This window comes from Cyanistes caeruleus, chromosome 1 (genome assembly GCF_971803275.1).
Source record: "Cyanistes caeruleus chromosome 1, bCyaCae1.hap1.1, whole genome shotgun sequence".
NCBI classification, from domain to species: domain Eukaryota; kingdom Metazoa; phylum Chordata; class Aves; order Passeriformes; family Paridae; genus Cyanistes; species Cyanistes caeruleus.
The window spans coordinates 85,805,375-85,949,553 of record NC_141701.1 but is presented as its reverse complement, the minus strand read 5'-3'; the positions used below and the strand labels follow the sequence as shown (position 1 = coordinate 85,949,553).

The following is a 144,179-nucleotide window of genomic DNA, read 5'->3' as shown; positions in this document are numbered from 1 at the left end:
CTTGACTGTAATTGACTATTAAAATGATTGAAAGTCAGTTGGCTTCTAGCCTGTAGGCGGGCACAGTTTTATTTCATTCTTCCCCTTTCCTAAAGACAGCAAGAAACAGAAAATGTGATAATAGTGAAGAGACTACAGCTCTCTGGAAAGCTTAGGAATGCATTATGCGTGGAATGATTTCAGTGAGCTCAGGATGTCAGCTCACATGCAATAGCAGATTAAATGGGAGTGCCTGAAGTACTAAAAGCTCCTGGCTGCCTGCTTGCTCTTTGCTGGAGGCTGCTGCTTCACATGCAAGGAGAGCTGCAAAGGCTGTGTAGCATCTCCTCCACCCTCATATTTGCAATGGTTTATAGGTGAAGGTTAGGGTAAACCAGAAACCAGAGCTGCTTGCTCTGTTGTGCTTGTCAGACTCAGAGGTTCTTTTGCTACCTGCTCTCTGCTCCTGTTTCTGCTGGATCTCCCTCAACAGGACCTGCTGAAGAAGGGCTGGTACAGATTGATGTGACCTAATTGCTGCCTCCCAGTACCTGAACAGACCCTACGAGAAAGATGGGGAGAGAACATTTGCAACTGCCTGTAGTAGTGACTGGACAAGGGGAATGGCTTCAGTCTGAGAGAGGAGGTTTAGATGTCAGGAAGAAATTCTTCACTGTGAGGGTGCTGAGGCACCGGAACAGGTTGCCCAGAGAAGCCTCTGGGATTTTTTAAGGCCAGGTTGGATGAAGCTCTGACAAATTTGGCCTAGTGAAAGTTTTGTCCCTGCCTGTTGCAAGGCAGGGGGTGGGGTTGGAACTAGATGACTTTTAATTTCCCAAATCATTCTAAGATTCTGTGATTTATAGGGAGGTGGCAACAGCTTCTGGTTTTTTAGTTTGATGCCACTGGTGAATCAACAGGAGTAAGGGACAAGCATACCTATTAACAATTCTCCACTGCTGGCATTAGTGAATTAGTGACTGAACAGCCTGCTCAGTCTAGATTTAGCTAACTGCTGAAGGACCTGTGAGCTTTGTGAAATTTCCATGGCCCAAGGAAGCAAATGAAAATAACAACTTTGGGACAGTGAAGGAACTCCCATCCAATGTTCCTTGTCAAATACTCTGGAGAAAGGTGGCTTACAATGCTACCTGCACAGCAGAAGGGCCCAGAACCATTTTTACATCTATGTTTGCACACACACATACACACACACATTTGCATTATTTCTGAGTAACACTAAAGTCAGTGTTAGTATTTGAATGTGTTTTGAAGGATCTATTAAACTCTCAGCAAATAAGAATTTCCTTTCCCCTGTCATAGAAGATTGCTTCCCTCACCACCCCCCTCTCTCATTTAAATATTTATGTTGCACTTTGAAGTGGACAAAAACAGCTGGAAGAAAGAAAATACTGCCCCAGAAATTAAGAGGATAAGAAACTGATAATGGGAACAAGGTTAAGGAGAGTAAGGCAGCACAGCAAAATCTTAAGAACTTTTAAGTGAAAGGATTTGTACCTCAAGATCATACTGAATCAAAACTAATGACCATACATTTGTACAAAGGACAAAAGCCACACATTTCAAAATTATCTGAGTTAGATGAATATGACTGCAGAGTCAAAAGGCCACTTAGTTCAATAGCTGTGCCACCAGCCAGTGGCAGATACTTCAGAAAAAATAAATGAAACAGAGCAAAAAAGAATTATATTTTTCTATATATTTCCCCCCAGCTCCTATAAACTGGAAATGTGGTATTGCAAAGTTCTTCCAGAAGCATCTTGATATGACACCCTTCTATAAAAGCTCTATTATTTACCTCTGTATCCTATAGCATAAATTTCATGATTTTGCATGGTATGGATGATGCCTTGAGAAGGCTGGCCTAGAACAGAGGCTAGACAGAGTTAAGAATAAAGTAGGTATTTATTGAGAGGCCTTAAAGGACACACCTTGGACAGTACAAGAGGCTGGCTAGGGCTACACTCAGGATGAACCTAAAAATGGTCACAAAATGGATGACTGGTCAAAAGGTCCCACATTTTTATGTTTTGGTCCTTCTGCATGTCAGAGTCAATTGTCCAATCACAGCTTCAGGTTATGAAGTCACATCCTTCTTCTTTTCGCTCCTCAGTCCACCACTGTTTATGCTTTTGGGCCTGAAACTTGTATCAATTGTCCTTGGTAGAAAGGGAACTGTTTTGTCTACCTGCTCTGTGAAGAAAGCTCACTAGCACTTACTATGAAGCTCAAAACTACACACCTAGACAGTACAGAATATGAAAAATATGAAAGCTAAAACTTAAGGCACCATGGAGGTCAGAAATACACATCTTTGAATCACAATGGAAGCTTTCCTTCCCAATGAAGGTAGGTTTAAACAAAAGAAGTACATTGAAGCCAGAAACTATAGTGTGTAAATAGCTTTAAGTCATCTTAAGTACTTTAGGACAGTCAGGCAACAGTATCAACTGTGGGGAATAAAGCAGAGAGCACAATGGAACTGACAAAGAAGCCTAGTATCTTAAGCCTAATCATACAGAACCCATAGGAGAGACAGACACAGATAACTTCTCCCTGGGGTAGAAGTGACCAAGAGATATGTTGTGAAACTTTGTAATGATTACCAAGAAACTGATGTCATTAAGAATGTGTTACCAAAAATAGAACCCTATACAAGTGCCATACAAGTAAAACCCTGTATAAACACCCTGTATATTGGCTTTTGATCTTGACTCGAATGTCCCCATCCCTCAATCACTGATATCAACCATTAGAAAATTTTGTCACTGACAGGCAGATTGAGAATGGGTCATATCAGAAATTATCGGCAGTTTATTGAAGTCACAGTTTTCAGTGGAAAGCATTTGTGTGAGGGAAATTTTTTCAGTAATACAAACTACAACCCTGCCAGGAATCCTGCCATGGCTCAGGGATGGTATCTCCTTTCCCCACCCCATCCTTACCCGGCCATTGCCCTCTTCTGGTCCTTGCAGGCCTTTTCCCTTGCCCAGAGGGAAGGGCTTTTTCAAAGAGCAAAAAGCAGAGAGACCAAGTGAAGAGTTCACCTTTCTTTCAGGAAATTAGACATCCAAGGCCAGCATTTATTCTCAACAGGGACTATTTTAAAGATCCAAAAACAACACTGACAAAAAGCTTTCCTAACATGCAGCCTAAATTTTCCTTTTTTAGCATGAGTCAGTCAGTTCTGGTTATACAATCATCCGCTCTGCAGTTCTGTGAAATTTCTTTCTTTTTGTATCCCCAAAATACATTGATGCTGTCCTTTAATTTCCTTTTATGATGTATTTGAAAAAGCATTATCTACAAAGAGGTGACATTTCAAGTCATGCTATCATTTGATTTTGTTCTGTAAGCACTTAAGGAGTCTAAGAAATCAGAGATAAAGTCAGATGACAGGTCTTCACACTGGTAAGATTCAGGGGAATTCCAAGGGGAGTGTGTTAGATACTAGTGCAGGTGCCCTTTCCTATTTTCATTTTTATCTCTCCAGTAGCCCACAGATGCCTAAAGGCCTGAGAAACTATTCCACAAGGTCCATCCTAAGCCTTTCAGAGGCAGTCATTTTCTAAGGGTCTCAGTCAATAGCTTAGACAATACTAAATACATTATTATTTAGTATACATACAATACATGATTGTAGGTGAACAGCGCCATGACAGGGCAAAGTCTAGAAAAAAAAGTGATTGCTTAATTTAATAGTCACTATGACAGCAGTGTCACACATTCTAATCTCAGGTCAGAAGCATTGGTGGATGTTTTGAAACAACCCTAAAAGTGCATATGCACCTGTGCACAAAGATATTTCCAACTTCCTTCTCAATATGATCTTTCTAACTCCCCCATGGCAACAGCTGCCTTTTAACCTTTCCTCCTTCCTTTCAATCATGTGTTATGATGTTGTTCATAGTCTAACGTTTGTTAGCTTGATGCAGTGAGGTGTGAAAATCCATATTCAAAAACTCTAACATTTTCCCTATTACCATGCAAAGCAAGACTAGTATTTCTTTTCCGTAATTTGAGAAGTTTATATATAGATCCTGTATAGCTTTGACTCTTTTTCTTGGTGTACTCTGCTAAGAAATAGTACATAGGGGTTTTGTCCATTATCACTCCCTTTTCTTTTGGTGCCAGTGCTTTCCCCCTCTCCTTTTCTTTCTCTGAAATACACTGCAGTCCCTTTCATTCACATTTGGTGGCTTATTTTTCTCTGTGTCTATTCAGCTCTTCAAGCAGCTCCTTTCTTTTGCTAGCTCTATCTAATATTCTCTTCCTTCTTTTCTCTTTTTACCCCCTAGGCTGGTTAAAGGCTTCTCCTATTTTTTTAAAGCACAAGTCTTCTGGAGAGCAGACAGGCATTCTTAGTTACACTGTCATAGGATGCATTCAATCCAACAGCGTGTTATTTCATTAAAATGACTGGTACTGATGATGGGATGTTTGGATGGTACTTCCTACTTGTCCTTGCTTGCTGGAGTTCATGGCTTAATTATGTGCGTGGAGGGAGAAAAAACGGGGCTGGGAAGACAAAATAACTGACCCCTACAAATATTAGGGAGGTTGAAAATGGCAAAGAGAGATAGAAACAACCTACCCTGAAACAGAAGTATTAAGATTTACAGATTAATCTGATTTTATTTTTTTTTGTGCCTGCCAGAATGTGACCATAACCATAAACAAAGAAAATGGAAATTAGGCTTTAAATGGAAAGCTATGTGGAAGGTTCTTGTTATGTCACTTCCTCTGGCACAAAAAGCAGGAAGGCTGTGCTCAGATTTCCCAATATATTAGACATGTGGTCGTTGTCCCAAATGCTGCTAATACAGCTATGAAAATGATTTCTGAAGAGTGAATACTCTGTCTTTTTTTTTTCCTGTGAATTTAAACATTTTTCTTTTGCATTTTCACACCCAAATATATATATAGTTTGAAGACGTTTTCCAGGCTTACCTTTTGAAATAATTTATTCAGAGTAGTCTGAGTTTCAGCACAGCTAAATGTATAGGAGAACTGGATATAGTTACTTATGTAAACCTGCTTGTAAAACTAAATATTTTGTGGATCAGGTCCTGTATTTGTTACATTTCATTTGAGAAAATAAATAATCACCAGAATTTACCATAAAATCTGAGAAATGTTCACTTTACCAAAAAAGGACATTATTACTTCCAATCATACTGTGGAAAGCAGGTGCCATTTAAAGTCCAGAAAATTGTCTGTGGTTTAAAAGAAGATCATTAAAAGGTCACACTGACCCCAGTGATAAAACATGGTACTGCCATCACCACTCTTAATTTCCCTTCAATAACTATTCTTGTTTGCTTTCCAAGTTTGCACCTTCCAAACAAAAAATTTCTAAAACTAATCTTCCAGATATAATCACTCTAACTACAACTCTGTCTTCAAAAAATTGATGCCAGACCTTCTATCTATGTTTAATCAAGCAGGGCATAAGGGCTGTTTGAAAATTGAGTTGATTTTGAAAAAGTAGCAAAGAAAATTCAGAAAAAAAAAAGCAAGAAAGTGTTTAAATACATGTACTTCTTTGGCTTACAGATAGCTATGAGCACTCCCATAGCGTGCCATACATCTGTTCCAGCTCTATTTTCTCATATCACAGGATTATCTGTTCTATCTCAGAGTTGTGACTCTTGGATCTATAATGCAACACTTGACATCAGTTTGGCTCATGGGATGTTATCTTCTTCATTATAAACTAATTAATATTTTGAAAAAGTAATATCCTACTTTCAAATGAAATTGTTCTAGAAAAAAATTACATTTCCAAACATGAAACACATACCCTTTTGTCTGCTTTTGCAAAAAATTAAATCTCTCTTATCCTGGAATAATTTTAGACAGTCATCATATCACACTGAATTGTCTGCTTCAAGAGCTCTATTAAGGACAGAAAAACTTATTTGAATAATGCAAGAACTGGTCTAACCCTTAACCTCAAAACACCACGAGACTGAAGTTCAAAGAAATTCAGCCAGCCCTTGCATGTTTCCCTTACCCACAAATATTTTCACCTACCTCAATACATCTTCATTTTAAAGAAAACTGGGAAGGAATGTAAGAAATCATTCCTTTCTTTCGACTGAACTCAACAGCAGAATAATTCCCATATTTTTCATCCCAATCACTGGAAGAGGTGAAGAGACAATGCCTATGAAATGTCAAAATCTACAGATAAATTTCAAAAAACAAACAGCAAAATTCAAACTTCCCTATGCTCACCATCAGTGTATGATAGATGAGATGACATTACCTTTTAAAAAATTTCAGAGCAACAAGAACAAAAGAGAAAGCAATTCAGCCAGCAGACAGAAAATGAAAGATTTATGACTACATTAGAGAGTATTATGTGAAAGACCTTATGCAAATACTTACTGGAAATTTATGTATAATATTATCCTCTGGCAGAATTTTTTTTTTGTCTTTCTATGTGTAGCAGTCAAACAGAGCTTACATGCCCATCTAGCAGAAATGGAAAATTAAAGGAGTTTCCCTGCACGTTTCTTTTTATAACTGGAAATATATTTGATTTTTTTCAAGTTTTATAAGCACTAGGTCATATTTTAGCATTGAAGACAGTGGGAGTCTTGTCTGCATTCTCTGTGAGGACTGGGCCTATTGAGAATTCTGATTGGAAAAGAAAGAGTCCTACACAAAAGGCTGCAAAACAGAGAACTTACATTCAGCCATAAAACCACAAGACTGACTTTGCATTTTGTCTATGAATATGAGAAAAGCATCAGATGAAAACTTAGCAGGTTGCTCCATGAGAGGGTTCCTGATAACTGCAAGCATCTGCCATTAAACTAGGTGTGCAATTCCCATCTGATGATCTCTTGATGGCTACTGATACTCACAGGGCATTCGTTATGAGAAAAGACAGCATTATGCTTATTAACCCTAATTTGACTGTGTACATTTGTTTTTCACCCAACACCTCAAGTTTCAGTCCAATGGAGTTAGTAGGAGTACTTCTGTACACTTTAAGAAGGCTGAATATGTTTCATATCTGTTGGATGGGCAGTAAAGAAAGCATATATGAAGAATCCACACAAGCAGTGTAGTTAAACTGCATACTAGAGGGTGTTTTTAATTAAATTTAGTTGCACTAGTTGTTCCCTTGGCTTTCTTTTCCTCTTCTAGATGACTGTTTCTAGTGAGAAAACACATAATTGTAGGCATGTCTCCTGCTCTTAACTCTTTGGATCAGTTTTCCTTGAATCCTTTACGTTATTTATAATTTTTGATGTTTGAGGTGAGTCAGTGCTGCTCAGCCACATGGGTGTCTCTCAGAACTCACACTCCATGAACCAAGTTCAAGATTTAAACAAGAAGCAAATTATTATCCAAATGTGACCAATGAATGTTGTTTACATGGAAGGTTGTTTTCGATGCTTTTGTTTCAAAGCTGCTTGATTGCAAGGCGAGTGATGCTTCTTTTGCTGAGCTCCTGTATCTAAGGGAACGACCTTGAAGAAAGGCATTAACCCTTGGCAGTGTGACTGAATCCTGAACTCTGGCCCTTTGCAGCATTTTGTACGCACTGATAAGTGCACAAGTGTTACTGCTATCTTCAGCCCTCCAGAGGCACATACCTGACTGTGGTGAGCTTGGCGGGTGGGCACAGCTAATGAATGTGTCTGGAGATGGAACATGGTGAGCTCCAGGGTGGTGGGGGTGAGAATAGAAGAATTCCTTATTTGCTCAAATTCTGATTTTGCTCCTACTGCTCACCTGCCAGTGCAACTATTTTGGAGACTCTGGGTTTGATTTTCCTCTGTACTTCAGTGTTAGTACACAAGCCAGAACACTGCAGCTCTTAAGAGTGCTTTACAGCACAATGGCATATTTTAAAGATGACAGCATTGTGAACTGTTCCAGAGGAGCTATTTGGCTTTTAGGATGACTGCTCTAGAAAGAATCCTCGAGTTTAACAGAGCCAGGAAAAGGGGAAAGAGAAATACAGATGCTGCAATCTGGTTAGGGAAATGACAAGCTCCTGTGCTGTAGTACTTGAGCACAGTTTCCAGCCGACACCATTTATGAGCTGTTACATACGGCTGCAATCACACACAGGCTCAGCGAGGCTTTCCATAGGGGTCACATTTGTTTTCACATTCACTTTGTAAATGAGTTTGTAATGTGGTGCAAATGGTAGCAAATGGACGTTAAATGAGGCTTGTATGTAGACTGAGTCTTTGTAAATACTTCGGCTATTTTAAAAGCAAATAATAGGAGGGCAAGCTAAACAACAGCAGCCTCTGCGACAGAAACCAGTGAAAAAGGAGTTGTTTTACATATACAGCATTTTGAAATGTGAATTTCCTGTTTAAACTGTCCTCAATCCAGCCTCAACTTCTCTCTCCATACTAAAGCTGCAACATATTTTATATTGCCATGGATACTTTGGAAGGAAGACAGTGTGCACTAGCAATGAAATTTTCCACAGGAAACTATTCCAAGAACCTGTCCCACACTGCACTGCTCATACAGAGTTTTTCCTCAACCGTATACAATCTTTTTCTAAAGGCTATGACTAGCTGGGACTTCGGCTGCCTGTCTGCAAGTTTGGAACAGGCCCAAGGTATTACCAATCTCTGGGATAATGACTGCTAACTGCATTTTGTTATCACTTGCCCTTGCTAGCTGTTTATACCCCCCTAAGAAGGGTCTGATAGACTGCAGGAGTACACCCTCTTTCCAGTGCAAAGTAGAAATACAAGTTGACATTTTAAAAAGTCTTTGGAAGACTAAAATACAAGCAAATCATAATGGTGGCCAAACAGAAGTGAGTGTACAGGAATTACAAAGAGTTGAAAGTATTAGAAATTTAAAAGGGGAATAGTAAGAAGAAAGTCATATGATGCAAGCACCTTATGTGGGAAAAAAAGTCCAAAAGTATATGGTTGGGGGGGGGGGGGGTGTTTGTTGATTTTTATTTTTTTTTTAATAGTCAAAAAAAACCCGCTAGGGTAAGCAAATTGCACAAAAATGCTTTTACTTGCCTCAGAGGTCAGTATCTGTTACTTCTCTTTATCTGTCCCTCTTCCTTTCTTCTCCCATTGCCAGGCTATTCAGCCTGGCATCTTATATCCCATCCAGGAGTAGATTCCCCTCAGGGCAGCATTAATTTGTGGACTGCAAGGTTGATTCCTTCATAATACTTCTCCCTGTCTACAGTATCATAGTAATGTCAAGATTTTTTAATGAAAGGTCAGTGGGGTTCTAGAGGTGGTTGGAAGGAGTCTTCTCTCAGTTGCAGCCTCCATGCCTAAGTAGTCCAAGCGCAGTTGGGGACTGAATGTGCAATAAATACCTCCTCTCCACCAGCTGGGGCACAGAACAATCCTTTCCCCAGAACAGCCTTTTCACTCTGCTTTCTGGCATCCAGTGGCTATGTGCACACAAGCTCTGCTCTGTGATGATGCTTTCTCAAGAGAATCAGTAGAACCACAAGGAGACTGACCCAGCCAGTGTCCTTCCCCACTGCTGGAGCAGACAGGTCACACACAGGAGTATCATAGCCCTCAGGAGGACAACAGGTGGATGGCCACAGTAAATCCAGGGCTGTGCAAGGCTGTCAACAACAGGTCACAAAATTATTCAAAGATCCCATGAAACTGAAGTGGTATTATGTATTTAATAACTGTTTATCATTGTCATCAATTTGAATACCTCCAACTTAAAAAACTTAACACTCCAGATTCTTCTTCAAATGCAGAACAGTCTGCATTTGTGCCTCACCTCAATTACATCTATTGCCTTTGAGGGCAAAACTTCTCTTCTGAAGTTATAGAGTTCTTGCCTAAAGCAGAAAATTTTCACCTATTTCCCATGAAAAATTTTAAAATATATTTTCCCTTTGATATTGATACCCAATTGATTTCCAACTGATAGTCTAATTTTCATTGATCTTCCCTTCTAATTGAGCACATTTTTAAGGTGTGCAGAGAAATGTTGGGTGTGCAGGGAAATGTTGCAACACTCTACAGCTGTTTGAGATATTCATTTTGCTGTACACAGTTCATCCATCTAAAACAATCTTAACAAGTAAGATTGCAAACACGTTGTATTGTATAGTCACTTGAAGAATACTCATTTCTCAATGTGAAATTATTTTTGGCAAAAAAACTTTAAAACAAATAGTTTCCATACACTCTCTTCTCTTTGCATGCTGCATTATTCCCTGTTTCCTTTCTAAGAAAAGCAACATCTCCTGGCCTAATCATATGAAATGGCCATTAACATAGGAATGAGTAATCTATTTAACTTTAGTAAATTTCAGCCTCAGTCAGTAGCCTGGACTACCTCCTCATTTATCTTAGATTTTTAAAGTCATCCATTCCTTTCTCTCTATAACAGGTATTTATTAAATATTGTTCATCTTAGATTCTGGGTGAAAGCTTTATGGACAGAAAAGCCTCTTAATTCTTTTTCTTGCCAGCACACATTCAATTTTTTTAATGTGACTTTTACCATTGGTCTCTAAATATTTCTGAGAATCACTCTTTAGTTCTTGTACTTTTAATTGGTCACATAAAGGCACCATTTTTTCTCTCTAAGAATACCATCTTTGTTGAATCCAAAAAGCTTCCCAGATCAGATCTATCAGGAAGTACCATCTGAGATCACTGCAATAAATTTAGTGATAAGTTGATATACTATCTTGAAGTATTCATGTATTATCCTTCAAGGTATTATAAGATATATGTAGTATATGGTGTGAAAGAGTAAACAGAGTTTCTAAAATTATGATTCGTCACCCTCTAAGTATTATTCTGATCTAGTGCTCATAACAAATTTGTAGGCTTTCTAAATAGCCTGCCTTGGACAATACTCATCTATCCTGAGCTCTTGTCAGGTGAACCTAGGACTTCATTAAAATTCCCCCAGGAAGTTGATTTCCTCTTTCCTTCAAGCTATAAGAAAACTAAAGAGATTTACAAAGAAATAAAAAAGGAAATATTTAAGACAGGATTTTTAAAATGTTTTTCCTTTAGATAACATTTGATCAGAAATATCTATATCCTTCATCTAGTAAATTGATTTTCAAGACATGCAATATATTGAGACAATAAAATTGCTACACCCCTCTCCCACTTAAGAAAGAGCAAAGGTTCTGTTTCCATGTTTTTAAATGTTGTTTTTTTCCTTGTAATGGCAAAATGGCAGGAAACTACTACGCTACTTTTTGGCAAGTCTTCTTTTGTCCAGATCTTTGAAACTTTATAAAAGTAATTTTCCTTGGTTCTACCATTCTACCACTATTATTTTATTCCTTTTTAAATTATATTTTCAAGATATGGCTCTTCTTCTCTCAGCTTAAGGGTTACAAATACTTATAGAACATTGAATATTCAACAGTAAGGATTTTATTTTAATAGACATTTCAGTCTTTTAAAGAACCACTGAAGATCTGTCTTTCCTCTAGGTCTTGACAATGTATTGTGATTTCACTGTTTTTTGTTTCAAAGCATTTTCTAGTACATATTAGAGCCATAAAATATTTGATGGAAGCCACAGTTAGCCTTAATTTAATTCCCTGTCAACATATCCTGACTGTTTAATCCATTTGCCTTGTCACCATCCAGGAATGCAAATATTCCTTACTGCAGAAAAGAGAATAAAAGCTCAGTTTCTCTAGGCCTTCTCTAGAGAAGGGTTGCTATCCTTTCCTCAAGGGACCAGTGGAAGGTTCTTGACTGAGAATATGGGTAAAGCTGTGGTCCTGTGATATATTTGTTGAAGACTGGTATTTTGCCTCACTTCTCTGATATGATTGCACCAGTGCTTTCCTTTCAGCCTCAGAAAATCCTTTTTCTTACATTCATTTCCAGGAGTTTTGGTTTGTCTCTAGTATTTCCTGGGATGTTTCACCCTTCACTTCAAATTCTCTCCTTTATATTGTTCTTCAGTCTCAATCAGATGCATTTGTGACTTTTTTTCTTAGAAATTGTGGTCTTCTTATCTCTGTACTGATATTTCATTTTTATTTCACCTATATGTTTGCTATGCAGTATCATGGTGCTGTCACTTGATGTCTACATCAGATTCAGATTGTATTTCTAGACTGTTTTCCAAGCCTATTCAGTTCTTCAGGGACTTAATCTCTTCCTTTCTCTTTTTTTATGATGTGCCCTTGACATAAAATAAGGTATTTGAAAGGAAAATGCTATGTTTTATATTTGCTGATGTAACTCAGTCTATAATATTTCTCACTTCCTCCTGCTCCCTTAAAGCAGCCAGAGATGGACCTTGAAACATTTCTGGCTTATGTCCTCTCTGCAAAAAAGCTACAGACTTCATCAGAGCATTATCCTTCTGTTTAGAAGAGTGGGATCTTCATATTATTAATTTCTTGGCAGGGGTACAGAGAGATTTTTGGGCTCAGCCTACAATGATTGCTGGGTTTGTTTCCATTTGCACAAAAAAGTGAAGATTTTGCCTGAAGTATTTAATAGGAACTCCCTTCTTTACACCTCCTGTGAACTTCCTCTTCTCACTCTTAAAGTTTTTTTCTTCTATGATTTTTCTCTACAAACTCCTTCTGGTTTTACTCTTGATCTAATCTTGATTTATTTTGCAGCTTTGCTCCCCGCTGAAAGATTTTCCACTCCTCTTACCTTTTTGACCAGTGACCCTTTCCACTAAATCCTTCCATCAGATTTAACCACATAAATCCTTACCTCTTTGGAGGATTTTCAGAGATCTGATTTTCTGATATCTGCCTGGTGTTAACTCCTCAAAGTCTCTATGGTAGCTGGGCTTCGTTTTGTCGTTTTCCTTTTTCTGGTCTCTATAGTCTTTTCCCTTGCAGTAACCATCTCTTGTAATTTGGGCATTGTGTGCTCTTCTGTGCTAAGGACTCCCAGGATTTTTTAATTTTTTTTTTTTTGGTCATGGGGTGAGAGAGTAGGAGGAGAGATAGAATAATTTTTCCTAGTGGTCCCCTAAATAGAAGAAGACAGGGAGCAATGATATTTCCAAATCACATCATCATCTCCTTGAAGCTCCAGTTTGAGCAGCCATCTGCTCCTGCATCCCCTGGTGGTCCCCTAACAAACCATTTGTAATGAATTCATGAGGTCAAAATTACTTCAGCTGAAGTCAGTGACATGGTTTAGCTATCCAGGGAATGTAAAAATGCATAATTCAGGCATTTTGTTGTGGGACTACACAAAAGGCAGTTGCAGAAGTGGCACAGAGGCAGTGACAAGCTAAGTTTGAGTTCTGCATAGAACAATTTATATCACATTCCTTTCTTGTTCACAGCTATTTCACACCCCTATACCGCCATAATTCCTCTGAAGCAAAGGAGCACTTAAGTGACAAGTCCAGGTGTGAAGGACACACAACAGGGACAAAACGTAATTTTTTTCTTTCTGCATATCTCAATCAGGATACGGAGCTCAAAAGTTCTGAAGAATTAGGCAATAATCTGTCTCTCTCCTCATGCTGTACACCCAGTTTTTGTAACACCTTTTATTAAAAGTAAAGAACTGTTCATTAACAAAGCTTGATGAAGATCTTCTGACTTCAGTTTTTAAGTTTTAAAAGAGTATCTGAAATCACTTACACTGTTCCCAATGTGACAACTGAGACAACTGCTCCTACTTTTGCCAGGACCGCATCTCTGATAGAAACGAGAAGCCCTGATTCATTTGCTCTAGGATAGCATATGGTCCAGTGATTGGACTGCCGGCATGGGATGTGAGAGATAAAAAGTTGGGATTTGCTGCCACAGCTCATTTACATCAGGACAATACCTATCAAGAGTATACTGCTTAACTGTCTGTGCCATATGATGCTGCTAAATGCTGCCTGCAACCTGGTGAGTATCGTAGGGACACACCATAAAAGGCCCTGAGGATTGCAGAAAGGCAACAGAACGAGGAAATCAGTGGTCAGCCTTCCTTGATGAAACTCCTTTCAATTTGTACATGTCATTAAAAATCCAATGTGGCAGTAGGATTTCTGTAGAATTTTTAGGCATTTACTTAAAAAATTTCAAAAGCTTTTGGCTTTTACACAATGGGGAATATTCTGAAACCTCAGAAAATTAACGCTGGATTTTTTTTTTCTGTTCATTTTTTTTTTCTTGAATACAAAGGAAAGATGAACCTCTTGGCTGGCATTCAGAATGCCTGGATTCAATTCCTGCTTCTCCTGGGGCTTCCTATGTAAATTCTGTTGTCTCGATTTCTTCTAGTTGAAAAAAATGGTAATATTTCCTTTATACTTCTAGATATCCAATTTGCATCTTTGCCTGCTCACTTCTTTCTGGGTACTATGGAGTCTTTCTTAAAGAGTTCTGAATTCAAACAAGTCTTTTATCCTTTCTTAGAAGAATGCTGAGACCTTAAGGAATCTTAGATAGTAGTAAGAAGAAATATATTCAGGCCACATTTCAGACTTCATATTAGAACAGAAGTAACACACTGTATAATAAATTCATAAACACAGGAAATCTCCTGAGCTAGCCTTCCCTATTTTGAGGGATCCAGATTTTTTCAATTATCTCAATCATTTTGCATTTTAGAAACTAGGAAATTTTGAGTTTTAAAAATTTATCTACTTCTGAAAGACATTCTGACTCATTGTGTGTGGATGTATCAGAGAAGCCAGCTAAACCATATTTCTGGAACAGTAACTAATCCTGCTACTGTAGAATTTGATTCTAAACTTCCGTTTAAGATAACATTTAGACCTGTGTTTCAGTCCACCTTTTGGGATACAGAATATGATAACAAGCCCTCTCATGTGAGAATGTTCCCTGAAGTTGAAGCAGTGTGTAGTAGACTGATACCGAAATGTGTTGAAAAGAGTATAAAATTGACCTTAAGCTTGAGTATAATATGCCTTTGTCTGATGTCATGTAATGATAGGTACTGACTGTGGTATAGCTGCAAGCTAGGTCTGAACTTGATTCCTCCCTAACTGGCAGGTCTGGTATTTTATCTGGGACCACTTCAAACAGCCCTCCTGGCCCGGCTGTGGGTTGCCAACCCTACATTTACCCTGATTTCTGTAGTCACACAGCTGCAAGTGGAGTTGGCTTGGTTTGATGCTCTGAGTAATATTCATCCTTTACAAAACAGAGGGAAAAAAAAAAAAAAAAAAAAAAAAAGAGAAAGAAACATAAAGATTTGTCTTCCCTCAGATCAGAAAGCTGAAGCATTTTGCCCTATGGCCACACAATTTCTACACTGAGAAGAAGGAAAAGTGTGGGAAGCTACAGCTGTGGGTAATGGATGGGGACTGCTCATATTCTCAGCAGCCTGCAGTCACAGTGTATTAGGTGTAACATGAAACTGCACCCTTGGTTGCTAAGAGAGAGCTCTGCTCACTTTCTTTGAAATAGCATGGTAGCTAAACTGCTCAACAATACCACTGTACATCACACATGGGTGCTATTACAGGCGATCTCTGCCATTCAGACTTCACTAAGCTGAGCAACTCAGCAAAATGTTAGTTGCTGCTTCCTCTGCTGCTTCTCTCTGCTTTGCCATCATGATCTTTTGTGTGTTTAGTTCACACCACTTTAAGTAATCTTTTCTCTATGTTATGGAAAAACACGGAGGCTTCAGCTAATTCCCTGGAGAATACATCTGAAAAAAACCCACTTAAACTAGCAATGACCACATTACAGCCTTGGGAATTTTCACTATATCTGAGAGATGAATGGTCTCAGAAATCTTTCAGTTGGTATGGTTTCCCTATTGCTATTACAAAAGTCATAGACATATGTTGAAAGACTCATATTGGAATTGAGATGTGAGAGCACATGGTAACAACAAGTGGTACCTTGATGATTTCTTAAGATTTTTCTTCCAAGAATTTTGAAAATCATGTCAATTCTGACATGAATAATATCAGACCATGAATACTATTCATAGACAAATAATGCCTCAATCATTTTGGGTTTATTTGGTTAATCTATTACAAAGTCAACATTTACGCATTTTCTTTACAGATGCTCATTTTCTCTTGTATGTTCTTAAAATCAAATTGGCAAGAGATTAGTCTTTATTAAAGGATAAGGCTTTGTAAATGCACAAGGGAATTTAAAGCTTGCTGCAGTGCATCCGTTTTGTGATACTGAAAGCAAAATGCAAAATTATTTTGCCATCTTTATCTGACACTTAAACCAGTTTTTGTGAAGTGTCCAAATGAATAAGCATTTTAACCCACTTTGAGAGTTAATTATAGCTGGTAACATCATTGACCACAGTGGTTCAGATTGCAAGATAGTTTCCATGTTATAGCACTACCTTAATATGTTCACCTCTTTCTGGAAACGTTCACTTCTTGAAACGAAACTTATTCTTAGTTTCTGTCTGATGCTGGTCTGTCTTTATAGAGAAGAATTGTAAGGCAGTGTTCAAATGTGAAGAAAAAGGAAGGTATAAGAAAATATATTTGTGTTTATCCACTCACTTCTGACACCTTTCAGAACGTACAGCCTAATCCAAAGCCCATAGGAGTTAATGAAATAGCCAAAATAACTACAGTGAGATTTAGATCAGGTTCACTGTATTTAACAGAGTTGTCCTTGTTTGTTTTAAAAATGATGCTGGAGTTTGCATCAGACACATCATGCTGGACTAACAGAGAAAACTATGGGGGGCCTTTTGTTTGCTAAACCTGGATATGTCATTTGCAAAAAAACTTGTCTAGACACAGAATACTATTATTTACAGCAGTAAATGTCAAGTCAGTTTATTTCTATCAGAAAAAGAAAGTGCACAAAAATGTCTTTCCCAAACCCATAGTATTTTAATCTAATAGTCATGTTGGTACACAAATTATATGCTCAACTCAGAAATATGGAACAGCTGAAAAACAGCTGAAAATCCTTATTTATTATCCTTACTTATAATGAATTAATATTTCTCTCATTGAAATTACTGGTGCTCTTTATCAGTAGGAGAAGGGCAAGGCTAATAACTAATGCATTTGCAAAAAGCCTTTTTCTTAGTCCAGATTTGTACCAGAAGTATAGCACTTACTAGCTGAATTGCTATTAAACTTTCAAATTCTCTGTAAAAGAGAAAGAACCAGACCAGCAAGTTCTTCAAGCTGAAGAACTTCCTGATAAATCATTACCCAAATCCAGCATTAAGGAATAAAACCCCAAATCTACGTGCACTTCTCTCTCTCTCTCTCTCTCTCTCTCCCCCCCTCTCATACACACACACACATCTAGTCTATTATTAAATCCTCAATGAAATTTGCATAGTTACAACCACAGGCAGTCTCAGGAAATGCTAAACGTCAGTGACAGGAGCATCACTTAAGGTGGCCATCCTTAAAACAGATTAGAACACACAAAGGGAAGAATGGGAATTTCTAACAGAAAAGATCAAGCATCACAGAATTTTCTCTGGAGTCTTAAATTAGTGATTTCTCAATGGCTCTCCTTAACACCTTGAAAATTCTGGTATCTAGTCACCCAGATGTTTCTTTAAAGTCAAGAGATACCAGCACCTCTGTAGCATTTATTCCTGCTTGTCACAGGATGAATGCCTAAGCTACTGAAGCATGGTACAAGTCCAGATGACAAGTCCACAGAGAGAGATAATTTTCAGGTGCAAGAGGGTTTCTCCTTCTTCCCCTCCTAAAGATTCCCTGTTTCTTGGTTTTTCAACAGTGAGGTTACCCTTGAATACAGAATAATAGCATGACCCTACTACATAGGATTGATTTCATAGAATCATACATGTAAAGATGGGAATTTATGAAACAGGTAATTACCTAGAGAAGGCAGACAAACTCCTCAGCTGTATCCTGATAGAGAAAGGCCTCTCTCTGTATATCATTATATATGTCCATTTAAGAGAGAAGGAAGAACTGGTTATATAGTCAAGCATAAGTATCTGGCAGCAGGATTAGATCATGTCACCAGCTCTTTTCACTCTCTGTCTTTCAGGTAAAGGTTTTGTCCACTACTGTTGTTAATCTATTCCCTAAAACATATAGCTACTGTTTAATGAATTTTATTACTGTTTAATGAATGATAGTATGGGAAACACTAATTTTCAGACATGCTAACTAAATTATTTCAGCCTGAATGTTGTATTAACATGGTTCTTTCCAATTAATAACACTGTGTTGTTTCTGCAACACACAGTTTGAACCAAAGAAGTTTTAAAGTGCATGTTCAGTAGCTAGCAAATACACTATCTGAAACACACAGGAACAAGTATTTTAATGGAAATGATTAGATTATTTGTATAAGCAGATATTCAAGACAAGATACTTTGTTCAACGTTTTTGTTCCTGAAAAACATTTGCCTTGCCTCTTCAATATCTAGGAAGCAGGTCTGTACACAGATATTTTTAAAAGTCTGTGTGTAAATTAGGGTGAAGATCAATACCTTGGGACATTAATTAAATATTAACATGCCTCCAGAGCAGCATTATATAAATCTGTTTTTTTAAAAATGCATTATCAAATCTCTCGGTCCTTGCAAATTTTCGTGCAATGTTTTGTGGCTTTGAAAGTATGCCTGATTTTTTTTAGCTATGTTTCACATAAGTCAATACATGCACCTGTTTAAAACACAAAAGGAATGTGACTGAAAGTAATCAAAAAGAAATATTTGAGACATCCAGCAAAATGACTGAGAATATCCCATTTTCTCCAATCTTCACATTTAGAAAAAGCATTTGTATTCAAGACCCCAAACTAGAGATCTTGAAGTTAGTGGCTTAGCTTCAATTAGCAGCTAAATAAAAAAGGCCAGATTTTCAGACATGAAATCGATAGAAACTCCAGATACTTAATTTCATAGGTCTGTAGATCAGTCCTGGGTGTTTAGATAGTTGAAGATAATGACCCATTTTCAGAAGAGCTAAATGGCGTCAATTAGACATAAACACAGTTACTATCTCTGAGAAGCACACCCTGCCATTATAAGGTATTAACTGACTCCTTTATGTTTGCCATCTTTTTTTCTTTAGGATAAAAAGAAACATTATTACTGCAACAGAACAGATCCATCCAGCACACACATGGTATTTCTAATCAGAACTGAATTGTGCCCTTTTCCACATTGATACAAAGCAGGAATACATTGGCTGAAGTTAATGGAATGACTTTCATACCTTTTCAGAGGAAAAAAATCTCCAGTTTCATAGGTTATAAATTTTATTCAATTTTCAATTCAAATGTAAACATGCATTTCTGGAATAGGATTGTTGTAACATTTCTGAACAAAGGGAAAGAAGATATTGCAGCAGGGAAGACTTCAGCTGCAACAAGAAGCAGCTTCAGCTGCAACATCTTTATAAATAATTTTCATAACAAAGGGGCCAACTGGATTTTACAGGCACAGAGTTCTTTCATGCTGTTATCAAGGTGTTTATACATGAAGCCAGGCTAAATAAATTTTGCTAACTATTAAAGAGTATATCAACTGGAAAAGAAATTCCGCCTAACTGATAATTAAATTTAGAAGAACAAACCATTCCATTGATTTTGACAATCAGAGAAAGATTTAGCATCATTTTTTTAAAAAGACCACTCATCATGCAACATACTTGACCTTCCTCAATTTTACTGTGAAGAAGAATTGTGACGCTTTTTGTCAGTAAGTGGAGTGGTGCTAATGTGCTCAGGACACCACAAATTTTGCTTCTAACAGAAAAAGGTTCCATGGAAACAACTGAACACTGATGAATATTTGACAGTCATCTATTTTTACTGCTAACAAGTCTAAACACCACAAAGATAATTTTACCTTGTTTTTTCAGAATTTTTTGCTTTATAATTTGAAATAAAATGTGGTATTTCTAATTTATCAAATGGATTTTCTCTGCCAGTGCTAAAAATGTAAAAACCAAAGTTCTCAAAAATATTTGTAATAATAATTTTACATGGAGACCTGGAATTTCTTTCAGTTCTGCATAACATTGGGCTACTGTCAGAATTACATAAATTAGTAATTGCAAACCATGCAATTAAAATTTGAAAATACATGTTCAGAAACACGAAGATATCTTATTCTCCAAACATTTCCAAAGGATTTTAATTCAGCATGCAAGCTGTATCAGTGAAATTAATCATTCACCCCCAACATTAAAGGTTAATCTCCTCCAATGTGAAGAATGTAGCATGTCCCTATTTCTCACTCCCTCGTATGGGACCACATAAAGGTTGTCTCCCTTATTTTTTATTGAGTTGAGCATTAAATCTCTGTACAGAGTAGAATAACAGCATGTTAGCTATGTTGCTATGCCATGGCCGTCATCAAAGTCCTTCTGAGTTTTATAGTGGATGTATGTAAAATAAACTGTTCTGGAATGTTAATAGATCAAACAGATAGGAGCAGAGAACAGAAAGAGACATCTTAGGTTCTCATAGTCATTTTTAAAGAGTGTATCTGATGCACAGAGATTTAAAATATTTCCGTACCTGATAATGGAAATCTAATTAATATAATGAAAAGTTTATCTTTCTCCCAGTCCTTACACTTTTTTAAAATCCTAACCCTGTCAACAGTGAAGACAATGAGAATCTTTCCATTCACTTGAAAGTGCTCTGGATTCAACCCCAACATCAAGAATGCCTACTTACTTCAAGCTAGAATTTTCCTGGGAATTTTGAACTTTGTATAATGCTCAGACTAGTTTCCCTTTTTATTTCCAGGCTAAAACATTGTGTCTCCGGAAGTCTTCAGTCTCAGTTTTCTCAGTTACCTATGTTTCACATAGGGCACTATGACTACTGGATGTAGGAGAGGTCCATCTCCTGTCACACTGCCTATACTAATGTTTTCCATAGGGTTCCATATTCACAAACTAAAGTAGTAGTGACTTAATCCCAGCCAGCAGCCAAGCCCCAGGCAGCCACTCACTCAGTCCCACACTAGTGGGATCAGGTAGAGCATCAGACGATTAAAAGCCAGAAAACTTATGGGTTTGAGATAAAGACTATTTCACAGGGACACCAAAAACCATACACACAAGCAAAGCATAACAAGAAATCAATTCACCTCTTCCCATGTTCAGCCCTTTCCAGAAGAGAAGGGCCCCATCACATATAATGGTTACTTGGGAAGACGAACACCATTACTCCAAATATCCCCCCTTCTTCCTTCTTCCTCCCACTTCATATACTGAGCAGGATGTCATATGGTCTGGAATATCCCTTTGGTCAGCTGGGGTTACCTGTCCTGGCTGTGTCTCCTCCCAACCTCCTGTGCATCCCCAGCCCCCGCTGCCAGTGTGGCAGTATAAAAAGCAGAAAAAGCCTTGTCTCTGTAGAAGCTTGGCTCAGCAATAATGAAAATATCTCTATATTAGCAACCCTGTGTTCAGCAGAAATCCAAAACACAGCCCCACACTGGTCACTGTGAAGAAAGTTACCTCTACCCCAGCTAAAACCAGTGCACCAGTTCCTTAATAGGAGAACTATAAATAGAGCCATTACTGCTGTATTTATTTTGTGCACATTTCATCCACATTCATAAAATTAACCCTGTGGTGCTTCTGCCAGGTTTTTACTTCATGCAACCTGACCTTCTTCTTGGGGTTCTGCACTGGTTCTGACATGTTTGTGCTGTTCCAAGGAGCAATGGTTTTGGAGTCCTTGTGGATGAGGAACCGGAGATTTTGGTTTTGGTTTGCTGGTTGGTTGGTTGCTATTTTTGTTTAATTAAAGCATCTTTAAAACACTGCATAGGGTTGATCCATTTGTGTGGCTTTCCCTCTTTCATCACAGTCTAACACTATCTTCATGCTCTTTTTTTTCTTTTTGTTTTTTATACTTTTAAGTTTGGCTTCCCAGTTCATAAATTTTTCAGGTCACACATGTTTTTTTTTCCCAGAGAAGTGCACTCCTGTATATATTCACACTCCCTAGCCTAGCATGTGGTAATATTGCTTCTCTAACGCCGAAGGGTTAGCAAGACCTGATCAGTCCAATCAGTAAAAAAAGCATAATCACACAGCTTGTGCTACAGACTACTTTGAAGACATACAAGATAGTCATGTTGTTTGAGAGACTTTTACAATAGATTTGTTCATCACCACTTGCATAGATTTTTAAGTAACCATGACATTCTTCATGCAAATTTAGAAGCCTCTGCAAAGAAATCCAATCTAAGATAATATCTAGCCTTATCTGTCCCTTCTCTTTCTATTCAGTTAATTGAGCAATACCTTGATAAACAAGAGATCACCCTAACACAAGGTGATATTTTTCCAATAAAATGAAAAAGATGACAGTAGAGATGCTTCACTGTTTTGCATCCAGTAGCATGTATTATTAAAGCATCAACTCATATCTGTCACATGAACTCGTACTTCTTTTTAATAAATTAAATAACTTCAAGTAGTGTTATTGTGCCATGACGTTCAGAAGATTTGTCAAGAAAGAGGCATCTTTGACTATTCACTTAGCAAAGGAGTCACACTGTGATATTCCTGACAGTTTTGGGACAGGGGAATAAGACAATAATTCCCCCTTTTGAATCATACTTGCATCCCCAGTAAAGCCCAAACCTTCTTTGGGCAGCTCCAGGGCTCAAAAAACACAGCTTTGAAAGAGCAATCTGTGCATTGAAATGTAAATATTCGCTACAGTGTACTGTACACAGGAATTCTGAAGGAAAGCAGGATGCTGAGCATCTTTATTCATCCATCATTACCCAGAGTTCTCAGTTGGCTGTTTCAGAGAAATGCTTTTCAGTTTGTTTGAATTCTGGAAGAAACAAGGTTTGGGCATTACTTTGGAACAGGCAAAGTTCTTTTCTTGGCTCTTGTAGAGCACTAAAACTCATTTGAAGGCTTGATTTGAGAACAGATGAGTCAGTACCTTCATTAACAGATTTTAAACCTTCATACAAAAGTTGCAGGTTTGGTTTTATTGGGAGAAGTAACTGAGCTGTAGGCCCATTCCCTCCTCCTTTCCATTAGCACAGTCTCACAAGCTACAGCTGTGGTTGTGCAAAGGATTTAAATCTGTTCCATTTGTATGATCAGACAATGCATATGAAGATGAAAGATGGGTAAGTAAGTGCCAAGCATGGAACAGTGCTGATATCTGGGAGGAAAAAAAAAACCCCACTGATTTATACAAGCCAGTCACTTTCATTTTTAAAGTGTCCATTTTAGATGATATTGGCAAAACAGAGTATAATTTTGCTATAGCTTATTTCCTCATATGTTACTTGTGCTTTTGGAAAAGAAAAATAGACAAATCTATAGAAATTTAGTTTTATGTTAGCATAAAAGGACTTTAATAACAGTACTTCATTCTGTCAAAAAGGAGCATTCCTTTTAGGCAAATAAAATTTTGTATCAGTATTAAGCATTTTTTTTAAAAAAAGAATGAAACTTCAAAAAATTTAGTACATTCAAAGAGCAAAATTATGACATCATGTTTTAAGGGTGTTGGACTAAAACTTTGCCTTATTTTCAATAAACAGTTTGACAAATTTGTGAAACATATTGGTGTTACTCCTACTGCCTTCTCTGAAGGAAATCTTAGCTACAGTAATGCACCCAGTTCTCCTGAAGAGTCTTTAAAGTAATGCAGTTTACAATCTCATAATTTTTCTGCCAAAGGGAGACAAATGTAAATATAATAATATTGTGCAATTGTAAAAATGAGCCATTCCTCTTTCTTTACAAAATATGTAAGAAACATAAATAGCCATGAAATTTTAAAAAAAAGATATCTTAATAAATCCTGAAAATCTTAACAGAACTCTTGAACTAAGAAAACTATGGTCACATTATCTACTACTACAAAATCATGACAAAGCCAAACCAAACTCTTTCAATATAACTGAAGTAGGTCATAGTGTTTCTGAATTTAACTTGTTGATTCCTTTCTTTCAAAATTATGGCAATCGCCCTTTCTTCTTAAACTCTATGTAACTACTTTTTCTTAACAGATTTTCTGCCTCCTCATTTTCAGAATCCATTTAAAGACTTTAATGACAAGAAAGTTTTCACTGCTACTAATAGTTAAGATTCCACAGTTGAATTTTCCTTCTTGTGAGCAATCAACATGATTTTTAAAGTAGTCAAGAGATGGAATAGGTCAGCAGAAGTAAGAAGAAACAGTATTTGACCTTCACAAGGAGCACTACTAAAAGGCAATTTTATATATTTTAAAGAAAAGGCAGTATACCTCCTGGTGTTGTTCTTTGAAGTAGAATCTGTAACTCTGCAAGTCAAGAGCAAAGAGGCAATGGGAAAATAAGTAAACCCAATGGAAAAACAAATTATCTGTGCTTCAGCTATGTATCTTTACATTTCTTGGTCCAGTGACCAGAATTCAGTTGAATGAACTGTGAAAGTGAAGAGTATGTTCTTGCAGAGCACACAAGAAAATAAAATTTAGAAGAGTGGTGACAGAGTGGGTTTAAAAAAAATTATATGGTAAAAATCTTTTAAAGAAGAGAACCTTTTTCAAAAGTAATTTTTAAAACTGTTTGTAACTATGATAATCCAGTAATTAATTTAATTACTCTGGAGCAAAATTTATGATTGTTAATTTTACTACAGGGCTGAATTGTCAAGAATTTCAATTTGGAATGCACTGAAACATGTGCAGTGTAGCAAGTTTTAAGAGAGTCAGAATGTAAAATACCTGTTCCTGCTCTAATGAGATGATTATACGCTGAGTTTCAACATGGGATGAAAAGCTAGTACTCCATCTAAGAGCAAATCCAGAAATTACCCTGACATCTGGAGATTTCAGAGAAGCCAATGGTAGAACAGGAAAATTTTATGGTGATGGAGCATATGCACATAACATGGGTGTTGAAAAGAAAAATCTAAGAAACACCAGCTAAGAGAGAAAAAGCACTATTAAGCTTGTAAACAGAAAAAAAAAAATAAATAAATCCCTTACTTCTCTGAATATAATATACAGTGACTTATGAGGAGGAGTTTAACCCAGCTGTAAGCTTTAATGTTCAGAAGAATTAAACCCTCATCTTTGAATAACATTCACAGTAAATTAAAGCGGCAGTTATGCAATGTCTGGAGTACATTGGAACCACCCCATGATTACCATAGCCAGCCAAACCCTGTCCCCAAGCAGGCAAAACTTCTAACTGGGATCAAGGTCTTTATCCAGTGTTTAGTCTCCTTTGACCTAATTCATTTCACCACCCTTACACTACAAGCAAGGGGAAAGTTTTGTTGCTGTGAAAGCCAGTACAGATATCTGGGACAAAATTAACCCTGATGTAACTCAAAAGATGTCACTCCAGGGACGGATTTGGGCAAGAATATCTGGGGAAGTTAATGGTCTTCCTGAACTGGAGACCAGTGTTAATTCATTTCAATTCTTTAGCTTTGCTGCAGCTGCAACTGCAGGTTAGGCCAAGGAGCTACATGATCTGTTATGGTAAAGAGGAGACAACAAGTTTGCTGCTACTGGGCCAGTACCCCTTTTGTACATTTACAATAGTGACAACCTGTTAATTTCTGTCCAAAAATACATTTTTTCACAAATCTGACAAAACCTCTCCTACCAGCCAGGTTCTTTGTGGGTTCTTTCTGCTCCAGGCACTATTGATAAACCTTTTGGTAGGTAGCACTTCAAGTCCGCAGAAGCTGCTGCAGATCACAAACTGTAGCTCAACATTTCCTTAGCAATGGTTGCTGCCATCTCTCCTGTGCTAATCACCTTCATACAAACAGGGTGAAAATGTGCTATTTTAAGGGCTGGATTCTGCCCTCTTACCCCAATTGATGAGATGGAAATGGTGTGGCAGCATTATAGCTAGTATGAAAAATGCTGTCTGTCTGGGAGTGCTGGCCTCCTGCATTTCAAATGTTCCTTGTCTGAGCACATATCCCCACTGAAAACTCCATGCCTATACAAATGAGTAATAATGACTTCTTATTTGATGGCCTTTCCACCCAAGACAGTTATTAATGGTGAAAAGAATTTACTACAAGTTTTGACACATAAATTACCAGAGAGATACAGAAAGCATCTGTACGTCCTCATGACAATGCCACCACACTTTAGAAGGAAGCTCAGGCAGCAGTGTTACATGTCTCAATTGTAGGGCAGACAGGAGAAGCTGCTGAATGCAGGGAATGCTCATCTCTGCAGTCCTTGTTAAAGAAAATAAGAGGGCATTGACAAATGTGCTGGAAGAAACCTCTAGTCTTTCTCTGACACAGCCCTATCCTCTGCCAAACCAGAAATCAGGAGGGCAGAAGACAAAGGCAAAGTTGGCTTTACATTGCCTTTCTGCTTGCATTGCTGTGGGCTGGCAGAGGGGCTGCTTTATTCTGCTGTGGGCTGGCTGAGGCAAACATAAAGCATAGTCTGCTCTACACCTGCCTTTTCTGGAGCACAGCATGGTGCTCTGTGCACTGGGCAGCACAATTTGTCATGTGTCTTCAAAAGTGTGGTCTCCTAATGCTGGGGTTCTTCCAAGGAGGCTAGAAGAGAGGGAATGATGTAACCTACACACCAACTGAGGACATCCTGCTTCCTGATCCATTTCTGACAGCAAGGTAAATCATCTGTATAGCCATGAATGAGTCTCATGTTGGTTTTAGCCCAAGAAATAGATGGGAAAAAGCCCCACCATTAAATTGCTCTTGGATAGGAACACCAGATTAACTCACAAATCCCAACAATATTGATAAATTTAAATAATCAGAATACTATCCAGCATTTAAATCTTATCTTCACAGTATGGTTAATAAGTTAAGCTTCCAGTCAGCTGTGAAGTATGCAAGCTTCCAGTTTGCCATTGGAAAATGTCCCAAGTCTTGTTCACAGTGTCAGATAAACCATCAATATACCTACCCTTGCTTTTGCATGGCCTTGTAATCTATTCAATCCCTGCCCAATCTCATCGCACAAAATGCTGTGACCTAGGCTAGTTGCTTTTCCTTCCAAGTGAAACAAAGAAACCACAGCTCTTCCTCCTCTTTTCCCTACTCCACACAAGTCTACATTTTCTTCCGATTCCCAGCTTTCAAGTGAAATGCATGGGCTGCAGTGACATTAATTCCAACTGCTTTTCCCATGTGAGTCTCTCTTGATCTGCAGTATTCCTCACTACATGATGCCCTTCCAAATCCTGATATAAGGTGGGGGGAAGGGGGGTGGGATTGGGGAGGGGGGCGGGTATTTCCTTTCTTCAGCCAGCAGTGAAAGGGCTAAAGCCATGAACAACAAAGTGATGTTTTCTTCCCATGTTGATTTGTCTTTGGGAAGTAGAGACAGTGTGAAGCCTTTTTCCTCTTTCCTTTGAGAGTATTTCTTAGAAAATGTCATACGAATCCCAGCACTGGTCAGAAAGATAAACAGAAGATTGAGAATTACCAGAAAGGGTGTAAAGAATATAATAGAAAGCAGTTTTATACTGCTATACATATCCATGGTGCATTCACATCCTAAATAGTGAATATATTTCTGATCATTCTAACCCATAAATATTATAGTAGAATTAGACAAGGAATAGTAGATGACAGAAAAGGATAAAAACATTGAAAGGCTTTGCTCATGCAATGACTGAGGCACTTCAATTCAGAAAAAAGTACAGTCCAAGAAGATTAGTAGATAACTAAAATATCTTGAGTGGCAAGCAGAAGAACTATTCACCATTTCTCAGAAAAAGAAGAAAGAGGCTCCCAGTGAAAATTACCAAGCCTCAGGATTCAAAACTCACAAAGGGAAGTGTTTTCCATGGGCTGCAGAATGAAGCAGTGGGACTCACTGACACAGCATGTAATGAAGGTCAAAAGAAAAATGGTTGAAAAGGACTAGTTCACTTCATAGAGAGATCTGCTCAGTCCTGTCAAATGCATCAGGATGAATGTAAGACACAAATCTAAAAATCCCTCATAAGCTACTATTAGAAGATGGAAAGGAAGATCATAGGAAGAGCATACTTACCTTGTTTACTATGTTTCTCTAAACAGCCGTTACCAGAACTTCTAATAGGCTAAAAGGTCATCTTTCAGCCTTATCTGATAGGCCCATCTTTGTGGGTCCTTCCTTCCTTTCCTTCCTTTCCTTCCTTTCCTTCCTTCCTTCCTTCCTTCCTTCCTTCCTTCCTTCCTTCCTTCCTTCCTTCCTTCCTTCCTTCCTTCCTTCCTTCCTTCCTTCCTTCCTTCCTTCCTTCCTTCCTTCCTTCCTTCCTTCCTTCCTTCCTTCCTTCCTTCCTTCCTTCCTTCCTTCCTGCCTTCCTTCCTGCCTTCCTTCCTGCCTTCCTTCCTGCCTTCCTTCCTGCCTTCCTTCCTGCCTTCCTCCCTTCCTCCCTTCCTCCCTTCCTCCCTTCCTCCCTTCCTCCCTTCCTCCCTTCCTCCCTCCCTCCCTCCCTCCCTTCCTCCCTCCCTCCCTCCCTCCCTCCCTCCCTCCCTCCCTCCTAGAAGAAGGCATACCAGTGGGACACTGGAGCAAAGCCCTTGCTCTGAGATGCTAGCAAACACTCTGGCTCATGACATGCAAAGGATGAATCCCAGAATATATAGGTTGCTCTCTCAGCTTTGCCCTTGGCCTGCTGCCTCACTCAGTGATTATCCAAAAGCTTAGTATATTCTGTGTAACAGAGATTTCCAAACTAAAAACACACCTATGTAACCAAGAAAATGCAGATTTCCTGTCATGGATTTCAGTACCTTGGGAGATTCTCAAGTAGAAGACTAATTCAGAGATTTAGGTTGATAACCTAGACACAGATGTTTTTGTTACTTTGGATTCACCCACTTCTGTGCCTAGGTTTCAGCCCAGAAGATAACAACAGTTTTGGGGTGGGTGTTTTTTGTTATTCTTTTCTTTTCCTTCCTTTTGCCTTTTATTCCTGCAAAGGTTTTATGTGGCCAAATATGTCAGATATTTTGATAACAAGTGATACAGAAACCATAAAAATATCTGAACTTATACTACATGTCTACAAATGGAGATGAAGTCCAGCTCTGACATTTCCAAATGGCTTTTGCTCTCCCCAGTTTAATGCACATAGCCTTTTTAAAAATAAAAGTGAAATCTAGCATGGTTCACTAAGAGTACTTCTTTAGAAGCTAGAGGGTGGATTTGCCCCACTTCATATCAAACCGTTCGTACCAGATGGTTGCAATGTCAATGTAAGGACAAAGTCAATGCAGATTTTAGAAAATAGCAATGTTGTGGAAAAAGTGCTCCCTCTGGTTATTTTACTGGAGAATTATTTGCTTACAGCAGAAGAGAAGTAGGGCAGAGGGCAGTTGGGTTTACCTGCATTGTTTTCACCATTACAGTCAGGACGAGAGTTGTTTGCCAACCGGGGTTTTGTTCCCCCCACGCCCCAAGGGCACACGTTTCTGACACGCTGTGTTAGTTTTCTGAGGAGGTGAGGGCTGTTTCTCACAGGCCGTGCATTTTCTGGATGCAGTAGGGAGGGAAGGACACAGATTCGTTCCCAGTGTGGGTTTCAGTCATTCTTTTTACCTGCTACGCCATCCATGTTGTTTAGGATCAGAGACCCAAAATGACAGACGTGACTGAGGCAGCTGCTGGAGCCGGCACAGTCTCCTTCAAACCCCCCTGATCCGACACAACAACAGTGCAGCGTGCTGGCAGCCCTGGAGGATTACAGCATCACCGCTGGCTTGCTGTTAACCCTTTGGAGCCCGCAGCCAGCCAGACTATGGCATGAGCTAGCAGGTGACAGACATCGATAGCACCCAGTGCCCGAAGGCAAAGCATCTCTCTAGAGACGGGACCTTGAACAGCAGCACACCTCTACAGTACCTATTGCTAGTGTGGCACAGTCGGTTCTACCTGCCTTAAAACAGTAACAAAACAGAAAACTGTCTTCCAAAATTTTGCAAATGGAAAGAAAAAACCCAAACAGGTATGCCAAGACATTCTGAGGAGATAGCAGCAGTAGCTTCAAGGGTTATCTCTTCAGGAGGAGACTTAGCATAAATTATTTGTGCATCCACCCAGGGAGGTAGCGCGGGCATGTTCTAGGAAATGTCATTTAGACCGAGTCAGCAAATGCAAAATATTTGAGTGTGCTGTGCTTGATTGCTGAGGAGACTTCACAAACTAGTGGTTGCCATGTTGAAAAGGAAAAGTAGTGTCCAAGTGCTGAATTGAAACCCCCAAAGATTAAGAATAATCTCAAAACACATCTTTGGGAATGTGAGAAGTCTAGAGACTTCTGCACCACAACCATGTCATGATTCCTGGTTGCCCTCCCAGGCTAGTGGATACTAAATGGTATCATTATGATCCCTCCTAGTTAATGGCAGTCACAGCTCGGACTGCAGTACTTTCACAGTCCAGCGCAAACACAGATTGGCAGTGCTATGTCTACATTTTGCAGTGGTAAACACACCTCCCTGTAATGATACTATCTTACAGGAATACTCTACTGGCAACCCTGACCAAGGACCAGCAAGATGGACCTTTGGTGATATCAAAACTGAGCTGCTTTTTGACCTTGACAGGATAGGCTGTTCTTCTCTTAATGTGTGTTAATTGCTGTATCCCCTAAGCTATTTGGTGCAATAGAAAAATCATGGACTTTTGTCAACAATCTGCACTTCATGATCAGGAAAAAAGGTTTTCTTTTTTCCCAAACTTGGTTTACAGATAACTAACATAAAAAGTCAAGACTATCCTACTGTCAGTCCTAAAACCTATTTGGTTTGAGACCATGAAATGTGATTTAACGGATACCTTTACTATTGTTTATTTTCTTGTCATCCTCTTTCTTCCTCCTTCAACACCTAAATGTCTACATATCAGCTGGTTCTTTTAAGTCTGTCATTCAACTTTTTATCACTTCTTTCTCTTCTTTGAGAAATTGTCTTCTCTTCCCTCTTTGTAAGGATGAGGACAGATGAGAACACTCATTCCCCATGCCAGATTTTTTTTTTTTTTTTTTTTTCCTCTCATCTGAAACTATTAGTAAAGATGACACAAAGATATTGGGTAATGCTGGTTGAATGACATCACAGAGTACTAATTAGTCATAGGCCCCCTGACATCTGAAACTCTTTTATTCTTCTGCTTTTCTTACATTTTTATTTGAAAAAGAAGACCTTTTCCCCAAATTCCCAAATGCACTAATCCATTAAGCATTCCAACAACAAGGAAATGAATATTTAATTTCTTTAATTCTACTGTCTTATTGAAAACACAGTTTCAAGGAAGTTCATTTTATGTGTGGTGATATTGAGGCAGTCAGTCTCAGTTCCCAGGTCTTGTCACAAGTGCTGAAGCCAAGAATAGATCTGGGTGTAAGTTGCATTGTTCTGGTACATTGAAATTCTGACTGTGTCTAGTTAGCATTGTTCCTAACAAGTGAAAACCAAAGCTCATCCTGTCCCTCCTTTAAAAAAAAAAAAAAAAGAAAGAAAGAAAGAAAAGGCTTTGCAGATTTTTGTTACAAACAAACTATATTGCAGTACATGCAGAGCACAGCTACTGATTCTATATTTTGTCCAACCAAAATAGGTCAGTTAGGAAGCACTCCAAAGTTGCACAGAAGTTGGCATTTCTGATTATTCGGGCTGAACGATTCCAACGGGCCAGTTGTCAAGCACAATTTGCAAAGGCTCCTGGCACTCTGGCCAGGGGGGAGTTCCCCAATTTGTGTTATAACACAGACAACAGCAGTAACATTTTAATCAGACAGTTGAGCCTGCTGAGAAGCTCTGTTATAATCCCTTGTTAAGCCCAAAAGGACTGCAGTTAGATATGGATGGGGAGTCTACAGTGGGCTGTGGTTCCTTAGTGCAGCCACCATGGATGTCAATGCAAAATTGAAGAAAAGGTATTTCCCCTCTCCCTTGACACACGCTGCTGTGAGTGACTTTAGTAAATTATGCCTTCTGCACACAACTCTAAGCTATTTTAAGAGCTATCTGCTCTGCAATTAGATCAGGGAATACCTTGTATGTTAACAGGGGAAGTCGCAATTAGGAAATAGAGACAGAGTTCTTTATCTGGAGGACTCACAAGACATAGGTGAAAGATGGATCCCAAGAGCTCACTCTGGGCAGTTAAATGCATGTTAAGCATGAGTTCTTCATCTATACCAAACTTCTAAGATATGTTCTTGCAATCAAGAATTTAAAATCAAAAGTAGGGGTTTTAATTTGCTGTAATGTCAAAACCATTCTTTTAAAGATACTAAAGAATAAGAGGGCAACAATATCAGCCTTCATCTCATGGTCTACTTGGGGAGGCCTCAGTATAAAACCAAAAATCCTTCAAGGAAAAGAGAGGAGGAGCGAGAAGAAAGAACCATAGGACCATGGATTTTGCAGAAAAAGAAGTAGTGTATTTAAGAAAAAAACAAACAACAAAACACTGTTCAAATGGAATTAAAATATATAGCCTTGAAATTTAAATACCATAAGTACAATAGTTCCTAAGTTTATGTTTTAATTACATGAACTAGTATCTTTCTTGAAGCAATTATAGTATCCCTAATTAAACTGTGGATATTTTACAGCAGTATCAATTAGCTCTTTAAAAACCACATTATTAATTTATCAGGAAGACAACTTGATAACATAGTGAAGGCAATGAAATAGATCAGTCTGTAACACCCACTGCTAGAAGGAACAGACTTCATTCAAAAGTAAATGGACAGTGAATCTCCACTAACTTCTGAGAAGCTGCACAGATTCACCCCTTTCAGAATGGGATTTGCATTCCTAACATCAAAACTTTTTTCTTTATCTTTTTTTTGCCTGTTTTCTATACACACAACCATGAAGAAAATCATATTGTCCCAGAGTATGACGTGACTGTTTTTTTCTTTGCTGTAAAATGTATCTTAGTGTGTCTGGGAAGAAGAAAAGGGTATAAAATAAGTTGGAGGGAGAATGAGAACTGCAATTAAAACAAACAACCAAAACAAAATAAGAACTTCTTCACTGAAAGGTACTTTAGACACTGACAACAAAGTTTCCAGATGATCCAGAAAAGAAAGGAATATGGGAAATACTTCTGGAAAGTATTTCTGAACAGCAAAGAGATGGTTGGGATGGGTTGTGTGTGTTTGACAGCAGCTACTCTTTGGAGTAATGAAGGAATACTAGACAACTCTTTGATCTGCTGGTGGTTTTGGACGGCAGAGATCCATCTGCACTCAATGTGGCATTACTTTATAGGAAGGAAAATATACAAATCCTCTGATGAAGAGGAATACAAACAAACAGTGCAGAGGGAGAAGCACGAAAATCTTCCCCTAGTGCCACAGAATTATGCAGCTCCTTGCTTACCAAGCCATTACACTGGCAACTGTGTGATATAACATAGATACAGATATAGATGATAGATATAGATGATAGATAGATATAGATATATAGATCTAGATCTAGATCTAGATCTAGATCTAGATCTAGATCTAGATATAGATTAGATATATAGATATAGATATAGATATAGATATAGATATAGATATAGATATAGATATAGATATAGATATAGATATAGATATAGATAGATATAGAGTTGGTATTTCTCTCAGTTCTGTTTGTTACATCTTACCAATTTCATTACTCCTTTCTGTTTCTTCTTTCAACCAAATTTCTAACATCATTTCCGCTAAGCATTCTTCTAGAGACAATTTCTTCATCAGGGCCCCACAAATATCTTCCTGATTTGCAAAAGTGTCATTTGTATTTACATACATGTTTGTGGGTCAAAAACCAAGCCTCCCAATCACTTCAGCATGTGCCTGCAATGACTTGCTGATGTCGACATGCACCCTCTTTGGGCCCTGCACAGAAAGTGTAATGTAGAGCTCCATCTGCTGCTGGAGGGGCCTCTTGCTTGGATCATCACCACACAGATTCCTGCAAATGCACGTAGGGAGGACACAAAATTTGTGCTACTGAACGGTCTGTGGGAGTTCTACACGGTCTGCCACCCCTATAGACTTCCATATGAGCCTTTCTGCTTTGTTCTGATGCTCAGGACACTTGGGCAGCATTAAAAACACTGTAGATGAACCCAGTCTTTACCAAATGAAATGTTTGGAGTCACAAAACTGGTATTTTCTGCAGGGAGACAACTGCACCACTGGAAAAATTTCTCATTAATTTAAAAAAAAATTCAGGGTTTTTTTGGTGACAAAATCCCCTGAATCTTCTGTAATATAATGTAGGAAAATGGTTCCCACTCTTCCAAATATCTTTGAAAGAAAGAAAGAAAGGCTAAAGTCAAAGTGGCAACTAGATATTAGAGACACACTAAATATTACCACAGAAGCATGAATAATACAGTAAGACAAAAATAGACAGAAATTTAAAATACAATTTTCCTTTGTTAAAATTTTCTCACAGAAAATTATCTTTCTTTATAAGGAATCATTTACCTCGAAATACTATTTCTATTCTATTACAGATATCTGAAGAGAAATGAAAATAAAACTATAAAAGCTGAAAGTACATATTTGGGAACATGGTTTTGGTACTCTAATTGGTCAAAGCAATAATGACAAAACTAGATAAAAGTTTTCAAGGAGAACTGACTTTTTGCAAGACTTATCAAGAACCGTGCTTTCTAAATGATAGTAATAATAAAGAAATACAGCATGCTTAGGTAGGAAATTGTTTTCCTCCTTTAAATTTGAAAATAATCACAATCTGGAACAATGCCTTTAATATAGCTGATACAATTTGTTGTCGTCCATGACAACATTCCAGATAATCAGATAAAATAATTCTGGATTTGGATGAAAACTACCATTTCTGGCAGGTTTGAACCTATATAGAGTGTATAAACCACTGCACCTTCAGCCCATATAGTGAAAATTATGCATTTAAGCTGTCTTGTTTTGCAGTTAAGTCTCCAAACATGACTTCTCACACAACAGGAGCAGGAGGCTGTAAGACTGTGAAAGACCTCTGGGGCAGCACACAGCCAGCTTCTATCACAGTGCAGGGGATTGCAACAAAAACTTATGCAATACACCAAGAAGGGTGATAAAAGAGGAGAAAGACCTACTAAGCTGAAATAAATGGGATAAGTACATAAATCAAATGCTCGTTTCTCATTGCCAAACTGTTTTTGACCAAATCCAGGAAAGATGGAAAAAATTTTGCAAATGGCAAACCTCCAAAACAGTGATACCTTACATATGGTTCAGGGAATGTTGCCTTTGAAGTTAAAAGGCAGCCAAGTGTGAAATCTGTGATCAATATAGGAAGCAGAAGGAAAAAGCTAACCAGACACAAACAAAAATTCCTGATGGCATTTTAATTCCACATGCATTAGACAGCTCCCAGGGAAAAGACCAATAACTGTATATACTTTAAATAAACTGCTTGCAAAATATGCAGTGTTCATCCTTAATAGTGTACCTGCTTCCCTTATCAGTTAGGCGTTCTTTCATTTCCATTCTCTTTTGATTCTCTGAAGTTTTGAAAGGATGAGATTTTATAAAATTAAATAAATTTATTCTTCTTTGCTAAGGAGTATTGCTTATATTTTTTAAGAACATCCAGGAAATTTATGTAGCTACAAATGTTTGCTCTTTAGGCATTTAGCAGCTTCAGGAAGTATCATCAGCAATTAGAAGAAGAATGCATTAAATCTGGAATTAGATAAAACCTTATACTATTCCCACTGAAATTTCTCTTGGTGAAATATTGGCTGCATGATTTCAAGAAGGCCTGGCTCTCACTGATACAAATAATCCAGTTAGGGAAAGCTTAACTTTAAAGTTAGGGAAAACTGCCTAAAACAAATTTTCCCTCTGCTATGTATTTCAGAAATGAACTATTTCAGCTTTGACTAGAGACAGATCTTATGAACAAAGCCAGTCTCCAAAGATCAGTTTTCCTCAAAATATGGCAAGCATTTCAGTTCGTTTTTCTGATTTGTTTTCTGAAAATGAGATACAAAATTTTTGAATATGATATTTTCTAGCAAATACTTGTTCTGCTGCCATTTAAAATGCTTCAGCACCTCAACTGAACACGTATTTAATATCCTGTCTGTTTTTAAACAGGTGAACAGTGTGAACTGATTTCAATGGTATCTTGTATGTCTTTTAACAAGACAGAGAACAGAAGAATAGCTGACCTCCCAGGGCAAACTCAAACTATACACAGCAGTCCTCTCCAAAGTGCATTAAACTGGGTAGGCATGCCAGGAGGCTGTTTTGGCAAGTGTCACTCCCCTCTGATGAAGAAAGATTTGGGAAGCTACAGGCTGGTCAGTCTTGTCTCAGTTCCTGAGAAGAAAATGCATTAAATCTTTCTGAACATAATTTTTGGACAAATGAAGGAGACAAAGATGATGAGACTACTCATTCAGTAAATAAGGGTATGAAAGTGGATGTCATTTACCTTGCCTTTAGTAAGGCTCTTGACACAGTCTCCCAAAGAATCTTTTCATCCTATCTGGAAGGGTATGGCTTATGTGCATGGAAAACTAGTTGGCCTTCCAGCCTCAAAGAGCTCAAAATCAAATGGTAGTCAGTTACTAGCAATGCTTCTAAGTGTTGATCTTGGTACTGGTATTGCTTAATATCTTAAGAAACAGAGTACAACCAGTCACTGTCTGCTACCAACACACTGCTGGCAGTAGGAATAGTCTTGGTCACAGAACCTCAAGGCTCCATGGAGATGGACACAGTCAGAGTATAATGCTGTTGACTGGTGCCACTAGAACGCATATAAAATAGTGGTATAAATAAACATAACAGCACACATCCAATATGTAAAACTTACTTCATATTGACCTCAATCTATTTTCTTTTCATCTGCCTAGATATGTCATGGCAGGGAACAAATCTACTTCTTAGTTTTTTGAAAGCCAGCAGCAAGTCTGTTGTGACTCAGATCTCGGGGGAGTATCAGGAGCATGTCGAAGTATTTAGAACCACAAATTAGGAATCCTTTCTCATTTTCATGAAATGGCCTCCTTGATTTAAGATTAGAAAACCAGGATGGGATTTTTTATGGCTAGGCAGGATCATCAAAAATGTTTCAGATCTCTAAATTTATAATATGCCATTTAATTTTCAGGGATTAATGCACTGTTTTGACATGTTTCTGTTGCAGAAATAAATCCTGAATAAGCTAGATGAAAATCATCTCTTTTCCTTTGTCTTCCTTTCTCTGTTTCAGTCTTTTGGGTAACTATAAGTGTCCTGAACATTTTCTAAATATGAGTTGGGACTGTGCTGTGCAAGTTAGGGCATCATATTTAGTTTTTGTAACTTCTCTTTTCTCAAGCGACCAAACACTTTTGACTAAGAATGTATACTGTACATATGAAAATATGAAGGATTTATTGCCATTTTTCCATTTCTTTAAATACGTGAATAGTATCCTAAGATATCCTATCAAATGTTAATGGAAGGGTTGAGAAGGAAATGTGTTTAGCAAAGTTTTTTTTTTCAAGAATAGAAAACAATTGGTCTGGGAATACTGTTCATTACTCCTAGGGAAAAATAAAGCATTTATAAAAAAACAAAAGAGACTTCATGCCTCCTACTATTGTTTGCCATGACTGAATAGAAGTTGGATAAGACATTCCTGCAGGACAGATGGTGTTGGGCATCCCTCTTGACACATACCTCTTCAGCCTCTGACTACTGTCAGAGACCTACAAGGGCTTATAGCCTATTAATTTGTTTAGGTCTGTTTGGTGGTAGAGGAACACTGCAGGTTTTGTTTGTTCTCTTTGTATCTGTCCTAAGCCTTCACAAAAAGCACATTGTAAGCACTGGATTAATAGCTCCTCTATGCTACAAGTATCCAGACAGCCTTGAGGTGTGTGCAACTCATGCTAAAGACATCCTTCATGCCAAATATAATCACCTATAATAACACAACAAATAGCTTTTGAAACTGATGGGAGGCTGCTGTGGAGGGCACTGTGGATGAGAAGAATGGCATTCATATCCAGTTTTAGGTCTGCTTGCTGACTTTGTATCACAAGTATGCCCTTATTGATGAGAAAAACCATGGACACAAACCATAAAGCATCTACTGCTGAATTCTACTGCAATGGAGCTCTCTTAAACTATAAAATAACAACCCTCCTAATTTTCCTATCTTGTTTTAATTTGAATTCATTCTTTCATTCATTGTTTTAATTTGAATTCATTCTTTCAGGAAGGAATTGAGTCTGATAATTGTTAATGCAAATAAAAGACTCCTGTAACTTACCACTAACAGCAAAAAGCCAAAGCAAAAGTAAACTACCCAGAAGATGCAATTTTACCACCCTTGTGTTATACTGAGTAATGCATATACTATAAACTACAGATTACCAAACTTGTGCAGTGAATTTCCAGATGCCTCCTAAGGACTGTCAAAAGCAGTTGCTAATACCTCTAACATCCATTGACTTCAGAAGAAGTGTAATCAGGACAAGCAGAAGCACATCTAAGCAAGTGTACATTGTCTTTTAAGAGCATGATTACATTTAGACCAAAAACAACGTACTGTACTTCTAATCCAAAGAAAAGAAAGTATAATTTGTTCCTGTTTTGTTCTTTCTAAGCAAATATTAAATAGAAATACAAATGGTTAAACAGCAATATATATAACAACATATACTAACATAACTTTTTGAGAGATCTCCTCAAAATATAACTCTACATTTTTATCCATGTAAACAATATATTATGACAAAACCTAGTATGTGAGGTTCCTTCAAAAAGAACACCTAGACTTCAGCTGGCAGAGAAAAATTTCCAATAAAACTGAGTAGTATCAAATTTTGGATCCTATACTAGGCTGTGAATTTATCTTTACAAAATACCCAATGGTCTGACTAAAGTCCCTTCCTTATTAATTAACACCAGGCTTTGCATTTATAGGTGGGAGATTTCTTTCAGCCTCTGAAGTTTGTTTTCAGAACAATGTCCTCTCAAATTAGTCCTGCAGTTTACAAAGCATTAATACACTTGATTTTTAGTGGCTGAAGCTCATGATGCTTTTCTTAAGGCATTCACTGCCAACTAGTGACTGGGGAGACAAAAGAACATGCATTTGAAGTTTACCATACTTTAAACATGTTGCAGTTGACTTAAGGGAAGGCACAAATACTTAACACCTAATACTCCATTTCTTGTTTCTCAAAAAGGATGCAAGGGCACAAATTGGTTTATGATTTGTTCATAAAACTATTAATATAAAATACAGTTATTAGAGGTTTCAATAGCTGAACTGAGTACAAACTGTTCTATTTAGTTGCATTTATATAATCTTTCTGGATGGCAAGTCAAAGAACTGGGGAAGCCAAAGAATTCAGCCTTAAATTGTTCAAAAATATTAATGCTCCTGGAAAGCTAAACAATAATTTGATTGCAACCATGGGACATAGCTCTCAGTCTTGGCTCTAATTACACTTCTTCCAAAAATAGTGATGTGTAATTCAACTGGAGGCACTGTAAAAAGAGCAGGTGAGACCACAATCATGCCTTTTGAGTCCAGTATCAACCTCTTCACACTTTTATTTAAAAAAAAAAAAAATTCCTCTTGATTCATATTACACATTTTTTCCTAGATATCCTGGCAGAAAAGCAGTCTCTATTTCTCTCTCTTTTCCTTTTTTTTATTCAGAGGTACATGGAAATTACACAGCACATGAAGAGCTGCCAAGGACAGTTCAGTTCTAAGTGTCATAACAAGCATCATATTTCATGCATTTCTTAACCAGCCTTGATGTACTGCAGGAATGATCAAATTATCTTTGGCATGTGCAAGTGAAGGACACACCAATATACCATGTCAAAGCTACAGCAGAAGGAAGCTGGTATGAATGCACGGAGTTTATTATCTGGGAAATATTTCAGCCTTGAAACCCACCAAAAGCCCTCAGATAGAGTTTCAGATCTTAGAAAACAAAGCAAGGAACTGAACACTTAAATCTTTTGCTCCTCCTAAATCTCTCTGTGGGTGGTGTCTCTTCCAACCTTAAGCATTCAGTGATTCTATGAGATTTACTTCCAAACTTGCACTGACTGGGTTACTACACATCAGACTGACTCCTTGCTTCTGCCTCCTACCTTCTCATGTACAGGCTGTAGGGTAGAACAAGGGCCCCCAGGAATCAGTAGGTCTGCAAAGAGAACAACAGTGTATTATTAGAGGGCAGGCTGCTGGGATTCCAGGCAGGTGCAACAAAGTACATGGTCAATAACAAGAAGGAAACAGAGATATGCCTGTGACCTCTATTAAAACACAGAGCACCTTCAGTAATGCTGCATTACTGACTGGTAGAATGAGAATGAGTGTCTGGAGAAATACTGATTAAAACAAAAAACAAACCATTTGAGCCTGGTCTTTTCCCTCATCACCACTCAGAAAGCTGGACTGGATTCCTTACCCCATTGCTTCCTTTGTGTCTCTCAGACACACCTCCATCATCAAACTGTACTTCATGTAAAAGTTGATGAATCCCACATATGAGAACAGCACCAGTTTGCATTGGTGTGTTAAGGAGACCTCCTTGTCATTCAGGGAAGTAGCAACTACTACTCTCATGAGAACAACCTCAACAATTTTACAGAAAATGTCAGAGAGTGAATAAATTAAGAAAGGACATTTTTAACTTCGGTCTGTAAAAACCTGAGCCAAAACCCACCCAAGACAGCAGGAAAACCTAGTGCAGAACCTCTGCTGGTGCAGCTACACAGCCAATGTCTGTACTCTAGATACAGCCTGCAGACAAGAGCGGCTCAAGGGACTATTTGGAGATTGCTGCGCTGTTATCTGTGGTATCAACAAGCTACAGATACAGATGGATTTTGAAACAGCACTTTTTTTTTTTTTTACCACAGTGGTAGTCAGTTGACAACAGCAGTTTTTTCCAGGAAACTTTAAGAGAATTCAGGAGAAAATAGGACTGTCCTTATATTGATCTATTTGCAACACATGTCCCACAGTTTTTTTAGTATCTCCTCCCACTATAGATCTTACTTATTCATATATCCAGCCTTACTTTACTGCATCTCAGATTCCTATAAAGCCTTTTGCATCTTATTAACTTTCATAATTCTAAAAACAGCTTTTAGGAAAAATAAGGTTTTGGTCTGCTTACGAGGACCTTCCTACATGAATAAGATTTTTAAAGTACTTAAAGTCCTGCAAGTTTTATTTAAATAAAACATTGAGCCACCCACAATGAGTTCAGAGGTAGTCAGTTTCTTCTGGGGTTTACTCATCTGCACAATGGCTGAGCTAGATAGAGATAGGAAGGGCAAGTTCTTACTGTACCAGCTAGAGCAGCAGAGAGGCTTCAGAGCACATATGAAGGGAGGGAGGGAGGGAAGGAAGGAAATTAAGAGGGAGGAGCACTGTTTTTTGAGATGGGAGAAGGATAATAAATTCTCATCTCCTTTAGCAGTGAAACACAGGACAAGATAGAACATCATAATTTAATGGGTTCAAGTGCCCTGCTAAGGCATTCCTGTTAACCTCAAGGTTATTTTATTGATGGCCAATATTTGCTCATTTGTTCATTGGGAAAGACTGGGAAGATGCATTGCCTCTCCTTTATTTAAAACTCAGTGATTGCTTGTTGGTAATAATGGCAGACAAAGATGTCTGTTTCATTCTTACTTAAGCAACCCTTTTATCTAATTAAGTCCGGTTCATGTGCTTTCCTTTCTCCCTACCTCAAAATCTTTAGACAAAACCAACATAGTCAAGACCTTCTTTTCACTTTCATTTTGTTAAAAATGCTGATTTGAAAAAAGTAAAAATAGAATTTCCTTCAAATGTCACTGAAAGTTAAAAATAGGAAGGTATCAGAAAAGCCTTTTATAGTGCAATCATAATACTACCACATCACTGTTGAGCACCACAATTAAAATGATCCACTGTGACAGTGATGTGATACATCTCTGCATTTGGTCTTTCAGGAAGCAGAAAAAGAAATAGTGCAATTCTTGTTCTGTCTGTCAATGGATTTTTCAAATGGGGTACTCATATACTTGGAGATGCTAAAGTATTCTTTCCTTTAGATGTTGTGATATGGATATTTTTTAAACACATTTTTGAGATGTTAAAGTAACATTATTACATAGCCACCAAATCTGCTAAGACAAGAAAAGGAAAACTAAGGCTCTAGGGTACTTAATACTTGCAGCTGGCTCCAAAAGCCACAGTTTGTTTGGAAGACTGTGGCCAGGATAGTTATGTTGCCTTTTGCGAATTAAGTAAGAGCTGCAGGTGTGAAATTACTTTTGATATTTAGATAATTAAATTAATTTAGGAGACAAATTCGTGCTGACATTTCTAAACATGGAGGCTGCTAGAGTTCAGACTGAAAATGAAATGTGAAAACCCTTTAAAGGTGAAGCATGTAAAGAGGCATTTCTGAACTATACAAATCCTGTTTTCTTTACAATGAAGGGCCATCAGAAGAGAACTGTTTTCTTCAAAAAACAACCCTGTTACATAATACATAAATTATTATAAGGGTCCACAGTACACTACAATTTAAGTAAGTTAATCTTACTTTATAATTAGCTATAATAAGATATTCATGAATACTTTATTGGTTTATTCTATATGAATTAAGATCAAGGAAGATTGCAAACTTAAAGGAAATTTTAGATGCATGTATTAAGTAAATAAAAGGAAAAAGATTTATTGCACCAGATCTTGAATATGCAAGGAATTATACTAAGAAATACAAACCTAAGTTTAAGTCCTTATAGGTATTTGAAGCACTGTGTTAAAAATAGGGGAGACCCCTGTGGCCAGTCCCTAAGACCCATGCTCTTGAAGCTCCCCTCCAAGCTGATTTGGACATACCATCTTTTTGTGATACGAATGTTACATATTCCAAAACATTTGGTCAGTACTTCTTTGCCAAGAGGGCTTTGAGAAACTGCAGCTTCTTTTCTAATAGTTCTTTCTGCCAATACAGATGACACAAACTTGCATTCAACAAGATCAAAGTGTTTACCTCAGTAGGACACCAATGGAAAAACTGGTGTAGGGAAAAATTAACCTCAGGGGGTAAGAGTTTAATTACTGCTTAAGCAACACAGCTGTTTGCAGAAGAGCATACCAATGTGTTGCACAATTCAACATGGAGTGGAACCAGAGTATATAATAATGACATTTAACTCAGGAAGAAGGAAAGAGGGGAAAAAAAAGACAAACCAGAAAAAAACCCATAGCTATCTATAATATAGGAGACAAGGAGTGAGGAAGCATGACTTATTTGCAAGGGCAGAGTAGGCTACTTCATATCATTACATCTGAAACCAAACATTAAGAGAAAAAAATTAATTCCTGATGTTAATTGTAGAGGTAGGAATAACTGGAATATGGAACAGTATAAAGGCTATTTGCCGAAGGGGTACTACTGGAAACATCCAAAAATTGACTGAAGAATTAACTGAAACAGTTAAAATTTTCAGTATTTTTACCACCTAGATTGTAACACCATGACCTGGATAGCAAAGTGCTGTGCAAGATTTTGTCATCCTGCTGAAGTAAAAGCCGACAACATCCATAGCTCCTTCCTCTTTCATAGATCTAGTCATTTAGTTATAACATGAATTGTGTCAGTCAATGTAATAAATGGAACTGATTTGTGCTAACTAAATTATAACTATTTGGAAAGTTTTTATTAGAAGCAATCAAAAGAATCAGTGTTACAAGGAGTTGTACCCCTTTACAGATGTTACAGATGTTAAAATTGAGGTGCAGGATGTAGTTTGGAAGACAAGTGAAGTCCCAAGATGAAAACAGCCTTGAGGTGGACAAAATTAGAACGACTTTAGGCATAGGGCCTAAAATTCATTAAATGTAAGATTAATTAGTAGATTACATAACACAATGCTTAGTATGCACGTGCAAACCTGTGAGGCCATCCAGAGGACAGCGAGGATGAGTGTAAGCCTTTGTCCAAAGACCACCAAAAGACGACTGGAGACCCCCTAACAACAAGTAAAGCATGCACCATAAGGAACAGTGATGTAAAGTCAGAAAAATCAGAAATAGGAGGAAACTTACGGGAAACATCAATGAATATGTATAAGCATACAGTATATAAGTTTAGCTTGAAGTGCTTTGTTTTGTACATGAGGCAGGGTGGGGAACCCCCTCCTTACCCCGGTCAGTTTTGTACATGAGGTGGGGTGACAAGCCCTCCCTGTACTTTGGTCAGTTTTGCTTGTGCTTTAATCATACTTAATTACTGGCAAATTATAGCTATAAATTGTATTTATTTTACTAAATTTTTTTCTTTTATTAAATTGTATTCTTTTATACCAAATTACTGTTCAATTCACTAAATTGTATTCATTTTTAATTAAACTGTTATTAACTCAAGGAACCTAGTTGTCAAAATTCTAATTTCATTTATAACAGTCAAGCATATCACCCTTGACAAATTCACAGTGTTCTCAGTGACCTTCTTCTCCTTCATGTGGTGAGGACTGGCTTCCAAGAGGACTTGAGCCATAATCTCCAAAATAAGTAAGCAAATTTGGCCCGTCTAGTTCCATGTATTTTTATGGGTTGAGATTTCTCAAGTGAACTCTCACTTGGCCATCCAACACAATCCCTCCTTATCTGAACATGTCTCTGACACAAGGCTTGGGAAATGCTGATAAAGACAGAGGCATTTTTTAATCTTCTGCCACTAATTTTCCCAGCACTTTCAGCATTTGTTCTTTTTGCTGCTAAGCTAGCAGTAAGCATGCCCTTGACGTTTATTGTCTGTTTCAGCTCTAGCTGAACTTTTACTGCCCTACTGCCACCCACACCATTGTGGGCAGCCTCTATATTCTTTCTTTGTAGTCTGCTTCTGCCTCTTACATACGTTCCTTTTGCCTTGGAACTGAGCCACATGTTCCCTATTTTGTCAGGCCATGATATGTATACTCATTCTCCTGGACAACACTTTCCTCCTTATAATAAGTAGTAACTTGAGCTCCTTTGCTCTTCAGTGATGCCTTCTACAGGATCTCACCATCCAGCTCCCCTTGAATAAGCCAAAGTCTTCTCAGCTGAAGTTGAATCTATCCCTTGTTCTTTGCCTACCTCATCCCACTCATGATCTTGAACATTGCTGCTCTGTGGTCCCTGGGGACAAGCCTACCATTGAGAAATTACATCATCTCAAATCACGGTATTCAAAGGGCTGAGGTACTCAGTCCTACAACACCAGTAGTAAAGATCACTCCTGAACTCTCAGGGCTCAATACTTGCAGGAAGGTTCACTATGCAGCAGAAAATGTGTTAATATTCTTTTCCTTCCTAAAAAATGGAAGAAATAGCAAAGGCTGTACAACATATTTGTATGGATTTCATTATTTAGGAGAATCTATATCAGTTCTTTGCAAGACAGAATTATCAATTCTGGCATGTCACATAAATATATTTATTCTTGATAGAATAGGGCACTGGAGGATTTGAAGCCATGCTCTTATCCCCTTCCCTTTAAATACCCAGCAATGACAACTGTACCAGTCTCCCATGAATTCACTGGCAGCTGTTTATTTCTTTATGCCTCACTGTCTTTCTCCATCCTGTTGTCTCTTAAATTGTAAGCTCTTTGTGGCAGGAAAGCTCTTTGTTCATTGTTTTGTTGTGGGTTTTTCTGGGCAGCACCCAGAACAACAAGGAATAAGGTTCCTAAAGTTTATCATAATACTAAGCAACACATGTTCATATTTTTTTCTATTTTTATATCTTTAGAGGTGACATTTTAGACCCTTTTTGCCCAGCTCAACTAGACTTCAGAAGCTGCTCCGTTCACATCTTCACAAAGATAGTGGTTTCAGCCACAGTAAGCAGAAGACTAATCCAAATAATCTTCTTCAAATATGTGTAACATAAGTACTGCCCAATGTGTCATCTACAGATATAATCAGCTTTCTAAAGAAAGACAGAGGCACAAAAAGATGACCGTGTTACAGGCTGCTTTTTGCCAGAGAAAGCAAACTGGTCTTTGTTACACTGAGTGGTTTTCTTTAAAAATAACAGAAAAACAAATGAGAAAGAACATGATGTTGTTCTTCATGAAAGAGGAAGGTGGTTCTCATTAACTTTGCCCGAAGAATTGACATACTTGTACTTCAATTTCTACAGTAGGTGCTTGGACCCAGAGAAAGATTACTTTTCACTTTTGAAAACTTTGGAATATCAGAACACCAGTGTTTCATCATGCCTTCAACAATACACAGTTATGTAGAACAAACCTCACCTTTAAAAAAATTACACACTCTCCACAAGCATAGGTGCACAATTTCATGGATGATGGAGAAAGTAAAAAGTGTTTGTCTCTAAAGGCCTCAGTTCCTCTTTTCACAGGTTTTCACAAACTGTTGCTTGTACAATTATTTGGTAAGTTAGTTCCTTCCAAGGCTTAGCAAGTGCTACCTAAAATGCCACTACATTTAGTGGTGTTTCAGAAGAGAAGAAATAAAATAATTCTTGCCTCTAGAGATGAGACTAGTCAGGTCACCAAAGAGGTGGTCCAACTGTACTAACAGTCCCTCTCATCCCAAATGTTTCAGTGTTTGAGAAAATGGTCTACAGCTATGTAATCTATTCCAGCCTAATCAAAATATCCCAGGATTACAAGAGCACTGATGAAGGATGACTATGTTCTCATCTGTGTCTATATGTCAGAGCCATTTTGTTGTGGGGGTACTTTGAATGGAACATCTTTTTGTTCCAGGAGTAACTATTCTGAGCAAGATTTGAATACATTAGTGTCTCCTTCCACCTCTGTGAATAAATTTGCCAACACTTCTAAGCATCTGAAAATAAATAATAAGAAAAATGACCTTTCCTAAAGTCTGACTAGCATAATATTTTGTACTCTGTGTCCATTTTTCTCGAGAGAATCTAATGCTCTGAAACCTGGATGTATTCCACATGACTCTCAAATTTTAAACAGTTTAGTCCTATATTAAATATATCTAATGAATTCCTGAAGCAAATTCAATGCATTCACCTTACACCATGACATTCTATCGAAGATGTAAGAACTAAGAAACAAGTATTGTATCTAAAAAGCATTTGTAGCTCTTGTAGCTTGCACATGCAAAACATTTAAGCTGTGCCCCTCAGAATTTATTTTCATAATTTAATATTGTATTTCCAGGTCTGCTAGTTTTTCTGAGATGCTCATATAAAAAACTTTAAGACATGACTTCTTTTTAATGCATGTGAAAAAGAGATAGCTAGATAATTTGAGTTCATATTTAGAGGATTCTGCAAACAGCAAAGGATTCTTGTGCATCATCTAACAAGGCTGGCTTTTCATGCTTGTTCTGCACTGAGAATAGAGTCCCTCAGATCTCTGCTACCTTGTAGTACTATAGCTATTTTAACTGAGGACTCAGAAGGGGAAAGAGACTGATGGACCAACAATTTTCTACCTCACCCCATCAGTCCCGGCTATAGCAGGACATCATGTGAGACAGAAGACTGTGCCTTTCAGAGCCAAGATTAAGTCCCTTAGAGCGATAAAAATCATCAGTGGTGACAAGTCTGTTCATAAGGGTGATCAGAGGCTTATGCTGAGGGGCTTTTCTGTATGAGCAGCTTCTCTGAGATGGTCCCTAAAATTGGTAACATCAGTGTTTTTTCTGCACCTACTGGTACTGCAATTATTTCCACAACACTAACAAGTAATTGATGCTGTTTACAATAGTACTGAATGCAGGTTTGTAGGGTAAGTGCCAAAGATATGGAAATAAAAACAAAAGAAGATCTAGTGCATGCCACTCTAAATGAGAACATAAAATTCACACAGCTTCAGAAGATCCAGGTGTCCACCTAGTGTTCCTCCAAAGCATTAATTTATGGGACACTCTCCGAAGAGCTCACAGAGCTTTAATCACATTGAAAATCCACATGTAGCCTGAATATCTGAACTAGATTTAAAAAAAACATATTCAATAAAGTGCTGCACCCTTGTTCTCAGTGAAAAGATGTTCAAATATCATTGTGTCAAAAGAGCAAGGCAGCTACAATTCCAGCTAAGAATAAATTTCTAGGAAGTGACAAATTTCATGTGAAACAACAACACAGAGACAGAATGTTTCTTTTGTCAGACAAGAAACAAAAGCTTCAAGGCACAAAGGAATCATGAAGGATTAATTACTTCACTGATACTGTCTTTCCCAAGTGGGCACTTCAGTGAATCAGCAGTACTTATGATGACATCTACCAAGAAAAATGCAATACCACCTTTCAGAATTATTCATTTTCACAGACCATGTTTACTGAAGCATTCTTTGTTTACTCATGAGATTGTGGTAGGAAAACTAATATTTTTGATGGTTCTTCTCGCTATAATGCCTATCATGACCATATGAGTAGAGGCATCTAATAAAAGGAACTGGGTGCTACAAATGTAATTACTGAGAGGGCCAGACAAACTGAACTATCTAGGATATCTGCTTGTCTACAATGTGCATACAATAACTTTGTCAGCTAGACATCCAGTTGCCCATGTGCATTGAAATAAAAGATTTTGGTTCAGACTGTATTTTGAAGCCCTTTTGAAAGTACTCTCTTAGTCCAGGTGGTAAATAATGTCTCTCAGGGGTTTTAAAAGGGTTTAGTTTTATAAAAGGATAAGCATCACAGAACTGATGACACCAGAGTACTTGTATATAGACATTTGGATAAACACAAGGCAACTGGATAATTATTATAAACTCTTGCAGATGACAGAAGTTTGGGTTTCAAAGAGATCAAGAAGATGTTGGGATCTTGTTCAAAATACTCAAGAACAACTGGATGGGTCCAACAAGCAGTGATCAGGCAGTTGTCAGCCTGTGAAACTAGTCCTGCCATTTTTATTCAGAGCAAGGAGAAGACAGATTCCAGATCTGCCTAGAAAGAAAAGAAAATATTGTAGTAAAACACCTACTAGAACTAGAACTTACAAGGGTTTGGACTTAATCTGAAAGAAAAGGGTGCAGGACTGTCAGGAGATAATGTTACCATCAAACAAAACAGATTTGTTTGGACCATTAGAGCATTGCTCTAATGTCTTTTTTATTGCTTCAAGAACTGCTCTCCTCCTCCCATAGTAGGTTCAATTCCTACAAACTGTAATGAAAGACCCAGAATGAAGCAGCCTCAGGAAAAGGAGCAGCAAAGAACGCAAGTTGTGCTAAACCCAGCCCCTGGCCAGGTTGGTGTTATTGCTGGCCTAAGTTTGCACCAAAGAATAAATATTGTTAATAGTAAATTGCAGAGCTTGTGGAGAGGTCATTGGCAAATCAAAACAGCACAAAAACCTAGAATTGATGTGGTAATCCATACATGCTGGGTGCACAGCAATAAAATGTGCTGACAGGTACAACAGAAACTTATTAAAGTGTTTAAGAACACATATGCAGATCACAATATGATATGATTTTTTGCAGAGCTTTATCAGTAAACTGCATTTACTTAAATGCTTGACCAAAAAGGACAATTAAAAAGATACTACAATCATAAACATGACAAAGGTATCTGTAACACTTCTATAATACTTAAAGCAGTTCCTATGCTTTATGGTGGCCAAAGAACACCATGAGGAAGCCTAACTCCTTGAATTATCTGTGGAGGAGAGGCCTGTTAATTTGCTCTCAGTAGGTATAAAAAAGCCAGTCACTTCTCAAGACACTCCATCAAGAGGAGTATAGGAATGAAATCGCATATAGAATACCAGAAAAATATGGAGCAAGGGAAAAAGGGGAAAACTAAACCAAATTTTAGGAAGAAAGTGTGCTTGCTCGTAATCAACACTTGCAAGCAGTGAGAAGCCTTTGCAGCATTCTTGTTTACAAATTGTATCAGCAGAGCAATGGAACAATGAAAACACTGTAGTCTTGGCAAGCCTGTGAATTTTTCAGCAGACCTCTTCTGGGCTTAGGCAAATCTGGGGTTTCCTCAGTTTTGCCTCAGAATTTGCAGGAATTCTCATGGCATATATATTCTTGGGTCACCAAATAGTTTAGGTTGGAAGGGGCCTTGCAGATCATCCAGTTCCAACTTCCTACCATGGGCAGGGACACTCAGGGCTGCTCAGAGCCCCTCCAACTTGGCCTTGAATACTTCCAGGGACGAGACATCCACAACTTCTCTAAGCAACCAGTTCCAGTGCCTCACACACTCATAGTAAAGAATTTCTTCCTAATGTGTAATCTCAATGCAGCCTTTTTCAGTCTGGACCCATTTCACCACAAGTGCAACAACACAAATCACATATAAGTGAAAGCCATTAGCAATTCTTCTGCTCCAGAAATTTTCCAGTTCAATCCAGACAGCTCCTTCTCTGCAAAAGCCATCTGTATCAGCTTGCACCCTATGCAAAAGTAAAGCTGGACTTGTGTGTACTTTCTGCAGTATTGGCCCATGGTAACAGTCTCAGACAACTGGCTGGGTTGCAGTAAATTACCTAGAATATAGATCTGTATTAGCTATAAATTTACACTGTTCAAATAAACAGTGAAGTAAAGGGTGCTAAAAATAACTTTAAGGTTGACTGGCAGAAAGAAAATTAGTAGGTTGTCTCAAGTTTACATTTAATTCCTTATAATTAACTAAGAGTATACCTAATGGCCTTACTCCAAGAATACAGATACATGTTTATTTATAAAACAATGGCTATGTGTTATATCTCTTAAATTGTGTCAAGAATCTTTTGTTACTAAAGGAGTGTGGCTTAAGTGTTACAGCTTGTCTTCGTCAGTAGGGATAAGGTGAATGATGTTCCAAATATGTATTACCAATTACCAAAGACCAGTAAACCCTGGATGTAGAGTTAAGCATCATTAGAATTTATGCTTCAAATGTGACCGATTGCTAACATTTCTGGTCTTCATTTACTTACTCAGATTGCACTGAACCTTGCAATCCGAAAACTGTTCTACAGGAAAGCAAGCATCGACAACACTCTCATGTATCTGTACTCAGCTTCATTATTTGACAGAGCATGAATCCTTTGATTAGGTTTATTTCATTTGTGTTTTATGTTGTATTTGATTATCTGTGTTGGTGCACGACAAAGGATACTGCCTTAATGTCATCCTTGTCCTCGTTTTCCAGTGCTTTACCACGAGGAGGAGCTGTAGGGAGCCTTGTAATGAGATAGAAAACTCCTGGGAAATTTATCTTGGAACACACTTGCAGCAAGCATTTGCTCCAGACCCCGCCACTGCTGGCACAAGTACTTCACACAACTGCTTACAACAACTCTTATTGTCAGGATAAAGGCTGCACTAGACTCTTGTCCTCTGAAATTATCCAATGTGATTTCTACTTTTTTTTTAAAAAAAAACAACTTTAGGTCACTAACAATTAGATTTAGCCATTTTTTTCCTAGCTTTGGATCTTTCTCCCAAATGCAGGATGATGAAATTAACTGTTAATGCCGGGATTCATGCATAGTCACATGTGTGTACATGCAAAGGTCCCTTCTGTATGGGAGGTGGAATTTTTTTCCCAAGCAGGAAAGTCTACCAGAAGCTGAAACCTATATTTGAACAGGCTGAGTTCTCTCCAGAGAAGAAGGAAAAAATGAATTAGCATATATTACACTCTAGTGTCTTCTAAAATTTTAGTGTAGACACTATTTATAAATCCCAAGGGAGAAATTAGTAAAGAATTTCATTTGAAGCCTATAGAATTTTATGTTATTTCTCGCTCAGTTTTACAGCGGCTTTACTATTTAGTTATAGAGATGTAAAACACCAACAGCATACTGTGAACATGCTCTTCAAAGCAAGAGTCATGACAAATATTTTACAAGCCAACCATGCTCTGAAATGTTCTAACTTTTATTCCTAACCCAGATAATTGGCACATTACTTTATGAAGCAGAAAAGGATGAGAAAATTACCACAACTTTTTCATTTAGCCTTCTCTTTCATAGAATGAGATACTTCAGTCATTTCCTGATATCCTTCTCTCCCTACCTTTTCTAACATTCTCTTTTTTCCAGTATATGAACAGTAGAAATTGTCTCACTCTTCATGTCTGTTCATCCTTTTGCTTCTCTGCTGCCTGCTGCTGTCAACCAGCATGACAACTGGTGCCAGTATCTGGACTCCTACTTGCTAGGAATTAGAAATGAGCTTGGTACAATTTCAGTGCATGCCTCTTTAGGATTGCATTTAACTTTGCAAAAGAAATTCCTATTTCCCAACTTAATATGTTCAAAAATATTTGAATCCCAGCACATTCAGTCAAAGATAAAGTTTTATTTTCATTGCAAGAACTTTACAGTTTTGTTTTCAGTGATATTATAAACAGGATAATTTGGAGCCCTGATGTGTTCCACTAATAGCTTTCATCACTGAAAGCAATGAATCACTGTCATTGCTGAAGGTCTCTAGGCCATCACAGGAATAGGAGCCATACATAAAAAAGCTGCTGTCATGGCCACAGCTGCATACATCAGGTACTCTCTCCATAAAATAACACTCTATTTTCTTTGTTGACTGCCAAAACAGATCCAAAATCAACAAGAGACACATTTAGAATCTTCAAAGATAAAACAGTTCAAATCTTCTGAGAGGAAACTACAGCTCTGCACCTTCCAAGTAATTAATATTTAAATGTTAAGGGAAATATCTGCAAAGCACTCTCCACACATGACTAAAAGCACTGGACAATTAAAGGGTATTCATTGCATACTGGAGGAAGAGGACCATTATCCTCTCCTCGACCAAGCATTTCCACCACGAGAGAATAGAATTCTATTGACTTACTGCAGCAACACAAACTTCTTTGTCAGGCACAGTTTGCCCCTTTAAACATGAGGCAACACTTCTGGCTCACAGGGTTTATAGCACTGTTGGGATGCACAGATTAAATCCCCATGTACAAGAATGAGGCATCATGTTTTTCAGCAAATTTTACCTTGTTTTTCAAGAAACAATTTTACTTATTGGCACAAAATGTGTGCTGTTAGACTGAAGTCTTACAACTTCTACTCTTGGCTATGCCAAATCCATTTTAAGCAGCTTAGGTTTTGGGGGTTTTTTGAGCATAAACAGTCTTGACTTTCATTTCAGCTACAATTCAAGGCCATTTACTGGTTATGCTCCATGGGAATACAGGACCCAGGACTGCCCAAGTTCATTATGTAATCAAGCCAGAACCCAAATTCTCACTTCATTCATAGTCATAAGATTCCTGATTTCCTTAGTGGTGATTCCATGCAACAGAAATAGAAAATGTCATGGTCTCCATTACAGCAACATAATTTAAAGGTTTTCTCTGTGAGTTTAATGGCTAGGGACTTGCATGAAAACAAAAACCTTCTAAAATGTAATTGGGAAACAGCATTTCTATAAACACTCTCCTCTAAGAGAAGCATCTCAGCTATATGTATATGTGTACCTGCCTTAGATAAATATTGAATGAAATTATTTAAAGCAACTAGTAACACAGGAGCAAGTTTGAGGTTGTGTTGGTGGGGAGCAGGGGAGAGGCAAGAGAATAGAGACCGAGGGGGTAATTTGAGAAAAGGAAATAAGAGGTAGAGAGGAAAAACTTACAGGAAGAAAAGAGATAACTTACTTAAGAAAAAACAAGGGACTCAAGATTAAAGTATCAGGATTTCAAAACTTTGACCAAGTAAGTTTTTACTTCAATTGACTCTTAAGTCACAGGACTCCTTAAGGGGTATGTGAGGATCTGTGTGGGGGTGATTTCCCTTAGGAAATTACTCCTATTATTCTAATGATTAATAGATTCCTTTATATGACCTGTTTATCAATCCAATTGAAAACAGAAATTATAACTTTAAAACAAATAAATCAGTCAGGTTAGTTCACATAATTTCAAAGTAATATACCTACAGTATCAAAGCACCTAGGTAGCAGGTTTACTTCCTTAACCTCATAAGATTTATGATATAGAGGCATTTTTCCCCAATTCATACAGACATGAACCAAGATGCAAAGAGTCAGCTCTGTTTTAGTTGCTATTGAGTACAAAACTGATGTTATCACAGAATTATTACAGTTCAATACTTTAGCATACCTATTAAAATAGAATGCATATCATATAAAATTTTCTAGAGTGAATTCATCTGATATTTTACCATCCAGTCACTCAATATGATGCTCTTATGCATATCTTTGCCATTGGCATGTATCTTTCCTTCTGTGTTCCTACTGTTCCTACTCCATGAAAGGTTGCCAGGTCAGTGGAAGAGAAAAGAGCAGTGCATAAAATGTGTTGTCCTGGTTTCAGTTGGGATAGACTTGATTTTCTTCCTTGAAACTGGTACAATGCTGTGCCTTGGACTGAGGTTGAGACAAATTTTTATATACACTGATGTTTGCTGCTAAGAAGTGCTTCACTTAAACTAAGGATTTTCAGTTTCCCATGCTCTGCTAGGCAGGAGGTGCACAAGATACTGGGAGGAAGCATGGTAACAACAGCTGACCTGAGGTGACCAAAGGGATTTTCCATACCACAGACATCCTGCTGAGCATATAAACCGGGGGGAATTGTCTGGGAGAGGCCTATCGCTGCTTGGGGCTGGGTATTGGTCAGTAGGGGTGAGCAACTCTGCTTTGGTTCATAGGTTTTACCTCTCTTTTTTTTCTACATTATCATCATCATCATTATTAGCTTCAGTTATTAAGCAGTTCTTACCTCAACCCAAGGGTTTTACTTTTTTTCCAATTCTCTTTGCCATCCCATCAGTTTGTCTGTGTGTGTGTAAAGTGAGTGAGGGCTGTATGTTACTTAGTTGCCAGCTGGGGTTAAACCAAGGCATACATACTGACTGAAATTGACCTTAGTTTCAAAACTAAACTTGCCTAAAAGCAGAACCAATGAAAATAAGGATTACAAAGGAAAAATGTTATGTATTAGGGTAGTCTTCAAAACACTTTCAACACCGCACAAAATTACTAGTTCAAATTTAAAGAGGAATCACCAGCCTCTGACATCTGAGTTGTGCAAGCAGTTCAAGCAAAGCTCTGAGATGGACCTACACCATACCCTTGTCAACAGATTTATGGCAGCCTGGAGTCTGCTAGGTCATCCAAGCCCTGGGCTGTGGGAGGAAATGAATGAGCAGGACTAAGTCTCCAAATTACACTGGATACAAGCAGAATGCCCTGCTGCACTTAACTTCTACCCAACTGTGACTGACTGCTAAAACTCCTGTGCTGACACTGGTCACCATGTGGAAAGGTGAAGTAATGAATTAACTAAGTATTACTAAACAGTGATACAGTCCAAATATAAATGTTTCAGCAATCTCAAAGAGTGACTGTGCTCTGAGCTGTGTCAGCTCCACTGTTCTTGTGGAGAGAGGAAATCAAAATGAGAAACTGGTCCAGCTAATGGGTTTTCTTGTGTGGGTTATTTTTTAACTGCATCAGTTCTCTGATCTGGTTCATTGAATGCCCACACAAATACCAGTGTCAGCACTGCACAGTGGGCTGTGCAAGTGTGATCACAAGCAAGCAGAAGCAGAGAATGCTTCTGCTTACAATACATCGTGGCTCAGAGAATCTCACACATGAGAAAAATGTTTACTACAAATGTTTACTATCTTTGTTTGATAGAGTACAAAGCTTGTGATGCAGTCTTTTGCTTACTGAAACCATTAATAGTTTCACTTTCTTCTGTAAACAAAAAAAAATGTGTAAGTACTTAATATCTTCTGCTATCTCTCTGTCAAGTTTCATTTTAACATGCTAATTGATGCAGATCACTGTCAGTTTATAATGTGCCTCCTAGAGGAGCCAGGTAACAGCCCCATTTGTACCTACTTATATGTATAGTGCTTCCTGCAAAATAAAACATTTTAGCAATATAAACAGCCCAAGACAGAAAGCATACCAAATCCCTCAAGGCTGTGACAGAAACCGAAACAAATCCCCCAGAGGCAGTACATTAATGCTTTAATATCATAAGCTGATGAAACTGCTGCTGAAAGAAGCAATCCTACTGCCTGTCAGGCCCCTTCACATCTCCCTCCTTGGCTGATGCATGAGTGTGCATTCATGTGTGTGACGAAAGGGATAAGCTGTTTGATCTGGGTCACAATTAACCATCATTCATTTACTTACTGGGTTTTTTCCTGGTTAGTTGTAACTCAAATCAATTCCCTGAGCTGGGTCAATGCGTGGCCATGAAAACAGCCCTGTCAGCAGAAAACAAGGCCTGGGAGTGAGCTGGGAGGGACTGAGGAAAATAGAAAAACTGCTTCTTTCAGTAGTGTGTTTGCTTGTTCTGGCTTAAACTTTAAACTGTGAAATGAAGGCCCAAAATACTTTTTTTTTTATTTCAAGTGAAAACAAAAAAACAGGAGTGCCAGATCTTTGGCAAAAAGGTCTGATGAGCCCACAACCAACACCTGCATCCTTTTAGGGTTCAGGAAACTAAAAAAGTCTCCAGCTTAAGAAGATTTCAATTCCTTTAATTAACAACAATTCTGCCATTTGTTGATTCATATGTAAAATAAGACTCCTGTAACTACATCTCCAGATTGAATTCCAGGCAATAGTGTTTTTTTACCAGGTGATTTCAGTGTGAAAAAACAGTGGAACCCAACATATCATTTCACATGCGTTCAAACAGGATTTTCTCATTTCCTGCATTTGCAAATTAACTTTCATGGATATCTTGCCAAAGTACTGACAAACAATATCTGATATGTAACCTTTCACGAATAGTTGTTGCACTTGAGAACAGGAGGATGAAAATGTACACATTCCACAGATTGTGAATAGAGGTTGCAAATCTTCAACATATTTAAAAACATAGATTTGCTGGTTACCATGTAAAGCTCCACAAAAATATCTTTGAGATCACTTTCCATGTTATTTCCTGAAAAAAAAAAAAATTATTTGTAATTGCACTTTTGTTTCTGTTCTTGTTTAACATCTTTAGAATAATATTCCTATGCAGTTTAAATGTTCATTCAATAAACCAAGCAAGATGATGAGGAAAGTGTAGTAATTTCTCAACACCAATACTCTGGTTAGAGAGAGGCCTCAAAACAAGATTGTCAAGTAGTTTGTTTAAACCTGAAACTGTGACTTGTAAAAGTAGCTAACGGCTGGTGATAAGAAGCACCAAAGTTATTGTGATGATGACCACAGAGTGAACAGCCTTCTCAACAGTGTCTGGAGACTGTAAGTAAATAGCAGATGACCAAAGTAAATAGGAATCTGCCCACATTCTACCTATGGAAAATTGTACAAGACCCTGAGTGACACAGGCACCTCCTGCAAATGTATTGTAAAGGGATCAGAAAGACTCTACAGTGAAATTCTGGAAGAAAATTTGAGAGACATTACAGCACACAGAGAAAAGAACTAAGCAATAAAATAGAATGTGACAGCTAACTTTATGGTACACTTGAGATAAGTCCTTCCATAGCAGTGTAGTGCCTAACTAATTACAGTAATTTCCAGACAGGAGGCTTAGCCCCTCAGATACTCCTTTATGAAAATATTTCAGTGAGACAGGCCTAAATTTATAGTCCAGTACATAGGATCTTGATAAAAATTATATGCATTGTCCAACCTTACTCAATGCTGAGAGTTTTGGAAAGATTCATAATTCAAGAGAGAAGAGATTATATTTTTATTAGATGAGGATAATCTGCAGCTAGATGGGACACATTAATTTACATTCATGGTAAAAGAACTGCAATGATTTGGAGTGACAGGGATATTTTTGAATGGAACATTAGGGCAAAGTGTAAGAAGACAGAGACAGCTCAAGGTATGCATCAGGTGGTCAGCGGAGGTGACTACTGAGAATTGTGGACCAAGAACTTGGTATTTTAGATCCAAAGTAAGCACAATGCTGCAAAAAGGCTATTCCTCCAGAATTAATGATTGCATGAGATTGAACCAGCAAACCAACCAAGAAAAGTGGAGCATAATTTGTGAGCTCCTGATTAAGTCTCATGTTTATATTTCTCTGTTGGTAAAAAAAACTCTGCTTAAGTAAATAGGTTCAAGTGTAATTCCTTCTTGAGTGTCTGAGCATACTTTTCCTGCTGAGGAAAAACCAGGGCCCACATAAACAGGAGGTTACAAAACGTCAGTGATTAATGCCCTTTGCTAACATTGTCATTCTCTATACTGTAGCAGCAAAACTATGAAAACTCCTCTCCCACATGTGTGAAACAAGTTGTCATCATCAATGCAAAAACCATGCTAATATCATCACAAAGTAACTCTTGAAGGATTTATTGGACTGGTTTTCAAGTGGAAAACCATTTGTCATGGAAATCAAGTTCTGAATAATAAAGTACACAACACATCCACTTTCTGGATAAACATTTCCATCAAGGAGAAAACAGCTGCCTTATGGTAATTCATGGTAAAGAACTGCAAATATTCAACTCCTTATATATGAGTTCAGTCCAGTAACATTATAAAAAGCTTATTCTAGAAAATCTACAGGAAAAACAATCAAACCCAACAGAAAGACTACAAAACTTATTACAATGATGAAATAAAAAGGAAAAAAAAAAGATAGTTGTGCTGGTCAGAGTGTAGAATATTGCACAACTGAAGAAGAAGAAACTGGTGATACAAATGATAGAATGATCACCTCAGCATACCAAAATCAGCTTTGATTGTGTCATCTCCATTCCTCCCTTCCACCACAAAGTTACGCAAATCACTTCTTGTTCAGACTTGTACCAATACACCAGAGAACCTGCAGTTATACTGAAACACAAAGCATGTAAGTATAGACTGCAACAGGCAATCATTCTGCATACAAAACATCAGGATCTGGTGGTCTGAAAACTTAGTGCATGATTTGATGTTTCATAAGAAAGGCCTGGTGTTTTCTCTAGCACATACATATGTGCCCATGCATAAAGGGACAGAACAAAAGTGCATAAACATTGAGCCACACTGAAAGCTGTGAGGTTGGTGGCCTTGCTCCCACAAGATCACAATTCCAGTAATAATAATGCATCACAAAGAAGAAACAGTTAAAAACATGCTAAGAAAAGAAACCATATTACATATGTAAGGAAAATATAACACCACCCATAGGACAGAAAGAGGTTTATGTGATAAGCTATTCCTAAAATGGGGGATTGATTATGTTTTAGCTCACCTGAACAGTGAGATGAATGCAAAGAAGTTGAGAGAAAAACTAGAGAAGTAAAAAGAGACAAGAAAAAAAGTAGGAGGACATCTGGAGGTATAGGTTTCTAGAGACAGACACATACAGCAAATTACACTCTTGTAGACACAATACATGGATTGTGATCTGTATCTTAGAGAGGTGATGAGAAAAAGAAGCTGCTGAGGTTACCATTTCTCTATGCCCCTCTCTGTAGGCACGGAATATGGTGGTGTCTGTGTTTAATCCTATAGTATGCAATCCGTCTTTGAATGCAAAGACGCCTTCTTGAAGTCTTTGGGCAAAACTGAAAAATGTTCATGTATTTTCAGAAGTTCCAGTGTGACTTTATTAAAAAGCCTGGCCTATTTAAACTGACATACATTCAGCATAAAGAAATTAAGCAAAATTAGACTTCTAGGCAGTAGCAGAAAATGTGAAGATGAACTAAAGGAAAGAACATGACAATTTTACCCAGGATAAAAGTGCAGTGAGGAAAAAAAATCTTCATCTTACCATTAATAACAAAATGCTAGAGAGGGCATTGCCATGAGGGACTTGTTTGTCAAACAATAAATCTGAAGCAAATTACTAAATGAGTTCTCTAGGGAGCCCTCTCTAGATTCATTACTTTAGTGCTAACAATACTACTACAGTAAACTTTCAACAGATATTAAAAATGTTACATTTATGTAGTGATTTTTCTGGCCTTTACAAATAACAAGACCAAAATTGTTGTGTTCATAAGGTTTTAGTTTAAAAAAAAAAAAAAGTTCCTATAATTGGACAAAACAAATGCTAGCATTTTAGAGCCAAATTCTCCTGTTATTCACAGAATAAGCCTCGATCCTATATCTCAGAGCAAAACTTATCCCAGAGTTCAAAATATTGTCTCTAACAAGTTATATACTTGTAAGCCATGAGTTTTGCTTGATTAGGGGAAAATAAGGATATGGATCAACAGAAGCATTTACTGTAACACCTTCAGGAGAGTGCTTTTAAAGTCTTCTGCAAATATGAAATAATTTCACATCACAGTCTAGTGTAGTAAAGATGGATATTGCTACTGAGAGGCTAAAGCACAAATAAATACCTGCTTTAAGTAGGTCTGCTAGAGCCGTAAACCAGTAAAGATTGTTTCTGAAATTGAGAAATGCTAGGCTTTTGGATCTGTAATCATGAGCAAAAGCTGTGCATCAAGTTCAAAGAGGAACACCCAAACTTGAAACCCAAGGCTACATTAAAAAAAGTCAGCTACATGTGATTTGACCCAGGACACACATCACGACCTTCACAGTATGAGGAGAAAAATCTGCCATCCTGATAATTAGACTCTAACAGTTACATACTATTTGGAAAACTCTAATCAAACACTTAAGGAAAGAGAACCCTGCAGGTCATTAGCAACTTCAAAACATTTATCCTTAAGGAGAGTCTTAAATGCAATTAGTTTTGGGGAGGGGGAGGGGAAAGCCCCAGGACTAAAAGGTGATTTTATTATATGTCATTTGAAAAGAAACTATCAGATCTGAATGATACCTGAATTGTGAGGATCTTCAGAGTACTTATGCAAACACAGAAACATCTTTCACAGAGCAGGTAACACTGGTAAGGGAAAACTAAATATACCTTCAGGAGCTGAAGATGAAAAAGCAAAAGCTGAGCAATAGTGATATCTTTTAAGTTAGATGGAGCGGACAATAGTGTTTATTCTGCCCTTGCATGGTGACAGTGCCACTGAGGTAGAGACACCTAAGCAAACCAGCAGCCTGTCAAGTGATTTGTCTGTACAAACAACAACACAAACATTTTAGGAGCTTCCTAAAAACAAAGTTAATACATTAAGTGGATGTAATTAATGATGCAATTAGCCCACTACAAGCTGCTTCTGCAGGGACTGAGACAAGTTCACTACTTTTGCTCCTGAAAGGGTTCTGGTTTCCTACCAATTCATTTTCCATTGGCTGCTCTGGTGACCTTGGCCGACCACCAGGGTTACACCACAGCTGGTTCCATTTCTCACCCTGCAGAATTTGCAGCATATGGAACTGCCTGGTCTTCTTGTTACCCTTGCTGTCAGTGAGTTTAAGGTCCTGAGCAGCTCCTAAAGCACCTTTAGACACTCCCAAGTTTAAGGGACGGGATGGGAGTTATCCAAAGGTCCTGGGGGAGCTGGCTCTCCATCATTTATTATCAGTACTTTGGGAGCTAGAGGTGCTTAGGCTGGAGAGGAGGAGACTCAAGGCTGGCCTTATCACTCTGTACAGCTGCCTGAAAGGAGGTTGAAGCCAGGTGGGATTGGCTTCTTCTCCCAGGCTACCAGTGATAGCATGAGAGGATGTAGCCTCAAGCTGCACCAGGAAAGCTTCAGGTTGGACATTATGAAGAATTTTTTTCACGGAAAAAGTGAAGACACTGGAATGGGCTGTCCAGGGAGGTGGTGGCGTCACCATTCCTGGAGGCTTTCAAGAAACAACTGCATTAAGTTCAGCTAGTTCACCTGGTGCCATGGTCTAGCTGGTAAAGTGGTGTTGGGTTGTAACTTGGAGCCGGTGATTTCAGACGAATCTGTGGTTCCAGGGCATAACTACGGAGCACTGCCACATACAGCGGTGCCCGCCTGCTTTTACCGACAGGACGGAGATTAACCCCGGCCCCGCCCTCAGGCCGCCCTCTCCGCGGCCTTGGAGGTGGCTCCGTCCCCGGGCTGGGGCGGGCGGCTGCCACCGCCCGGCTGAGGGCCCGGCGGGGCGGGGTTTTCCGTCTCCTCCCGCCTCCCGCCTGCTTTTCCCCTGGTTATGGCGTCCCCGGCCCTGACCTTCGTCCGGAGGCTGTGCTGGTGGTCGCTCTGCGGGACAAGGTGAGTGCCGATCGCTCCGGGGCTGCCCAGCGGGGCCCCTCACGGGGGCGGGCGGGCGGGCTTGGGCCGGGGGCGTCCGTGCCGGGGGCTGGGCAGCCCCAGCTGGCTCTCGCCAGGGCTGGCGTGCAGAGCAGGTGTTGCCCTGCCCGTGCCGCTGGATGAGCCGGGCTGGCGTTCCCCGGATGGCCCCGGCGTTAGACACCGGGCTGGCCGCCGCTCTCATCCCAAAAACGGGGGAGGTCGCTTTCTGCTAAAGCTGGGGACCCCTCCGGCCTTACCCACCACCCTTAAGAGTCTGAACGCAGCGTGGGACTGGGAAACGTATGTTTGATACCTTGCTGAGGGGATACTTCAGCACCAGAAAAATTGTTGGTTAGGCTGGGGGTGAGGTATCCAAAACCGTACTGAAATGTATAAAAGTGTGTGTGTGTGTTTGGGCCTTTTCTTGTTTTCTGTATTTTATCAGTCCCATAGACCATATAATCATGAATGGTTTGGGTAAAAAGGTAACTTAAAGTTCATCTAATTCCAACTTCACTGCCAGGGCAGGGACACCTTCACTGGACCAGGTTTTTCAGAGCCCCATCCAGCCTGGCCTTGACAAAACCAAGCTTAATTGTGTGTCCAGCTGATAAGGGCTTCTTGCTAAGACTTTTCTGGGTTTCCAAATACTCACACAGTATCTCCTACACCTCTATTTATTACATATTGCTTTTAAGCTGTTTCCAAATAAAGTGTCAGTAAAATGCTTGTATATGAGTAAGAATCACAAAGTATGCCAATTCATAGAATTTCCTCTTCCAATCAAAAGTAGCTTAATACTCAAGAAAAAGCAAGGTGTGTTAAGTATATTTGGTAAACAAGTTTCTAAATAGAATAGTGAAGCAGACATCATCATACAATAGATTTAAAGATGAGTGATACTCTGATTGGTAGCAACATTCAGATTTGACTGTTGCAATGCACACTTTCTTAAGTGAAATGCTTTTTCGCAATTATCCAAGTATGTCTGTTAAGCATGAGTGCATCTTAACCAGAAGACTGTAAGACATTTATGCATTAAACTAGTATTTTTCACCCAAAGCGTTGTATGAATTCATTTGAAGTACGTACATGAACATCATAAGACAGAAGGAGAAACAAAGAGAATTGTTTGACTCCCTTCATTTCTTCATTTCATTCTCCCTTCATTTAAAAAAAATCCCTAGGCAAGCTTTTACAGCTAAATAATATTAGTTTAATGTATCTAAGTTGTTACAATGAGAGTGAGGGAAAGCAGTATTAGATTGGGAAAACATGTAAGAGACTTGCCTGCTAATCATCATTAGGCTGGTGGAGTCAGATGCATTTGAAATGGCAAGATTCTATATGAGACAGCAGTTCATAAATCAACATTAATAATGGGCTCTTGTTTTTAGTATTTAATCAGATATAATAAAGAAAAACAGTGCAGTTTTTCTAATGCTGGAGCACCAGAAGGGTGAACTTTATTTTCTGTATTAGCAGTATGCAAGCAGAATTTTATCAAAGACACTGGCAACATTGCTGTGCTGGTGAACTTAGGAAGCATTTCTTGCAGTCTAAACTTGGAAAAAAAGAGTCATATCCTTGGACCACTGAAAGAGATATACTTGTACAAATATAAAGGCAAAATGCAAGAATTGCTCTTGCTTTGTTTTGGTTTGTTTATTTTTCTAAGCCAGACATAATTCTTTCAGATGTGGAATTGTGGGTTCCACAGGCTCTTCTTGTCCTTCCCTGTTGCAGTATATAATATTTCAAGCTTAAATGTTTAAATTTGTCTGAGGAGAGGGGATGCTGACGCAGATGCACATTCAGAAGAGTCTTACTGGGGCTGTATGGATTTGATGGTGTTTGCATTCAGATATTTGAGGCTGGAGGCCCCACAACACCACTGCTGTGAAGCCATATCTGCACTTAGGGCAAGCCAGACCACTGGGCGCCGAATGCTTGCTGCTGGGAAACGTCCACCTGTGCTGTCCTTGTGTTGGGGGTTTTCTTTGGGCTTTGCAGTGCAATCCCAGTGCTGAATGCCTGTCAATGGCTGGAGGACATCTCCCAGTTTTGTGTAGTCTAGAAGGGATCTGACTTGCATGTGCCAAGCACAACTCGGGAGAGTGGAGTTGGCAGCAGCTCAGAGACTTTCTCCAAGAGCACTCTCCTGGTTAAGCCGAGACAGTAACAATCACACCCAAACTTCCTAGTGTGTTCCTTGGTACACGTATTTCAGCAACTTTAAAGGAGGTCAGATCTTTTCAAAGACCAATTTCCCACGAGCTTTTTTCTCAGAAAAGCCTTTTTCATAGGAGCACTATTAAAGGCTGGTCTTTAAGTAAAGTAAATTGAAATCCAGTTAATTTTCTCTTACATTGTTGGCTTCTCCTTGCTTCTGTAGCCTTGTTGGTCTCTCTCTGTGCCTGGAATACTTCCTGCTCACAGTAAATCTCTACTACAGTATCTGGTTTTCAGCTTGGGAGACAGAAGTCTTTAGAGTTCAAGTTCACTTCCATCTGCCTCTTGAACAGCATTCCAAATCTCCTCTTGTCATCCCCTCATCGTCTCGTGACAAAACATCTGGATGTTTACAGCCCACCCACATGGCAGGAGCTCAGGTGTTCCAGAACAATACACAACAGTTCTTACTCAGTCTCTGCAGCCTTTTTGTACTTCTGCCTGGGAGTTAATTGATCCTGCTCCCTGAATTGCTTACTCTTTATTTGGTTGTGCGGTTGCATTTGTTGGCCATTGTATCAAGCACCCTTTAATATATTTATGGCAAAACAGGATGTTATGACCCTTTCATCTTTTCCTTTACCTCTCTCTGACTGCAGACCTATAGACTTTTCTGCCTTGCCTCCCACTAAGCCAGTCAGATGTAAAGTCATGGGTCTTTAGGGCCCAGGAGCGTGGCTTTGCCATGAAATTCTGCTTTTAATGAGGAAGCTGCTCCACTGAGGGCAGAGGAAGAACTGATCTCTTGCAACCGAGAGATTATTTCTTGCTTCGTCAAACGAGTGTGCTCAGGGGCCTTCTTCAATTAGAAGCAGCTCAGTATTCCAGGTCATCCCCTGAAAAGACTTCTTGATTGTGTTAATGATGTATCACCTGCATCACAGGTTTTTGTTTGCTTCTTTTTAATATGTGAAGAACACATAAATACATTTTTCCACTGCTACAGACATGCAGTAAAGTTTCCTGCATTTGAGGAGAACTGTGGATACCAGCACACCCAGAGGGCATGTAAGCCTTGCCTTGTGGAAAACCTCTTTGAGACTACTGCCATCCTGGAGGTGATCACTAAGTCTAGTGGTATCCCCTTTTCCATTCTGTTTCTTTTAGGAGCTTTGTTCTGGTGTTCTCATCTGGCTGAGCAAAAAGGGCACTATTGCCTTTTCACTCACTTTCCCCCTACCAGGCCCTAGTTCTTTATTGTAGCAGCTTTCCTTTTTTTTCCTGCTGCCTGCTGTCATCCCTAATCCAATTCCCTTTACAAGGAGGAAGAATGGATTTTTGTAGTGTTGCTCTCAAGTAATAGATCAGACTATATTCTTAAAAACCCTGTTTGCTAACATTCCTGCGTCTCTGTACCAAAACCTCTGGTGCTGGCAGTAGAAGTTGCTTTTATGCCTGAAACTTTTCCCCAGATGTAGGCAATGTGGGTCTTGTTTCTCTCCTGATCTCTGTGAGGTGTAGGCAGCAGGTGCCCTGTAGCCTCCCGAACATCAGCCTGCCAACTTCCCCACCCACTAGCAGCTGATTGGGAATTCATCCTGGCTCACTGACATGGGAAATGTGTCCCCATATAAAGGTTGTGTCTTATCCACAGTACAAAACACAGACCCTGATCCTACACTAGGGAAGCCCTGTGGAGTGTGTTTTTTACTCCCGGTCTTACACAGGCTCTTGCATTTTGGTTTCTGACTCTCTGAAAGTTGTGCCTCTTGGTGCTGTATTTCAGGCTGCACTTGTGCACCTTGCTCAGCTCTTTGCTATTCCCTATCAACCAACATCTTTTTCTGTGACAGATTTCCATTCATCAGCTGTCCTTGGCTTGTGCTGGATTCTATAGTGCTCAGGTACTTTGCTCTGCTGCTCTTGCTCAAGATAACCATGCTTATCTTCTTTGCAAACTTACCTTTGGTAGGTCAGATCTGTAGTTCTAGTTGGTTTTTTTAATCTGGGTTATGTGGGCCACCAGAAAAGCAAGCAGAGCACATATCTGCCTTTATTATAAATCTTTTTTTTTCCCTAATCTTTTCTCTAGTCTTTTCTGTCTTGGTGCAAGTCAGTAGGAAGTTTAGAGAGCTCATCATACTTTCCTTACCTTTTAAGTAGTAATATTTTTGTTGTTGTTTCTTATATTGAAGAAACTACCTTCTTTCCTTTATTGAAACATTGTGCCATTTGACTTGCAGTAGGTTTTTGCAAAATACTAAATTTTGCAAAATTTAAGTAATTTGCAAATTACTAGGTGAAATCAGCTTCCCCTAGCATTTATAAGGTAACTTTCAGAGTCTCTCAGAAAGACTCTTCATACCACCAATGGATTTTGAAATTCTCCTTTTCTTTAAGGGCCAGGATTCTGAAACATAGTTTACACTGTGCTTTGAATATTTGGCTTAAATAGTCAAAAGAATGAACAACAAAATGAACAGCTAAATCTCCTAATGAGAGGCTTTCTCTGCAAATACTCATGTTAATTGCAGGGGTTGCTACATCTTGTTTGCTCATGCTGGTTTACCAATACAATTTAAAAGACAAAAGGTAATGATGAGATGACTGGATAGTTTTCCAGAGAAGTGTCTTGGTAAACTTAGGTCCTTATGCAGGCACACTCTTAAACTGTGTTGAGTGGAAATACACACAGCAGTTAAAATAAGCGAAATGTAATCCAAAGCAGCAAGTTATATGTAATTGAGGTGGATTTCACAGCTCAGAGCCAATATCAAGCCAAGATGTCTGGAAGCCCTGAGGTTGGGTTGTCATGGAACACAGCTTTCTGAACAATCCCAGTTCTCTAGGATTCCCTTCACATGTGAGGTGCTTCATCTTTGTGGTTCTTTTCTGGTTTCTTTCCAGTATGACCATGTCTCTTGTACTGTGGAACTCAGGACTGGATGCAGTAATTGAGGTGTGGCCTCACCAGTGTTGATTAGAAGAGATTCCATTCTTAAATGTGAATAAAAATTATTTATTGAGGATCAGAAATACTGTGCTGTATGGATTCTTTGCTGATTCTTTGGCCCTCCAAAAGAGTGGCTACTGTTTTTCTGGTAAGGTGTTCTGATAATATTTTTTCTGGTATAAGGGGTAGGTAGTTCATAGAATGGCAAATAATTCTTGAATAATTTGGATATTTGAAGCTAACCATTAAACAGGGTAAATTTTTAGTTTCAAATACGCTGTCATTTCATACCATGATACACATGCTTGTAAAATGCTTACTGCTTCAAACATGTCAGTATAGTCAGCCTGCTTCTGAAACAAAAGAATCTGTTTGGTTTTGTGTTGATTTTCTTAATTGCCAGTGTGGTGCCAGATGAAACACACTTTTATTTGGAGGAAGAACTTCCAAGTTATATGGGTTGTCCACCTCTTTCCCAGATCAATAATTCTTCATGATCTCTACAATGACAGCAGAAGCCAGTTTGACTCTGCCTGTGTTGCATCCCCACTTTTAACTGGCACAATTCAACAAAATTCTCTGATCTCTGTCTTGGGAGCTGCTGCTTTAGGTGCAGTCTTCTAAATGCTATAATTTAAGCTTTTTACACTGTCTCAGTAAGACATGATGTGAAGTCCCTTGGTGTGTGTGTGTTTTTCCATTTCAGATTATCAGATTTTTGTTGAGTAAATTGCCCCAGGTCTTTAAAGACTGGTCTGTTTGATTGTGGGTGCTGGAAATACTGACAAAACCAAGAGCACTATGCTCCTTTGTGTTTAGACCTTAAGTGTTTAATTCTGAGGTGTCTGAAAGAGATCTAGATTTGGGCAGGATAAGCCATTGGCAAATACTGCTTTGTTCCTGTTTTGTTCAGTATTCTTTTTGTCCACCCCTGTTGTATGGAGGTGTCATGGATTTGGGAGAGAAAGAAAGAAAGCCTCAGACAAAATTTTTGTTTCCTTTCACTAACTCAGCTGCATTATGAGGTGTGTCAGTGGGTGTTCTGATGTGGGTGGGAGCTGCAGGAGCTGCTTGTATCCATGTCAAGAAACCTACCTATGTTTGCCATAAGCCATTAATGTTAAAGTCTATGCTTTCTTGCTTTCCATACAGCCAACAAGATTTGTCCCTGTAAGCCAAATCAAAATGGCTTTTTCCTTTCTCCATTAGCAGCAAAATGGTTTTGAGTATTTGTTCATAACTTTTTGTTAAGCCACCTTGGATAAGGGTGTGTAAGGAATGTATTTGAGTTTGCTGCTCTCCAAATGCTGCAATAAATTCTCAGTGATTCTCAGCAAATGTCACATGTATGAGTATTGCAGCTCTATATTTTTTCTGCTAATGTTCTGATTTTTAACTTTGGAATTTATTTCAAAGGATATCTCTGTAAATGTCCTGCTTTTAGAGATGTCTTACATGGACTGAGCATATGCAGAAGGTTCTCATGTTTTATTTATTCACCATGTCCAGTCAACTTAAGTCTACTGGAAAGAGAGATTGTGGAGATTTCGGGAGATGATCCTAGTGTCCCTCCTAGCAGCTGTGATGAGAGCATAAATAAATTAAAGCTGTGCATGTACAGAGCACAAAGATCAGACCATTTCATATTTCAGTGAATGGTAATCTAGAGCCTTCATTCTTAGCTATTCTATAATATTGAAAAAGAAACTATCAAGCACAGCTGAGCCACTTGCACTAAACAACAGTGATTCAGCACTTCAATTTGCCAACAGACACATAATTATCCTCTAGTTTTTATATGTCAAAACAGTGTAGGAGTGTAAAATAGTAAAAGCTGATAAGCTCATTTCTTTCTGTTTTTTCAAGTAGCAGTAAGTAAATTGTTTATAGGGCATTTGAACGGATGTTTTCTACTAGTTAGATACACTGGAAATATGAGAACACTAGAAACGTTCTTATTGCCTAATAGCAATAAATTTTAGTTACGCCATGCTGTGGTATAGTGAGGTACTGCCAGGGACTGTGCTGGTGGAACAGGAAGGGATAGTTTCCTTACATCTTAGGAATTCTTTTAGAAAGGCTGAAGTTCTGTCGACTGAGTCATCAACTCTTTCATGGTGTTGCCATGGTTAATAAAATTTAGTATTTCCCCAGATGAACCAAATGCATTGATTTCTAGAGAATAATTTTGATGCTGATAAGACCCCATGGATGGAACAGGGACTGTGAGCACATGTGCAGGAACTCTGAGCAAACAGAAAACAGCATTGTAGCCAGCAACTATTAAACTAATTTATTAAATGCTTGTAACAAATTTGTTCTCTTACATGCTGTGGTAAGGTCTGTTGTTATCTCAACCCTTTGTGCCCCACATTGGGCATCAAAAAGTTTAACCCCAGCTGGAATACCATGCAGCCACTCGCTCACCACCTCCCTTCTCCTAGTGGTTACTCTACATTTCCCATTATAAGAGAAGAAACTTTAAAGGACAGACCTAGTAATAAAAATCTGAAGCAATTTGCCTTCATTAATGTAAAAATTGTCAAGCTGAGGTTTCTTTTAATATTATAATGTCACTGCCTACTACACAACTCCTATTTGTGAGAAAATCTGTCTATAAAACTTAAAGGAAAAGTGCTTTGCAACTAAAAGTCAAACAGTGGCAACAGGCATCATTGATTTGGTAGGCACACATGACAAAGTAATTCAGTAGCAAGAAAAAAAAAAAAAGGCCATCTGAAAAAAGTATGTAGTGAGAAGTGTGTATAGTTAAATTATCTGAATTTCTTTGGGAACAGCCTGTAATAAGATGGCATAAGGAAAGAAGGGTATGCTTTTCTTCTACAGGCAGAAGAAACTACCCAAAATTTATCTGTAAATTTACCATCTACACTCTCCATAGCTTTTTTTTTTTTTTTTCCAACAGCAAAGGAGCAATGAGTGTTCCAAACATGTCACAGGATGCTCAGTTTGCTTTAGCATTTTCAGGTGCCTCTTCCTTTTCCCAGCTCAGGTCTAGGTAGCTTGTATGGGGAGAATAACTGGAGAGATACAGCAGAAATGAACCCTCTCCACTTTAAGCAGTATGGGGAAAGCTCCTACTTTGCTGTTTAACTGCTTATTGTGCTTAATGTTACATTATTATCTGTTTGGTTTCGGTAGAATGTAACCAATGGCATGATGAATGAGAACTTGGGGAACCTGCAGATTAAATTTTTCTAATCATTTTTATGTTAACAACATAGACAGTAGCTTCCTCTTGTCAGCAAAATTAAGTGAAGCACAGCTTTAAATTTACTGCATCCAGAAAATACTGCATGTAAATATGGAAAATGATAAATATTATTTTCCTGGTTACTAAGGAAGCGTGGTACTGCTAATGCTTTGCTCATTGTCATTATTTGGTAATTAAACTTCCTTTATTTAATCTTGTTAGAGATTCTAATATGAAGTCTTGGGGGAGGGGGGAAAATGAGAGGAGTTGATGTGTCAGGTTAAATTTTCTTTTTCAGATGGTTCATTCATTTTCTCATGGTTATAGTTTAAGTACAGGTTTCTATTTCCCTCACACTCCTCATTTCTTAACAGTTGCTACAATTTCCAGCTGTGACAAGCTTTCCCACCAGTTCTGCTCCTGCGCCCCTTGATGTAGCTGAACTAATGATCCAAAGTTGCTGTTCTTTCTCCAGATCCCTCTTCCCCTCCAGGGAGAAAAATCAGGATAATTTTAAGGGAGGATCAAAGTGAGAGAAATGATGCTGAAAGAAGGGGAATGAAGCCTGAAACTGGTTGGAGTGGTACTGTCCAGGCACCAGTAGGCAAGGACTACCCCAGTGACCTTGGCAGAGAGCACACGTGGTTCCTCACTGTGGATGGATGTGTCCCCACAGCAGCAGGACAGGGAGCAAGGAGGTCTCATTTGGTTGCTCTCCTCCCGTGTGACTTCACAGCAGCCTCAAAGAGCAGCACTGGCTGGTGCTGGGGAGCAGGGGAAGCTCTTGGGATAGGTTTTAGGCTCCTGAACCGTGTAGAAAAATTGGAGGTCTGGCTGGCACCTGCAAATCAGGTGTGGGCTGGTCTGGGAAATGTGCTGTCTCTTCAGGGATTCAGGAGAGGCGTGCAATCAGAAGCTTGCTTTTGGTTATAACCAAACACTGAAAACCTTGAGGTTTGTGGGAATTGATTGCTTTGAGTCATAACTAAAAAATTCAACAAAAACCAACCCATACAACTCTTTAAATAGCCGTAGCAAACCAGTATTTCATTTAATTTTCTTTTAAGATGGAAAGAAGATGTGCAGAAATAGTGGCACTTTATGATGCTATAAAACTGGGGGGGAAATGGCAAGGCGTGGTTACTGTGCCCTTTGCTGTTCTGCATGAGGAATGTGTGGAAAGAGCAATGGAAAAAATGAAAGCACCTTGAGACAGTGATCATGGCAAAGAAGGGATGTTGTACACATGATCTGAAGTATTACACATAATGGACAAAAGATGTTGCAGGATTCCTCCAAGTGACAGTTTAATGTGCTTCTTGCTTCTGTCTAACAATGCTTCCTGTTCTTTTTCTTGCTTGTCTTCCTAAAGCTACTTAAAATAATGTAAAATGAGCAGTTTCCATTTCTGTCAAGAGTTTTAAACCCATGTATATCTAGCACCACCCGCTGCTTTTAATCCTAATAGGATTTTCTATGTGCTTTATTTCCCAGGGATCTACTAATGTTTAAAAGAAAACTTGTACTAAGTAAATAGAAGATGGATTTCAGGTATATCCATCCCTTTCTTTTTCTGAATGTGTCTGATGTTTCCTGTGCAAAGAGATCTTTTGACTTCTGGTTAATCTTATGAGGAAACTGCTATGTTGCTTTAAAAGTTAGAAATTGAGCAGTCAGTATTTTACAAAATATTGGCATTTTAAATTACTTTAAAGTCCTTATGCAAGTGACAAAAATACACAGAAGTGAGTGGCCTGCCTTTAACAGGCTATTTTTTGTGAATAACAGAAACAGAGAGAAATTACTTTCATTGTAATTACAGTCCTAAATTTAAGAGATATTTGGATATTTATTGGGAAAAAAGACATTTAAGAGAACAGGTAGAGTGAATAGGATGAATGATAAGCCACCAGGACATCCTGAATGACTGAATGGCAACAAAGAAATGTCTGAACCAAGAGAATAAATACGAAATGATTGTCAGCCTGAATGTTTCAGGTTCAGACAGTGATGCCCAGGATTTATTTCTTTTTTCAGAGCGTGCAACTTGCGAAGTCCCCAGTGACTGGTCTTGCAGGAGAGTACAGGCATTTGTCATGGACTTTGACTGCACTGCCAAGTTGTGACTCCTCTTACTTCTGTCTCTCTGGCGGGAGCTGGAATTTTACCCAGCTGGGGGAGGTTGCCCAGCCCTCACCACTGTTCTGTGGGTGCCGCTACAGCAAAGGTAATTTGTAGCAGTGGGGCAGTGGCAGCTAATTGCCCACAGGGTGCAGGATAATAAACAGGCAGCTTTTTGAAGGAAATTATTTAGCTTTGTTGCAGTGAGTAGATGAGAAAGAGAAATACAGAGGGGTTTTTGATTGCCTTTCCTAAGCTGTTTTTTCTGGTTGGATTTAAAGCTTCTACATCAGGTTCCAGGCTCTCTGCCTGCCTTGCGTGGCTTCCACAAAGTCTTGTGTGGCCGCTAAAGTGGGGCATGGGTTCGCTCAGTGAGTGACTAAGAAGGACTCAGTGTCACAGCAAGGGAGCAGCAGATGGAGGGAGTAAGTTGTTGCATGCTGTATTGCTGCAGCCTCTGCTGTTCTTCTGTCCTTGGGACTGGCATGGCACCACTCTGCAGGGCCAGAGGTGGCAGCGCTGCTGTGTGTGCTGAGAGGTGTCGCGTGATCTCCTCCCTCTGTGTGATCTACTTGGGATCAAGATTTCTCACTGCTGCTTCTGTGTGCCTCTGAAGAATGAAGTCCTGCCCAAGATGAATTAATTGTGAAACAGCTTAATTTTTCCTTTGTGTTTTCATCATTTATTGTTATTTTAGTAGAGAAATCATAGTAATCAGCTTAGCCTTAGCGTATCAAGAATTGATGAGCATCTCCGATGTGTAGGAAACGTCTGTAGGAATCAGAAGGCATAAGGAATGGGGTGAATCATCAATGTCCTGCAGAGAATTGAGCTACAAGCAGCAAGGAAGAATGAAAGATAAAAGGCTTTTTCTTATAAGCAGACTTTAATAAACACCGAAGTTGCACAATTTCCTATTACAAATCAGTAGGTAATGAGGAAAAGAAGAATGAAAGATTAAGTATTTGAAGTGGATAGATAACAGTTTTACCCAAAACATTTAACTAAGAAGCAAAAAGTGAATATAACCCAACAGCAAAGTTCCTCTGAGCCTGGAAGATCATTCCACTTTTCCCCAGCCAAACTTTTTGATTCACCTAATAGTTTTCTCATCATCTTCTAACTTGTCTACTTTGCATTCCTTAATAAGGAAGAGAATTGTAACCTGCTTAATGCTAAGAAACTAAAACCAAACCAACCTGAACCAGAAATATGTGTGTACATAACTTCAGACCAGCAGCTATGGCATCCTCCTCTCCTCAGCTGCTCATCCTCAACTTTTGTTAATTTATGATCGTTATCAAATTGTATATAAAATAGATTATTAAAGCCTTTTCATGACACTGACCACAGCCAGGCTAGAGTGAAGTCCAGATTTTCAAACATGGTGTAAATCCAAATCTCTGTTTTTAAACACGGCATCTACCTCAGTCACTGCTTAGGCTGACAAGAAAATTTGTAGTAGATATGCAGATCATCTTGTGGACAGTAGCATTCCAGTAATTCCAAAGATGGCTAGCAAAGTTGGAAGGAAAAAAAAGCCAGACCAAAACAAACAACTACTCTTCCTTCATTCTCATTTCTTCTTCCTGTAAATGTGACTTTAAAACACGTTTTGAGAATAGGAACTGAAACTGTCATGTTCTGGGACTCCAGGACAGACTAATGAAGAGATGCAGTTAAAAATCTTGTATCCATATCCATTTAAGTGCATTTTTTCCTGTTGAAGCTAATTTTAGTGCTAGAAATGGAGTCCACAAGTGGGCTAAATAACCTTCCGGCTATTTAAGGGGGATATATTTTATTTTACAATATATTAAAATATATATTTAAAATATGATATTTTAGCTTATTAAACTTTGATAGAGTCATCTGAACATACCAGCTTGAGTGTTGGTTACAGTGAGGGTTGTTAAACCTGTGTTTGTCTGGGTGACCTGCTATCTTAATAGAAGCTTTAAGTTGATCAGCTGAAGCAGAAGGACTTTCTCTTCCTGCAACCTTTTTTGATAGCCTATATCAAACCTAGATAGGTTTCCTGCTACTAGCATAAGATTTTGAAGCAAATTTTGAAATCCTTTCACTTTGAAAGAAATTCTGTATGTAACAAAAAATATTTATTCCATGTCTGTCATTCAAACTAGGTATCTCCAAAATATCAGAACTTAGAAGAAGGGCTGTAATACGACATTAAACTGATAGGTCTTACAAATATATTTACATCATCTATCTACATAAAATGAAAGAGGAATAAAATTGGTGGGAAACAGTTCACATTCTTCACACTTTCTGCCTGCAACATTTAGGCTTTCAGCAGAAAATACATTTTCTTTATTTTAAGAAATAAGAGCAATGAGGATATTTTTGAGGTAGGCAGTAGAACATCTTTTAAATTATCATTAGGTGTGTATAAAAAGGCAGAATTTCCATGATTTTTAAATGATTGTCTTGTAACTGAAAGATTAATATTAAACTGATTAAACATTCTGTCAGTCTCCCTTTGAGATACTCATTAATTTTTCAAATGAGACTCATTATAAAATCTATCATATATGATGTTCTAACATGACAAGTGTGTCTGTAAGTTAGAATAGGGAAAGTTGGGCCTTTTTTCTTTTTACTAGAATAGAGAAGAAAGGTTAATACATTAACTTAAAACCAACATTTTAAAAATAGTAAAAATGCTTAACATATATTGCAATTTAACAACAACAACAAAAAAGCTGTAACAACATGCTTTTGCCCTCTTGACAAATAAAAATTGCAAGGCTTCTTGGCTTTTGATTCCAAACTTTACTGAAGTAAACCTGATTTTACAAAGTATTACAGAATTGGGTTAGGTTTGCTACTTTGGGGGGAAGTTTAATGGAACTGCCTTGTTCTGGTGGGAAGTTGTTCTCCTAGAATATTTTGCCTGCCTTGTTTTTTCTCAAGCATCTACAAGTTGCTTTACTGACAGTCCTTTTCTGAAGTACATTTTGAAATTAGTCTTCACTTTTGCTGCCCTGAAAGGAGAACCAGACTTTCAAATTTAAATGTTTCTAGCTAGAAGCACACACACTTGAAAAGATCATGAAGAGCGGACAGGCTGCGTACTCATCTTAATTCATGGACATAAAAAGCTGCTAATCATAGAAACATTTAGGTTTGAAAGGGCCTTCAAATGAGATCTTCAAATCCAGCCATTAACACAGTATTGCTAAGTCCACCACTAAACCATGTCTCCAGATGTCACATGGACACATCTTTTAAATACCTCCTGGCATGGTGACTGCTCCCTGGGCAGCCTCTTCCAATGCCTGACCACCCATCTGGATTGTAGGATGATTTTCTTTGCTACTGGTGCAACTTGAAGCTATTCCCTCTCATCCTGTCAGTTGTTACTTGTGAGAAGACACTGATCCCCACCTGGCTACATTCTCCTTTTAGGCAGTTTTAGAGACTGACAAGGTCCCTCTGAACAGCCTTTTCTCCAGGCTAAAAAACCCCAGCTCCCTCAGCTGCTCCTCATAGGATTTGTGCTCCAGACCCTCTGCCAGCTTTGTTCCCTTCTTTGGATACATTCCAGCATCAAAATGTCTGTCCTGTAGTGAGAGGCCCAGAACTAAATGCATTATTCAAGGCACTGACTATAAGGGGACGAGATTTAAATAATTAATAAAAATCAAAAATTTCCAAAGGTTAATTATATCACAGCAAAAGCAAACTTCTAAAGCAACTGTCTTGTGACTTTTAATATCTTTCTTGTTGTTGTTATTTTGATTAGTGTTGTATGTAATGTTTCACATTTACTTTAAATCTCTTAAAAAACAGTGTGTTTGTTTCTCCTCTAGTCTTTCATAAAAATCAAATAATGGGATTTTTTTTTCCCACGTACCCCCAGGCCAACACAAGCTGTTTGCATTCCAGCGATTCACCTGCACATGACTGCAGCCACCATGCAGGTCAGCCAGAAGGACTTCCAAAAGGCTCAAGAACAGCTGAAGCTTTTGAAAAAGGATCCTGGGAATGAAACTAAGTTGAAACTCTATGCCCTGTTTAAACAGGTAGGCTTGACTTGACTTACTTTGTTTGGTAAAGAGCATTTATAACCTGAAGGGATAGGCCTGTAAATTTTATTTAAAATACAGGCTGTTCAAATGTATTGTGTGTTAACAGGCTCTTCCTTTTATGTGCTCAAATTGTGTTCCTGAAATGTCAGCCCCTTAAAATGCCTAAATTCTAAGGGAAGCCAAACCTGTTTTTCACATGCTTTGAGTAGAAACCTTTATTCAAAGAAAAAAAGCAAAATTACATCCATTGTGTGATGCCTTCCATATACGAATATTGATTCAGCTTTGGAAAATGGCTTATGTCTAGGAAAAAAAGAGTAGGCTGAATGCTTCCTCTTAAATTTCTTATATTACACTTCCAGATGACTGTAGATATAATGGTGCTGGCATTTCAAAGTTGATTTCTGGGGGTTTTTCCTCTCTTTGTTTTTTTTTTAGTATGGTTATTGTAGGTTTTGTTTGGGGTTTTTTGTTTGTTTATTTTGAATTCAAGGAACTGTCCTTCTGCAGTTCGAGTGAAGGTTATTCTTTATCACAGTATGAAAGGAGACCTTTGCAGAAGTAGCTTTATATCCATAGCAGGGCTTGTATTGGTATTTCAGGGAGTATTTGTGGATCTGGATTGACTGCAGGGTCAGTACAGGCTGTGGCTTATTATGTTGAGGAAGGCAATCAGTAACACATTTAAAAAAACCTTAAAGACAGCTGATGGTTCCAGGTAGCTTTATTAATAGTAGGGAGCTCATAAATATATTCTTTCTTCTTTCTTTCCTGCCTCCCACTTGAAATATTTCTTTCCAATAGTTTATTTTTCTTCAGGAAAACGGATCATAGAATACTGCAGGATAGTTCAGACTGTTGCAGTTCACCTTGTCCAGTGCCCTTGGTCATAGCAGGGCCAACTTTGAAGTAAGATCCAAATTAATAGATCCTATTCAGTGGTCTCATCACACAGCTAACAAGTTTAGAAGATTCTAACATTGAGGCAGGAGAACTTAACATGCATGGGTGTTTTGGAAACCAGTCTCTCATACTGAGTAGGTGCTTCTGGAAGCCAAATGCAATATTAGAAATATCAGACACTGAAAACCTCATGCTATGTAAACTGTCAGAATATTATCCAACCAGTATTCCTTCTCTCCCATAGTTGAATTCTGTGTTCTGATCAGGTAAGTATTCAAAACAGTCATCATCTTTTCTACCAAATCATCTGAACTTTCATTAAAGGCTTAAATGTCTGTTTCTCTCTCTTTTCAGGCTACTGAAGGTCCCTGCAATGCTCCAAAACCAGGTATGCTGGACTTTGTCAAGAAAGCCAAGTGGGATGCATGGAACTCTCTTGGCAATTTGTCTCAGGTGACAAAACCCATAATTTGACTTAGATACTTTGTAGATTACTCTATCTTGAAATGCCTGGTCTTTAAATGACTGACTGATGACTAAAAATATTACATGCTAGTTGAGCATCTCTGCTTCAGCCATCAAAATGTTTCCTACTGTATTCCTCAATCACTTCACAGCTTCAGTATTAGGAGATTTTTTTTATTATTATTTTTTTTTTTTTGGCGTGTAAGCCTAGTTCTACATTATTACTGCCAGCTTGTATCTGTGTAAGAGATCTTTTGTGGTGACTTCTGATGAAAATAGTGGTTTTTTGTGTTATGGTCCATTCTTCTCTTTTCTTTAAGAAAGATGTTAAGAAATATTCTCAGTTCTTAAAACAAAACACAAATCTCTGAATTCAGCATATTCATAAGTCTGCCATTTAAAAAAGTCAGTCCCTTATGCTGTTGACTAAAAGCCAACAATACTAAAAAAAATTGGTGTAGTGAGAGCCTCTCTTCATTCCTTCTTTCTCAATATATCTTGATATTTTTAGTATCTTTCATAACCTTTAGAGAAGTCAAGTGAAGCAAGCAAGGAGAATAAAGATGCAGAGATACATAAGCATTCCTTTTTCATGCAGGCTTTAGTAAGTCTGACTGCATAGAGCTGCTGTGTTTTCCTCAGCTGCTATTAAATGAAGGAAACAAGATTTTCAAATCAGCTGTTTCAGTGCTGCAATAGGCCTGCTGCTCAGTAGTAGTTGCTGAGCTCAGTCAAAAAGATTCTTTAATATAGAGGAGCGGTTTTGTATTTTTCTTTTTTTTTTCTTAAAGAAAACACTTGCATAATTTCATGAATATAAGATATTGTTCTGCTTTGGGTTTCTTGGGGTACATTTTGATCTTTTGTTTAGTTTGTGGTTTTATTTTTGAGATGGCCCTGCAGCTTTTAGGACTAGTCAAGAAATACTTAAGGAAAAGAATTGGCTCCTCAAGTTAGTGGAGAGTGGATAGACAATTTAATGTGCTGCTCATTATGGATTATAAAATTGTTCAAAGCCACTTTCAAGCCAATAAGTTGTAACAACCAAGTACTTAAAATTCTTTTAAATTACTGCTTACTTTAGAAATAGGGAGACAGGATTCTTTAGGCTTCTGTGTGTCATGTTAGTGCTAAATGAGAACTATTGCCTTCAAGCAATTTTAAAATGCCATAAGATCCATTTCAGTGCTCTTATTTTCAGCAACACATATTCTAAAATAAAAACTTCTGTTGGAGAAATGTCTGACTGGAAAGCAGAAACAAAGGATCCATAGAAATGTGTAAATACTGGGAATATGACAAAGGTCTTTCTGGTAATCTTAATCATGGATTGGGGTACTCTTCCAGCAAAATAAACGTCATCATCCCAACATCTATGCACTTTTATTTTATATATCTATTGGTGCTGCCTTTAAGGTGACTTGAAACATGTTCTGCAGTGCTCAAATACAACATGTTCCCCATCTCTTCCCCCCTAACTGGAATATGTTATAACAGAGATTTTAATTTATTTTTTTTCCTGAAGCACTCACCTTCCCTTCCCCTCCACCCAGGTACCCATTTTATTAGTACTCTAATTTCAATTTTAGCTTTTCAAATCTTGTGTGTGTTATTTTCTTCTTACTTTTTTAAAGTATTTTTTCCCCCTTTTTTTTTTCTTCCCTATTTTTAAATTTCTTTTATTGCAGGATGATGCCAGACAGAAATATGCTGAACTTGTCTCAAGTCTGGTCTCTGCAGAATCTGCTAGCCAGAAGAAAGAGGCTTCTCCAGAAGAGGGCAGACATGATGGCTATGAAACTTTAATAGTTACTACCAAAAACAATATCACAAAGATAATGTTTAACCGACCTGATAGGAAAAATGCCATCAACCACCAGGTAATGAAATTAACTTGGGAGGATTAATGATTTTTTTTCTTTCTGGACAAGCTTCTTTAATCTTTAGAGTACTTAATACAGGTTCAACAGAACTGACTGAAGCATCGTGGTCTGAACTTTGTGAGGGATCAAAAACAGCCTAAGGAATAAATATCCAGTACAACATTAAATCATTCAGCTATAATTTTACAGATTAGGCTTTTCTGTGTCTCTTGATTCCTTTCAAACTTAATGTAGGATTATGGTGTACACTAAATTAAAATGGTAAACTGCAGGAAGACTGGCCTGTGTTTGGATGCAAGATTTGACTGCTGTGTTGACAAAGCATTTGTGCAGCCTTTGGCTCAGCTGCATGTATGTGTAGGTGATCTTCAGTTTCCCACAGTTATCTTCATGAGTAATGTTCTGTTGGAAGCATCACAATCATCCTGGTTTACAACTGCAGAGATACCAGAGCAGGGTCTTCTTAACCCCACTGCTGCTAATTCTTTAGTATGTTATTTTGTCCACTTGAACTGCTGTACTGAAATTAGCTGTTTCACATCTTGTTTTTCCAAAGGACCTTATATTGTCCTTTAGATTTGCACTGCAAGTTTGAGTACTGCAAAGCATGTGTCTTTATGGTCAGAAGTACTTCACATGGAATACCAAACTTTCTGTGCATGACAAATTCTTCAGCACTTAAAAGGATCATAGTTAATCTGTCTCTTGAGTTCCTTGTTGTCAGTGTCCATCTCATCTTTATGTTCTTTTGCAGCATCACATTTATACTTTGTTGATTTTCCTTTTATGCAGATGTACAGAGAAATTATCAAAGCACTTGAAGAAGCTGGAAAAAATGATTCTACCATAGCAGTTATTACTGGTATGTTTTGTATTGTACCAAGGTATAACATGAAATACCTACCTGTGTTTTAGACTAAGGTAAAATTCAGCAAGGAAGTTCTTTCCTCTATTACAGACCAAAGATTTTCCAAAATGTTTTGGCAAATTTTCTTCAAGCTGGTGTTTTAAATTCTTAAGAAAGCATGCTGGTACATCAAAACATTTTTCTCAGCTGAGTAGATGGACATGGAATATTCCTAAGGGCTTTATTACTTTTGAGTAGCTACCTGTCTGGCCATTCTCATTGCAGAAAAGTGGCTTTTTAGGAAATCAGCCAAAACTTGATTTTTGGCTTGCAGCTAAGTGTGAATTCAAGGTGAATTTGGGCTTGAACCTGTTTACTCTGGGGTAATTTCTTGCAAATTCTTCTCCACTGTCTGCTTTACCAACACCTGGTTCCCATTCCCAGGATGCTAGATGTCCTTTCTGTAGCAGTTACTGTGCACCACATCCCTTACAGGATAAGAAAGGTGATTCACACAACTGAAGCTGAAAAGTCTATCACATTACATAGCTGTGAGTCAACAACAAACACCTCTGCAAAACCTTTCTGTTCCTTTTCACACAGTGAATAAGAGCACTGCAGTGTAAAGTAGGTCCCATGCTGTGAATGTCCTCATGGAACATAGGGAGATTTAGGCACTTGAGTCATGCAGTCAGCTTTTAAATGCTTTTTGCTTTTTTGGTGGTGCCTCAAACTGACTTACAGATTGAACACCAGCTTATCTGTTTTTTTACTGCAGTATCCTTAGACTGCTATGCCTTCTTCTAAATAGATCATAAAAAATGTGAAACACTACTACATGTTAAATAGGTTATTCTGTCTACTTTCAATTTCTTCATCCGTTTTTGAAGGTGGGTGAATGGAGATGCATCAACTTACATTTCCATTGTCCTGTTTAGAAAAAAAGTTTCTCACATCTAATTGTTTGAAGGGCTGCAAATTGATAGAAAAAAACCCTGAGGAATTGTGGAGGGTGAGAAATAAAATATTTTTTCCATCTTACAATTACAGAAAAAAAAAAGAAAATTAATTTCCCCCATCAAATATTTCACAACTAACGTTCTTTGGCTTTTTATTGATTGTTTTTTTCAAGAAATTGACAGTGAAAACTTACTTTTAAGCTCTAGATGTTCTTTAAGATATTGTGTATACTTTGAGAAAATACCTCCAATTACTTAATGTTATTAGACACTCGGGATTAAATTATTTTGTAAATATAATAAATGAAAGCTTCTCTTCTCTTTCTACTCAGAAACCATTGCTGCATTTACTCCTATGTGTTCTCTGCAGGAAATGGAGACTACTATAGTAGTGGAAATGATCTGAATAATTTCACTAATGTCCAGCCTGGTGAAATGGAGAAGATGGCAAAAGATGGAGCAGTATTACTCAAGTAGAACATCTTGCTTTCATATATGCATAAGTTAATGCAGTGGGAAAAATACAATTTGCAGGCATTGTTAGAAAACACAACACCAGAGACCCAGTTATGCTACGATTCATCTATTTAGGTGACCATGTCTAAGGGCTCACCATGTGCACACACACAGAGATCATGTGGGAGGAAGTGGTATTAATTGTATGAAATTAATACATTAATACTAGAAGTACAGTGATGCTAAAGACTTGATTTCCTTTATTAGTTCCCAAAGTACATACAGATACAATGACAAAAACATTATTTTAACTGTATGAAAAAATGGTGGTGTTTTTCATATCCAGCAGTGTTTACACTAGCAGGAAAAGCCAAAATACCTTTACTGGCAGACTTCTTTGAACAGAGACAGGTGTAACGAGCTTGTTCAAAATTGCCCAGTAATTCTGGGACCTTTGTTCTGCCTTTAAGTTTTAATTTACCTGTTAAATGAATTTATTTTCTAAGGCCAAGTAGATCAGGGATATCATCTCACATAAGGGTCTCTTTTTTCCCTTACTTAAGCAGATTGTCTTCTCTTTTACTTCTGTATGTGATAATTGCATCTGAGAGATGCTTGCAAATTGCATTGTTTCCTTAGGCACTTGCAACTGGTGGAAAAGCTAAAATACGCAGAAAATCAGTGGTTTTGGTTTATGTTTTAAAAATGAACTGCAAGTGAAGTACTCAGTTTTTACAGCTTTTACTTGGGTGGGCTGTCTGTGGATCACAGTTGCCCCTCCAAGTGACAATGATGCAGTGTGAGCCTGTTGTGAAGATGTTACTCACTGGTACTTGGCAAGTGTTCCAGCCTGAAGTGTTTTGTAGGATGTTCAGCACAATCCAGGGTCTCCTGTGCCTTATGCTCTTTAACCTTCCTTTTGGGAGAAGCCTGTGTTTCCTGGGCTGTTACTATTACACAGGCATAGTGCTTCACCACAACCAATGCACAGAGATGGCAGAGGAATGGAATTCTTACAACACTGTTCTCTTTTGGATAATGTTTTCTTTTGAGAATGCATTTTGCACCTCTTGGATGGAGAAGCAGCTGTCAGATGAAACAAAATGCTGTTTCTCAAACCTGTGCAGAAGAGCACTAGGGGATTCCTTGTTGTGGTAACATCACAGTGTTGGTGCCTGTTGGAGCTTTGCTGCAGAACAGAGTCTGTGAAGGGAATTGCTGTCCCATGGGTGGAGTTGGGATGGATGTGTAGGCAGAGGGCTCTTGTCAGTGAGCTGCATTCAGCAACTGTAGCTGAAGAGGAAAACACTTCCATAACTTGATCACAGGAGCTAGGAAAGCTCTGCTGACATGTACATGTTTGATTCTTAGTTGCTGAGGAAATGCAGCTTTTTCAATTAGTTCTTATTTTTTCAGAATTCATTTCTGAAAGGCTCAAAAACCATACATTACATAGTTTCTATCTAGCTCATGGATTTTGTTACACAGTGTCTAATCACGTGTTTTGCAATTTGTTTATATTGGATGAAAAAGACTTGAGATGTGTGTCTTACATCTTGCATCTTCTGCTTTCCCTTCTCTCTAGAGAGTTTGTGGGCCATTTTATTGATTTTCCTAAACCACTGATTGCAGTGGTAAATGGACCAGCTGTTGGAATCTGTGTAACAGTCCTTGGTTTGTGCGACCTTGTCTATGCTTCTGACAGGGTAAGTACTTTACATGGCCTATCCCAACGCAGTCTTAAAGCCTCTTCCTGTATTAAATATTATTTGATTTGTGGTAATCTGAAAGAAAAGAACACTTCAGAAAAGTCTTAAGGCTTTGCATATAACATCAAGGAACACCTGCCTATATTAATAACCAGCACAGGGGTGAATCAGCCAGGTTAGTTAATGTGCATGGAATTTCCTGTGCTGTAGTTATGCTTATCAAGTTATTGATTCCAACTTAGAGGCTCTTTCTAAGAGCCCCTCCTGTAAGCTGGTGTGAAATGGTATTTGTAAGGCCCCATCTAGGTGTGAAAGGGGGAGAAGAAGTTTATTATGGCATGCAAGTTCAATAACTGGCTGCAGTAATTCATTACAGATCACTGATGACTGTGTCACTCCTGACATATGCTTGTATAATGTGCATGACTTATTCAGTCAGTTATGGCCCATAGATATCTTTTTTTACTAGAAAAATGTTGGCTTCTCCCTCTTTCACCTCTTTCATCTGGTCTTTTTTTGCTACTGGGTGAACCTGTTTTTCCTCGTTCTTCAGTTTAAAAAAATCTATATTCATTGTCCCTTAGAATAACTTTAGCCATCAGTGTATTTAACCTGTTAGATATACCTCAGGTTTACCTTCTCAGTCTTTTCCTTTTTTTTGAGCTGAACAGCTGCCATTTGTTCAGCTTTTCCTCATGTGGCCTGCAGTCACATTCCACAGGATTCCTTCCATTTGCTCTGTGTCGCTTTAAGCATAGTGGTACCAGCTGGACACATCTCTCCAGCTCCTGTCTTACTGACGTGAAATGGAACAGAGAACTTCTCCACATTCTTCAGGCTGTATATCTGATTTGACATCCCACTGTGTTATTTGATTTACATACTTGTGATCTGATCTAACACCTGGATCTCTTACTGCAAAGTTGCCAGAAAAAGTTTTCCCTATTGTGTATCACATGCTATGTACCAAGTTTTTCCTGACAAACTTTAACTTGTCCATTGGTAGTATCTTCTTACTCATTACTCTCAATTTTATTAAGACTATTTGGAATTCCAGTTACTTCCCCTTAGCATATCATCTCGTTATACCTTGAGTTAGTATAGATTTAGTTGAAGTTTAATCCAAACAGGCACAAAATGTTTTGTCCTGTTAACATTATCCTCCTTTCTCGAATGGCTTGAACTTCCTTTTACTGGTTGTATATATAATCATTGATAAATGCATCTTAATTTTTCCTTGTGGGTTTTTTTTTTTTTATATCTCTGCTTGCTTGTATTAGTTGCATACATGTTGTCTGACATAGTTTTCACTTTCTGTATATTTGTGTTTAAGGTCCATGGCAAGCTCATTATTTAGAGTCTGCTAGTACCTTCCTACCTGCACTGGGACAGCTTTTGCTTGAACCCTTGGTAACAGTTCTTGGAAGATTTCTATAGGATCTAACCTAGCCTTTCACTTAGATTATCCTTTGTGACAATTTTCCTATTAACTTCAAGTTTATTGAAACCTTTTCATAGATGATTGTTCTCTGTTCTAACAGATTGTTCACTGTTCAGTTCTAACTTGCAATTATGGTATTATTTTGTATGACTTCTTGCTGCATTTCTGGCACAGGCTCTTTTTAGATTTGCTTAAAATTTGGTGAAGGAAGATTCAGTGACTTGAATATTTCAGAAGAATAAACTTGGTGTGCCTTCAGAAAGGCAAAATGCTTTTTGCCTCCTAAGTTATTTGGAATATGTATTTAATAACTTTTAAGGCAAATATGAATTGGCTTTCTCTAAAGATTTTGCATGTATATATTAGTTTCTCTAAGTGCTGTATTCAAATAATATAACTTACTCAATAGGGTTGTTGGATGGATGTAGGAATGGAATTAATACAAAGTTGGCTCTGAGGTGCATTGAGAGGATGAAGCAATGTTACCAGATGGTATTTGAAGCCTATTACGGTAATAGTTCAGATGTGTTTGGTGAACTCTCAGTAGAATATTTAAAATTAAAATTAAATCCTAGTACTTCAGTTCTGTGCTCTGATGTAAGGTTTCCTTTGTTTTGTTCTTTTTCTTTTTTTCCAGGCTACGTTTCACTGCCCATTTAGTCAACTTGGGCAGTGCCCAGAAGGATGTTCCTCTTACCTGTTTCCAAAAATTATGGGCTTAGCCAAGGTAAGAATGTCTGCACTGCCTGTGGGATCATCTGACCTTGGTGTGTTGGTATCCTCTGACCGTGAGAGCAAGTGTGGTCTTCTGTCCATACTCTTAATTTCTCTATCAAGTGTAGAAATAAGGAAACTAAATAATAGAAAAAAAAAAATAAAAACGAGACAGTAGAATCAATTATTTTTTCTCAGAAGAGCAAAAATCCTTTTTGCTTCTTTTGATATCCCACAGAAAAAATCTGGGTAGTTTTAAGTACTTACCTGACATTTCATGTACTAATATACTGTATTTTTTTGGGCAGGGTTTAAATCTATAAAGAGCAGAACAAGTGCTTCATAGAAATCCAAGTACCAAGAGTAGTCTGTTCAGTGAGACACAGCCTGCTAGTACATGTTCTAGAAATCCTGGAGTCACTGCAAAAGTGAACAAACACATTTAAGATGAGGTAATTTCAGACTGCAACCTTGGAGCTCTGCTCAAAAAGACATGTACCGTCCTAGTGAACAGTAGGAACTGTAGGCCGGTCCCTAGTGATGAAGCCCAGGGATTGATTCTGGGTGTGAAACTTCATTATGGCCTGGATGATGGGACTGAGTATCCTGCTTGAGCAGGGCCTTTGAAGTAGACAGTATCTGGAAGTTCCTTAGTAATAATAATAATAATAATAATAGTAATAGTAATAATAATAATAATAATCATCTGTGTTCTTTTCAGAGGGCGGATATTAACAAGCAAGAGAGTAAAATGACTATGTGGAAGCATGCAGCTTCCCTGTCAGACAACTCAAATCTTGTGTCTTGTTGAATCACACTTTTTTTTTTTCCATATATAGGCAAGTGAGATGCTGCTTTTCAATAAAAAGCTGACTGCAGCAGAAGCCTGTGCCCAGGGACTTGTGACTGAAGTCTTCCCTGACAGCACTTTTCAGAAGGAAGTTTGGGCAAGATTAGAAGCTTATGCAAGCCTCCCCAAAAATGTCAGTATTTTTAATTTTCTTCCACCTTGTAAGCCTGTAGCATTCCTAATTCTTCTGCCAAACCTATCCTGTCACTTGGTTTCACTTCATCCTTAATCAAAGTAATGAGGCTCAATATATTTTCCTTCAAGCACAGATCTGTCCCCCCGCTGCTGGGAAACAGATCCTTCTTTTCTACTGTCTGCATCTAAGGCAGTGCACTGTCCACAGAGTTGCAGTGGCTGATTAATCCACCTGTGCAGTGTCTCTGTGAGTGCCTTAGGTGGCTTCTCTTAAGTTTTTATTTTTGCAATAGATTATATGTAAGAATCTTACCACTAGTTCTGCAATATTATTATAATGTGTGCACTCTGGGTACTCAGGACGTCACTGTGTGGCTTTAATTTCTGCTGAACTCTGTCCCTGCTCCCTAGTTTAGGATTTGCACTACTGAAGTCACGGTGGTCTTGTGTTACCTTGGACAGGGGGAGATGTCTGTGCCAGCAGCTGATAATGTGGGTGGCATTTGACACTGCAGACAAAATTGGTTTTGTTTCTTTTGCCCATCTACTCTGATTATGAGCACTCATGGGACTGCTGGTTTGCTTCCCATGAGCCCTCTCCACCTTACTAGCAGTCTGGGGAATTAAATGCAATAAATACTTCCATCAAAAAGGTGGACCAAAAGCTAAGAGATCTGATGTTAATGCAGTTGGGTTAGGATTCCAGTGTGGGTTTTGTATTATTTCCTGAAGCATCCAAGTATAGAAAACTTACCTTTCTAACGTTCCTCTCTTTCTCCTCCAGTCCTTGGCAGTGTCCAAGCAGCTGTTACGAAGTGTGGAAAAGGAGAAGCTCCATGCAGTCAACAGTAGAGAGTGTGAAGTGCTGACGGAGAGGTGGTTGTCTGATGAATGTATAAATGCTATTGTCAGCTTCTTCCAGAGGAAACCAAAACTCTGATCTTCACCAGTACAGTATTTCACCATCTGGCAGTAGCCTAATCTGCCCTTATCATTAATAAGCTTCCTCTTTAAATAGTAATTCTTATACCTTTTCATGTGGTGTATCTCTGCTCTGAGTACTAGGTTAAACCTGGTTCCCAACATTAATACACTGTTATGTGCCTTGGATCCATTATGGATATTTGGGTTGGGGAAAAAGGTTCATTATTCTATAGGCATCAGTAATGTTTCTGGATAATACTAAAGCAGATTGTCTTCCAAAGAAGCAAGAGCTTCTATAGCATTGTTTTGATAGCTGTTCAATAAATGTCTTATGAATGATTCTTTTTATTTGTCTGTGGGGAAAGAAACACTGTATTAATGAAAAAATAAATAGAAATATTTAATTACTCTTGTGATGATTATTATTCTTCCTGTGACACATCTTGAGTGAGAGGGCAAGTAGTTCCTTGGGAATTAATTTGGAGCCCTATTAATGTAATAATCCTACAAAAAAGGATTCACTTGACTTCACATTCAACTCAAAAGATGTTTGTAGCTTTGCAGGTCTCATCTCCAATGTATTTTTCCATTTTTTTGCCTCATATGACTCCTTTTCTGGGGAAAAGTGTGATGTATTTGCTTTCCTCATGGGAAAATGCAGCCCATGATAACCTGTTGATGGATGAAATAGCAGAAACAGGGATGCCTTGATCAGTAGAAGCCAGCACACCTCTTACAGAAATGGGAGATAAACCACTGCTCTCTGAGTAATGAGAATAAATCAACATTACCCCTAGGGAATGGAACTCCTGTGTGGTTTCAGGTAACTTTTGGCAAAGTTAAATCAGTGTCTCAGATAACTTAGAAAATTTATAACTTTTATGTTCACAAAATGTTTGATTCAAATTAGCATCTTTAGTAATTTATACACATTTTATAGTGTCTGGCATTAAGAACAGTGAAGTCTGTTGAATCTCTTATGACAATTTCTATTTACCCCATACCACAAAGCAGCAACTTTGGATCATTTCTTCTGGATTACAGTAATTTATTTATTTCATCTATTAGAATTAGATGGTGAGAATTACATCAGTGTTCCTGAACGTTCCCTTCCAAGGTATCACTGTCAGATGGTGCACATTTTTCTAATGGGGGTGCAATGTACAGTGGGATTCAGGTCCTGCTCAATGCAATTATACACACACCTGCTATCTGCCTCTGTGTTTGTATAAAATCACAGGTAAATAATCATATCAACCACATGAATATCAGAGGAAAGATACAAGCACCAAGTTTCAGAAAATAAGGTGTTCTAAGCTTACACTGATGAGACCTGCAACATTCATTGGTTATATTCATTATAGTTGCTGCTAATACAATACCTGTTTGACTAAAAGCACATTTGAGACTAACAATTAGAAATCCAAAGTCTGTCAGAACCCACAAAACTGCCTATAAGCAATATACTCAGTGTTTTCAGGCTACATTATGAAGCCAGCTTTTTTGTGTTTCTAACACTGAATTTACAGTGAAATATCCATAATGTGTTGAAGTGACTCTCCCTTGTTCCAGCTGCATGTGGACACTTCCATGAACAGTGTATTACCTGAAGAGTCTATTACACTTCCATGTAATAGATCTCTGATCTGAGCAAGGACATAAAAATTTTCCAAACAGGTTAGAATTTATGATGAAAAACTAAACTATGGTCATAAAGTTTCCTGCACCTAGAAAATTTCCTTGGTACTTACAGACAATTATGCACATTATATAATCTTGTAGGAATCAAGAAAGATATTTCCATTTGCAAGATTTTCTTTGATTTTTCTTCAATTTGCAAGCAAGCAAACAGTAAAACGTTTTCGCCTATAATGTATGTAATGTTACTATCAATCAGTATCAATATATTTTAGCCATAAGTAGGTGGAGTAGGTTTAGAATGCAACATGTAAAACCTGGGGAGGAAAACGCTAGCCCAAAACCTTTGTCCCTTCCTAGAGTCCCCATCTTCTTCATGCAGACCCAACACCTGAGGTATGTTAAAAGCCAAGTTTAGCTCACTGAAACTAAGTTACACACTTGTAACAGGTTAAAATTTTCTAGTAAAAGATCAAAGGAAAAAAGCAAGTCAGTAATTTCTGAGAAGTGTTTTAGGAGTGTTTTCACATGCACTGTATTTCAAATTGGTTTTCTTTTTTTGCAGGACTCTTGAGGACCTTTTGCTAAACTTTGAGGTTATCTGAACATAAGTGTAGCATAACAGAGGTGAACTTTTTTTGCCAAATAAATTAGGTATCCTGTTTTATTTCATATTCCTTGTGCTTATTGTGAAGTAAATTTCTGATATTTGAACAAAATTTTCTGTACTTTAGCTAACTCAAAATATCAAAAAGAACGAATATTATATGCCTGAAAGAACACAAATGAAGGTAAAATTGTTTTGAGCAAGTGAAATAATGTTCTAATAATTATATCAAGTTAAATTGAGTAGTTCATGTCATAGGCACCCACCCAGGCCAAACAGGGGAGAGCAATGCATGTGAAAACATGTTATCACCCTGGAATTAAATATAACAGGTAATTATGTTTATGTACTTTCTAATTGGAGCATTCAAAATGTTTTTATTAATTGATGTCAATTTTTTTGTCATTAAGGAAGGGCATTTGGGAGGTAAAAACCAGTATGTTCCAGTAAAAGCTTTGAGTCTTCTTTTGAGCATGTTAATCTGTTGAACCCTGAAGATGGTTGTAGACATCTAAGTATATAATTCATTAACTCCATTATTAGTATCACTTCTTCAGTAGATAATCTTTATTCTCTGTCTAATTGTTGGTTTTAGTTATTGATGAAGTAGGATACAGCAGGAAGGGAGGTTTTGTTTGGCTGTTTGTCTCTTATTGGTACTGGGCTTTCCCTTCCAATTTAGTTAAGATCCTAGAACTTCAAGAACGACATCAGTACTTGCAATTTCAAATATTTCTTGTGCACCATGTATTCTAAATCATAGGAAATGTTTATGCAGATTTAGAACTCCAACCTGAACTTTGAATCATCACTTACCTTGTTTTGCCTGAATGTTTGCACAAATAATGATGTCTTCAATTTGTATCCCTCATGATAATGAGGGACGTGAAATGTGTTCACCTTAATTAACATTTAGTGATGTGTAGAGTTTCATGTTTTTCAGCCAGTAAAATATCTATTGTGAATGTATTTTTTACCTTGCTTTTTAGATAAAAGTAGTGTAACTAATTTACAGATATGAAAAAAGGAATTTTTTACTTATTGATATGAATGTTAGTTTAAAAATCTGTTAAAGATAGGCATAGCTTAAAAAAAACAGGAATTAAAATTTAGAAATTCCATGGAGTTTGTAACAACGTACCTAAAAGAAGATAACAAAACAATTTCTAAGTTGCTGCAATTAAAAGAATATTTTTGCTGTCTCACAGCACTGCTGAATGTAGTTCTATTTCATTTTGACATTTAAAGTGATGACTCAGGAACATTTTAAAACTTTTTTTTAAAGCATCGGAGCAACAAAAGCCAACTTCAGACCTTATTGTTCCAGTAGTCCTGATCTTTTGAAAATGTGCAACTTCACAGTTCTTTTGTGATACAAGTACAGAATGCCTTTTTATCAAGGTCTACCATCATAAAAGAAGTAAAAGAAGGTACAGGTATGTACACAAAATTTGTGGAGAGAATTTCTTGGAAATCTGCAAGTAGTAATAGAACTCACAGTAATAGAACAAAACATTTTGTCAAGGACAAACAGTATCAAATTGATCAAATTTCCTTTGTGAGTGTAAGTGGACAGCAGTGAATGTCATTTAAGTTTAGTAAGGATTTTGTGCTGTTCTGCTATGCAGCTGCAATAAACAATTCCAGGAAATGGGATCTAAATTAAATCACAGTTGTAGGGTTGTAGAATTGGCTGAAACACACAACTAAACAGCAGTCATAAGGTTATCAAAGTGAGAGGGCATAGACTGGGATCTGCAGGAAATAGTTTGGGCTGGAAGGGACCTTTAACAATCATTTAGTTCCAACCTCCCTGCAATGAGCAGGGACACCTTTGATCACCTAGATCAGGTTGCTCAGATCCTCATCTCACATCCCCTTGAATTTTCCAGTCATAGGGCATCCCCCACATCTCTGTGCAACCTGTTCCAGTGTTTCACCACCCTGATTGTAAAAGACTTTGTTCTTAATATCCAATCTAAACCTGCTCTCCCTTCAGTTTAAAACCATCACCCCCTGCATATCACAACAGGTTCTGCTAAAAAAATCTAAGTGTGGTAATGGCATGTATCTTCACATGTACTTTTTCCTGGAAAAGCACACTGAAAGAATTTTCTGCTTCTGTTTTTCCTGATTGTGTTTCTAAATGAGCTGGATGTCAGAAGAAAATATTATTTTATGAAATATGTGGCTAACACCAAGTTTTAACAGTCGTGTGCTGGATTGTTCATAATCAAATTCAATGAAGAGAAGAATCTTTCTACTCATACTACTACTGTTGTATTTTCTTTTGATGATTCTACTAACAATTAAATTACTGTCTGGTAATGCTGCAATTAGATACCCCAAGAATGGACATAATTGCTTTAAAATTGTTACCTCAGAACAATTTGAATAATGATTAATTTTTTAGCAAACCTTAAATAGGTTTGTTTCAAATTTAGTTCTTGCTAATCTACCTATCAAGGACAGACAAATTCTGTAGTATGAAGAACCCAAAAACCTCTTTTATTAAACATTCCCCTTTCCCAAATCCTGCCCTTACCTCATAGTTCATCATTCTGTGAGAATGTGTTCTCCCTTTGCTCTTGCTGCAAAACATAGAGGAAGGTGATACTAATGGGATGGAGAGGGGAATTGTCCCAAGTTTTGCTACTATCTCTGCTGCTAGCAGAGAGCAAGTGGCCAGTTATTTCTTTTTAATATGCTTTTGCAAGTTTTTTGCAAACTCTGTATTTCAAAAGATTTAGGAAGAATGTCTGCAATATTACATTTCCTGTTACAGGACAATCTTGTAACAGTTGTGCCTTCTGCTATAATAAATCAGGAAAGCAGTGGATCTATGTGTGATCATCTCTGCTCAGTGAACTCGAAACTGGGAGAACCATGATGGGGATTTCTGCCACTCTCTCCTTCCCTACTCCATAAAGCCCTGTGGAAGCCCAGGCTTAAGGAGTGCCCAGCAAGGGCGGATAATATTTTATCTCTGTGATGGATGTTAAACCAAGAAACCACTAAAAAGTTTCCAACTCCTGCCCCTTCATTCAAAATGAGCTTAAACCAAGCCAGTTTCCCTTGTGCTTTTCAAGCCTCATTTCCTTTTATCATTCCTATTGCAGATAAAGACCCTGATATTCCCTTTATTTTCTTCTGGCCAAGTGTATTATCAGAGTGTTTTTATCACAGGGCACTGGACTATTGATGGTTATGGGAAAAATGAGATTGGAGCTTGAACACTTTTTAGACCAAAACCAGACTGCTGTTTGTGGGTTTTTGGTTTATTCTGCCTTTTTGGCATCTAGCTGTGTTATGGACATTTGGATAGCTTTTAATACATAACATTGCAGCACATACTCTGAACAAGACTCTGCTTTGCCACAGTCAAATTTCTGTCACTGAGGCCCAGCTGGGAAACAGCAGGAAATGTTGCCTCATGGTTAATTGTGTTTTGATGTCTTGGTTTAGGTGTTTTTCTTCTTTGATCAGTGTACTAGAAAATCAAAACCATGTTGTGACTCCAGTAGGAACAGTAGAGAAAAGGTCCTCAGCCTCCCCCTGGCCCTAGCAGTGTGAGAATGTAAAATGGGTGTGCACCTTCTTGTGGGAGTCTGGATCAATGTGGAAGTCAGTTTCAAATGGATTAGTTGCAGTCCTTGGAGCAGATCATCTGTGAGATGCCTTAAATTGCTCTCAAATTCATGTATTCAACTACTATGTAATTTACTACAGGAAACGAGGATTTCTGAGGGTTATTTTTAAAGAAAACCCTCAAGAAAAAAAGGGATTTTGATACAGGCATTATTTAGGATTTTCACATAAGCACAGCTCAAGTTTTTTATTAAGGCCTTATAAATATAAATAGATTGTAAATTATTTGCAAATAAGAATGGACATGGTAAAGCAGCTTTAATGAGCTACAGAGCCATTTGGGTTAACTTGTGAAACCGTTTCCTACGCTGTCAGAGTGCTGGATGTTCTCTGTAAAGAAGGAACCTCTGTGCCTAGATTTGCTCTCCTAGAGGGAGAAAAAAGATAGGCATCCTGTGCATTTCAGATTTAACTTAAAAATAATGACCAAAATTGTCATTATTCTGTGTGAAGATCCCCCAAAGGTTGGAGGCAGTCCTCACATTCAACCATGATGCTGCAACTTAATTCAAGAGGCTGAAAAGAATACACCTTTACCAGTTTAACCCAGCTGGCGAAATCTGTCTGGATATTAAATTCAGACAAAATTTTATGAAATTATTTACAGAATTCTGTGTGTTGCCTTCCTAGTTGTCTAGTAGATACACAAGTAACCATGGTATGGAGGTCAGCTTGGCTTTAGTTGAGCAAAAACTTATTCCTTCCCATGGAAAAGCTGCAACCCAAATGTCAGGCTGTCAGGTTGTTTTACATGGAGTACCTCATCTGGATAACATTTCTAGGATGAGCTTTGTTTTAACATAGGATAAAGATTTGTAGAATATCTGAGCTGTCCCCTTTATAAAAATTTTGCAAGCAGTAGTTAAAAGCTGTTTGAGAAATTAATATGCAGAATGTCAAACCCAGACTATTAAATACCCTTTTCTTGCTAAGACAGAAGATTATTTAAGGTGGTTACCCATCTTTTCACCAATGAATTCAACTGCATCCTGTAAAAAACTATGCTTGTGCCCGATACTGGGTCAGATTCTGTGACAGATCTGCCTCTCCTGAGTGAAAAGTCTTGTGTAGCTGCAGGTTTAATAAATTGGCTCTCAAAGACTTGAACATGTCACAGTTTCGCTAAGTCTGTGAAAAGGTCCATTTCCTCTAACAATACAGAATTAAGGTTTTAACACCTTACAATCAAGAGTGCTTTCTTCTCTCCCTTCTTGTGCCCAGTAACCTTTGTTATCACCTCCTTTCTTTTTAAAGCTGTACAGACTTTCTTTGCTTATTAGTCTTGGTAGCTACTGACAGTCCTATTCTTCAGACTGGGTGTAATCCAGGTGTCCTCAGGGACTGCCTCCTATTTTCTTTTGATGCACTCTCACTTAAAAAGTCACTTCTGAGACTGAACCATCAACAGCTACTCTATAAGATATAGCCTATTCTTTTAGACCTGCCCATAAGAAGCTTTAAATTATTTCTCAGTAGCTTAAGCCAAATGCCAAATCTTTGGAAGCATTCATGTGTTCATTATTTTATAAGTAATTACCTCATACCTACTTTATAGAAATATCTGTGCTACAATCATCAAAATCAGTGTTTATGAGGAAACAATTAAGACAGTGAAGAATTCAAGAGAAGTACAATGGAAGGAAGGCCAAGGTTTTACATTTAGAGTAAGTATTGTCACAAGTTAAAATTAAGTTTTATCTACATACTTAGATTAACAAAACTAAGACACAGAATTGTAGAACAGATGTGGTAGTCTCACTTCTGTACCCCCACACAAATATACAATATTATAAAAATAATTTACAAGTTAATAAGTGAAAACACACATTTCCTCCCACTTCACCATGCTGCTCCTCCCCATCCATTTTTTCCCATATAAGGATTAATCTGTTAGTATATATGACTTCCCTTCACTGCAATACAATGCAATTCTTTCATCTCCTGACTCAGTGCAGGTTAATACCTTGCTATAAAAGATAAAAAAAAGGCACATGAAAATAAAAAGTGAATTCACATTAAATCTTTGGTGCTGAGGGAGCTTCCAAAACTTAGGGAGAGGCAACTTAACAAAAGCTCCATTTTACATGTTCAGGAAGATTTTTCCCAGAGATTCTCTAATGCCCCTGATATCTAAGGAGACAACTCCATTCACAAAACTGCACTTAATTTCTAGTGCATTTGAAAACTGTTCATACATTTCAAAGCTTTGCAGTAGGTTATGTAGGCATAACAAAAGACAGGATGAAGGCAAGTTTCAAGCACAGTTTATTAATTTCAAGCAATTGCCACTTCTCAACATCCTCCACCCACGTTACAATTTTATACATGCTGTAGAAGATCCCTCTATCTCCAGCAGTATCACAGTCTGGTCTGCCTTCTGTATGGGGGTCAATATACACATAAAGGTTCTTCAGAGGTTTAATGCCACTTACCCTATGTATGGAGATAAAGTATTATTAAAAAGATTTTAAAGAAATCATTATCTTCTATTAAAAACTCTTGAACGGCAATTAATTTTTCAACTAAGTAGTATACACCAAGGTAATAAAAACACATTCTAACTCCACAGGGCTGGAATCTTGTTTTTTCTGAAGGCTTGGAAAACTGAGTGTGTTAAATGTGAAGCTCCTTGTCAACATGAGGGAGGAGGAAACAGAAATCAGCACAGTAGACTTAGCCAAACCTTCTGTATGTAGGATCTCTAGCAAAAGACAAAAATTAAAAATTTGTGCCCAGGAGGAAAAGTTAAGTTATCCTCCCTATTAGATGAGCTGAGAAACTGTTCACTGTGTTGCACAGCTGTTCTGCTTGCACCCAGCCACAACCATAAGAATTCAGCTGACTGTAGTGGCAGCCACAGCTACTCTCCTCAGAGACCTCAGGCTACAGGAACAGGCATTGCCCAAAACTGAAGAGGGGCCTTAACAGTGTCACAAAATACTCAAGTCCAGAGGTTTTTGGAGCCAGAACTGAAGAGTTTTCTACTGTTGTCAACAAGAAATATCAGCTGGATGGGGGACTGAAATCCACTTTTTAAAATTAACTCCTGCCATCCATTCTCTGTATGGATAATTAAGTTTGACAGAATTGAAACCAATAATGAACCTACTGATGTTGAAGAAAAAAGTACATCACCTGCTTAAATGTTTACTGGTTAACACATTTATTTTAACCAAACATAATGGTTCATTTTTTTTCCTAAATGTAATAGATTTTGTACTGCTCATTCTATCATTTTAAGAAAACTACATTTTAAGAGTGATGCTAGTTTACCTACATTTTATTACAATTAAAAAAAAACCCTCTTCAACCAGAAACAAAACAATCTATGTAACAAATTTTAATACAGCAAATATGTTTCATGAATTATCAGTAATGCAGCAGTGTTAATCAATTCTAAACTGAAATGCTGGAAACAGAAAGATTAAGACAGAACTACATGAAGAGTATTTTTCATATCTTTTTTAGGACAGAAACCTTTGTTCATGTCTTCTGGTAGCCTTCATCTTCTTTTGAGCTGCACCTACAACACAAAGAACAAGTAAACGAGCAACTTTATGCTTCTCCAGAACAGCTTAAAACAATTCTGTAGGCATTAAGGGGCATCTTTTCTACTGCTTTGTTTCTGTATCACCAACTCATTTCATTGTTTCATATTCCTATTTTAAGAATAAAGTACAAAGTAACAGAAAGAATAAGCTATTACTACATCTGTGTAAAAGTGCCCTCAGAAGTGCTGCCTAAGTTGTAAAAGTGCAAGTTACACTTGCTGCATTTTAACAAGCAAGCAACTAGTGTTTCACTAAACTTGAAAGCTAACTTCTTCCATTTCCTGTATGAAAAAGATACCTCAATACGTGGAAATAGGGAGAGATTGTTTTTTATTAGGAATTTTACAATATAAATTGAGAAGAGACAGGTTGAAGGTTCCAAATAGGTATACAAAACCACCCATCTCCTGCTTGTTTTCGTACTTAGTTCATTACACCTCCTCGGTGGGGTATTCCCCACCAGCAGAATGACCTGCTTTGTGGCATTTTTTTTTCCTCATTCTTGAGTGCACTAAGAGTGCATGACTGTTGCCATTATGCACCTAGATGGATACAAAAATCCTTCTTAGTTCAAAGTACTATAAAGTATGTGAAACCAGTGGGGTTTTCACAGCCTGCCAGAATATATTAATAAAAAATGAAAAGATGAACTTCTTAACATTGTCAAAGAGAATACTAAAACAGCAGTATGGACCTGAAAAAGTTGTTTCTGTTTTCCTCACCCTGTATAACCAACTCAATTGTCTCAAGCTCTTTTAACTTGTTGCTAAATGTTTATCTACACATGCTGTCAGAAATAACCTTGTTAGGAGGGTGAAGTTGGTGTCTCAGCAAATCAGACCCATGGAGTAGGCGTTGAGTGGCCTGTGACTCGCTTTCCTTTTTTCTCTTTCAGCACCATCAAAAGGAAAAGTGAGAAAAACAGCACAAACATTAGTTAAAGCCTGAATTTAATCCCATGTCCTACAGGAATAATTTCATTACAATGAAAGCAGACAGACAGTATCTGTAGGGTTTTTTGCTTTGTTTTTAAGCAGTGATAATTATATATCCAATTAATATAGCCTATAGCTCTCCCAAAGATCATAATATTTAATAATCCCTTTAATTAAATGATTAATAGGAAATGCAGGGGCGGGTCTTACAAATTACCTGATTTACCATCACTGAAGACAGATTCTTTTAAAAATGGCTACAAATGCCTTGTTCACAAAAGACTTTATTATCTAATGATGCATACTGAAAACATACAGAAATCTGCATGGTCCACTTTACATGCAGCAGAACAATCTTCACTTTACAATAAGTAAGTGTCAACTGTTTTATGCAAGAGACAACACTTTAAAGTCACATTTCTTAAAGAAAAGCTTCATTTACAAAAGAAATAAAAGGTAAAGAAGCAATTACCGCTTTTAAAAAGCAGCTGCTTTGTTCAAGAGTGGAAGGTTTATGCCTGTATTGAAAGACAACATGATCACAAATAATGAAAACAATGAACAAATGAAACACTTTTAGCATAAAGCAGTACACTTTCAAAATGACATACAAATAGTTAAAAATTTCATTATGTTGTCTATCTATCCTTTAGATATAAGGTCTTTCGAATGAGATCCCAACATATGTAATTACTAAATGAAAACTCTTCTGTAAGTATTGGTTCTATGTCATAGTGAACTGTATTTAACAAAATGTATACAAAGTCTATAGCAAGTTGATTAAAAAAACTAAAGTAATAAGAAACAGTACACTGAAGGCGCTCTATCCATCAAGTGCGCTCTCTCCCAGTTTTAAATGTGATGAACAGAACAGAAGTTGTAACTATGCCACGGTTGCAATGCCAGAAAATAAAACAAGATCATTTCTCAAACATGCAGGGAATTCTGCCACAATGCTATTGTCTCTCATTTGTCAGTTGTTCCAGTAAAATAACAGCTTAAACACCGGTGATGTTGATGGGTTAGCTTACCTTCAGTGTACTGAAAGTTGTACACAACCTGCTTTAAAAGAGGAGACCATCCCTGCGGGCAGGCTCAAGAAGGAACAGACCCCCTTCGGCACTGACTACACCAAGGGCATGCTGCTGTGGCCTGCACACACACACCTAGGAAAATGTGAATATAAACAGCATTTATGCTGGCCATTTTGTAAAGACAAAAATGAAGCCAAGTCTGCTAAAAACAAATCAACCACCCAGTATTACTGCTCTCTTTTTTTTTTTTTTCTTTCTTTTTTTTTTATAACAGATGCTTTTTTCTTTTTATAATATATACGAACTGCAACCATATACATTAGCATTGTACTTTTGTGCAGTCTTGGCAATTAAAACAGTTCTACAGTGAAAATTTTCACATAAGACACAAAACAGAATTACTCTAACATTTCTAAAAGAAATATCAGCCTTGATGTTAATTCAAATGTATCATTTCTTCCTCAACTTTGCAGGGGAAATATTTATGTTTATATACATTAATAACTGCTGTGAAATTTCTTCAGTCTTTGTATCTTAATTAATCAAACCCTTTGAACTTCTTCATCTGGTTTAAATTTTCTCCTGGATGAAGGCGTGCTGCAGAGCCTGGTTGATGCTAATCCGTTTAGCTGGGTCTAGCATTAGAATCTGGTCCAACAAGTCCTTAAGCTGGTGCACTTTTTTACGCTGGTCTTCAGGGAGTCGTTGGCACCCAATCAAGTCTGCTAATAGGTCCTTGGTTGGATTAATGGTGCTCATTACAGTTACTTTCTCCTACAAACACAGAAATGGCAGCCTTGTAGAACAGCAGTAATGCAAAACCCCCCTATCATCCCTTTTCCAGAGCTTCAGCAGCAGCTTTTCTGCAGGCTTGTCTCGTATCTGAGCAGCAACACCCCGTCCCCATATGGCCTCATAAAAATCATTATGTGTAGAGAAAAAAGTGGAAAAAACACTGTCGGGGGAGAGGCCACCAGCACAGGTTCACAAAGGAACCCAACATCCCAGTTAATTCAGAATACAGAAATCCACATGTAAAGTTCCTGTATCTGACCATTATTTTGTGATTGTTCTTAACTATGTGTCAGAATGATACCAAAATTAATAGTGACCTCATACAATATAACTGTATCATACTGAGCACCCTTCTATAAAATGAAGGCAGAATTAATTTTATTAGTAATTTAAGGATAGATTATATGGAGATACCCTGTATATCTACCAGATTAAATTTAGATGTTTTTTTGACTCGTGTTCCTACATGCTAGGAAAAAAAATTTCTTTTGCCATTTTACAGCTATGTAATCTGTCCATACTGCAGCAAAAGGACATTCAAATAGCTTATAAAATCTTGGTTTTAATTAGGAAGCCAAGGTACATTTCAAAGACCATAGAGCAGGAAATCCTGGAAAAAGTGATGGATTAGTTAACACATAGAGGACTTACCCTTTCCGTCACTTTATCTACTTCTATATACATAAAGTTGAGATTTTGATCAAAGTGCTGATCTTTGAACACACCTTTTCGAATCATCTGGAAAATGAGGAAGAGGCAAGGGTTTCAGTCAAGTTCTCCGTGTCTTACACATTTTACAATTAACATCAATGTCTATTAATTTACTGCAACATACATAATTTAATACTAATAAAAATATCAAAAGGACAGGAAGAGATGTTGAGATTGAACACAAAGATACAGTTCAAACTCTCTGAAAAAGGACACAGTATCTTTCATTGACTTACGCATTTTTTTTCAGGTCAGTGCTTAGAAGGTTTCTGCTTTCACTTTATACTTAAGTCTATGAAAAAGAAGCTGTATACTTTCACTTCATAAGATTTTAAATCAATATAAATTACACAGAGCAAAGTCTAGTACATACTGTTAAGAAAAAATGTATATGATAATAAACAGAATTCCAGGAGAACAAAGACTGTTTCTACTGTTCATTAAAGCAGTTTCATGTATATCAGTAAGTACTTATTGTAATAAGTACCTATTTTTCTTACCTTGTTTGGCATCTTTCCTTTGAGATCCATGGCAAGTTTCAACATATGATTATTGGTTTTGCCAGGAAACAGTATTTTTCCTGTATAAAGCTCATATAATGTGCAGCCTACAGACCACATATCTATACCATAGTCATAGATCTTTCCTATAACTGAAACAGAGCAATTCCAGTTAATTTCATAAAGGCAAACTGATACAATATCACAAAAGCAGACAGATGAAAAAATGCTGATTTATAAACTATATTGGTGCTGGTCTTCTTAGGAATAAAAAGCTACCATAAAAGCAGGATGTAACCTTTTAGCTTTTAAAGTATCCCTATTTTAGAAAGGGAGGCTTTTACCTAACACCTAAACTGATCAGCTTTAAATCAGCAAAACCCAAGAAGTCAGAACAATACCTCTAAATTGAAACGTAACTATAACTCATCAGAATGACTTCTCACTGAGCTGATCACCAACATACATGAAGAGTCACATGAACATGCCTTCAAAGGCTGAATTTTTGACAGCCATCATATTTCCAGTCAGGTTTTGCTAAGACTAGAGAATAAATTCAAGTTTTCATCTGCTAATACTGGCACTTGCTAGTATGATGTAGCTAATCCAAAATGTACTTACTGATTTCTGGAGCTCGATAAAATCTACTAACTAGATAGGGTGTGATGTCATTATCTGCGACATGTGAAGCTGAGCCAAAATCACAAAGCTTTAGTATTGTTTTAGACTCGTTCACCTGAAATAAACACAAATATCCATTAGCACTATTTGTGGATAGAATTGATAATAGAACTGTAAAAGCAACAACACATTTAAGTCAGAGACAGGAAAAATATTCAGCCTTTAAATTGGAAGTTCCTTCCTTTTTGTAATCTGAGAAAATTGTAAAACTTGCTCAAACTGAAAGTGAGAGTTAATATTTTCAGATCCTACAAAATACAAAAAAAAGTCATTTTCATGTACTTTTCCTCTAACGAAATCTCTTTGGTGGACCTGGATTTCATTCCAGACACTGATATTTTATGGATTTAGACTTGAAAGTCCAGTATCCAAAGTACCACTTATAAAACAGCCTATTATTCATATCGCATGCTCACATAGTGTATTTTACTGCTGAGACAGTAATAAGAGACTATTTTAGATAAATTAAAAATCTGAGTTTGTCACAGAGATTATGTCCAAAAAAACCAAAGGAAACCATTGGATTCCTCTGACGTAGCTCTCATGCCCTGCTGGAAAAGAGGCATTAAGGACCTTTCCCCATCATCTCACTCTCACTCCATTCAGATTCAACCTACTTCCATTTTGCGGAAAGCAAAAACATCTCTCAACTATTGATGGGAAAATTTCAAGTATATCTCCTGTAAGACACTGTCTTCCTTTGGAAAAACAAAGTACTTACTCTGCTTTCGATAAAGATAGACGGGGATGCATGTTTGTTTGAAAAAGTTTTTATTTAGAAGCTGTGTTGTATTTCTTTCTTACTACTTATACCACAGTAACATTTTATACCAAAGTGTGAACCCTTAACATTTTCAGCAAATTTGACTTCACCTAAATTAACAGAACAATATGAATTTCAAATACTTTATTTTATGATACAAACCATGCAAAAAAAGTTTTAATTATTTGTTACTTACCAAAATATTATCTGGTTTAATATCTGCATGTAGGATATTGCATCTTTTAAGAAGTTTTAAAGCCAGGAACAATTGCTGGCTGTAGGAACGGACAGCTTTAATGTGGAGTCCAACATCTTTCCCGTACTTCTTCAACACTTCTCGTAAATTCATACTGTTAAAGGAAAGGGGGAAAGAAAGAATTTGAAAGAGCCTAACAGAAAAACCAATAACGGCCTCCTAAATGCTAAGACAAACTTCAACAAACCACTTAGCTATAAATATTTGTAGAGAAATGCAGCATTTAACATTCCACTCTGTGAGCTACAGAACTGAAATAAAAAGACTGGTCAATCAGATCCGCCTTATACTGTGTAATTACTTACTGGACTTAGTTCAGATCATATTCTTAATCAATATTGATATGAGAGGATTTATTTGCATGAACATGAACAGCATTTTCTTAACAACTGTAAGCCCTCTGTATTCATTTTCTTCAGAAATAAGTAAAAAAGGAAGAATGTAAAAGATAAAAAGTGAGGAGATTTTTTTTGGTGATTTCAGCAGCAGATAAAATGACCATCATTCCAGGACAAAAACATAACTGAACATAAATAAGGTACAAGTGTGTTATCAAGAGATACTGCAGCATAAGACAATAATTTGTTCTACAGCTTATTATTGAAATATGATAGTAATATAAAAAAATTTGCATTATTTCAGCATACAACTTATCTTCACCCCAAATATGGCAAAACTTAAAAAATGACACACACAGAAAACTTAGGACTTGAACGACTGATTTCTCTAAGTAGGAATCGGGACTAAGGCAATTAATGTATCTGATCTACCATAAAACAGTATCTACAATCAATTTGTCACAAGAGCTTAATTACTTGAACAGAAAATGAGCATGCAAAGAACCACTGTAACCATTTTCTCCCTAAAGCTGTTACTACATCTGTACTCTTGACAGAATATACAGCATTTCCTGAATCTCTCTGGGAATGCATCTCAATACAAACCCTTAAAATGAAGAATTATAAAAAGTAATAAAAACACTGGCATATGCAAAAAATCATTAAGAGCAGTACTAGCTAGATGAACCATCTTTAATCCAATATCTGGTTTCAAAAATTTTCCAGGCAGAAAACTCACAACAATGTTAAACATATATCAGAAATAGTTCGCTAGTCTGAATTTATGCCTGCAGACAATTTTTTTGTTTGTTTCAAAGTTCCTTGCATTCTTGAATCCTGGCACTAGAACAAGGTATCAGAACAAGTCAAATCTAGAAAGGCAAAGAACACACAGTAGTACTTTACCTTTTACACAGAACCACAAACATTTGTCATCTTACCTGAGTGGCTCAAATACCAGACAGAGATGTTGTTTGTGGTAGAAATGCCTGAACAACCGTAGACAATGAAACTTGTCATCAGGATCAGCATCATTTAGCTTCTTTAAAAATTCCAGTTCTTTTAGGCCAGTTTTTTGCCTGAAAACAGGGAAAAGAGGTTATAAAACAAAATCTGTTTAATTCTAGTATTTTTTTAAATCTTGCCACTTGTGTGGCTATAATTATCCAGCAATGAGATGTGTCTTGTCATTACTGAATGTACCACAGCTAAAAATCCAAAATCACAACGGTTTGCTGTCAGTGACTACAGAGTGTGTAAGTTGTTTTAATTTCTGGATATTTGCTGTACCTTTGCAACCTACTTATCCTTTCCTCCTCACTCTCAGTTGCCTGTAAGGCTAAAACTCGATTTTATCCCATAATGTGACACATTTCAAACAGCAATCACTTAAGAAGTTTACTTGTTTAAAAAAGTGTTTCACCACATAGAACAGTATTAAAAGATTTAAACTGAACTGACTATAGATTCAATTACACATCCAAGCTAATTAACTACAACACACTGAACTAAAACAGTTTATCACACCCTCCCTTTTGCCTTTAAAATTTTTCTAGATACTTATTAATGTAAATAAAACAAATCCAGTTATACACACAGTGAGACAAATTTTAAAACTTTCAAGGTAAAATACATGGAAAAGATTTTCATTTAAGTTGTCATTAACAGAAGAGGACACAAGATATGACTGTATAAATACTGCAGCAGATGGTGAAAACTAGTATTGTAGGCAAGTAAAGTCCTCAAATGACATAAAGAGATCTTACTTGTTAACATTCACTCAAAGACTTTTTTTGTATTTCAACAGTGCAAGTCCCATCTCTTTTTATGTATCTTATATACATGCAAATGTTTAGAAAATATACAAAAATAATTAAATGTATGGAGATCTTAGATCTGTAAGTTGCAGATGGAATCCAACCCATAGCCTGCCAATCTGATTCGATCCACTGAAACAAAATTTTTACAGTCCACAACTCCCATCTCAATAATTAGCTGCAACCTTGTTTCCTGCTATCACTGTTCCCTGCAGGTTCGCAAATGAGAAAGTGCCTGATGAAAAGGCAAGTACCCTTCTTCCTGTGATAGCTGTAAAGAAGTGTGGATACATAGTCCTCAAGTGCTTCCCATTTTCTGGCTCATATTAGCAGAAAAGGCAGGAATCACAGCTGTGATCTGTTACTTCACTTGAAACAAAGGAAGATTCAAATCACATAATGAAAAACTTCCAACTGTTCCACATGCTTTATTACCATCAAAAAACACCATTACTTACATAAGTTCATTGTTCCTGATGATTTTCACGGCTACTTCTTGGTTTGCTCTGGCCATATCCCTGGCTCGCACTACATTGCTGAAGACTCCCTGACCAGTGTAACCATAGACATTGTAACGTTTATCTAGAACTTCACCTATATTAACACCTGAGAGATAAAACCAAGCAAGTTCAAGTTACAAGGGATAAACGCAGTAGAACTTCTCAAGAAAAATAAACCATTCTCTTACAAAACATTTTGTACATATTACAAAATATGAGGGCTATTGTAAGATCCTTTAATTTCATGGTGTACAATGTTCTGTATCACCTAGCTTTGTGGAAATTATGGGAAACAAAGGTTGATTCTTTAAGTCTGGAGTCCTTTCAAAACTGAGATTAAAACCTGCATGCTTGTTTCATCTATTACACACTCCGAGAGGGCTCTGGGATACATGTACATTAGAACATTTCAGTACTTTCATACATGAGGATTTTTCTCCACTCAGCACCCTCACTCTACCTGTCCTTGCTGATAAACAAACACAACTTACGGTAATAGCCTTCTGCATCTGTCCAGTTATCCCTGAGATTGGGGTTTTCTTTGAAGTCTTTTCCAAACCCAGCAGCCCTTAAACGAGCACTCTGAAATAAAAAGTAACAGCTTTGCTTGTGTGCTCTGTATTTTTCTTTTGACATTTACTTACCAAAGCCCTTTTTCCCCTACTGAAAAACTGTTCTCTCCACAATAAAAACACACTTGTCATGTTAGAATGCACATTTTGGACCATCTAAGTAAGACTTTTTATTTACTATAAGTTTATAGTAAAAAAGTTCAGCAATTTGCAAGGAAAACACAACTGTTTAAGCCTTGAATTTCTGTTCACTACATGCCACTTGTTTCATACTGTTATACATACTACCATAACACTTCTATAACTGATGCTGACATCTCTTAACATACTGGGCAATATTTTAATCACAAATTCAAAACTATGAGTGGTAAAGTTTATCTTCAATTGAACAACAGTTTCTGGAAGGGGGAGCTGCTAACTTACAAGCAATATAAATCTCCACTTGTAACTTCTGAACTTTTAAAAATGCACCCTCACATAGACACTATCTTTTAAGTATATCCATCTTTTTCCAGGTCAGAGGGACACCAGTGTTACTAGAATAAAACCACAGCCTATGTTGTATCTGCCATAAAAATTCTCCAGTCAATTTTGGTTTAAGTTAAGAAGAAAGTTCTTGTGTTTACTTATTTCTCAGTGTTATGCATCAGCAAAAATGCAGAGGATTTATAGAAAATGGCACATAAAATCTCAAAAGCAGTCATTGGACTGCCAATATCTGAGGGTCACTGCAGCATATTTAGAGAAAAGCTAATGAAATAGTATTAAAGTAAAACCAGGCAATGTACCTCTCTTCATCCCAAAAAATCTTCAAAGAACCAGATTACTCCAACATAGCATCATTAGCCAATTACAGTATCTTACACACTTTTTAATTAGCCATACATGAATCTCTGGAAAAAAGGTCATATTTAGAACATTGCAACATGGTAACAACAATAAAAAGCTGAACTTATAAATAGATTAATGTTTTTACCATGTGCCATTGTATTCAAACAGCAGGTGAATTCCCCAATCACTTACTCTTGTAAAATTGCCACTAATTTCAGCAGATTTTATTTCACTGAAATACTAATTAAGAATCTGCCTGCATTGGCTGACCAAAAGATTAAGAACATACAAGTCACTTAGCAGCATGTGCTTTTATGTGCTTTTTAAATCACAGTTCTCACAACCCTCAAATGACAGTGACTCTAACAAAAATCAAGCAGAAAAAAAAATCATACATTTCATCTCCAAGAATTACCTACATCAAAGTATGCAGCGAACATATCATCTGATTCTGTGAACATATCAGGTGCTAGCAGCTTCTTCTGAGATGAACCTTAAAATGAAATTCACATTACTCAATATGAAAAAGATGTCAAATGATAACTCTGTTGCCAGTATAATTTGGCACCTGGTATCTTTACAGCATAGTCTAAGATTGGTATACTGGCAAACAGGTAGCTCTACTAATGTTTCTAGCAAATGCCATTTCACATACTTCACATTCTAGAATATAAAACTCAGACTAGTTAAGTTCTTCAAACAACCCAAAAATTTCTATCTCCTTGAAAAACTACGCGTAATAGCTTTCAAGTAAGCATAACAGAAATAAAAAAACTACATACTTACATGCTCCCTACAAATAATGTCTCTCTCTCTCTCTCTCTCTATATATATATATGTATGTATAAAAAGAAATACAAAATTACTGCATGTATATATAAGAAAAACCAGTCTTGTTTTCAGTACACAAGTTCAGGCTTTTCTGCTAATCACAAGGTACTTTACAAAAACCCAAAGTTGTAAAGCCCAGAAATTCTTTATTTGGTAAATCCTTTCCCCAGCCCTGCCAAAAATGGATCTGGTGTGCAGCTTTTTGTCAAGCACAATGTTTACTATTGCTTTAAAGAGAAACATTTTTGTTATGGGCAAGATTATCCCTTTCTCACCTTTTAATCATCTTTAAATCCCAAAGACATTTAACTTGGTTGATAAGATAAAAGCAAAGAAATATAAATTAAGCACATGTTAGTAAAAGCAAGCCGACTTCAAACTATTTCATTCATGCACACATTATGGCAGCCCTCCACGAACACAGTAAATTGGAGACCCTCCCTTCACTATGCAACAGAGAAAAATAAATGGTTAATTCAGCTCAGAGGCTTCAGGTCTCGTGATGCACAAACCATTTCCATACCAAATAACCTGACTGAAATCTGACAGCATAAAATATAAAATCATCCAGCATGCTGCTACCACTGGTTCAAGGTATACACCTATCACCTGACACTTGTAGAGAGGCAGTTTACACCACTGTTTTGAGCTACAGATCCTTCTAGAAACTTCCTCATATTTTCCTTTTAGTTCCAGTTACCTGTACTTGTCTGCAACAAGTTACTGGTCTACAATGAGTTATTGAGCAGTTTCTTAGCAACTTACTACTCTGGCCCTTTAAGAGGTCAGGACAGAAAAAAAAAATTTACTCCTGCAGAGGAAGATAACCCACTGGTTTCAGCTGTTGTTACAGCCACCTCCAACTCAGAATCCTACCACCCAGATGTAACTGTAACTTTAAAAACCTCTTTTACAAGTCTATGCGGAAAATGCTTACAGAGTTGAAACTTAAGTTTTCATATGCTTTAATAGACAAAATTAGAGAGCAGTACATGCTTTGACAAAATAGGAAAAACACACTGTCTGTTAGACATAATAAGCTTAAACTTTTGGTATGCAAAGAAAGCATTAAAACAATTCTTTTCACCGATGTTGCAGGAGAACAATCTGAAAACACACGGCTCAAGGGAACACCAGGATAAACTACAGAGCAGTACAGCAGTCCCAAAGAGATGCAGCTTTATTTACTTTCAAGAGAACCATCCACTAGAGACATCGTATTTAGGCCCCAAAGATATATGTGGCGCAGGATATGAAATACAAGCTAACCACAACTCTCCCTCCGAGGGGTTGGGCAGGCTCCACAGCCCTCTTTGAACATTGCTATGGCAATTAAACTGTATGGAGAAGCCAAAGCAACTTAAACTAGCTCAAGTACAATCACACAGCAACTGCACACACCTCTGACTACTTGGAAGATGTACAGTAATCCACTTTCAAAAGACAAAAAAAGCAGCAGACTTTCAATACTACAGGGTGCACTGGGAGATGTTCCGCATTCCTTTTGCTGCAGCTGGCACAAGGCAGGTTTTATATCAAAATTTATTTCAACATTGCTGTACAATAGAGTACATGAAGAGGGGGAAGAGAAAGAAAATACCCATTTCAACAATTAGCTATGCTGCTAAAAGGGCCTTACTAGCAATGACCCTCAAAAGCTTTAATCATTCTTAATTACTACAGATCTGCCCATATTCTTCTGTCACAGTGCCTTTAACCAAAAAAAGGTGTAAAAGGAGCAGGATTTCCAAGTCTTACAAAAGGAAGTCTAGGACTATACTAAGCTTCTAAGAAAACAACTTGCCTAAGAGAAAAGAAAAATTTGAAAGGGAAATTCTTTAACCATATAGACATGACCATTAACCAGACAGACATTGTTATTTGCTCTTTCAAATGTAAAAGCACAAGTTCTATTAAGAGTTACTAGAAATACAGGGAATGTATTCCAATCATATTATTCTTCCTAATGAGAAAGCTTTATTTTAATTCTATGCTTTAAGTACCATAATATCTGTGAAAACATTCACAAATTCCATCCAAAAAGTCAATCTACTTTTCCTAGTCTGGAAGTAAGTAAACTAAGCCAAGTGTCTGAGCGTTCATAAATTGCATTAGAGAGATTTCAGAATCTTACCATTGTTCTGTTCAACTGTCATGAGGTTGTGCTTGGCTTTCACTGACGCCTCAAATGTATCCACATTTTCCCGTTCATACTCCTTAACATCAGCAGCAACTCTTTCTAGAATGTCATCAGGAGAATTTGAGCGACTGCGTGTACTGCTTTGAGGGCTGCTTGGTTCAGATGGTACAGATATGTTACTGTCTTCTGTCTGGCCTTTGTATTTCTAAAAAGAAATTTAATTTTTAATCTCACTGTTACACATTATCACAATTTAAAGATTTTCATATCCACCCTTTCAATGGTTTGGGCTTTCAGCTGAAGCATCTTTGCTTTCATAATCACCTATGTCTATGAAGACAACAGATTATTTTTAGAATGGGAAACAACTTCTGAAAATTCAATTTGTCACAATGGACCACAGCCCAGACCATAAGACTGAAACATTTACATGTGTTCTTTTGGTCTTTAAATTTCTTTAAAAATAGATTATTACTGAATATTAATTATTTGGTTAAATACAACAAAATAGCAGCAGCAACAAATTTATTACTAAGCTCTCCTGGCACAGAAATACTGAAATACAGTCTTCGAGGAAAAATTAATTATTTTATATCCTGCATTCTAGGATATTTCTTAGTTTTACTAGTGTTATGGTACAGAAAAGTAGTTTTTAGATTCAGTCTTTTAATGTGAACTCGAAATCCTATTTATTCATTCACCTGTGCTGAAAAATTTCTGAAGCATTAAAAAAACTTTAAACATCAGCTTTAATATTTTTGTTACCCTTACGTACTATGAAATTATACAGATCTCACTTCCTACCCCAAAAGGTAAAAATCAAGATGAAGAAATGCTACTACCACTCAGTTGTCAAGGCTGAACTATTTAATAATACAAGCAGAGGTTTTTCTGTTTAGGGAATTCAGCTCCACAATTTGCTTCCAGCTTGCATCAAAATCCAGTGTAACCTGTCTTTGAAAAGAATTTATATAGTTTGGCTCAGTCATAGCTCTGAAGGATTTTACAATGGGCTTTGCATAAAACTCAAACCATTAACAGTATTTTTAGTGCTGTTTAAAATAAGCAGTACATTAAAGCCAGTGATTTTGTACCTGATACTAAATAAATACGCTACAGCATTTTGCTTGCTGTGTTTGAATTGTGTGACAAATCCCACCTTTGAAAAAAGACAGCTGACTTGTATCTTACAATGATACCCCCTTTGGCCACAGCTTCTTTCAGGGGGTCTCAATCAAACATTACACCTGTGGTTACTGTTACGTTGCTGTACTATGTACTGTGTTACTCCTTGTTACCTGGAGTAAGAAGTTTATACAACTCACCTGTGCTTTTATGGAGGAACCCATGACAGTGGCTTTAGAAAATCTTGGAAATTTTGGAAAGTTGGACATGTACAACTTCTACTTGAAACAAACTGACTAGAGTTAGGCTAATTGATATATAACTTACTGTTACACTGGCATTATCAGATCAATGATACAGCTACGGAGAAAGCACGCAGATTAAGACAACTGAAGAACATTTTTAACATGTCTTAAGACCATCAGAGAACGTTTAACTGTAGCAAAAGATGACTCACAGAAGAGTCACTTCAGTTTTAAAAGCAATGCTGTAACAATAGAGGTGTAGAATCTAAGAGAGCCTAGCATTTGCAATGAACTGGAAAAATACAGCAATAGGAGTTACTATTGTAATGCAGCAATAGGCAAAGAGCCTTCCTTTACCCTGACATTTTACACTAAAAACACAGAAATAATTCCTGTAACTATGTACCTGAACAATTGCTTGCCGCTGTAATCTTCTTTGTCTTATTTCTGCTTCTTCATCCTCTTCTTCCAAATCAAAGTCTTCAAGACTACAAAAATATGATTTTTTTATATAACTTCATAAACATATAATTATCTCCTAAATTTTACCAAGTGCAGTTGCTTGGCATATAAAGCACAGAATATATTAAACAATAGCTGTTCAAGTGACTCAGAAAGCAACGGTGTATTAAATCCCACTGAATATATTTACATTTCCATACAAAGAGAATTTATCTCTTGGTATCTCATTGGGACTTTCTGCATTCCATTTTTAATTGCAAACAACTAACAGCCCTCTTCCAGAAGACAGCAAACAAACAAAAAACGCTTGTTCCTTTTCACTGCAGCATCATTTTTCCTTCATAATTTGATTAAGAATGCATACTCTTGCACAATTGAATAGGTAGATATTTAGGAAATATAAACACAATTTGCAGACAGCAGTTAATCCTTTCAGCTATTAAAGCTTTCCCTCAAGCAGTAAGCTTTAGTAATCAGACCAAAAGTTTTCACAGGATACTAATCAAGTTGAATTTAATAACCTAACGATATATCCTTCCCTCAGGTCTGCCCAGTAGCTAACAGGTCTTGGTAGTTTTTTGCGTATTCTGAAGTTTTTCAGATTCTCACAACACTAATTTCACAAGATTGCAAGTACAAAGACATGATTATGGCTTTAGGTGACAACTCAAAAATCCACCATGAAGATAAATGTTAGCTCATTCTTGGTATCAGTGGAACTGCAAGTTACAAATAATTAGTGTAAGTTAAAATACAGTCTTACTTTTCATCTGATGAAGACTCCTGTTCAGCTTTCATGCCCTCAGAAAGACTGCCTTTAAACTTGTCTTCTTTAACTTTGCTTCTACTCCTACGTCTATGGCCACCACGTGACCTGGATCTCCTTCGAAGGCGAGATCTACTTCTTCGGCCTCTATCCCTGTTTTATAAGAAGAGATACGGATTTTGTGGGGGTTGCTTTGATTTTCTTAAGAAAAGAAGGAAAACCTCTTCAGAAAACATACAGACATACAATGATTCCAAGCGATAAAAAAAAACTTAATTCACAAAGGACAAATTGAATTTAACTGTGCTAGTGCATATTAACACAGACAAAAAAAATAGCACGGTCTTTTTACACATGAGATAGCAATCTTTATTCTTCCTGTAATATCCTACAAAATCCATTTAAAAACACAGGGTGTCTTTACCTCCTCCGAGGAGATCTACTCCGCCTTCTGGGAGATCGGCTACGTCGAAGGGGTGTTCGAGATCTCCTCCTAATGGGGGACCGAGACCTTCTTCTGGATGGGGACCATCTGCTGGGTGGGCTGACATCCTTGGATCTTTCACGTCTAGACAAAATGTCATCCCTGGTCCGTGTTCTTAAAACAGAGGAAGAGTGGTGGTAAAAATCAGGAGCAAGCTGAAAACAAAGAAGTCAGTTCCCTCTAAAAACTCACTTGAAATTCTTACTGCAGATGAGGGACCACCAGATAGGCTTCTGAGGGAGGGAGGGATGGATAAGGCAGCTGCAGAGCCGGCTGCCCTTCCTGCATGCCTCTCCCCACCCTGGGAAGTGTGTGATCTAGTTCAGGACAAGTCTGGAAACAGCTCTTTAATTACTACCACAATGTTAAGAGAGGTTCTAAAACAAAACTTGTGTTTAGGTCTTACATAAATTGTAGCTTGTCTTCAAGTTTACCAGAAACAGTACTGAAACAACACATAAAACCCGAAATCTTATTCTTGAGAATTATTTCACCAGCTTCCCACCATGCTATTGAAGTTTAGGCTTAGGATCATGCTACTTCACAGTAGGGACAATAAAGTCTGTTTCAATTTGGGCAGTACAACTGCATGGCTTCATTTCACACACCCTAAAACAGCAGATGAAAACTAGAATTCTTTACTAAAATCTAAACTATCCCATCTCTAATTAGAACAATTCGAGTGTGACACTATATATACACTATTCAAAACTTGTTTATTCTTGCCTATAGAGATTCACAATTATTCAAGAAAAAAAATCCTTGATGGGATTACTACATTAAGAAGCTTAACTGCATGACAGCAAGAGTTCAGTCAAAAACTGGAAAGAATATAAATAAAAAATTTAACAACGACTCTAATGAGGCTGCATGAGAAACTGGAAAATAGTTTCACACTATTTCAAAGGAAATGTTGCTACTCTTTTTTTACTGTTCTTTTTTAAAATGATTTTTAATTTTTTTAAAATCAAGTTGGAACAACTCATTACAGGTGCTGTATCTCAGCAATGAGCAAAATATCTTGGGTCTGAAAGACTAATTCCATCCATTCTGTGATTTTTTTCGTTTGTATTGAGACTGCTAAATCAGTTTCATTTACTTTAACTACAGACAATGATCAGACATACAGAACTGATGCAAAATAATGAGGCAAAAGGAAAATTTATGCATGTGCAGAGTTATTGGCAGTAACTACAAGGAATTACTGTACTCAAATGCGGGAGTAGGTCAATACCTTTAGCCCAATTAATTTATATTATGCTCTTGTGAACAATATTACATAAAAAGGGACAGGATGAAGAGTTCCAGGCTTCCTGACTAACAGAGTGGTTGTACTGCCAAAACCCAATCAAAATATCTGTTACAAAAAATAAATTAGTTCAGAGATCACAGGAATGAGATAAAAAGTGGAAGGTCATTAAGAATTCATAGTAACATCACACAATGAGTAGCTCCAGTCAAAGACCTGAGAAGTCTAAGATTAGAACACTGGAAACAAACTTGAAAAATGAAATTACTGGGATTTTTTTTGTTAAAACTGTTTATTAAAGCTCCTGAAATTCTCTGGCAGTTTGAGTAATTACAAGTAGTTTAAACTTGAACACAGGTGGAATTAATTCAGATGTCTTACAGGGGAAGGTTATTCCTGCTGATCCACAAACACCTCCAGCAGAAAATATTTTAGTAGTCCCCCACTCACATGCTGCTCACCACGCAGTTACAGAAGTATGAATTTGACAGCAAAATTCTAGACACATGCATCACTTGAAATATGTGTCTAGACAACCAATTCAAACTGGCTGCAATGCAAGCTGTCAAGAAAAATGAAAACTGAAAGATGCAAAATGTTGCAGAGGAAAAGTGAACTGCTATGCCAGAAGAACTCGGTGGCTAGGCAGACACATTCCTGATTCACCAGAAAGCAGCCAAATAAACTGGTAGCATTTACAGTACTTGCTTGATCACGTTAGCATCACTGGGGCCATTCTCCAAAGTACCCAAAGATACCCCATACCTGAAGCCAGAGTAACCTTCAGTGATTCAGGCTGAAACTTTCACATTTTTTAAGTGCCAATTCACTACACTTTGTGGGTCCAATTAGTTTTAAATTTATACTTCCTTGTTCTTAGTTCTCAGACTGGGCGAAGCTAAACCCCCTGATACAAAGTTGTAAATTATTTCTTACACAGTGCTGAACTCCTCTGACTCTTAAACTTCCTACAGCTAATGAATTAACTTCCAAAAATGCATATACTTATATTGTTCTCTTCTTTGAAACTCACCACACAGTCATTAATAGCTTTCAAATTTCAAGATAACTGCCTTCATAGGCTAAATATTTTTAAAAAACACCAAGACTACACCAATACACTAAATAGATTTCCATCATCCTCCTTTAAGTGTGTGCGAAATATGGTAATTACATATGACAGTCCAATAACAAAGCAACATTACCATCCCACTAGCAAATGAAAATCCACAATATTTAAAAAAAAAAAAATAGGACTCTGAGAAGGACATCTTGATATAAAAATATTTGCTTACATTCACACATACTCACTATCTATCATTAGGGCTTTTTTTGAGGGGAAAGAGGAGCTAATTACCGACCTTTAGCCAACACTAATATGTAACACTGAAAAGAATTCTCACTCCACAGAAGTTTCAGAAAGCAACAGAACTACTGAGAAAGAAAAAAAATAGAAGCCAAATTCTGAACCCAACCACAGATAAAAAGGAAAACAGTTACAAAACTTGTTGCCAGTAAGGGTGTGAGCAGCAAATAACTTAGCACTTTAACAACAAGATGAATTTGTGTTTCTGAGAGCTGGGAGTAATAGTTTTTTTTTTAAAAAATGAATACATACAAAGTAAGCTCATGATATCATGTACAAACTGATTACCTTTTTTAATACCTAGTTTCTGAATAAAACAAGGAGAAAAACACCGAACTAGAAAACAATTTATCCTCTAATGCATTTTTGTGATGGCTCATGACACCTTTAAGTTACCTGGGAGAAGACAGACGCCTCCTTTCTGATTCTCTTCTTTTTCTTTCTGCAGATCTACTCCTCACTCTTCTAACTGGAGACCGGGTTCGAGAGGGGGATCTACTCTGTTTGGATCTACGATCGTTAAAGAGAGGGGATCTGCTTCTTCTTGACTTTTCACGCTGTTTGGGAGATAAGCTTCTCCCTTTTGGGCTACGGCCAGGTCGTCTAGGGGACCTGTTTTCTTTCCCTGAAGAAGCATCTTTAGAAGGAGATTTAATTGGCTTTTTTTCTTTGTCAGTCTCTGATCTCCTAGGTTTTCTATCTTTGGACCGTGATCTTCTATCTTTGGATTTGCTTCTTAGTTCTGCTGGAGATTTAGATTTTCTACCACGATCTCTGCTTTTGCTTTCATTTACAACTGGAGACTTTCTGCGGTCCCTTGATTTGCTTTTATCATCAGCCTTATTTCTCTCCTCCGGAGGAGACTTAGACTTTCTGTTTTTCTCCTGAGATCTCCTCTTAAGTATTGGAGACCTAGATTTCCTTGTCTGATCTTGAGACTTACTTCTCTTATAAGGACTTTTGGATTTCCTCCTTTCCTTTGACTTGCTTCTAGTAGTCTTCTCTTTGACCCCATCAACTCCTGCCTTAGCTTTCTTTTTGTCAGATCTGTGCCTAGTCCTTTCTTTTGATTCACTCTTACTTGCTTTCTTGGAACTAGTTTTATTGTCCACAGGTTCTAATTTCCCCTTAGTATTTGACTTTGTTGTAGGCCTTGTTCCATTTCGTGCTTTTTCATTAATCTCTCCCTCTTCTTCAGATCCTGACTCATAACCTTGTAATATTAATCCCATCCCAGACTGGACTTTTCCTTCCATTAATTCATTTTCAAGTTCAGCTTTCAGCAATGCTCTTTGTTTCTCTAAGTCTTCCAGAGGAGCCAAAAAATCAATTTTAGTTCTTTTAGCTGGTCCATCTTCTTTGTCAGAGGCATCAGCCACCTCTTTCCATTTATGTTTCTTATGTTTGTGTCTGTGTTTATGTTTTTTGTCCTTATCATCTTCTGAAGAATGTTTATGTTTCTTGTGTTTACTTCGGTGTTTGTGTTTCTTTTTTTTGTGTCGGCTGTGCTTGTTCTGAGGTTGGTCTGCCTCTGACACTTCCCCATTTTCTTCATTCACACTTTTCTCGGACACCTCAGCATCCTCAACCCTGCAAAAAAACAAAGAGATCAGTACTATAAACTCACTGTAGTCTTACCTCACGTTAAGTAGACAGCCTTTTATGATACAAACTAACTGCCATTTATTCACCTACCGTTGGGAGAATTAAAAACGTACCACTAATTTAACTAAGTTATAACAGCAGATACAATTCTTCAGGAACAGACAACTCTGACTGCAGGAAGGAATAGTACAGAAGGAACAGATAGCAAATGCACTGACAAAACCAAATGCGTGGATGGAATCAATGCTTATGCCTTTACATTCAATTCAATTGACTTATCTGTCAATAGCACACAACAGTGCTAAATATTTACTTGTCAGTCCATCATTACCCATATCACTTTCTGCTCCACACCAATGCCTAACCCAAGCTACACCTTTTTCAAGTACTTTCAAGTGGCAGGAAACAGTTGTGCTCCAAAGATCAAAATTTACTTCAAGGTTTGATGCTGACCACCTTATGAAACCTTTTTGCAAAATCTCATGCAGAGCTGACAAACTCCCTTAGTTGCATTTTTTGCTCTAAGTGTACACACCTGTTTGAAAATCAAGAAATGTTCCTGTACATCTATATTATTCATGCAATACAGGGAACACTATCAAGGAACAGGATAAATTAAGGAAATCTAATTTCAGAGCAGCCTCCTGATAGTATGCAGCAGATTATCAGCTTCAAAAATATGTGGTAATCTTGACACCTGTAAAATGCCATTGACCAAAACAGCTGAAAATAAGTCTACATCATATTATTAAAATAATAATACACAGTGTTTCTTCTAAAAAGAATATTATCAATTAACTATAATTTCTCCAGATAGTAACTTCAAAAAATATAAAATTCAGTCCTGATGTTACACATTCCCTTGTATTATCTCCCAGAGTGACTGAAACTGGCTTAGTAATAGGTGTTTTTACAGTGTTTAGCAAATAACTCCTGTTCTCCTTCAGAAGGTTAATTAAGTTACTGTCTGTGGTAATACAGTGGACATTTGCCTTTCGAAACATTACAGGTGCCAGAGCTCACCTTTCTACAGACACACTCCATCTAAACTACCATTCTGAAGTTTACTAGTTACCACTTCAATAACTTCAACAGCTCTTTGCTGTTTACTAAGCCTCATTAGGTGAAAAGAAATTCCCCAACACAAGTCAGGGGCCAGGGGTGAACGTACACAGAAATGCAGAAATTATCTTCTGAACTTTACTGGCCTCATACAACAGTCGTTTCTAAAAAGTATGACCAATAAACTGATCCAATACATGTATCAGAGATATTCTAAGCCAGACCTAAAGGACAGCATCTCACTGTGAATTTAATTAACGTCTTCCTAATTAAGGACATGATCTTCAAGCAGTGAACATGTACTCTCTCCTGCCTGAATTAAGATAAATTCTTGTACTAGTAAATAAAGCTTACTTTTCTGCAAAGTACACTAAAATTATTTGCTAAAATCATTAGCAAATCTTTAGTGCTATGAAATTATGAACTTCCAAAAGGAACAAAACTGTTTGAGTTAAAAATATAAAATATTCAGAGACTTAACTTAGAATGCCGTTTGTCTTTAATGTTTCTATTACTACTTCTGCTTACTCAAGGCATACAGAAAGGTGTTTTTCTTAATTGCTACCTCCTGACACTCCACACCATTATGATAAGAGAATATCAAGCAGAACAAAAGAGAGAAAACTGGCTTAAAAAGAGCTCATTTTCTCTTGCACTTGGCATTAAAAAAAAAGGTAAAAAAAAGAAAAAGTATTAAATGCAAAACTTCTTCAACTTGGATTTGCCTTCCTGAACAAGTATATCTGTGACCTAAGTGGGAAAACGTGACAAGAATTTTAAGTGAACTATGTGCCTTTCAAAATTTATTTTAGATGGATCCAGGATCCTGTGTAAGTCCCCAGTTAAGACACTAAAGGTACTTCAAGACATTATAAAAATATTAAAGACAATACAAAGCACATCAGTTCCAGGTAAGTCTTCCTTCTCTTATTAACAGAGGAAATTCTTTTGTTATGGTATGTACTTTAAAGTTATGTAATAACCTCATCCTAAATTCTGGAAAAGCCAGCTGGTGGCTAAGGTGCCAGATGAGACACATCACCCTGGCAGTATCTCAGGCCACTACAGGCTGCCAAAACAACTGCCAGCTGTCTTTGTAACTCAATCAAAAAAAATAGGTTCATTAATATGCAAAAAAATAGCTCATTTTCTTCCTGTACAGGGACATAATTATTATTTCAAGTAATTTCATTAAACTATGGGTAAACTTCAGTTCAATGCCTCAGAGGCATAATGGCATGGATGAAAAAACCTTTTTTTTAGAAGGTGATGAGGCATGTCTACATGTTTAGGTGCTAATGGCTTTAAGCAGAGAAGAACTGTGACATGAACTTGTTATAGCCCTTCTTCTTCCTATTTTTGAATTCAAGCAGGATAAAGATATACACATAAGGATGTGCAGTGATTTCACCAATCTTGTCCCTCATACAGAATTCCTATCATAAGATTCTACTTTATCACTTCACTTTCTCTCTACAATACTAAACACTATTCTTCGTGTGCATATGTTTTACATGGCTCACATATACTCCCACTGCTTTTCTTCACCTTTTTTCTACTCCCAGGATAAACAATAAAATCATGCCTCTAATCAAAACTCTTTAAGGAGAAAAAAAAACCCAGAAAACAATTTATATGGCTACTACTAATGTAGTAAAAAGAAGCGAGCAAGCATCAGATCGTTAACTCCCAGCAGAATTTCCAGAAGATTGTGCTCACGAGCTCCTGAGTGCGGACAAACCCAAAGCCCACGGCACTAACCGGGGTGCCTGGAAAACGCACGCCCGGGAGCCCCGTTCCGGCGGCAGCTCTATCTTCGCTTCCCAACGGGAGCCGGGACTTGCCAGTCATTTCGAGGGCTGGAAGGAGGGGCTGGCGGCAACAAATCACTTTCTGCTTCCACCAGCACGGGCACTTTCTATACCGCGAGAGCGGCCGGGGCCCGGGGGAAGGAGGGAGGAGGGTTCGCCGCAGGGCGGGCAGCGGCTCGGCGGCCCCAGGGCAGCCCCGCGGCACCCTGCAGCCCGGAGCCCCCCGGCTCCGCTCGGACAGGGTGTGTGGGAGTGTGTGTACGTTTGATAGCGGGGGGGGATCCCGGGGAGAGCCGGCCCGGAGCGGCCTCAGGGATGCCCGAGCCCAGCGCGCCCGGGCGGGCAGCGGCCCCGCAGCCACGCGGGGGATACGCATCCCTCCCCCGCGTTCCTCCGTCCCACGTCCCCCGCGCCAGCGGCAAGCCCGGTTGGCCGGCGGCGATCCCGGCTCCCCGCGGCCGGAGCGCCAGCAGGGCGGGAAGGCGCACGCGGGACTCCCGGGGACACGCGCCCGCCGCCGCTTCCCTTCCCCCCTCCCCCCGCGCGGCCCTCCCGAATCCACGGGCGGATCCAGCGCCCCAGGCCCCGCCGGGCCGCCTCGCCGCGGGGCCGGTGGCGCCTACAGTAACCCCTCTCCCCCGGAACGGCCGTCGTGCCCCATCCTTCTCTCCATACCCCCCTCCTCCTCCTCCTCCTCCCTCGCCACTTCCATCCGGGCCGCTTCTCGTCGTCCCCGTCCCGTGTGTGCGCGTCCCACCTCCCCAATCCCCTCACCCGCGCTTCTCCGTCCACCTCCCTTCTCCTCCTCCCCAAAGCTCCAGGGCGCGGAGCCTCCCCCCCTTCAGCCGGTCCTTACTCGGGCGGTCGCTGCTCAGGCTCGGCCGCGGCGGCCATTTTGAACTTCCGAACTCCTTCGCTGCCGCCGCCGCTGGTTGGGGGCGGGGGGAAGACGCGGGGCCGGAAGTGAACCCCGCGCGCGGGGCCGGGAGCGCGGTGGAGGCTCCGCCCCCCCCGCCTCTGTGGGCGGCCGGGGGGAGGCGGCGGCGGCGGCGGGAGTGGATCCGGCCAGAAGGGATCTGGCCGGGAGTCAGCGGGGTTGGATGAGGTATTGCGAGCGAGCTCTTCGCCGTGAGGGCCCTGAGACACCGGAATGCGTTTCCCAGGGAAGCTGTGGATGCCCTAGCCTTGGGAGCGTTCAAGTCTGGTTTGGCCGCAGCTCTGAGCAGCCTGGTCCAGTGGAAGGGTATCCCTGTGCATGGCAGGGGGTTGGAACTGGGTGATTTTTAAGGTCCCTTCCGACCCAAGCCGTTCTGTAATTCCATGATCCTGTTGAAAGGTGCTTAATTTGCCTTTCCAGGCTCGGCCTGGCTGTGCCGGGCTGCAGGGAAAGGGTCGGTGCGGTTCGGGGCCGGGGCTGGGGCTGGGGCTGTGTCCGGGTGCGCTGCGGTGGCACCTGGGCTGGAGGGTGCAGGTTTCTCGCCAGTGTTTCGCCTTTTAAAATGAGTATTAGATTTAAGATCATTGCTGCATGTCTGCTAACAGGCGCTGTTGTAAACTTAGCAGAGAAATGCCCTAACGTTGCTAAGCTGCATTTCATTTTTAATTTCAACAGGTGGTTTGAGCAGTCATTTATGGCATAATTTTTCTCATGCAGGACCCTCACTTCTTGCAGATGGTCGTAAAATCTGCAGACATCCCTAGGGCTGGAATCTGAATGTCACTGCTCCCCAGACTTTGGCTAAGACACTCAAAATCATGAAGTGGATTTTAACTCTTTGGTTTTTGTCTTTTCACAGATTCACAGACTGTTGGACTAAGTTGGAAGGGAACCACAAGGATCCTTGAGTAAAAGACATTTACTCTTAAGTAAATGTCCCATATAGGGATAGCACCCACCACCATAGTGCTACTAGCACCATGTTCTAACCTACTGCAACTACAGAAAATTAACAAATTTAACTACTAATACCGATGTGTTCTCTCAATGAATCTGCACATCACCATGAGGACATCACAGCATCCCACCTGTATGCTGCTCTGCTTCAGGATTTTGAAGCCCAAATTGCCTGGTCTGGTGGAAATATTTCTGATGGAGCTATGTAAGTGCAAGCTCTGCCATTTCACAAGCAGGATCAAAAGTAAGATCAGGATGCACCTGGTTCAAATGCGTGAAACTGATATGGTGCGTGGAATTTCAGGCTGCCCTGAAATGGACCATGGTAAAAATGAATTATGTAGCATTGGAGATGAAAAGAATGAAAACAAAGAAAACCTTGTAAAAAGTTACTGTCTTGTTGCCTGTGTATCAGATACCTTAAAATAAGAGTCCTTGCTGTTGTGACATGAGCTCAAGTATAATCCTCGTGCATCTCACTCCTGCGAAAGGAACACCTTGTTTGGAGAAGTAGCAGATTATTTTCAGTTTGAGGAACCCTGCACTGCTGACTTCCGTATTCCAAGAGAAAGGACAGCTAAGCCCAGTCTGTGCTTCTTAGCATCTGTCATGTTTTCACTGTTAGAACCCAGACGCTTGCTGGGGAAATTAAAAGCCCCTAAAGCTCAGTCAAGGTGTAAACATCACAGGAAAATCAGTTGAAAGCTGGATCTAAAGGCTCTATTCGCCCTGTGGAAGATGCTTGTGCCTTAAAGCTGGCTTCTGAGAGAAAGCAGCATTTCTGAATGTGTGGGATGTAGCATTAGAGCTGAATGATGCTGAGAAAATCCATTTAAAGGATCGTGACATGGATCATGACTTTAAATGTTTTTGTTGTCACATGACAGAGTAGATCTTAATGGAAAATCACTGAAAATCACACATGTGGATAAAAGAAACCTACCAGTGCTTCATCTGTGAAAGTGCTTTTATATCACTTTATAAAGTGCCTGGAAAGTGCGCAGAAACAGCCATCAGAGGAAACCTCATCTCATTGCACATCATCTGAAACTGAGCAGATAAGCAATCTTCATGTAGCTTGCTTGGCAGTACCAGGATACAGTTATGTGCCCACACAGTGATTTTACCAGTAAGTCAGGTTTTATTTTTCACTCTCATCCAGTTGCTTCCTCAGGTTAAACTTATCACTGCAAATAACTTTCTTTGGTCAATGCAAAATTTGTCAGAGCCTTTCAGTATGAGCTGTAAATACTATCATCAGAAGCCACTGTTAAACATCATGCTGTTTTGAGCAAAGAAAACATAAGAACGGTAAAAATTCTAAAAATATGTTATAAATGTTCACTTATTGATGATGTTCCTTCTTCAAAATCCTGTCTCATTTCATATTTTCGATTCTGAATATTTTTATGAGTAGTTAACAGTCGTATTCCAACAATTTCAATATTGGTGTCTTTTTAATGACTCTTAACATTACTCAGAAGGTATTTCTATCAAGGTGAGTGTCTTTTATCTCTACATTTCATGAAATTTCTAGTACTTAAATAGTATCTCCATTTATAAAATGAAAGACCTTGACTAGAGTAATCTGTCTCCTAAATCACGAAAGGACACTGTTTCAGTATTCTATTTCTATTCGCATTAACTATAAATGACACTTTTGTACCGATTATACATTTTTCCTCATTGCTTAAATGATGCCTCTGTTCATAGTTTCAAGTGCTGTGCCATCCATAAAACGGATCCATCTGCATCCAAATGCATCCATAAATGCATTCAGTGCTCACCTTCATGTCTGTAGGTAAAAATCTTGAATGATTGTGTACAAAGGTAGTCTGGGAATTTTTCTGTTTAACCATTCAGTATTGCAGGTGGTTGCAGTGATTAATTGACTTTAGCAAGGTTTCCCTGGCTGCTGCTGGGATACAAACCAAATTCTTGCTTCCTGGGTTGAACTGCTGATTTGGTTCTGATGTCTCAGTATGGCTGAGTAAAAGAACAGGTCATGGTGAAATAAGGTGATGGCTCATGGGTGTTCTCTGGAGTTTGCAGCAGTGGTCAGGTAAGGAAACAGACAAGGAATGTGAAGGAAATGTGGAATGACAGGGCACCCTGTGGTTTCAGCCAGGCATCTGTGTCATTATGTAATTAGATTATGAAGGGTTTTGATTGAAAGGTTTAGATTGGATTACATGTTATGCTGTCTAGTTTTGATGCCTTTGTTGTCTTCGTGATACACGGGCTTGTTCTGAGGTTTTTTCTGCTTGACAGGGCAGGAGATAGAATTTTTTAAAAGGTTATAGCAGAATTTCTGGAGGAAAAGTAATTGAGAAAATGGTAATTTTTAGAACTGAAAGAAAAACAGGTTTTTTATTTGCTTCACAGTAACTTACAGTGTCCCATTACTTGTGACTGTAAGCCAAGAACAAGGCTGCAGTCTAATATAACATCTCTGAAGCAAAGCACATGGAAAGACAATTGAAATTCACAGTATTTCAAAATAGAGATGACTACAGCAGTGAAAAAATTTATGAGTGCTTATACAGACTATTGTTTTTTTAAGTGAAAGGAGAACTGCTTTTTATTAACAAATTATAAATTGTCTCTTGAATGAGTAATCTCATTCTTTTTGGGTGGGAGGCGTGGGGATGAAAAATCCATCTTCCTTACAACTGTAGTGAGAAAACCTGGGACTGGATTTTCTGAGATGCTCTTTTGACAATTTCCATTATGTCTGGGGGCGATGAATTTTGAAGATTATAACTTACTATTCATTGTTATGTTAATATGCAGAAAGTTTACTTAATTTTAGCTTCCTAGTGAAAAATCTGATAGGTTAAATACTTAACGATTTTTTAAGCTATTGGAAATATTGTGGAATTTTAAATATTTTATATTTTTTGTGAACATTGCTTACATTTTTTGTGATAAATATAAGCAAAGGAAACCTTTCTAAATATTTAACACTGTGCTAATTTCTATACATTTTTAAGGTGCAGAAGAAACAATAAAGAAACTAAGAAATCTTCAATTTGCTAATGTTTTTCAGATGTTTTAATCCATTAAAGGAAGCTTTACTGTAAAATTATAAGGAACTGTTGTCTGCTGATTTATTGTGCTTGTGGGGCAGATACAATGAGAGCCTTTCTGCTGACTATGGGGATGGTTTTTGAAATAGTTTTAAACACAGCTTCTTAGCACTAAGCTTGTGTTTAACTTAGTGTTGAGTTCTCACTGGAATCACTAACGTTATTTGGTACAATATGCTTGTTGTAGCTTTTAACCTACTTGAAAGCCTAACTGGTTAGTGGAAAGCAACATACAAAGTGCATCTTAAATCTTAGAAAAATGGTTCAGAAGTCGCTGGGAAGCTGAATGATTTTATATTAAAAGCTTTGCAAGAGAGGGTTAGTGGTCTTGACTGCATTTCCCTTTAAACAGGAATCCTCTGTGCAACCTCCTACCACTACTTTCTCCAGACCAAATTTAGACTGTCAGCAGATGTGCTTAGAATAAAATGGACACGTAAAGTGTATTGTATTTGTCACTAAAAATACTCCTTTGAAGCTTGGGTGTTCTAATGTATCTGTTCCTTCAATATTTTTCTTATGCTTTATAATTCACAACAAAATAACTCCACTGAAAGTGCATATTTTGCTAACTCATTTTTAATTGTGGTTTGAAATCTTTGAGAGCTGCTTGTACCATGTTTTGGTTAGTTTTGGTTTTTGTTCTGTTTTGATACTGTGAGTGCACTAAGTATTCTTAGAGCTGAGCTAACCTTGGATTTGCTCATGGAGTCCCCATGGTCCAATTATGTCTTCATAATCAATAATTGCTCTTTGTTCTTAAATACTGTGCATCTCATCCAGATTTGGCCTCGTATTGCTTAAATAACCACAAAATACTTTAAAACTACATAGGAGTTAAGTTTGAGCATTTATATTAATAATCTTAATGTGGATAAATTTCTTCTATTTTAAATTAACGTATTTGCTCTTGTTTTAAGCTGTTGTAACAAACCATGGCTTTTAATACAACAAAGGGATGGCTCAAACTCTGCAAGCATCTGTGCCAAGAACAGGTGCTGTTTCTAACTATACTGAATATAAGATGCAAGATTTTTTTGCAGTTATTTTTCTTTTTTTCTTTAACTATTCACTTAATACAAGTGTACATACAAATAAATTTATTTTAATTGACAGAAGAAGGTGTTAAAACTCATCAAGATAGATTAGAATGGTGGTTTGAAGGGCAGGGAGGAAGGATTAGGGACTTCTTAGAGTTTACTTGAAGGCACTAAACAAGGATCCCCATCTTTCCAAGGCAATAGGTGGGCTGGGATGTGGCAGCTGCATTGAGCTTGCAGCTCAGAAACTCTTATGTAGGTAAAGAAGCCAGCATTCAGTGCAGGATGGCAGGACATGATGAGATGCTTGGGTTTTGAATACATACTAAGTTGTTTTGAGTTTCTGATGGGCTCATTTTGGCAATTGATAATTGCTTGGTTGGATAACTAGCTGTTAGTTCAAAAGGAAATTCTGCCTTGTTAAGTTAGTAGCAGCAAGTCTATCTTCTTTTGTCAAGTGCTGCTTCATCTCAGTGAAGCTTGATTTCCATCTGCAAGAGGTAGAGATCCTTGCTTCATACAAGGAAGGCTATTAATTTTGTTGTTTGTTGTGTTACTAAACTGGGGTGGGCATACTATACTGTGGGAAATATCAAGGATGCTTCATGTCTGAAGCTTTTCTGGCTTGAACTTTATGCCGGTGTGATTGGAATAACATGAAAATTGTAATACTCTTCATGATGACCATCCAGCTTCAATATTCAATTTCGATCTATTTTAACCCAAGGGTTTAGTCTCTTTCTGATTTCTTTTTGGACATTTAATTATGTCAGACATGCAAATCAACCAAAATGATTCAGCCAAGTTTCTAGAATGCATATGGGGAAAACTTTCTGTTCATAATGTTTTTAAGTGGAGCCTGCAAGAAGTGGATACCTTTTATTTAAAAAGTCCTAGTAGTACATGCCTTGCAGGAAATATATAAGCATTTTTCAGGTGGTGTCATCTATTAGAACAGCTGAAAGGCCACACTCCTGATGGAAAATCAGTTAAGATTTGGCTTTTTCAGTGCTTCTGAAAAATGCAATGAACAATGACAATACCTTACTGCAGGAAGCTAGTTGTGACAGACTTTTTCAGGGAGGCAGGGACAGGAGCTAGGAAAACTTGCCAGTTTCCTTTGGCACCTGGCTTGCAAAGGTTTTTGATTCTTTTGTAGACAGCATGTAAAATGTGGTGGATACTGAACACCAGTGAAGCAGGGAAACCTGTGAGCTGTTGCCAGAGGTAAAGATGAGATTAGGAGATGAATTTAAGCAGGATTTGTCATATTAGGAAAAGTGATAATGAGTCATGGTAAAGTGGGAAAATAGTAAAATAGTAAAAATAATGGTAAATAGTAAAATAATGGGGAGTCTCGGAAAATGAGAATAACCTGTGCCACAGTTTGGTTTGAAGTGAACAGAAGGATTTAGTCTCAGACATGTGAACCAGCGTTAAAATAAGAAGGGTCAACACTAACCTTCACTATTCTATTCTAACAGTAACAATCACTTCTATTTACTTTTGCTGCCATTACTCAAATGACAATTAGTTCAAACATCCAGAGAATTTTGGTGTGTGTATGTGTATATATATATATATATATAATTCCCCATTATGAAACCAGGCATTGATGTTTTAGCATGTTAGGTATTTTGATTCCAAAAATGAAACCTTAAACTTGTTGAATGTTGAAAAGAGAGCAAAACAACAAAAACAACACCAAAATTTTAAGAGAACTCTCAATACAGGTCAAAAAGCCAAGCACTCATCTGTGTGGGTGGGTACACTTGCAAAATCTTGCTTTATTTGCCTGTATACAAATTTCTTCTCCCAGTAATCCTTGTGGAATGGATAGTGCTTCATTAGACTCGCTTTATTCTTTAGAGAGCAGAGTAAATAACACAAAAAGCAATGAGATTAAGGTTACAAAGGCAGCTTTGATTTTGGCAATTCAACTTTCATTTTGGCAATACCTAATTTTTATTTCTTGTCTTAGCAAACTTAATGAGTTGAGACTTTGAGTTTTTTAATACAGCTTTTATTTTGTGTTGTGGGAAATATGTTGGGAATTTACCTTAATATACTACAATAAATGACCAGAATGCTATCTTCTTTAGCAGTATGTACTGTACTGAGTTACTAAGTTCTACATTGCTATACACTATGTATGTGCCATACAGTACATGGCTATATAAAAGTTCACATATTTCTTCCTTAGGTCCTGTGGCATACAGACCCTTTAGAGTTATGGGCTTCAGCTCCATCACAACATCCATACATGTGTTGGTGGTGTCTTGACTGAACCACGCTGGTGTACACTGAATTGGAGAGTCAGGTAAGTGTTTATTTAAGCTTGAATACAGCAAATGAAAAAAACACTAAGATTCTTAGATATTTTTTATCTGTATGTGGTCACAAAACTGGAAATTTATCCTCCCTTTTCTCTTGATCACTAGAGACTCCAGAATCCAGCAGTATTTGTAATCTGATGCCTGCTGTATCATCACATTAAAAGCAATGGGCAATTTAGTAAATAAGGCTCAGTGACACTGGGTGAGGAAAAAAATCTTTGATTTTTTTCTTTCTGTAAACAGCAGTCTGTTGAAATGTCTCACATTATCAAGTTCTGCTTTTTACAAATTATCTTCAGAGTTGTTACAGCTGTTTTGAGATTGATACATTTATATAACAACATCAGCTTTTATATCTTGTTTGTAAGCTTTTGGGAGGGTGGTGAAAGGTATTTTAGTAGTTTTTTGCTAGTATAAAAGCATTAATAGGCATACTATGTCAGGACCAAACATTTGAGTCAAATTTAGTTATTCTGTGCCAAATGGTACTTGCATGGTTGAAAGTATTTAATTTACTCTGAAACAAGCACTGGATATCTTCTCAATCATGTAATGGGCTTTTTCCTTTCCTAGTTTTACAAAGTATGATATATATTTAAAAGTGTATGCAGCACTGTATTTCTTAAGGTTTTGTCTTGGTTTGACATTTCACTGATCTTTGCATTAGTCTTAACAACATAATTAGCATTTTATGTTATTTTAGCAATTTTTGGATATTCATAACACAATGAAAGTCAATTCCTTGCAGCATAGTAGCTGTATTACGTAAAAAGGTTGGTTGTTCTTTATCTACATGTATTAGGATCACTGGAAGTTTGCCTGAGGAAACTTAGAAAAGACAGGAATGTTAGAAATGTGCATTGTATGATAAAGCTTTTATATGAAAAATACATTGTAATCTGGTAAAATAAAGGGATTCAGATCAAATGAGAAACCTGAAAATCATGTTTCTCCTTAATGCATTGTCATTTTTAAAAAGAAAGGGATATTTATTGTCATGCAGGTGTGTCAAACACAGTAGTGACTTTTCAAATGCTGTCATTTTTATGATTGTAATTTGTGCTTACCTGATTACCTAATTTTGTTTTTATCTTTCATTGTGTTGAGCAGCACTTCAGCAATTTTATAATGCAAGTGTGCATCCAATAATGATAATCTGTACTTCCAAGATGTGTGTGAATGGTAGTTGATCATTTCTATAAATCACTTGCCTATTCATTGCATTTGCAGTGTACACAAGAATAAAGAAGGGCAGCTCTTTCTTCAAAATTACTTTAACTTGCTTCTCATTTTGTCCTACAGGTTAAAAAACCCCCAAACAATACAACAAATGAACAAACAAAAACCAACTCAAACAAACAACTTTTCATGGGAAGCTCTATTTTATGTGTGTTTCACAAACAGCACAGAATGAGGATCAAGATTTATTTTCTCAACAGCTTTTTCTTTCTTCACCTGGAAGCTTCATATCTGACTTTTAAGTCTTTCCATCACTGATGGTATTATAGAATACTGGTATAGTGTATTTTGGGTTTCTTTTTTAATTAGTTTGCTTAGGGTTATGTCTTAAATGGAAATCCAGAGAAGAGTTGAAGGAGCATATGGAAAATTACAGAATTGCTAGTGCCCCTTTTTTCTTCATTTCAGGATCAAGTATTCAAAACCAGACATCAGTTGAGTGAACATCACAAACAAATCCATCATGAAGAAGCACCAAACCCACAAATGAAAGAGAGGAAGAGAAGAACAAAGTCTGAAGATAATCCTGTGTGTTTCAACACAAAAGCAACTTGAAAGTAGAATTCAAGCTAATTTAAATGCAGTATCTACATACCTACAGTAGGTATGATCTGTATTATAGCAAAACTTTGTTTTGTTTCTTAACTGCAGAATATCTTGTTATCTGGCATGTTTATTTATTTGCTGATTTACTTACATATTTTTGTAAGAAAGTTGCTCTTAGATAGCCTGAACAGAAATAAAAATAGCTACCTCCTACTTGGTTTGTGATGGTACCAGTCTTTGGAATAAATTAAGTATGTGCTGGTCAAAAGGTGCAGCTAAGATTTTCTGCTATAGTTTGTTCCACACAATAACAAAGCACAGCCACTGAAATAGGCTCTTTCAGGAGCCAAAAGAAGTGCTGTGGGACTTCTTGGAATGGTGCAAGTTAACTAGGTGAAAAACCAGCTTCCTTTGAGTCATGGCTGCATTTTTAAGAGGAATATTAACTGAAGCATCAATTTTATCAGTTAGTATAAAATTGTACTTCTCTGGACTTGTAAGAGTTAACACCAAGACTTTGCCTGGCCTCAAGTGCATCCTTTTTCCAAAGAGATTTTGAGAAGGCATTTGATGCAGCTGCCTGTCCATGAGTTGACATTACAAAATATTTTGATAGCTTTTTTAATACTTAAGTAGAGAAGCTTGAGTACATCTCTTTCTCTTGGTTTCTTCTAAGTATGTGCATTTGGCTTAGGGTGTTTTCTCTTTTTTGTTGTTGTTTATGGCTATACATGTCTCTTATGTTATCTGAAAACATTTTTGCAATAGTTTAGCTAAAGAAATCGCTTTCTTAATTTCACAGTTGTGTATCATAAATTAATTTAAATCGTCAAAGATTTTTTCCCCGAAGACTTCTTTATCTCACTGTTTTCTAGGACTTTAATTGTCTATGCTGAATCTGGCTTTCCTCATTTGAAGTTGTTATTGCTCATGTGGAAAGAAATAAATACATGTTTTAGTCACTCTCTGATATTAGAATAATAAAATGAATCCAAAAATGGAATTTGGGTTAGGTTAGTCAAAGGCCTAATTGCTTGAAGTGAGCTAGAGCATTTTTGTTAGTAAGTTGGGAGCAGATCGATGTGCTGATGATGTACCTTGCACATGGGCATCTGTCTTCTGGCCTTTTTTAAATCAAGTGGTCAGTTAACAAAGCTCATCAGTGGCAGAAGTAAAAGGTTAGGCACTTTACATTGTTACATCATTACAACTGTGACTTGTGAAACAGTGGAGTAGGGAAATCCAAATTTTGTCTGAGGTTACATTTGAAATGTGAGATATGATGTAGGCACTACTGCTCTCTTTTGAAAGAAAAAGGAACTTTTATGGACTGGGTCTCTGGAGCTCTCCCTGGAACCATGGACATTAAGAATTTATTTGAACTTTTCATACCTACTTCTGGCTCGAGCTTTGCTTGATTTTTGTACAGCAAAACAAACTTCATGTCAACACTGTTCCTTTCCTACAGCCCCCTGAGGTGCAAACTCATAAAACTGGCAGGAGCTGTATTCGCTGCCTGCAGCTGTCTTGTAATTCTTTCCACTAAAGGCCCTGTCCCCACAGTAGAACAGGATCTGCTGGGAATCACAGCCAGCTCAGTGGTGTGTCCAGCGACACAGATGGAATAGCTGATGGCAGAAGGTGTAAGGATAACCCTGCTGTGCTGACTGTGACTCTGAGAGCACGGGCTGTGCCCTGCACAGAGTGCCAGAGCAAGCTGCCTCATTTCCTTTCGTCGCACAGTTGTCTCTCGTTATGCCCAGATTAACAGATGCACATGGGAAGTGTGTTTTAGAGTCTATTCATACTGTAAAACTTAAAGGAGTTCCTTTAAACGGAGAAAAATCTGCTGTCAGGAGGTTACCAGCAAAGTGTTGGAAGCAGGACTTGGAAATCCAGCTGTTTTCCTGGCTGTCCTGTGGCGCTTTGTTTGCTTTCCACCAGGAGGGGGCAGCAGATGAACAACATCACACGGGCTGTTTTCTGTTTTTCAAACGCTTCCAGTGTCCCTCTCTGCCTGTGAATCCTAGCAGGGACTCCTTACCGATGTGAGAGTTTAAAATTATGGTTCCTACCTGTTTGCTACAAGGATAGCTGGAATGTATGAATCAGAAGTCTTTATTCTGTTCAGTATTAAGGAATATAATTTATTTATTAAAATCTACCTCAAGTTTATAAAGAGGGCAGTTCTTTATTGAGACTTAAGATTTTTATGACTATGGCATTAGGTGTATATATATTTTAAAGGATAAAATAACCAAGCAACCCTAGCCCATCAGCTCATTAATGTTACCTAAGTCTTGCTGAACATCTTTCAAATACTTACTTTTGTATTTCAAGTTGAGTATTACAATTCAAAATAATGTTCTCACAGCCATTTTTCTCCCATCAGAAAATAAAACTGAGAATACACTAAATCTAGTGATGCTTTTCATTCATGTGTAATAAAAGTGTTCATGTACAAGGATGGCTTGTGCATTCTGCTGGCAGAGCTTGGGAGTTAAAGGCCTCAATTCACATGTAGTGCTAGTGGTGCTAAACAATATAATAACCAAATTTTATTGCCTTATTTCAGCCACAAAGTGCAGTCTTATCATCTAAAAGCTTATGGTGATTATAACCTACTATTGTGAACTTCTTGAAAGTGTGAGGCTATAGTTCTGTTTAAGATGTAGATTAAGTAGTTAACAAAAAGCCACAGAGAGAGGGCAGTCCAGTCCTTTTAGCTGCTGAGTTTTATCCAGTAGTTCATATAAAGAAAGGAAAACCATGGTGGCTTCTGTGAGTATCAGCTGCCAGTGTTCAGAAGCTAACTGGGAAGAATGAAACTAATTCCTAACAGGACTGATTAACTGATATACTTGTCTTGATGATTTTCATTAAAATTGTGTTGTAATATGTGTGGGATCTTTATGGAGCCTAAAACTTTATCAAGTGACATCTTTATTTTTTTCTTTTGTGGTGATTTTCCTCTTTAAAGATTACAAATGTTTAAGAGAAGCGGAAATAATTTCAAAGATTTATTCAGAATGGCACAACTTGCCTTTCAGAGCTGGCTTTCATCTTGAATCCCACTGTTTAAATCACAGATTTTTCCATATAGTCCCCATGGTTCTACTGAGGTCACTGATTTAGCACCTTCTATGCATCAAACACTTAAACAACTCCCCTGAGTATTTAAGTTCCCTCATGCAAGTTCAGGGCTTTTATTCTTTGAGCAATCTAAGCTTTAATTTTCTAGTGCAGGAAATCCACACAAATAACTGAGGATTAAATTCCCCTTTTCCTCTTTCTTGTTTTGAATACTGTTGCATAAAATAACTACTGTATGATTCACTCTTGCTTTGTGTAGTAATTAGCAGGAGGATTTTACAAGTAGAAGCCTTGAGTATATATAGTATAAACTAATACCATAATATTATAAAATACTTCATTTTCAGAATAGCTGGACTTGAATTGCCTTCACAAATGTGTCATGAAAATAGCTCTGATTTCCTTATAGAGTGTTTAAAGAATGAGTAATCCTGTTTATTACATCTAATACATGAGTACACTACATGTATTTGGGAATGAGTATTGACTCAGGTATTAATTACTTGCATTGTTTTGAAAGGACATTGTTTCCTTTTGCTGAGTGCTGGTCAATAATCTAGATAGATGTGTAAGCACTTTTTAAACCTGTTATAGTTGGTTTTCACAGGACAAGGATCTTAAACTTCTATGCTTGTATTTCTCTCTTTGAAAAAGTGTGTTAAAGATGTGACTTAACAGCATTATAGACTTGTGTTGAATTTTTGAACAGCCAATGCTTCCTCTGTTGTTCCTGAGGAACCCCTAAGCATGGTGAGAGGGATAATACAGAAAATTTGGGATAGCAAATCTGTAATTTGCATCAACCTTTTCAAATGTTTTACCATTTCCCTTCCCAGAATCTTCTCTTTGTATATTAGTACATTTGTAATTTTCATGTGGAGGTTTTTTTCCCTTTTTAAATAAATTTCACTTGCAGGCCTGAAAGAGTAACAGGTCATATAGCAGAGACAAAAAATTTCAAGAAAGCTTTGGTGGACCATTCAAACATCAGAACAGAACAGTCCAATATGATCATGTTGCATTGTGCAGAATTGGCTTCTAGGAAATTAATTCAACACAGCAGATGATGTCATTTTGGGAATGTAAATAAATAATTGAAAGATAATAAACTAGAAACTGAAGTATTTCATTGTAAACAGGTGTGATAAGAATCTTTGTCCTCTTATCTTTCCCACAGTGGTATTAGTCTTTCCTAACTAATACCTGTAATACTCATGATAAAAGGCATAAAAAGCCTAAATTAACACTGTAACTGAGAAATGTAATCCCTTCAGACCACTTACACAGGAAGACTAGATGATGATTTTCCAGCTGTGACAAGGTTCATTTCCTTTCTGACAGGAAGTATTCTTAATAGTTAGCTCTGCAGAAACACACAAGAATGCGTGCTGGCATCACAGCCCTTCATTACCAGCACTGGGAGCAGGGAACAAGGTCTCTCTGACACAGCAGGTGCAAACACATACAGGTGGATTGCATGGATGTCCTCTTTATGTTACCACTTCTGTAAATTGCTCAGGGAGGAAAAAAAAGTACTCTTGAGTATTGAGTGCTGTGTAAGAGTGATTATTTTGTGACATGAAAAGGATTTCTAGAGAAAAGTGATATTTTTTCCCTACTGGTAGTTTTCTCTCTTATGTTGAATATGCAAAAACCAAGCACTGTGATCCTGATTTAACAAAACAGGTTAATTTTAAACAATTTTTAACTGATGGGTTTTTTATGGCAATTAGGTATACTGATCTTTAAGGATTTGTTTGATCCTGGTTTGGAATTTGTGTTCAGAAGACAGCTATTTAAAGATATAAAGACTGCAAAGACAAGGACTGCTTATATTCCTGGCTTGTTAACTGAAAAGGGTGTCTTTACTAGTTCGGAGGGATGTGGACTTTAACCACACCTTTTTTTTTCTCTTCTGGTATTCCACAGCCATTAATTAAAAGATTAATTATAGAAATTATTAAAAATAGGAATGTCCTCTCAAAACTTTTTAAATCAACTTGCACATATAGGCATATTTCAAGATTTTCAATATCATAAAGTTTGGTTTCCACCTTGACTACATTCCTTTTCATCTTCTGGAAAGCTCCCTACTTCATCTTTTTGGTTTGAACTTCAGTGAACCTCTGTCAAAAGCCCAGCCTCTGTGACTGATGCTCTGGTGTCTTTCTGACTCAACCAAGTGATTTGTTTAAATAGACTTTGCATTGCCATGGTTATAGTAAACCATCATGCCGGGGGGATGGGAAAAGGCAATTACATTAGAAATTCTGAATTACACAGAAGAAAGTGCCTTGTAGCACTGTCTGCTTGGAACTGTTGGATCCACTCCATCTTGTTGGTATTTAAAAAGTGAAGCCTTCCTTCTTTCTTCTGAATTGTGCATTTTACGGGATTAGAAAATAAGGTCAAGTGAATGCATGGATGGAAACAGGCTATGTTGTGTTAGAGCCTTCCCAAAACCTCCTACTTGGTGTGTGGGTGCATAGGACAGTGGGAGCCAATTTGATTCTTGTGTAATACTTAAATGAAACAGCTTGTGGAGAATTCGTCCTAATGGGACCTGGCGGCATAGTGGATAAGGAATATCCACCTTAGTCCACAGTGGCAAAATTGAGTTCACTGAGCTGAAGAAATGAAATACTCCTGCAGTCACTTGGCAGGGGCACGGTGCTCCAACACTTGAGTGCCGTGGGTGGTGCTGCATCCCGCAGCCTTGGAGCTGTGGCATCACACACGATGGCACAGGAGAGTAGGCAGATGTCTGGCAGGAAACCTGGGTGTGAAGGGGCTGATAGACGTCTCTTTTGCTACTGGGACAGATGGCTCTCAGTCTCTGTGGTAGCAAGTGTGCCATGTCTTCAGAGACAGACATTTGCTCTATTAAATATTCTTAGCTTATGTAGAAACCAACTGACAGGGCTTCAAAAGTTACAGGAGAAGGAGAGTGATGGGAAAACAACTTCTGCTGGGAGGCTGACTGAGCAGTGTGGCCAGGCACTGTTAATGGTGTTTAGGTGCATAAGTAAACAAGTGTCCAAACCCCTGCAAAATAAACTGTTCCAAAAAATCGAAAACAGTCACTGTCTAGAAGAATGATTGCAGATCTAGAACTGTCTCCTAGTCCTTGTGCTGCTATTTGACCCACAGTAAACACATGTAACTTGTTTTAGGAAGGTACTTATTACCTATGAAAACACAATTTACTGCCTTGACAGCTGCTCATGAACATGTTGTCAGCCTCTTCCTCTTCATTTCCGCATCAACAGTTGGAGGTAAACCTGAAGAATGCTGGCTATGCAGTGGTCATGCAATGCATTATTTATTGAGAGATAGCAGTAGTAGAACTGGTACAGCAGAGATACTTATAATAATGCTGGAGTGAAATTCTTGAGGAGAATTGTTACTGTACCAGGCTTGGTGTTAGACTTAGATTCTTGAAATATGTTCACTTTTCATTAGCTTTTTTAAACTCAAATGTTTTCATTGGTATGTTTTATTTTTGGGTGTAAAAATGAAAACAGCTTTGCTTATGTGGGGCTTGTCCTCTATTCAACCCTGACCATTCTGTGATTCTGTTTAATTTTTTCAGTTTGTGATTTCTTCCTGATTAGGTTTATTTCAGGTTCTCCACTGTAAGACTAATATTTCAGAATTTTCATGCAAATATGAAATTAAACATTGTAAATTAGATTTTGTCAGTGAGAATGTAAATGAAAGGGGTGGCTTGTCCTTTAAGAAAATACCTCTTGATGTTTGCGTTTTTGAAAGTCATTCTTTTCCTTTGTATTTGTGACCTAAATGTTCTCCTTGATGTCTTTACAGAAAATTCTTTGTGTGTTTTCTTCATTAAGTAAAAATTATTTTACCTTAATGTAATTTCATATTGCTTTTTGAAAATTTCCTTTTCTGCTACATTTCCTCTTTCTGGGATTTGTTTGGTTTTAATTGGCGACATGGAACACACTTGAAGTTGTCCCTCTGAACTTTGATTTAGAAAAAAAGATCAAAAATTAAATTTGGGAATGGTTCTGGCCAGTCTGTCTTGGTTAGACTTACGGTTGAAGCCAAATTTAGATGCAGTAGGTCTGCTACTGGTAAAACAGACTGCAACCTTTAATTGCTCAGAGCAGTGTCCAAGATCATGTTTCATTAGCAACAGGATCATGTGAAAGATGAGCTGCAACTTGGAGGACATGCTGAAAATGCTGATCCCCTGATACTCTTCTGAATTTCCCACACACACTCGATGTTTGCCTGGAAGATACAGCATCCTTTCATTTCTTGATAGGCAAGAAGCTTTTCAAATGTGTGCTCTGCTCTTGTGCCACTGTGGTGGCACTTGCAAACACATGGAAGTGAGAGGCCCTACAAATGTTGGCTCTGCTCACAGAGTTGATAAGCATAAATAATCCCTCTGTCAGAAAAATTCTGTAGATCTGGTGGCTTTTTAAACACAACAAAACCCCACACTTTAAGGTATGCTCTCCCACCCAAGTCAAGTATTTACATATATTGCTTGGCTCTGTAAAGGCTTTTTTGGGATCTTGGCTCTGTAAAAGCTTTTTGCTTAAGGGAATTGCTTCCTGGCTCTTCTTTCCCTTCTGGAGCATGTATGGAAGGAATACTAATGGGATAAATACAAAAATACCCAGTAGGTGACAGTATCAGTGCATGTGTGTGAAGGGGTGCTGGGAAAAGTGGTAGTAACTTACATAAAAAAACCAGAAACATGTTCATTCACTAATTTTATATCTTAATTTGGTGGTTTAAGTTCACCATGAAGTTTTTTCAATGATTTTGTCTGCAGCTTTGCTTGTAGTGTTTTGATTCCTCAACCCTACCCCTCCCCCATGCTTTGAGGAAATGATCACATTCTTGATTGTGCTAAACATATCTAATTTTGCATTGTTGGCAGGGCATGTCATATCATGAGTGGGAGCACTAGCTGGTCTTAGTAAAGCCGAAATACATGTTCCAAGTGTGTACTTAGCAGCCTTAGAGGATATTTAAATGTTAAATTCATGTGTGTTTAAACTCTTTACACTAAATGAAGTGCTCTTTGCTTCTGCTTCTTTTTCTTCTTTTTTTTTTCCCCTAAAGCTGAAAGATTTAAATTAAGATGAGCTAATGTCCACAAGTTCACTTCTTGAGGTATGCAGTGGCTGGTGGAGAGAAGGTTTATTAATTAGCTGGGATTTATTACTTATGTAACAAAAAATAAAAAGCTTAATCTAGACTGGCTCTTTAGCTGTCATAATAATGGTAGTTCTGAATATAAAACCAGTCCTCTCTTTGGAGAATCTTTTGATGCCTGAACTAAAATCTGGAAATGCATTTATCAATAGTGATAAAACACCTTGAGCTTAAAGTAAGTTCTTTCTTCACTGAGAGCTTTTTAATATTTGGTAATGGAATAACAGGCTAAAACACTTTTTCTTAGCTTTTGTGGCAGGTGTGCAAAAATGCAGAATTGTAAACATTATCCAAATGTTGTAACAAAAAGTAAAGGTAATTCATATTATGGAATGGATGGCTTACTGATCTTGTTACAACTCTTTCCTTAGCAATTAGATGCAGCTTAATGACAGGCAGCATTACTCTTTATGTCCTGTGTTACTAAAAATCCTTTTAAAAGTAAATAATTCTGTAATATCTGGCATGATATTTTGTCTCTTTTTGCAGTATTGTTTCGGAAGCATATACTTTTCATTTACTTGTAATTAATCAGTCCTTCTTACAGGGACCAACTATTTTGCTGCTTGCCAATTTTCAATGTGCCTCCTCTCACCTGCATTTCCCTGTTAGATGCATGTTAGATCATGATGCTATAAATCCTTGCATGCTCCACTTTTGCTGTAAAATTGGTTTCTTTGGAAATTAATAGAATTTTTCTTTAGTAAGTCAAAAACTTATAATGACTGTCTGTGAGATCAGGAAGTGAATAATTTAACTAGTGTTCACTAGAGTAAACAATAACACTGTCTGAAAGTACTCTTTTGTTGTATGTGAAATCTGTACTTAAAAAATATTTTGTTCCTATCTGCATCATGTTCCTGACCTAAATAGTTGGGATGTTTGAAATTGCCACTTGTGAAAGAGTTTGTCTGAATTGGGTAAATGCAGTTAAGGCTGGGGTTTTGTTGTTGTTTTTTTCCTTAAGTAGATTATTTCAGGCCTGTGTTGGTTTTAAGATTTTTATGCACAATACAATGTAACACCCTCTGCTTCTGAAATTGTATAAAAAAAAAAAGACAATAAAATTTAAGAATACTGAAGAAAAAAGAAAAAGAAAAAGAAAAATCTGGACAAACCCAGCCCAGTCCCACAAGGTACACATTACACCCACACAGCAGCTGATTCAGTGACCTGTGTTCAAAAGTGAGTTGTAAAGAGCAGAAATAGCATGTAGATCTGAGTGTTAGCAAGACCAAGGATGGCATAACTGCAGTGATGAAATATGCTGAAAAGTGTAATCTCTAAACCTATACAGTATTCTCATACAGTTAATGAATAAATATAAATTCTTTATTGATACTCAGAAAAGAGCACATTTCTACATGTGTTGCTACTTGGATATATGTGTGTGAGTATTTAACTGGGCTGTTCACAACAGTCTTTTAGGCTTTTGTCTTATCAAGAGCTTAGATCAGTGTAGAAGATGAGATGTAAGTTTGCTTGAGATATTTGCCATACTTAGTGACTTGGAAGAGGCAGATGACTGCTTCTGATGGCACAGAACCTGACAGGTTCACATTTTTTGTAGCTTTGCTGTCAAAGACTGCAAGAAGATTTCCTGAAAATTGTGTTTCCTCATGATAGTAGAGATGGTGAAGGTTCTGTGCTGCTTTAATAATAATGTATGGGATAATGTTTCATCTTTTGTATAAATCTTAGCTTGAAAATGGATTTCTTTTCCTTTGGTAGGTCAACCAATGAAATTTTTTGTTAGGTGTGAAGGAAAAGGAGAGTTAAGGTACATTTTCCTATTAAGCATACTTGTAAAGAAGTCTAGGGTTTTTTTTGCCATTTGTATTCATGTAATAACACCACCACCCAGGTGCCACTACCCCAAATAGAGAAAACCCATAAATATTGGCATCACCAGCCTTGAGGTTTTTAAACTAGTGCGGTGTATACCTCAGTCTAAAAAATTAGGTTTAGCCAACTTAATTTTAATCTGACCTCTCTGTGGGTGCCCTTCTATGCTCTTGGAGGATGATGAGTGTTTCTGTAAGACACTGTAATTTCATATGAGGCATCACTTAAATGTGTGGGCTAATTCACCTGTTAGGATTTCTTACTGCCTGCATGCAGTTAGCTTTACAGGGGAAATCTGGAAAATAATACACCTGTTTGCTGACAGTGTGTGGGATGAATCCTCCTGTAGGTGATTGTTTCACTATCCTATCTTGTAGGTCTGCAGAGTGCTACCAAAATAAATGGATCCTCAATATTGGTTGAATGGAAACCTTAAATTCAGAGAAGCTTATGTTCCAAATTGGTAAGTTTTAGAGTCTCATTGCTTGATGTTAGGTCACAAGTGCTGAGATTAACCCACAAGTCACAGGACTGGATTTTCCTGTAGCCTGTGTACAGCTGTATTCTTGGCTGGTCTTGGACGAGGAAAGTGCCAGAACCCAAAGGTTTAGGTTCTAGATTTGGTATTTCCTGAATCTGAAAGAACTGAGGTTTTGATTAATATCAGATGATAGTAACACTGTCTCAGGACAGGATTTTGACCCATAGTAAATGTGTGGCAAATCTCACATTTTAATATAGAATGAATCCTTGACAGTATTTGTGTTACGGTTAAGTTCTTTATTCTGGGGTGTGTCCTTCTGTCATAATGCAAAATAGGTAGGATAAGTTAAAAATGCAAGTTCAGGGCAGCTTGCAGCTTTCACTACACTGAGCTGGAATTATCTGCACACACAAATATGTTCAGCTCTGGTGTAGGTGGTTGCATGCTGGAGCAATTGTGTCCAAAAGATCTAAATGAATATAGGTCCTATTAAGACAGAAAAGTAAATCAGGACACTTCTGTTTGTAGGAATCTTTTATTGTCTCTGTGGAGGTTTTATTTTAAAAGAATAAATACATCCACAGCTGCACAACTGAGATAAAAATACTGCTGAAAACATGGTGCAAACTCCACTTACTCCAGTAGTAGGGGGAAAAATGGTGAAAGGCATCATCTTGCTTGTGTAAAAGGAGAGGCACTTTAGGTCTAGAATCCCTCACTTGGGAGTACAGCTAAGCTGTCTGTGAAATTGCTCAGGAGAACTGGTCTGGGTTAGCTCAGCTGCTGGGTAGAGCCAGGAGATCTTGCTAGGCTCATGCCCTGACCCACTGTTTGACTGTTTTGGATTTGTGAGCACTACAGTTTGAGACTGACAGCCTGCGTAGTGTTCACTCACTGCTGCTGATGGTATTCATCACTGAGACATTTCTGTTTTATCACAGAATTCAGAAGAGCTTGGGCCTTCACACTGCCTGACATCACACGGCTGATGAGGTGTTCGGCTGTAGTTTTTGCTGCTCTTCTTCCCCTGACAAACAACTTCTCTGAAAATACATTAAGAAATATCACCCGAGTTCAGGAATCTCATTAATTAGTTCCCAGGTCATCTTTACTCTCAAACCACTCCCTGTAGAACATTAGGTTCTTAAACTTCTACCTAAGCATTCCAGCAAAGAAAGAAGTTGTTGGCATTGTCAGGCTTTCATGTTGAAAGCCAGGGATTATATATGAGAGGAGAAGAAATTGTTCTTACGTGGCAATTAAAAGCGCTTAAGAGTGGTCTTTCCAAAGTGCTTTGCATGGGGTATGGTACAGGTGATAACTCCAACATGATGAGAGGATTCAGGGGATTTATCCTGTCCAAGGGATAAATGTGTTGATTTCTGTTCTGGTTACCTCCTGCTGATACATTCTTCTTACTTAAAAATGGAGAGATTGAATTTCAAAGCAGAATCAGTTGAAACGTGTCAAAGCTGACTGTGAACCTTACAAGTGCTTTCTTCTTTTTGTCTTTAATTTTTAACACAATCTCTATATAAAACAGTAAGTGATTCAAGAAAATATACTGATGCTGTAGAATTCAGTGGAGTAAACATTTCTTCATTGTTACTTTTTATAACAAAATGAGTATGTTATCATAGGCTTATCCAATGTTGAAATAAAAATAAAAACTATTAAAATATTATATCAAATAAACTTGACTTTAAAATTCAGTGGCTAAGTATACCTGAATCTTATTTAGCCAAATAAAAATAGCTCTTTAAAATGGTTTTACTCTAAGACTCCACATTTATTATTTGATTATGGTTTAAAAAACCTAGGGGGATAAAAAGCCTAGTATCACAACTTTCTACCAGACAGAAGCACTGTTCTTTGAAACACAATTGTGAAGAATATGCTACTACAACAGGATAAAAGTTTCCCTTCAGGTAAATTGTAGATTTCTTGATTTACAGGAAAATGTTATAGAGTTATGTGGAGAGAAGTTACTGGCAATTTGTAAGTAGAATCTCTATGAAAGAATTAAAGAAAAAAAAAAATTAAGAGAAGAAAATTCTCATAGTGTAAGAAACAGATAAGCATCCCCAGTCTCATCTTCATGTTGTACATTTGGCACAGAAAAGGTCGGAGATTCATAACAAACATAAACACTTGGTCCCTCTTCATGTGGAAGAGTAATAGTTGGACATTTACAGGTGAGTACATGGAGTATTACTAATGGGAAATGTTTCCTTTCCTTAAAATGCTGCCATGTGAATTGTATTAACTTGTTTGCACAGCAGTCTGATGGTTCTTTAACTTGAAATTGCTTGAGTGCTAAGTACTCATTTATGACAACAGCACTAAAGCAGTACTCCATTCAGAAGGATTCCAGCGGCATTTCACTGACTGCTTTGGGGAAATGTCTCCATCCTTGTTGATATGGGGCCCAGAGGACACTGATGTAACGTGTTGGTTATTTAATAACATTTAGCAGTAGCAAAGGCATGCGAGGGAGATGTAGGTATGTGGAATTTAATTAAACAAGTTGGAATTCAGCCAAAACTCAGATCAACAGTCCCAATCTTGCAAAAAGCACAAGACTTGTAATAGTTGGTAAGTGAACTGAGCTTTCATTTTAGTGTCACCTTGACAATTGTGTTGTAAGCTATCTGCTTTTCTAGGGAATTTATTCAGTAATGTTGTGAAGGATGGTCTGTACCACTTACTAAATTACTAGTAATTACTAGAGATTACTTCTGGCAGCATTCTGCCCTGTTTTTGCATCTTTCACGTAAGCACCAAGCTCAGTCTTAGCATTTGAGAGCAGGCAAGGGTAGCTTGTAGTAGCAGTGCTGCAGGTGAAATGTACTGCAGTTGCATGCCCACTAGAATTTTTAATATGCTGGGGGTTTTTACCCATTTTTTTACCCACTGTTGTTCAAGCAGGCTGTTGTTCAATACAAGGCTGTATAGTAAGCTTGATAAGGTAATTAGGAAGGGGACCTTGAATACAAAATAAGTGCTCTATTTCTTTTTGTGTGTGTGTGTGTGTGTGTGTGTTTATTACCCTGTTGTAAGTAGGCAGAAATATTCAGCATTAATTAGTTTACTGAAAAGACTGACTGCTGATAACAGGTTTTGTATGTACAAGGTGCAATTTATAGAACCAAATTCTAATCTGTTCATTCTCCCAGCCCCAGGCAGCATAGTTATTCTGAAGTAAAGGATTTTGGTTTGTCCTTGTAAGCGATCTTTCAATATGAATCTGACAGGTTCTATCAAAATTATTTCTTTACACTCTAGAAAAGGAAGAAAATTTAGGTGCAGAAATTAATAATCTTGACACATTTCTGGTTTGCTTTGTAAGACATCCTGGAACAGCAACCTTTTCTCAGAAGTTCA

At 37.8% G+C, this 144,179-nt stretch overlaps 2 protein-coding genes and 2 long non-coding RNA genes across 22 annotated transcripts in view; 2 read left to right on the top strand and 2 right to left on the bottom strand.

Moving 5' to 3' along the window:
• LOC147655692 (uncharacterized) overlaps nt 1–40,042 on the bottom strand; it is a 146,016-nt gene extending 105,974 nt beyond the window's left edge. The window contains exon 1 of the long non-coding RNA XR_015290145.1: nt 39,990–40,042. This is a non-coding gene — a long non-coding RNA (uncharacterized LOC147655692). The remainder of the gene's footprint in view (nt 1–39,989) is intronic.
• Nucleotides 40,043–61,126: 21,084 nt separating this feature from the next.
• ECI2 (enoyl-CoA delta isomerase 2) lies at nt 61,127–88,117 on the top strand. 6 transcript variants are annotated; one of them, XM_086900640.1, is made up of 13 exons: nt 61,143–61,402; nt 61,612–61,891; nt 71,746–71,802; nt 72,289–72,478; nt 76,256–76,418; nt 77,682–77,780; nt 79,481–79,672; nt 80,468–80,537; nt 81,852–81,954; nt 83,523–83,643; nt 85,725–85,814; nt 86,641–86,784; nt 87,571–88,117. In XM_086900640.1, the coding sequence occupies exons 5-13, from the start codon at nt 76,296–76,298 to the stop codon at nt 87,724–87,726; spliced, it is 1,098 nt and encodes a 365-aa protein (XP_086756766.1). In that variant the 5' UTR covers nt 61,143–61,402; nt 61,612–61,891; nt 71,746–71,802; nt 72,289–72,478; nt 76,256–76,295; the 3' UTR covers nt 87,727–88,117. The 6 variants fall into 6 exon arrangements, with proteins under 6 accessions (XP_086756762.1, XP_086756766.1, XP_086756750.1 ...); XM_086900630.1 differs by lacking the exons at nt 61,143–61,402; nt 61,612–61,891 and adding exons at nt 70,727–70,855; nt 71,140–71,205; XM_086900636.1 differs by having other exon boundaries at nt 61,127–61,891.
• A 7,733-nt stretch (nt 88,118–95,850) lies between these two features.
• Nucleotides 95,851–121,040, bottom strand: PRP4K (pre-mRNA processing factor kinase PRP4K). 5 transcript variants are annotated; one of them, XM_086900571.1, is made up of 20 exons: nt 120,890–121,000; nt 115,952–117,145; nt 112,881–113,054; nt 112,454–112,609; nt 111,635–111,716; nt 109,853–110,063; nt 107,307–107,380; nt 105,976–106,066; nt 105,443–105,590; nt 104,109–104,246; nt 102,770–102,923; nt 101,751–101,865; nt 101,130–101,281; nt 100,570–100,656; nt 99,620–99,897; nt 99,121–99,255; nt 98,562–98,607; nt 97,956–98,042; nt 97,081–97,126; nt 95,851–96,036 (listed from the first exon to the last, which is right to left on the bottom strand). In XM_086900571.1, exons 1-15 carry the CDS (start codon nt 120,925–120,927, stop codon nt 99,694–99,696), a joined length of 3,018 nt encoding a protein of 1,005 aa, XP_086756697.1. In that variant the 5' UTR covers nt 120,928–121,000; the 3' UTR covers nt 95,851–96,036; nt 97,081–97,126; nt 97,956–98,042; nt 98,562–98,607; nt 99,121–99,255; nt 99,620–99,693. The 5 variants fall into 5 exon arrangements, with proteins under 5 accessions (XP_086756697.1, XP_086756667.1, XP_086756658.1 ...); XM_086900541.1 differs by having other exon boundaries at nt 99,672–99,897; nt 120,890–120,999; XM_086900532.1 differs by having other exon boundaries at nt 98,562–99,255; nt 99,672–99,897; nt 120,890–120,999.
• LOC111923824 (uncharacterized) lies at nt 120,167–142,564 on the top strand. Of its 10 annotated transcripts, none has more exons than XR_015290133.1 (7): nt 121,008–121,138; nt 121,830–123,056; nt 128,260–128,376; nt 128,498–128,594; nt 130,040–130,235; nt 140,689–140,774; nt 141,737–142,564. It is a non-coding gene; the product is annotated as an uncharacterized LOC111923824 (long non-coding RNA). The 10 variants fall into 10 exon arrangements; XR_015290136.1 differs by lacking the exon at nt 141,737–142,564 and adding an exon at nt 129,695–129,907; XR_015290130.1 differs by lacking the exon at nt 128,498–128,594.
• Nucleotides 142,565–144,179: the final 1,615 nt, after the last annotated feature.

Excerpts from the sequence above, each read along its gene's own strand:
- ECI2 (XM_023919753.2), top strand. The coding sequence starts at position 61,830 with ATGGCGTCCCCGGCCCTGACCTTCGTCCGGAGGCTGTGCTGGTGGTCG. Across the intron at positions 61,892-76,255 it reads TGGTCGCTCTGCGGGACAAG|GCCAACACAAGCTGTTTGCA; the intron begins GTGAGTGCCGAT and ends ACGTACCCCCAG. Across the intron at positions 80,538-81,851 it reads TACCATAGCAGTTATTACTG|GAAATGGAGACTACTATAGT; the intron begins GTATGTTTTGTA and ends TGTTCTCTGCAG.
- PRP4K (XM_086900561.1), bottom strand. The coding sequence starts at position 120,927 with ATGGCCGCCGCGGCCGAGCCTGAGCAGCGACCGCCCGA. Across the intron at positions 104,247-105,442 it reads ATCAGGAACAATGAACTTAT|GCAAAAAACTGGCCTAAAAG; the intron begins GTAAGTAATGGT and ends CCCTGTTTTCAG. Across the intron at positions 101,866-102,769 it reads TTAAACCAGATAATATTTTG|GTGAACGAGTCTAAAACAAT; the intron begins GTAAGTAACAAA and ends TGTTTATTTCAG.